We start from the raw sequence: 121,896 nt of genomic DNA on the forward strand, positions 1-121,896 counted from the left end.
GAACAGCATGAGGAAAACCACTCCCTTGATCAAGTCACATCCCACCAGGTCCCTCCCTCCACACGTGGGGATTACAATTCGAGGTGAGATTTGGGTGGGGACACAGAGCCAAACCATATCACCATGCTAATGGCCTGGTTGGCACAGGGCTGTGAGTGAAGGACTCTGTATAAGAGGGGCCGGTGGCTCTCACGTGCTGTTAACCATCACTCACAATAAGAAGTACATTTTCACATGGCAAACCACAAAAGCATGTGTACATATCACGGACAAAGTTTCATGAAGCTTACTGTACGTGAAGAATTCCATTATTTTCTACTATGATTGATTCCAACTTGTAAAAACACTTAGTCCTCAATTTCTAAATTGATTTCAACACCTTCAGCATGAAAAAAGCTGGGCTAGAATATTGTGGATGGCTCTGTATAGAGCACCCTTGACATAAGTGACTCCTACTTAGAAAAAGACCCCATCATACACTTCAAAAGGCATCGTGCCAGCAGGGATCAGATGTTCACCTAATCAATAGAGATGGCACCCAACCAGATAAGGGCATAAATAGGCACACTCTTCACCATCCGTCCTTACCAGAGGACTCATGGGCTATAAAAGAGCAAGACCTCACCAGCTCCACACAGGCGTCTCCACACACCCCGTCTTGGTGTCACCCGTGATCAGCACCAGCCATCTGCCAATGAAGGCTGTGCCCAGATCAAAGACTCTTCCTTGAAAGAGGTTGAGGACCTCAGGATCAGGCCAGGACACTCTTTGTCCATGCCTCTCTCATTGAATTGGTTCATTCATCCTTTTTTTCCTATGCCCTTTTCTCTTGATGTTAAATGTTACCCTGATGTAAAAACTTTAATCTGTAACATTTACATATTGATTAAGTATGTTGTCACGTATGGTTTGCAATATTGATTGACCTGTGGTGTGGCTTGAGCCTGCATGCTTGTGGCTCTGACTCCTGAGTAAACAGGAAACTCTAAGGACAACTGCCTCCTCGGGAACCCCATGGAACTCATGGCTTTTGTGACGGAAATAGCATCAGTAAAGTCTGACCTTGTGGAGAGACACAAGTGTGCGTGGACCTGGTTACGTCTGATCTTGCACCACTCATAGTAGGATCCACCGCATCAGTGAGGCAGATTCTGCAGGCTCCAGGCACTCACATGGGGGATTCGTAGGTCCCCTAGAAATTCCTGAATTGGAGGGTTTATGTGTATTTTTGTTTTTAAATAATTATTACTGTTAATCCTCCTCCCTACCCATATCAAAGCAACAGACGTTAACCATTGAATATTTGGAAAATTTTCAACAAGGTAAAGGAGAAATTAAATCTGCAATAATCTCACTACCCAGAGAAATCCACTAAGTCCAGTAAAGGCATACTTGATTTCACTTCCTTTTCTATCCTTTCTCTTTCCTCTATTCCTCCCTCCCTCCCTTTCTTTCTAAAATGGCTATCATTATTAATCATTATGCCATGAGCATTTTCTCATATTGTTCTTCAGACATAGAATTTAAATAGTTGCATGTATCATTTAGATAGAATTCTATCACTTATTCATTTCTTATTTTGAGACATTTAAATAATTTCTTTTATAAATAATATCGAGATGAATATCCCATTACATAAATGTTTAGGAATATCTTCCATTTTCTTAAGATATATTATTAGAAGAGAAAATTACTGGGTCAAACCACAGCTATTTTAGATTCTCTTGGTTTTGTGAAAGGGGAAAATAGCACAAATGAAAAATACATTGAGTTGGGTTTATGTTCTCAGAAAATAAATCGTCAAAAAACATCTTTATTTAATTGCACTACAGTAGGACAGTGATGACATGGGTTATTTTTCTTAATACCATCAAGATGGGTAGATTTTGTATGGGTTTTGAATATGTTATCTTTATGAAACGCATTTGCATCAACCAGTAAAATTTAGAAATTACCATTATTTTTCACACCAACTCTTAGCTCCATGACACGTGAATTATGTTAACCATGTTTTAAAACTTACGAAGTAACTAAAAGATGAAGGGTCCTTAATGTAGCTAACTAGGAGAACGTATATTTCCTCCTTGGGTTTCAGAAGCTTAAAAGGTATCAACATGGTATAATGGAATTGCAAAATGTATTATCTTGGAAACTTTTTCTTAAAACCTCAGTATTGTTAGCAATCACTAAATTGGGGTAGGCTTTCATCTTTCACATACAGGTGCACACACTCTCACACACACTCGCATATGCACTCACACACACATCTCCCTTGGGTCTGCCCAGTGCTCTGTACTCAGATACAGAGCCATTCTCTAATGTCCGTAATTGTCTATTTATTGTCTGTGTCCACGTGAAAGCACAGCAATGTTTTGTTCATCTTTAATACTCAGTGCCTAGCATGAGGTGTGACATAAAGGGCTCCAATAAATATTAATTAAAATAATAACGAATGAACAATAGATAGTGTAGAAGAACATCTCGAAAGTATGCCCTATCTTGGGTCATGTTACCCCAGGAGATTGCTATATGAGTTGAAAATTGATTGGAAATAGGAAGAAAACTTAGAAAATTTAGTGTCCGTAGCTGCATGATTATCTGTGTCAGCTAAGCAATGGTCAGCCCTGATGTGCACTCCTGCAAGGAGCCAGTGGAATGAGGTGACAGGGAACTGAATGAGAGCCTTCAGTCCAGGTAATTCTGATCCCTTCATTTCCCTCTTCAACCTCTAAGAAAGCTCTTATTTTCATTCAGTTGTTTGTATTTCATGCCCAGGGCCCAAACTCATTTGTTCAGTTCTGTTATAATTTGATTATTGCAGAAGGAAAAAGCACACATATTCAGAGACAGACAAGAGTACATTGTTCCACTAAGGATCACATTTTGGCTTTAAAATATCCAATAACAAGAACGCCGGTGCAGTATTGCCTACAAAGAACAGCTGAGTTTGGGAGACTAAACATTAATACTCACTGTCAAAAGATGGCCAAGAGTAGCTCCCAAGTGAGTTGGGGTGATGAAGGAGACCTGATGCATTGAGTCCTGTGCAAGCCAGTGAGTCCATCAGCAGCCAGGACAGGGTTCCACATTCCATCTGCAGAGACCGACCTGGGCTATGATGCAAAGGGACTGCTTTAGTGTTCTTTCTCTACGTTCACTCATACTCACAGAAAATAAAACAAAATATTATTTTTAAGAGGCTAAAACTAATTTTTAAGAGGGTTTATGTTTTAGTCACCTGCCTTAAATACCATTTCCCCTGAACTATTTTAAGGCTTACACAAATATGGATTAATGGGGAGAAAACTGCCAGTGCAATATTCCCTACCAGCAAGTGATGGGGTGGGGAACCCCTGAATCCCCAGATGCATCACCCATTCAATGGACTCCTCCGAAAAACAGCAGGCCCCAATCATGTAATGGGTAAATTATTTCAAATCTTTGAAGAACAGAGAACCCTTCCCCCTTTCAAACTGTTACAGAGAATAGAAAGAGACGGGAAGTAAGTATTCATTCATTTTTGGAAGCCTAACATTAATGCTAAGATATGACCAAGATTTTGAAACAGAAATACCATTTTTTTTGTTTTTGTTGTCATTGTTGTTGTTGTTCAGACGGAATCTCGCTCTGTCGCCCAGGCTGGAGTGCAGTGGTGCAATCCCGTCTCACTGCAAGCTCCGTCTCCCGGGTTCACGCCATTCTCCTGCCTCAGCCTCCCGAGTAGCTGGGACTACAGACGCCCGCCACCACACCCGGCTAATTTTTTGTATTTTTAGTAGAGATGGGGTTTCACCATGTTAGCCAGGATGGTCTCGATCTCCTGACCTTGTGATCCATCTGCCTCCCAAAGTGCTGGGATTACAGGCGTGAGCCACCACACCCGGTCAACAGAAATACTATTAATTAATCTTGCTAGGTAATGAGGAGACAGAGCCCTGAATGGAATACCCAGTACTACATTAAAACAAAACACCATGTATTAGTCTGCCCAGGCTGTGTCTTATCGTAATCTGTTTTTGTTGCTATAACAGAATACCAGAGACTGGGTTATTTAAGAAGAAACGATGTTTATTGGCCGGGCGTGGTGGCTCACGCCTGTAGTCCCAGCACTTTGGGAGGCCAAGGTGGGTGGATCACCTGAGGTTAGGAGTTTGAGACCAGCCTGGCCAACATGGCAAAACCCTGTCTCTACTAAAAATACACACACACACACAAAAATTAGCTGGGCATGGTGGTGGGTGCCGATAATCCCAGGTACTTGGGAGGCTGAGGCAGGAGATTTGCTTGAACCCAGGAGGCAGAGGTTGTAGTGAGCCGAGATTGTGCCATTGCACTCCAACCGGGGTGATGGAGCAAGATTCTGTCCAAAAAAAAAGAAGAAAGAAAGAAAGAAGAAAGTAAGGAGGAAAGAAAGAAAGAAAGAAAGAAAGAAAGAAAGAAAGAAAGAAAGAAAGAAAGAAAGAAAGAAAGAAAAGAAAGAAAAGAAAAGAGAAAAGAAAAGAAAAGACGTTTATTTAGCTCATGGGTCTGGAGGCTGTGAAGTCCAGAGACATGGTGCTGGCATCTTGTGTGGACCTTCCTGCTATATCACATGGCAAAAGGATAAAAGCATGACAGCTCAGATCTCTTTTCCTCTTTACGAGGCCACCAGTCCAATTACGGGGGCCACCCTGATGACCTTATCTAATCCTAGTACCTCCCAGGCCCCACCTCCAAATGCCATCAACATATAACTCTGGGGATTAAGTTTCCAACACATGAGACTTGGGGGACACATTTAAACCACAGCAGGCAGCCAGAACAAAATACCATAGATGGAATGGCTTACACAACAGAGATTTATTTTCCTACAGTTCTGGAGGCAGAAAGTCCAAGATCCAGGTGCCAGCAAAGTTGATGTCTCCTGAGGCCTCTCTGTTTTGCAAACAGTCACCTTCTCACAGTGTTTTCATATAGTCTTTCCTCTGTGCATGTGCAGCCTGGAGTTCTTTTCCTCTCCTTATAAGGACGTCAGTCCTATTGGGTCAGGGCCTCACCCTTATGACCTCATTTAACCTTAATCATCTCCTAAAAGGCCCTATCTCCAATACAGTCACATTGTGGGTTTTAACTTCAATCTGTGAATTTTTGGGGGAACATACAACATGTTAAAGTGAGATTTATTCTAAGAAGAGAAATGTTGTTCAATATTAAGAAATATATTACTATCATTATTCATATTAGTAAGTTAAATCTACTCATACATTTTCTTTTACTGAGTATACATACAATGGTGTAGCACACAATGGAATTATATTTTTTATTCATGATTTTATGTATATATGAAATGTATACATTTTATATATTATACATATTTTTATATACATCTATTCTTGGTGTCCTTACTTTTACTGATTTCTTACAACTTCAGACACATGCACACTGACATATGTGCATACGTGGTAGATACATACACACACACCCCTTTGCTCAGGAAATCAAACTCAATTTTTCTGAGATTCATCTACTTTGCTTGAAGTACTAATGACTAATACAAAGAACTTAAAAACAGGCAGAGAGTACCTCTAGAAAATCCCTCTTGTAATTAAGGGCAGCAAGCTAAGATATAAAGGAAACATACAGTCTCTCTCTCTCTCTCCTCTCTCTCTCTCTCTATATATATATACACACACACACACGTATGTATGTATGTATATATACATACACACACATATGTATATATGTATATATACATACACACATATGTATGTATGTATATATACATACACACATATGTATGTATGTATATATACATACACATACATACACATACACATATGTATAGATAGATTGATAAATACAGATATCTATCCCTGTATATATCTATATCTATAATTCAAAGTGATCATTACAATGTTAACTGTCTCTCTCTCAGTTCTGTTATAATTTGATTATTGCAGAAGGAAAAAGCACACACCTAGAGATAGACAAGAGTACATTGTTCCCCTGAGGAGCACATTTTAGCTTTAAAATCTCCAATAACGATAACAGTCATGCAATATTGTGCTGCCTGAGAGTCATCATTGTAACGATCACTTTGAATTATTTTTTGTTCTACATTTACAAGAGTAAGATTACTATTTCAAATTATTTGAATATTTTGTGGACTTCTATATAATAAATAGTTTGTCCCAAAATTATATTGGTATATACTACTAATAGTCATAGATAAGCGTGCCAATTTCATTGCAATTCCACCAAATTTTGGTAGTATAATCTTTATTTGTGCAACATAACAGGTATGAAACTATATTTTATAGTTAAAATATAGGTAACTATGTCCTATATTTTAATTTTCACCATCTGAATTACTAGACTTTCTATCATTTTCCTTGTATTAATTCACAATTTGTCTAGGATAACCCAGGGTCCCCTTCCTTTTATTCTACTAACTTTTGTCCCTCAATACAGGACACCTGGAGCAAGATTCTACTTCTATTTGGTATCTGCTGGAAAACCTAGTTTGGAACTGAAGAACTTCAGTCTTAAAACATCAGCTGTTTGCCTGACCTGTTAAGGAGACTATTCTCACCTTTAACTTATCTTGGAAATCTCCTGCCTTTGTTGGGCTCTTTTATTGAGTTCACCTATCTAACCTATTCCTAACTCTCCCTCCCTTGGCTCCCAGGCCATAGAATCTTAGAGCTGGAAGCAGCCATAAAAGCCACATTCTCCAGACTCTCAGCCCAAGCAGCCATCCCCGTTGTGCGCCCATGGACTTAGTCAACCAGCGTTGGTGCAAATGACCAAGATCTCAAAGTTAAGATTGGTCAAAAATGGCTTTCTAGCCATTCTCCATGCATGGAACTCCAGTCTGCTTGTGTCTCTAGGCACCCTCTTCCTTGTGGACTTAGGATCTCCCATTTTAATGAGACTTCTTACATAAATAACATTTCTAAAGTATCAGCGAAGCTTTCAACCACTAGGTTATCATCAATATGTCTTATCTTCCCTAAAATGGCTGTCTCTAGACCGTTGTAATCATTTGTAATAAATAAATGTAAAGGGATAATCTATTGGATAGAAAAAATTTATATTGTGCAGACGAATTATTAATGCAGAAATCCACAAGCTTCTAAAACCTAGCACTGGCTTAGGCAAAGGCATTGTCTCTATGTGAACACCTTTAAAAGTTGAAAAGAAATCAGTCAGTGCCTCTCAAATTGATTAATGTATACTAATACCCATTCCTCCAGAATTTATGATACTGACTCTGTTACACGGGAAAAGTATTACTATCCCATAAGATACTGAAATGAACACCTACACTTATATCAAACACACTTGAAATAAACTGCTCAGTAGCACATCAGGGCTACACAGGTCGATGCTGCCTGCAGTGAGGCTAGACCAGCTTCCCTCCCAATGGTGGAACACATCACAGATGTCGAGGGAGAGGCAGGAACTCAGGGGAAGAAGACCTGGTCCAGACAGCTCCCATGTGCAACAGACTTTTTCATCACATCCTGCACAACTCATGTCCTTGTCTCATCTTTATGACCTATGATGATACCTGAGCCATATCCCACAAACACAAAACACTCCTGACTCAGAAGCTGACGGCCAATGTTTACACAAGCGGCAAGAAAGGCTTTGTGTTGAAAAATCGCAGAAGGAAGCAATCTCCTTGGAGGCTCATGCCTTGCCTTAACAAGAAGAGTGTTGTTCATATACATTTTCTTGATCAGCCCAGGATCCTCTAATGTTTTTTGAATGTCTAACATGTACCAGTTCGAAGGAAAAACTTCTAGCTTCAGAGAGAAAGATCAGAAAGAATTCCGAAGTTTTCTGTGAAAACAGGATTCTCCGTGTCCTCACCTTTTCAACTTCATACAACTTCAGACACACAGACACACGTGTATATATGCACACACAGATGCACACACAGATACACACACATCTTTGCTCAGAAAAACCAAACACAGTTTATTTGAGATTCATCTACTTTGCTTGAACTACTAATGACTAATGCAAGGAACTCAGAATAGGCAGACAGTACCTTTAGCAAAGCCCTCTTGTAATGAAAGGGCAGCAAGCTAAGACATACATGAAACAACACGGTCTAACTATCTAGTCATACTCTGTATGAAGAACACTGACCACATGTTAAAACTGTTCCTATCCATTCCTGTTCTTCTTGGTTATTCAAATGACTTTGGCTTTAAGACCTTTTTTGAGTGACTTATTAGCTTATTTTCCTGAGGCTAAGATGCTGAGCTTGCAAATACAATTTTAAAAGGAGCAATAATTGAATAATTGAATAGAATATTCCCTTCTGTTTTATATGAATTGCAAAGTTTTTGCTATTGAATAGTAGATTCAATAGTAAAAATTAAAAATTCAGTATTCAAAAATTATATTTGAATATTCAAAACTATTGAATTGTTTTTAATAGTTTTGAATATTCAAATATAATTTTCTTCTGAGAATTGACTATACAAAGTGTTTTCTCTTTTTCAAAATAATGACCTGGTATTCCATGTTTGTTTCCCTTCTGTGATGATTTCTGCAGAAGATGACAGATAATGGCCAAATTGTTACCAATGTGGGGAGGAAGATATGACCTACGGACTGGTCTGCCATTAGCTGTCATTGTGGGTTTTTAAAAAATTAACTAGAGATGAGGTCTTGCTGTGTTGCCCAAGCTAGTCTAGAACTCCTGGCTCAAGCAATCCTCCTGCCTCGGTCTTCCAAAGCACTGAGATTACAGGCAGGAGGCACTTCCCCAGCCATCATCACTGTGGTTTTATTTTGCACTTTTATAAAGGTCCATCTTTGAGTTCTTTGCTTTACAGAACCACTAGTCAGTGGTTTTTTTTCCCCTCTTTAAAATAATACAGCTCTCTATTGTATCAACTGAAAGTTTCTTCAGCTCTAAAACTATGATTCTGTCACTAACATGTATTTTTCTGTCCACATACTGACTTACTCAATCTCAAGTTACAAAATATTTAATTTAACAGTTGTCAACAGGTGTATCAGCTCAGCCCTGTGACTGGTTCTGTAAGAGATTGTGCCCAAGTTAAACATGGGACTCAGCTCCTGTTAGTGAATTCGAGAACCTGGCAAACTCTTTCCCACTGAAGAATTGTGCAGTATTGAGCACTGTTTTAATCCATGTGAATCTTCCTTCCTCAGGGCTTTTGGCATAATTGAACACCTGCACAAGGATTGCCGGTCAAGTCACGGGATGTGTAGGATGTACCATGTTTTTATTTTCATGTTTCTATTTCCACTTGTGTGATCCTTAGCATAGAGAAATTCTAACCCAGCAGACTCTGGAGGAGGGAAGGAGGGCAGGAATGTTTACCGTGGAGCTGCTGTGAAGGCGGCATTGCGCGTCTGTTGTTTCCACTGATTTCATCCTCATCACAGTGCTGTGAGCCAGCTTCTCCTCGTTTGTGTAGGAGGAAGCTGAGGTTCACAGAAGTCAAATAATGGGCCCAAGGTCACCCAGCTAGTAAGTGGCACAGCCAGAATGCAAACATAGGCCCGCATCCCCGGCCCACACCTTCCACCTCCACCAGAGCCAGGAGCCGTGAGTGAGGCCAGGTGCGGAGATTGGCTCCTGCTCTCAGCGTCTGATACAAAGGAGAAGTTGACAGATCACATCCCTCCCTAGCGCCTCCTTCAGTGATGGGTCTCCAATCCCCAGTTACCTCTATGTTAACACAATTCCAAAAACGTGACAATTCCAAGAAGGAAGTTCCAGTTCATCTTTAGAATGACTTCCTCATCTGTAAGGTGATAATAATACAACAATATGATGATGCAAATCATGACAACCTGGCTGGTGTCTCTCTGAAGCTCTTGGGGATGCCGGGCATTGTCCTGCCCAGGTCACCTCCAAGTCTTACAACAATAAAGACAAGGAAACAAAGACTCAGAGGTGTACAAGACCCTACAGCGAGTAAATGACAAAGCCGGGTATATGAGTTACCTACTGCTGTGCACGCCACCCCAACCTGTGAGGGTGAGAACAGCGGACGTGTTAGCTCGCAGCGTTCGCCACACAAGAATCTGGGAGTAGCTTGGCGGGTGGTCCTGGCTCAGGGTCTCTCATGAGGCTCCTGACTCCTGGCTCAGGGTCGGCTCATTCAAACGGCTGAGGCTGAGGGCAAGTCTCAAATAATCGGCTTCTAACTTCCATCTCCAAGGGGATGCCTCATGGCCCAGCGCTGTCTTCCCTACCACACCTGGCAAGGAAGGATGGGCACAGAAGAGTGGCCAAGAGGCCATCCCTGCCCAATACTGGATCTGGCATCCACCATCTATGTCTTATTCTCTCCATTAGAAGCCAGTAAGCAAGTGTGAGTCACACCCCAGGGAGGTGGTGTTACCCCAGGTGTGAGTTCCAGGGTACAGGGGTGATTGCAGTTCCCAAAGCTCTCGTCACACCCGGCAACTGTAATCCTGTGATAAAACGTTCCAGTCATTCCCAAAAAGCACCCTCCCCGCACATGAGACGGAAAGTTTCATGTGTCAAATCTCTTGCGAAGTTATTGACTTACTTTTTTTCTTTAAAGATACTGACTTTTTCATCAAGAAACTGAATTTTAGATAAGTGAGGATGTAAGTGCAGAGCCCTCTGGTGCTAAAGGTTGCCTGAAAAGTTTTGAAAAATAGATGAGCCCCAGGAATTTAGAACGACTTTGGTCTCACTCTCACATAGCCCTAGAAAAACTGCAAACTGGTTCTGTCATGTTGGAATTGCTAGACAGTCAATGGTTTGCACCCTTCCATTTGAAAAACGTGGCCAATGCGGACGCTTTGCAGCAGCATCAGTTCTAACCAAACCGTCATCTGAGCAAATGTGCATTTTCTTTGGGCTCAGGCTTCCCACTGGTGTCCACCAAAGGAAAATCCACCCGCCCAGTGAGTCCTTGTGTCGGGAGCTCTGGGGCCTGCATTTCCCTTTGCCTATAAGTAGGGGCTGGCAGCATGGAAGGCCTCCTCACGAGTTTTCTAGAGTGTTTTCTGAGTGCAGAGGAAATAAGCGAGGCAAAGGTTTGGAAGGGTTCGTGCCTATCCTTTCTAATCTCTCACCCACTTTTTTTTTTTGAGACGGAGTCTGGCTCTGTTGCCCAGGCTGAAGTGCAGTGGCACGATCTTGGCTCACTGCAAGCTCTGCCTCCCGGGTTCAGGCCATTCTCCTGCCTCAGCCTCCTGAGTAGCTGGGACTACAGGCAACCACGCCCAGCTAATTGTTTTTGTATTTTTAGTAGAGACGGGGTTTCACCGTGTTAGCCAGGACGGTCTCGATCTCTTGATCTCATGATCCGCCCGCCTTGGCCTCCCAAAGTCCTGGGATTACAGGCGTGAGCCACCACGCCTGGGCCTTACCCACTTTCATTATTGTGCATGTAGTCTCCATCATCTTCCAAAATTGCTATAATGGGGGTCCTGTTTTATTCTTTTTATTTTGACAACTACATTATCTAACAATTCTTTATACTTGTCTCAAAATACTCATTTTTTGGTGGGGGTGATACAGAAGGGGGGCAGGGAAGTGCTGGGTTGTGAAAGGCAGGGTTCTTGGTGAGGGCTCCACCTTCAGGCCTGTGCCCACGGACCTAGGTGAAGACAGGCACTCCTGTTTTCACACCCAAATGTTGCATTTTCCAAGACTACCCTGGCCTGCCACACCCCCATCCTGTGCCTATAAAAACCCTGAGACCCTAGCGGGCACACACACAGAGGCTGGAGTCGAGGGGAAATCACCGGCAGAAGAACACACACGCGACGGGCCATCGATGGTGGAACCACATGGACACTGAGAGAAATTTGGCTGGGGGCAGTCGGAGGAGAGCCCGGCCTCTGAGTGGCCTGATTCCAGGGAAAGACCACCTTCCCACTCCACCCCCCTTCTGGCTCCCTAAGCATCTGCTGAGAGCTACCTCCACCATTCAGTAAAACCTTACACTCATTCTCCAAGCCCACGTGTGATCCAATTTTTCCAGTACACTAAGGAAAGAACCAGGGATACAGAAAGCCTCTGTCCTTGCGATAAGCCAGAGGGTCTAACTGTGCTGATTAACACAAGCCCCTTGCAGATGGCTAAGCTGAAAGTGCAGACTGTGACACGCCCACTGGGGCTTAGGGAGCTGTAAACACTCAACCCTAGGTGCTGCCCTGAGGTCGGAGCCCAGGCTCCCTACGACCTGCCCGTCTGCATGCTCCCCCTGGGGGTTTGAGCTGTGGGCACCGAAGACGCGAGCCATACACCTGTCATACGCCTTGCCAGGGGTATAAGGGAACTTATCCAGTTTCAGGAGGAGGGAATGACTAGCTACCAACCACCCAAACAACCAAAGCCAATTTTCCTCTGAAAGGGACCCTGGGCATCTGATTACTTTTGTTGCTATAAAGGCCTTGGAGGCTGGGCACACTGTGGTGTGCTTACAGCCTGAACAACGTGGCAAGATCCCGTCTCTAAAAAAAAGAGGAGGTGCTTTGGTGAGGATGGAAAATTCTCAATACCTCTGCCTTGCTGTCTTCTGCTGTCATTACAGCGAAAGTGGTCTAGGGCGTCACTCAAACGGAAAACTGTCTTGTTTGGGACTTGAGAAGATTTTTGGTGCCTTTACCACCAGAAAATAACGAAGAAGGAGCAAACAAGGGCGGAACGCCAGGCACTGAGAGCCAAGGGTCTTCATGGCCTGCACTGTTCTGCCGAGCAGGGCTGTGCACAGCTGAGTTGAGTCACGCTGCCTGCGTCCTGGGCTGTTTACAGCTGAGTTGAGTCACGCTGCCTGCGTCCTGGGCTGTTTACAGCTGAGTTGAGTCACGCTGCCTGCGTCCTGCACGCGGCCCTGGGCTCTGCGTGTTTGAGGCGGGCTGCTTTCTCCACACACGGACATCTTTCCTATGGGGTGCAGGCTAGGCCTACAAGCCCTGTCTTTTGGATGTGGACATGGAGCCCTTACACATGTGCCTTCCGTGGCATGAAGACTGGCAGCGCCTGGCAGGATTGGAGTGACGGGTGAAACACCAGACACCAGCTCCCCGGCCAAGGCCTCGCCCAGCACCTCCTTCTGAACCCTGCCCTGCCCCTCCTTCTGAACCCTGCCCTGCCCCTGAGGCTGCTGGCTCCAGTGCAGGCCTGACTGTCACGGGCATCTACAGCATAACCCTGCCAGTGACCTTGCAGCAGCTGCAGCGCCAAGCTCCCGAGGCGGTGCCCTGGCGCAGGTGAAGCAGCCCAGGTCTGTGCTGCAGGGGAGCCACACCCCAGCCGGTGCGTTGGCAGAGACAGTGCTGTCCCAGGAGAGGATGAAGCGCTGCGTGGGCTCAGGGTTTCAAAAAGCCCACCCCAGATTCACTCCCCTGAACCTTGCCCTGAAGAGCTCCCCAGACTCAGCGGGGCCAGATTCCCGGGGATAAGAGATTTTGTTACTCAGTGCTAAGCTTCTGGGCTCTGTATTTCTTCTTTTGCAGTGGTCTATGGGCATCCCTGTAACATCCCTTTCTTATTAATTAATTCAAATAAAGATAAATAATAAACTGTGTGGCTCAATGTGGTTAAATGTGTATGGCATTTAGAGGTTTTGATGTTGTCGTAGACAAATGCCGCGTCTCTTCCAAATTGTTTCCACCTGTGCTCCAAGCCGCTCTTCACCCCGTCTCCTCCCAGACTCAGACCCACTCTTTGCCTGAGCTCCAGGGTGGAGCGCCCTGTGGAGCAAGTCTGCCCGGGATGAAGCTGACACACGGGGCTCATGGCTCAGCCCACATGTCCCTACCTGCTGACGCAGCCCCACGTGGGCCTCCCAGGGGTGTGAGCCACACATTAGTGTGAGTTCGTCAGCTGTCACCTAAAGAGTTTCAACCCATGACTCAGAAGGAAGACGCTCCGATAGACCACACAACCCAACCTTGTAGGAGACTTGCATCTGGATGTCGTTGGTATAGATGAAAGGACGCGGCCCTGCCATTGAGAGTGGCCTCACGTCCCCCTGTAGGCTCCTGGGATGTCCTGAGCTGCAGTTCCCACTTCACCCTGTCTGAGGCTGGCCTGTCGTCCCCCAGCGTCCTGGCTCACAAAGGACGGTGGTCCCCTGCCCCCTAGGAGGGAGTCAGATCCTTGCAGCCACTGGAAGCCCACCCAGCGGCTCACCTGGACTCGAGCCTGGCCCCCGGCCCACCTCTCAGCTGGGATTTTCCCTTCCTGCTTCCGAGGCTAGGAGGACCCTGGAGAGGACTCTCGCCCTCCTGCTGCTGCATGTTCTGAGTCTGCTTTCCTCTTTCCAAGCCTTCCGTTGTCTCTGCCTTCTAGAAGGGCATATTCCAGTGAGCAAAATGGACATTAAATAGCCAACATTCTCTTTCTAAAGCACCAGCTGGCCCAGTAATACTCCCCGCCCCCTGGCCCCCAACCCCGAGGTGGCCACTGCAGGTGTTTTCGTCACGTCGCAATGAGGAGAATTTGAACCATGACATCAGACGGCTCCCAGTGCTCTTAGCCATTATCTGGCCTTCTCTCCTCTGGCGCCCACGCTGATCTGGACTGACCTTCTCACTTGCCTGCCCCAAATCAGAAGTGACTGCCCTGCTGGGCAGGGAGCTGTGATTTTCATTTTCTTGGGCAGTGACAGATGATGTTGCAGTTTCTGAGAAAATTAAGTCATCAACTCCCGGACGCCCCTGACATCATCAAAATGCCTGGGCTGGAGAGCCACAGGCCCTCAATTTATTATTGGAAATAATGGGGAAAAGGCAAGCAATTATGTGTTGACGTCGGGCTCTGCTGCTGTGAAGGGGTGGAGAGCTGTAATTCCTGCCTTGGGGTCATATCAAAATTTGGAACCAGAGTCCAATTTGAAATAACATAAACTGAAAGAATTGATTAGACCAGGTATCATTTGGAGTGCATCTCTCCGAAGTGCCCCTAAATCCCTGCAGGTTATAATCTAACGCACAGTGACTGCACCCATTTCCAGGGGCCTTGCAGGGTGACGTGGAGCAGGTGATGGATGCACCAAGCCTTGTCTGGACTCGCCTTCCCCCGCGAGATGCCTCTTATTTCCCTGTCCTTTCTGCACTGCACATCACGAGGCCACCGTCGCCAGCACAGGTAGAACCCCTCGATAATGAAGGCAGTTGATCACAGCCAGAGGTGCCCATTAAACACCCAGAGGCATGTCACAGACAAGGTGAAGGCTGAGTCTGTGAGGCGACGGGAGAGGTCAAGTTGCTGGGTGCCAGCTCCGGAGACCTGGGCAAGGCCAGTAGCGCCAGGTAACACAGACACCAGCAGCATCCAGGGCTGGGGTTCGGGGGTCTGCCAGGGTCTGGGGCTGCTTCAGCTCAAAGGCAGCCAGGGCAGGGGCCAGGAAAAAGGAGCAAGTGGTGCCCTGGGTCACTACACACTTTGCCCACACTCCTGCGGGGGCGGGGACCCGGTGTGCGCCTCCCGGATGTCCAGGGGCAGACACAGAGTTAAGTGGATGGGCTCCTCTGACACCCTGAGCTGCTCAGGTGAAGGGAGGGTTTGTGTGTGGGTGGAGCAGGCCCCCGCCAACCTGACGCTTTGCCTCGAGTGTTTGCCTTCCCTCTCAAGGCTGTCTCAGGGCACTCTGTGTGCTCTGCGTGTGGGGCCTGGGCTGGCATCCAGGCAGCCGGGACACCAGATCGCATGGGGGACACGAGGAATCACATGGGGCTCTCCCCACGGATCCTCCACATTCTCCTCCTTGCCGGGCTCCAACAACCTCTGTCAGTCGGGGGCTGTTGCCCCTCCCCCCATAAGAACCCCAGGACACACCTAGACGTCTCTGGGTCCCTACCCAGACTTTCCTATTTACTTACTTATTTACGAGATACTGAACCCAGTGTGTTGCCAGTCCCCATCCGTGGCCCTCGGGACGCAGTGGTGAGGAGGACAGGCTCCTTGCCCTGGTGGGACTTCCATCTGGTCCTGGGGAGGCAGACACAAACAAGACAACAAAAAATGCAAACGTCAGTTACTTAGAGTGACTTAAAAGTAAAGTCAAGGTGGTGGGGAGTAAGAGAATTGCGTGTTACTGTAGGGTCTGTGATAGGAGACATTCACTTTGTATTGATTTTAGGGGCAAAGAACTTCTATTTATATGCATATTGTGTCTATTGCATATACGCCAATTTATAAGACATAGATATCTATGTGTTCCTGTTTGTTTAAGCAGGAAATAATAAACACAAGAAATGGCGAGTCCCTCCCAGAAAAAGGTAAATAAATACCAAGGAGAGGAGACGGATCAGCCCTGGATGTCACATGAAATAACCAGGTAAGAGAAGATCCTTGAGGTGCCCCAAGTGGTGACTTCGCCAAGTGTCCCAAAGAGGAAAGCCAGCGTCGCTTCCAAGGTGACAACATTAGATATCCCTGGTAGCCATTACATGATATGTAAATTTCCCCTAAATGCTGAGATAGCAAAACAACAGCTCAGTGGTCAAGTCACGTCAGATACTTTTTTAAAAAGAGAAAAATCAAGCAATGCGTTCTTGAAAAAAACACCAAGTCTCAAAAATTAATACATAAATCAAGTGGAACTTTAAAAGATTTAAGACATAGCAAGCAACATTTGAGTATAGGCCGGAAGTCAACCAGCTGACTGAGCAACCAGGTCCCGCCTGGCCCCGGCCTAGAACTCACACACCTAGAACTCAGCCAGCAAAGGCAGCTTTCTTGAAATTCTGTTCGTGTTCTGCAGAGTTTGGAAAGAGTCATAAAATCATGAGTTGCGTAAAAATAGAACCTGGTAGAACTCCTAAAATCCCAGAAGGGCCTCTGTAATTGGATCTCCAGGTCAAGGTAAGAAGGAACAAGGACAAAGAAACAAAATGCTTACATTTTTGCCATCACTTTTGCTGTGGGATGCAAGTGTGTTTTGCAAGCATTTTCCTGTAATGTGGGCCTTGTCGGACACCACACAAACTTGGAGCCTGGGGGAGCCCTGAGCAGCTTTAGCAAGCTTGTCCTCCCATAAAGGGTGAGAAAGGAAGTGTTTTTGGTTTTGCACAACTCCTTGGCTGTCATCACTATTCAGTTGTGCTGTGGTGGTGCGATAGCACATGCACAAGCAGTGTGACTCCGTTCCAATAAGACTTCACAACAAACAGAGGAAGGCACCAAACAGAAGGGAAGGGCTCCAGGGAGGGGGCATGGCCACCTGTCTGCAGATAGGCCTGGTCAAGCCTGGGTGGACCTTCACAGCAGTGGTCACAGGAGTGACGCTGGCTGCTGCAGGTGGGAGAGGGTGGTGTGGCCAAGTCCAGCCCTTAGGCTTCTAAGGGACCACAGAGGGTCCTGGGAGGGACAACTGACATGTTGGGAAATTGTACCTGGGAACTGGAAATCCAGTCTCTGTGATTCTCTGGCAGTCTGGGCACCATCACACAAGAGCACTGGTGAGCAGATGTTCCTTTACTGGGCACGGGCGCCCTTCAGGAGTGTCCCAGAGAAACCGCGGAAACCCAGGAGATGCCCACAACCAAAAGATGATTCAGCACTCGCCTTTACAGAGGGGGAAGTAAGTTCACGCTGCCACTCCCTGCACCCCGTTTTCCTTACGTGCCACATAGAATGAGCCAAACTCACTCTGTCTACTCCCCTGTCTGGGGCTGGAAGTTAGATCAAGAGTCTCCATCCCTGAGCCCACACTTGTCCCGCGAAGATCTCGATGCCTTTCTCAGAGCCAGTGCCTCTCCCTCCTATGCAGACACGCAGACCCAGCCACAACACAGACTGACTCCACTCCTCCTAGGACGCCGCACTGCACTGAGACGGTTGCTACCTCCTTCCTGCCTTCCTCTACTTGAGTCCCAGAGACCTGGGCTGCCCTCCCTGCTCTCCCAGTGGAGCTGCTTCCTCTCTGTCAAGCTCAGCTCCTGGTCTCCCCTCCACTGGCCTCTTAACCAAACACAACACTCGGCAGTAGCTCAGCCCTGCCCTGAGCCTAGCTGGAAATGTGAGGGGAGAAGAAGCCAGTGCATTTGGGGCCCTATAGAGACATCGAGGCTGACAACCAGAAATTCCTATTGAGGTGGACACAGAAATTTACGCTTACGGTCAAGGATAGGTCAGTCCGGGGTACCCTTACTGAGACAAGCCCTGTTGAAAGAGTCAGATGTTGAAGGAAATACAGAATGTAGAAAGGTAAAATAACTTCTAGACAACAGTTTCACACAAAATCAGTGTATCTTTGTACTGATTTTTCAAATTATTTTCCCACCCAGGACAGCACAGAGGAAAACGCATGCATTTTTGAGGCAGAAGGACCTGATTTAAAATCTAGATTTGGCCACCGACTTGCTGTGTAGCCCTTAGACAAGTTTCTTAAACCTCCACAAATCTGCTTCCTCTGGCTCAGTAAAATGAGAGTATTAATGGTATTGCTTCATGTCTGTTTTGAGATCTGCAAGGTCTCATCCCTGAGAAGCAAGCACCAAGAGTCTTCTGGTGAACGTCTTGTCATCACCCCTGCAGCCACCAGCTCTCAAGCCAGCCCTGGATCTCCTTGTCCCGGGAACTGCTCCCCCTCTGAATCTGAGCAGCGGCTTCTGAGGCTCTGACCCCTCTCTCTGCTGCCTGCCTGCTGGCCCTAGGGCCTCAAGCTGCGATTCCTCAACCCTGCTGAGACCAGCAGGCCATTGATCCACTCTGCCTTCTCACTCTCCATCAACCAGCTCATGTCTCAAGATTCTTATTATTTTGAATGAAATTTCCAATATTCAACCATTTTGATCTACATCATGGCTATTTTATAAGGCTCAAACCAATCATAAAAATACAGCAATTTGGCCCGGTGGCTCACGCCTGTAATCCCAGCACTTTGGGAGGCCGAGGCAGGTGGATCACGAGGTCAGGAGATCGAGACCATCCTGGCTAACACGGTGAAACTCTGTCTCTACTAAAAATACAAAAAATTAGCCGGGCGTGGTGGTGGGCGCCTGTAGTCCCAGCTACTCAGGAGGCTGAGGCAGGAGAATGGCGTGAATGCAGAAGGCAGAGCTTGCAGTGAGCCAAGATCATGCCACTGCACTCCAGCCTGGGTGACAGAGTGAGACTCTGTCTCAAAAAAAAAAAAAAAAAAAACTGCAATTTTCCAAGTAAGTGCATCCCAGACTCTTGGATTCCCAGCCTGAGAGTCCCAGAAGGTGGACTCTGAAGGCATGAAAGGTGCAGGCATGATGAAGGTGTCGTCTTAGCGCCTGCAGCTGCTGGGTCTGCACAGCGGGAAGAAGGCAGGCCAGCCCTTGCAGGTGGGGCCAATCTCCTCCTAGACTGATGAGAACTTAACCAAGGTTTTCTGTGTCTTGGCGACCCCAGACGCATCAATGTAGAGTAAAGAGAGGGCTGGACTAAAGGTTTGTGAGCCTGGGTTCCTAATCCTAATTCTGTCACAATCCTAATTAGCCTCATGATTCTAGAGGCCTCTAAACTGATATGGTCTCTGTTTTCCTTTTTTGGAACGTTGTGTTTTGCCAAAGGCACACTGCCAGTCCATGGCGCTCTCTCCACCACACCTTTCTGGGAACCTCCATGCCCCATCCCCCAGAGTGCCAGGTGTCCCCTCTGCTTTGCTTCTGTGATTTGTGAAAACCGGCTTCTTAGCACCCCTTCCCGAGAAGAAAATGAACCTGCGCAGGAGGTGACGTCACCATCTGGCCCAAGCTGCTGGAGCCAGCAGATGGAAAAATGAAAAATAGAACCAAACTCCAGGGAGGCAGTGGCGGGGAGATGCTGACCCTTCCGGGGACCAGGGTCTTCAAATTGTTAATCAGCAGGTTGGAGACAGCCTGGTTCCCATCCTAGATCCACCGCTTACTCTCTGGGTGACCTTGAGCAAGTTACTTAACCTCTCTAAGGCTCAGCTCTTTGCCTGTAAAATATTATCAGTAACAATTCTTTCTTTATTAGGTGGTCAAGAGAAAAAAATGAGGAAAAAATACACAGGAAGCAGTTGACACGGTGGCCGTTCTACCACAAGGGGTTGGCATGTATGGTGATTGTGGTGGGTGTGCAGTGCCCAGTGGATCCCACCACCAAAGTGGACTCCTCTGGTTAAAATAATTGAGTTACCAGAAGCTGTGTGTGAAGTGAATATATGGAAAATGCAGCCATTCTCAAAGCTGTTTCACCTTCTCACGTGAGCAGATGCTCCCTGCATCACCCCCAAGCTCCTTCCTGAGCTCATGCTGATCTGTCCACTCCAATCACTGACCCTCGAATCCTCAGGTGCTCACAGCCTGCTTCACGCCACTTAGACCTGAAGGTGACCATTTTCTCTTTCTGCCACATGCTTTGGGGCATATGGGGAAGAAAAGGTTATGATCTTTCTACGTAGGAGCTCATCTAGGAAGGGAGTACAGGTAACACAAGAGGTGTTTGATATGTATTCATGTCAATCCTATTAATAGGAAAAGTTGCCCCCTGTCGCCTGACCCCCACAAATATTCATTTAGGTTTTTATGTGTACAGAAGGGTGCACTAGCCCCTGAAGGCTTTAGCATTCCACCCTACAAAATACTTGGGAAGGGTTACTTAAGATGTCTACACAAATTGATGTTTCCTAACACTGTTGGGGTCATAGACCTCTCTGAGAATCTAATGAAAGCTATGGGTCCCCTACCTAGAGAAATGCACGCACACACGGGCGCACACACACACACACACACACAGGCTTCTTGGATGCCCTGAACATTCCTCTCTGAATGAAAGGAACAACTTCAGAGGCAGACAGACCTGAGCTTAAATTCTAACACAACCTTTCTTTCAATAGCTGCAACTCTGCAAGATATACTTACTTTTGCTGGATCTGTTTCCTCATTTCTAATATGGAGATAATACCTGCTTATAGGGCTACAGTAAAGATGAAATAAGGTAATGTCTGTAAAGCACCCAGCACATAGTATGTGTTCCAACACATGGTACCTGGTGACTTCCCCTTTAACAGCAAAATACATTGTTCCCCAATAAGTTATTAGGTGTGTTAGATATACAAAGTTAGATTAAAAAAAGAAAGACATTAAATAAAAAGTTTGAGAATTCTTGCTAAAAATAAATGAATAATCTTCTCTACCACATGTTTTCTCTGAGGCTTTGATTTAAACTCTCAATGTGATTCTACAAGTGAAAGAAGGAGGATGTAGCAATTTCACTTATTGATCTGACCTTAGAACATTGTCTCCATGACCATAATCTGGACCCAATCTGGGAACTGTGGCCCTGATGGTCAGTGTTTCCACTGAACTGCCAACCCCATGGAGAGCAGCACCAATCATATTCACTGTTTGTTAGAAGTTAATCAACCTAAAGTTAAAGGAGACAGTCCACACAACAATCTGACTTCTCACTTTAATTATATAAGTTTGGGGAATTCCCCAAAACACTATCATATTTGGTAATTCTCTAGAAGGCTGCACAGAACTCACTAAAAGCTGTGAAACTCACAGTTATGGTTTATTACAAGGAAAGGGTACAGACTGGAATCAGCCAAGGGAAGAGAGACATGGGATGCAGCCCAGGAGAGCTCCAAATGCAGAGCTTTTCTTGTCCTCTTCCCACGGAGCCAGGACAGCATCAATGTGTGACAATACCATGGAGCATTGCCAACCAGGGATGCTCACCAAAGCCTCAGTGTCCAGGGTTTTTGTTGGGGTTTCCTTGCATAGGTGTGGCTGATTGCCCATATAGCTAATCTCAGTCTCTAGGATCTATGACGGTCTGCTGATACCACAGGACTCAAAGCCTCCACCCTAAATCAATTGTTGGTGTTTCTGGGTGTGGCCAACACCCAGTCTAGAACTAGCAAGTATGGCCATCCCCCACCTTACATCACATTTTTAGACTTTACTGTGTGGCCAAGACTCCCAGGTGAACAAAGATTCTCTCATCAGGTATGACATTCCAAAGGTTTAGAGATAGCCAGGTCTCTTTTTATGGCACGTGTAAATTTTTTACTGCACACTGTTATATCTTAATAACCAGAACTTGGTGGATCCTCAATGGTACTTTGTTGTATGGATGAATAAATAAAACATATTTGTGGAATTATGAAAGGTCATGTTAAATCCCAAGCTGCTTGGTCTTTCCTGCCAGTTCTGCTGTCCCCAAACACTCATTTCTTATGCTAATTACTGACTCATATATCTCTTATATAAATGTACTCTAATCAATAGCGAAGCCAACCAGTAAATTTCAAATTTGACATCCTTTCATGACTAAAAGACTCTTAAAAGCAATAAAGGAGAAATTCCCTAAATCTGTACAAAATATCTAAAAACTACTTAAGAAAAATTTCATTTACTAATTAAAAGTGTTTCCTCAGAAATCAAGAATTAGACAAATGTGCTTACATCACCACTCCTACTTAACATTGTACTAGAGATTCTATTCAGTGAAATAAGGGAAGAAATGGTAATAAAAGGCCTAAAAAATGGAAGAGAAGAAGTAAAATTTGTTATGTCATTATTCACAAATGACATGATTGTACATGCAGAAACCCCAAAAGAATCTATAGACTATTAGAATCGATAACTGAATTTAGCAAGGTGCTATGGTTTAAATATGCCTGCCAAAAAGCATGTATTGAAAATTTAATCTTAATGCAACAGTGTTAAGAAATGGGGCATTTAAAGAGGTGGTTAAGCCATGAGAGCAGAGCCCTCATGGATTAATACCATTATTGAGGGATGGGTTTATTATTGTGGGGTGGGTTCTTTCTTTTTTTTTTTTTTTTTTGAGACAGAGTCTCGCTCTGTCACCCAGGCTGGAGTGCAGTGGTGCGATCTCGGCTCACTGCAAGCTCCGCCTCCCGGGTTCACGCCATTCTCCTGCCTCAGCCTCTCCAAGTAGCTGGGACTACAGGCGCCCGCCACCACGCCTGGCTAATTTTTTTATATTTTTAGTAGAGATGGGGTTTCACCCTGGTCTCGATCTCCTGACCTTGTGATCCGCCCGCCTCGGCCTCCCAAAGTGCTGGGATTACAAGCGTGAGCCACTGCGCCCGGCCGGGGTGCGTTCTTTGTAAAAGAAAGGGTTACCCCCCACCCTCTCTTGCCTTATGCCACAGAATGACACAGCAAGAAGGCCCTGCCAGATGTCAGCAACTTGACATTGGACTTCTTAGCCTCCAGAACTATGGGAAATAAGATGGTTTTCTTTACAAGTTACCTAGTCTCTGGTATTCTTTTATAGCAGCATGAAATGGATCAAGAAACAAGGTTACTAAATAGAAGCCTATATATGATAATCAGTTGTATTTCTGTATACTAGCAAAATGAGTAGAAAATAGATAAAATGCACACAAAGCAGAATAAGAAACTTCAAATACCTAGGAATAAATCTAGTTAAAGAGATGTAAAATACATACACTGAAAACTACAAAACTTTACTGAAATTAAATAAGACCCAATAAATAGAGAGATATACCATGTTCATGGATTGGAAGACTCAATATTATACATAAGTTAAAGCTCCCAATATTGACTTACCAACTCGGTGCAATACCAATAAAAAGCCTAGACATTTGTTTGTCTGTTTAACTCACAGGCTGATTCTAAAATGTCTACGGACATCTAAAAGACCAAAAATAGTGAAGTCAGTCTTGAAGAAGTAGAACAAACCTGGAGGGTCTGCTTGACCAGATACCAAGACCTATTTCAGAACTGTAGTAATAAAGACACTGTGGTGCTGACAAAGGATAGTAACTAGACTGGTGACCAAAATTCAGAGTCCAGGAGCAGAACTGTTTCAGTTGCCTATTGCTGTGTGACAAACTTCCTCACTATGTATCTGGGTCAGGAATTCAGAACAACAACAGGGGCAGTCCACTTTGCTCCACAATGCCTGGCCCTTCCCTGCAATGGCCGAAACATCAGAGAATTGGCTGGAACAGTGAACGGCAGTGATGTATCTAGGGCTTCTTGATGTCAGTTTTTCTCTTCACTTCTCTGTGTGGCTAATCTGCGCTGCCTCCTAGCGTGATGTTCCCAGGGAAGTCAGACTTTTCTTGCAACAGCTGCTTTCCCCTATGATAAAAGTGGAAGCTACAAGATGTCTTCAGACCAGGCCCACAATAGGCACAGCAGCACCCCCATCCAAGCTCTGTTGTCAAGATAGGCTATAATCCTGCTTGGAGTCAGGGAGAAGTGAAATGGTGAGAGAGCATTCCTGTCCTGATGAGTGGGGTGCATGTATGTGCAGAGTGGCCATCCCAGAAGACCATCTGCCACAGCCCTATATTTGTACAGGCACCTGTTTTGTGGCAAAGGTAACACTACAATGCAGTAGAGAAAAGATGGCTTTTTTGATAAATGATGCTGGGTCAAATGGACATCCAAAGGAAAAAACAAAATAAATCTTGACCCCTACTTTACACACTACTAAAAAATCAATTATAGAAGGATTGTGGATCTAAGTATAAAAGATGAAATGGTAATATAATTAGAAGAAAGCCTAGGACAATTCCTTTCTGTTGTTGGAAAAGGCAAATATTTCTTAAACAGGACCCACAAAATACTGATCATGAAGGAAAAAGATGATAAATTGAACTACATTCAAATTAGGAACCTCTCATTATAGAAAAGGAACATTAAGAAAGAAAAAAGGCAAGCCACAGAGTGAGGGAAGATATTGCAACACATACAGGGCTGATATTGAGAACATACATATATTTTAATGGTCTATAAATCAGTAAGGAAATGGTGAGGAAACCAATATAAAAATTGAGAAATAAGAACTTCATAAAAGAGTATATTCAAATGGCCAATATATATATGAAAAATTGTTCAACTTCATTAGCCATCAGAGACATGCTAATTAAAACCACAATGAGATACCATTTTACAACTAGCAGAATGGTAAAATGAAAAAGACAGACAAAACATGTGTGAAGAATTTAGAACATTCACCCACTACTCCTGGGTATGAATTGCTACAGTCACTTTGGAAAATTGTTTAGCAGTATCTACTAAGGCTGAACATACATAAACCTCTGCCTGAGTGGTTTCACTCCTGGGTGTACATCCAATACAAAATGAGTAAATATATTCACCAAAACACATGTGTAGGAATCGCACAGCAGCACCATCCCTAATAGGCCAAAACAGGAAAAAAAAATCAATGGTGAGAACAATAGAATGGATAAATAAATTGTGGTACTGTCTATTCATGCAATGGACTATTCTGCAGCAACACGAGCAAATGAAGTACTGAGACACACCACACTGTGGATGAGTCCCAAAGGCATGTGAGCAGAAGGAGCCAAATATTTAACAAGTACACTTACTATGATTCTACTTAGATGAAGTCCAAAATCAGGCCACACCAATCTATGTTGCTGACAGACAGGAGAGGGGCTGTGTATTAGTCAGCTTCTCTTAGAGAGACAGGACTAATAGGATAGATATGTATTTATAAAGGGGATTTTATTAAATATTAACTTACATGATCATGAGGTCCCACAATAGGCTGTCTGCAAGCTTGAGGAGCAAGGAAAGCCAGTCCGAGTCTCAAAACTAAAGAATGTAGAGGCCAAACGTGAGGGCTCAGGCCTGTAACCCCAGGCATGAATTTTGGGAGGCCAAGGGGGACGGATCACAAGGTCGGGAGATTGAGACCATCCTGGTTAACACGGTGAAACCCTGTCTATACTAAAACCACAAAAAATTAGCCAGGTGTGCTAGCAGGCACCTGTAGTCCCAGCTACAGGAGGCTGGGGCAAGAGAATTGCTTGAACCCAGGAGGCAGAGGAGGTTGCAGTGAGCCAAGATTCTGCCACTGCACTCCAGGCTGGCAACCAATTGAGACTCCGTCTTAAAAAAAAAAAAAAAAGAAAAAAATTGGAGTATGATGTTTGAGGGCAGGAAAGGAAGCATCCACCATGGGAGAAAGATGTAGGCTGGGAGGCTAGACCAGTCCTACACTTTCACATTTTTCTGTCTGCTTTACATTCACAGGCAGCTGATTAGATTGTGCCTACCAGGTTAAGGGTGGGTCTTCCTTCCCCAGCCCACTGACTCGAATGTTAATCTCCTTTGGCAACACCCACACAGACACACCCAAGATTAATACTTTGCATCCTTCAATGCAATCAAGTTGACACTCAGTATTAACCATCACAGGCTGGCTTGGGAAGGGACAATTACCTAAAGGGCACAATGAGTCTTCTGAGCTGCCAGAGCTTCTTGTCTCTTGAGCTGGAGCTGGGCACATGGCCATGTGACATTACTTGAGCTGAACTTGTGATTTGCATATTTTCCCCTGTGTGTGTGTGTCTGTGTGTTATACTTCAATTAAATTTAGTAAAATAAAAGTAAAAAGCTCTTACTCATGTATTTACTTGCTCAAAATACTCCATTTTCCACAATTATACAAATTAGAAGAGAGAAAAGGGGGGAGGTTTGTATGTGAGACCAAGAGAAAAAGGAGAAATAGAAAAAAATAAAATCAGTATTTTTACTGAAAGCAGTAAAACTATCTAAGACATGAAAGGAAAAGAAGGTAATTCTGCTTCCCTGGTTGTTATTGTAATTAAATTAAGTTTTTGCCATTAGAGTTGGGAATGTCTCGTTCTCATTATACTTTGTATATAGGCCATGAAATCACCCTTCCTGGACACAGAAGAGGAAGTAAATTGGAATTATTTTTAGTTCTCATAAAAGTTCTAGCCTCAAACAGAAAAAAAGGTCAAGTTTAATGATTCCTCAAAGCACTAAGCTAGAAATCATTTTTTTAACTCCTTTATTGTGTCATATCTAGGTCACTAGCAGACACTGTATTTTCATAAGAAATTGCAGCTACTGTCTATGATGACTCTTTCTAATTTTCTGTACAAACTGTACCAGTCTTTTTCCACAGAAAAATTACTGCACTTAGTAGAAGAAAAAAAAACTCCCTAAAAATGAATTGGGAAATTAAAGCGTAAGCAACAACATGAATTCAAATGAATTCTCCTAGAGAAAAGTAGAACTGGATTCCTACCTCACCCAGTATGTGAAGGGGTGCTTAGATGAAGGGAAAGTCTACACATGAAAGGTAGCCGTGCAGAGTTCACAGAAGGAAGTTCAGGAGAATGTCTTCATGATCTTGAAGGGAGAGAAGGATTTCTTAAACAAAATTTCCAAGCAAAAAAACTGTAAGGCACATGCACACACATAAACACACATAGGTGCGTATGATTACATAAAAAATAATGGTTTCTGTTCAACAAAAGACATCATCAGCAAACTAACAGAAGACAGAAAGATATTTTAATCCTCCAAACTGCAATTAAAAAGAAGTCTTGAAGATCAACAAGAAAAAGATGGTGACCCCAAAATTAAAGATGGGTAAATGAGTCTGGGCACGGTGGTTCACGCCTGTAATCCCAACACTTTGGGAGGCTGAGGCAGGCAGATTGCTTGAGGCCAGGAGTTCAAAACCAGCCTGGCCAACATGGTGAAACCCAGTCTCTACTAAAAATACAAAAATCAGCTGGGTGTGGTGGCTCACACCTGTAATCGCAGCTATTCTGGAGGCTAAGGCAGGAGAATCGCTTTAACCTGGGAGGCAGAGGTTGCAGTGAGCCAAGACGGCACTACTGCACTCCAGCCTGGGCGACAGAGCAAGACTCTGTCTCAAAAAAAAAAAAAAAAGATCCAAATCCACTGGTTTACAGAAGAGGAAACCGAAAAGGACACCCAGGATGTGAGGGCGATCTAGTTGTGACATATGTCACCCCTTGATCCCCAGGGTTTATTCGGCTGATCTGGCTGACTTAGGCGGGTGTCCCCTTCCTCCCTCACCACTGCGTGTACATCCCTCCCAAAGCTGCACACTCCGTTGAAGAAGACAACCATCCCCAACAGAGGAGGGGCAGTCTTTGGTCCAGGGTATATGAATAGCTGCAATCTCCTGCTAGAACCTCCAGACAAGCTCCCAAAAGGACGTCTGGCAAATACAGAAACATGCACACAACTAATTATCAGAGAAACACGAGCTGAAATATTGTGATATCACTTTACACACTTTTGATTGGCAAAAGTTAGTGATTTGGAGCTGCCGAGGGCTGACAGGCTTGTGGACAGCACAGGTGGAAGCATGGCTGGGGTGGCCATTCTGAACCATGCTTTGACACTGCTTGGTCAGGTAGACCTGCACATACCCTGTGACCTGGCAGAAACACTCCTGGGGATGCACCTGTGGCCAGCAGGATGGCGGGTCCCATTCCACCCTTGCTGTCATAGATTACACACCCACACCCTTTCCCCTGTGGCTCTGATGCTCCCCACAGCATGGGTGGAGCACACTTCCCCACCCCATTGAGTTGGAACTATCCAGGTGACTTGCTGGGGCTGGTGGACTCTGAACAGGACAAGACAGAGATCTCAAGTGTGCTATGTGTTTTGTGTTCATCTCTTGCACTGCAGCCATTCATAAGAACAAGCCCCGGGTAGCTCCTGGTCCAAGGAGAGTGAAGAGAGATGGGAGCAGACCTTAACCCAGCCCACTCTACCCCCAGCCAAGCCCAGCAAATCACCTGGTTGTGTCTGTGAGGGTGCTGCCGGAGGAGACTGACATTTGAGTCAGTGGACTGGGAGAGGAGGATCCACCTTCAATGTGGTGGGCACCATCCAATTGGCTGCCAGCGCAGCCAGGACAAAGCAGGCAGAAAAAGGTGGAATCACCTTACTTGCTGAGTCTTCAGGCTTCCTTCTTTTTCCCCTGCCAGATGCTTCCTTCAGCAACTCCTGCCCTTGGATATCAGACTCCAGCTTCTTTGGCCTTTGGACTCAGAGACCTGTACCAGTGGCTTGCTGAGGACTCTTTCAGGCAGCCTTCAGCCACAGACTGAAGGCTACACTGTCAGCTTTCCTGGTTTTGAGGCTTTTGGACTAGGACTGAGCCACTACCAGCTTCTCTCTTCCCCAGCTTGCAGATGGCCTATTGTGGGACTTCACCTTGTGATCATGTGGGCCAATTTTCCCTAATAAGCTCCTTTTCATATAGACATGTATCTTACAGTTCTGTCCCTCTGGAGAACCCTGACTCATACTCCTGCCAACCACAGAGCAGTGAGAAAGAGAAGAAAATGCTTGTTGCTGTAAGTACTCAAGGTGGCCTGTTACACAGGGCTCCTGAAGCGGTAGCTGACCACTGAGAGGCACGTACAAGGGGATTCACACAGCATTACTTCTGCTGACCTGGTACAGTGGGTTGAATGGTGGCCCCCAAAAGGAGTGCCCACCCGGAACCTGGGAATGGGACCATATCTGGAAAAAGTTCCTTGCACCATTAAGTGAAGGATCTGAAGATGAAGCCATCCTGGACCAGGTGGGCACTAACTCCAATGGCAAGTGTCCACAGAAGAGGAGAGAAGTGGGGGAGACACACAGATCTGGAATGTTCTCCAAGAGAAGCAGACTTCTTTGTTCATTAATACACTGCATTGTTGGTCCCTTTTGTAGCGTGGTTTAACTTTACTCCAACTACTACCTTTTAAAGAAAAATCCTGCTTAAATAACTGAGGAACACACAGGTCATGGAGGTCATGGCTATGGAACAGTGAGTTCTAGTCTGGAGTTTGGACTCTGGCATCTCCCATCCTGCCACCAGAATAGTTTTTCCAGGATTCCCGGGACAGAGCTCCTCTGAGGGAATCAGCTCTGCCAAGGAATAAAGCCTCTTTACCCACTCTCCTGGTGAGCCCAGTGAGTCAGAGCCAAGGCCTGGGGCACCACTGCCTGTTAACTCCACCTGCCACCCTCTAAGCAGCAGTTCTCTCTGACGTGTTAGGTTGTGGGGGAGTGGTGCAGATGAGAAGAGGTTCCAGAGCCTCCCCACAGTCACATCTCCTCACACTTTCTCAGAAGTCAGTAATTCCTTGAAAGGAAGCCTCTTCCTTTGCATTGAGGATACAGAACCCGTATATTGTTCACTGTATCTTTTTGTATTATTTTGTTAACATTTGCAACATATATCCTTAACTTTTCACATCAATTAGATTCACAAAATTCAGAAAATTAGAGTTAATTTTGTACTACTCCATGTAAAATATAGAATCCTTGCAACTGTATGGCTCCATGTACCCTGCCCCCTCCTTGAATGTAACTGATATCCATGCCATCTGCAGATGTTATAAACTCTACAATATTACAATTTCTGCTTTGAATAGCCATATTTATTCTACACTCACACCCTAAGTATTAACAGGAAAGTAGTCTTTTCAATGTACCCATTGATTTAACACTTCTGAAGATCATCTCCTCTTTCTAAAGATCTAAATTTCCATCTGGGATTTTTTTTTTAAGTTTGAAAAACTTTCTTTGATATTTTTACTAATGGCTAATTGTCTTGGTTTTCCTCATTTGAAAATGTCTTTATTTTATAATTATTGAAGGTGGTTTTTTGTTGTTTTTTTTTTTTTTTTTTTTTGAGATGGAGTCTCACTTTGTTGCCCAGGTTGGAGTGCAGTGGTGTGATCTTGGCTCACTGCAACCTCTGCCCCCCGGGTTCAAGAGATTCTTCTGCCTCAGCCTCCAGAGTAGCTGGGACTACAGGTGCGCACCACCACACCGGGCTAATTTTTATATTTTTAGTAGAGACAGGGTTTCACCATATTGACCAGGCTGGTCTCAAACTCCTGACCTCATGATTCACCTGCCTTGGCTTCCCAAAGTGCTGGGATTACAGGTGTGAGCCACTGTGCCTGACCCTGAAGGATATTTTTGCTGAATATAAATTACTGGGTCAAAAGGATGTTTTTTGTTTTGTTTTGTTCTCATTTTTTCCCCTTTTGTTCCTTTAAAGACATGGTTCCATCGTCCGCCAGCCACCATTGTTTCTAATGAGAAGTCAGCAATCGTCTGAATGATTATTCCAGCCCACAGCATATCAGGAAAGAGAATTCACTGGCTAAAGTTTAGCCTCGGTCCACTCAAGCCAGCCTCTTGGGTAGGTGTAATTCCTCCTCCCTTCCACAGGTGAGCAGCTTTCTAGAACACCAAGCTTAGCGTGTGCTTCTCACATCAGAAACTTCATTCCTGTTGTCTCTGCCACCTCCAGTGCTATCCTTCCCTCTCCCTCCTGTAGACTCCCAGTCCCTTCTTCCTTCACACCTCTTCCCAAACACTACCTCCTCCGCAAGTTCTTTCCTGAAGGATAGTCTATTGGGAAGCCTCATTGATGTGTGGGGTTCTTTTTGTTTGTTTGTTTTGTTTTGAGACTTCCACCTGCTTGGGTACAGGCATCCTTTTGGCAGAAGCAGCTACATTTAACTGAACAGAAAGATTCATTTGGCGCCCACAAAAGGCACCAGGCCCTATTAAATCAGTCAGAATGCATGGGATGGTCACAGTGGTTCCATTTCATTGTCAGTTTTATGGAAAGATCTGCTTAAATAATATTCTATTGTTTGAAGTAAAGTCAAGCACTCCCTTCCCATTTGTCTCCTGAAAAGCTGCACCATCACACTAATGGGAACAATAACTTAAACCTGACCCTTTCCAATGGGACTCTCACTCTGCTGAATGTTGAAAAACCTTGGACATTCCAGTTCAGGGCCTGGCCCCACACTCTTCCTTGCCAGTTATATCTGGTTGTAGCGCAGCCTCTGTAAAGGAGTTTAGGAAAACTGCACAAACTCAGAGGGTATCAACCCCACAAGAATGCCCTCACTTCTGACACCTGTCATAAGTTCGGGGGTCCCATGACCACCCTCAGGCTGGAACACTTGCTAGAATGACCTATGTAACTCAAGAGAACACCGTTCTTAACTATGACAGTTTTCTTGTAGTGAAAGGATAACAAATTACAACTGGGCAAAGCCAGAGATGCACAGAGCAGAATCTGGGAGGGGTTGAACATGAAGCTTCTGGTCACCCTTTCCCCATGGACCTCTAGATGGTGTCACCTCTTCCCAGTAAACATGGAATGCTGTCTGCCAGGGAAGCTGCCCTGAGCCTCTATGTCCAGAGCTTTTATTGGGGCCCAAGCATCTACTGTCCATATGGACAGACCTACTGCCGTCTTCATTTCCTCCAGAGATCAGAACTGAATTTTCATGTCCCAGAGCCCTCATCATAAGTCACAGCTACATTGTCCAGTAGCCAAAGCCCCCAGGCAAACAAAGACACTTCTATCCAGGAAGACATTGCAGTGAACTGGAGGTCACCTCCCAGTGGCTGAGGGCAAAGGCCAGGCCTCTCTTTAGCCAAGGTTAATTCTTCATTACACAGTTTTTATTTCTCCATAAGAAGAATTATAAAATATTTTATTTTCCTTCTGCTTTTAAAATTTTTCTATAATGAATTTTTTACTTACATAATTCTTGTTAAGATGATTGTGAGGTGGGGCTCACAAGCAGGAAAAACTTCTTTTCAATGTACCCATTGATTTAACATTTCTGAAGATCATCACCTCTTTCTAAAGATCTAAATTTCCATCTGGGATCTTTTTTATTCAGCTTGAAAAACTTCCTTTAATATTTTTACTAATGGCTAATTGTCTTGGTTTTCCTCATTTGAAAATGTCTTTTCTCAACCCCAGCTGGGCCAGTAAGCCACAGAATGACAAGGTTCTCCCTAGGGGAAGGGCCTCAGAGGTGAAGAGCAGAGACTCGAGCCAGCCACACAGACTCCCACCACCAGCCTCATTCACCAAGAGGAGTGCTCTGTGTACTGCTTCATGAATGGCGGCTAGTGTCCTTGACTGTCTGATTACTCCAAAACATTTACCCACTCTCAGCCTAGACAAATTCTACTCATCTCTGAAGGCCAGTTCAAGTTCTTCCTGCATCAGGAAACCATCTGTAACTGTCTCTTGCCACCCACTCCCCTGATGCGTGTGGAATGAGATAGAATAGATGGTGGGTTTGTCCAAATAATTTGCAAATAGGTTGTCACCTGACCTCTGCAGAAGTTTCTGACACCCTGATCCCATGCATGGTCTCACTAAGAATCTACATTCAGACCAAGGCCAAGCTGGGCCAGGTCCTTCCTCCTTGTCCCCTAAGCGCCTGGCCGGGCTGCAGGCAGCAGGCTCTCAACACATAGCAGCTGACGTGGAAACTGAGCTGTGTTTTCCTCCAGCATTGTCTTCTCCTGTGAAGTGGCATCTGCAGTGGCATGGGAGGCAAGCCCGGCCCCTTCACGAAACCAGAGGCCACAGAAACAGCCGCTGCCTCTCCACGCCAGTGCCAGCAGCTCTCCTTGTCTGAGGAGGGATGATCTGGCTGGAGATTCCCACGACTTGGGACGGGAGGAACTGTGCTCAGCACCAAAGAGGCACCTGTTCAGTTTCAGAGCACAAAGTGGGAGGTTGCAAAAGAGCATTAGCCGTGTTCACCCAGGAGGTCTGAGTGCTGCACTAAGTGGCCCATGGGAACCTGAGTCCCGTGGGGCTGACCATGCCTGGGGAACCGAGGCTAGGAGGGGCCCCAGTGCCACCGAAAGAAGGGGGCATCCATTTCCTGGCATCTTGGGGAGCCTGAGGGTGACCACAGGGCCAACCCCACTTCCCTGCTATGCCCTCTGCTTTGGGGGTGCTGTGTAATCTGGGGCTAAGGAAATGTATGGGCCCAAAGGAAGGGCACCAATGTGTCCAGACCACCCCCACACAGAGCTGCTCAGCCCAAGCATCAGGCCAGGTGCAGAGGACGTGGCTCAGCCTCCAGAAGGTCTGATAGGACTTTCATCTCATGCGTGCTCCCACACTGGGTGTCCCTGTTGGGGAAACCCAGGTGCTCACCCCACCCGCCCCCACAATGAGAGAGAGAGAGAGGGCCCTTCTCTATGTGGCGTCTGATCTGCAGGCTCCCTCCTGAAGTGTCCAGAGGAGAGCTCTGATGTAGGGATGTCTGCGTTGGGTCTATGTCAATCCACAGTGTTTTTTTTTTTTTTTTGAGACGGAGTCTCGCTTTGTTGCCCAGGCTGGAGTGCAGTGGCGCGATCTCGGCTGACTGCAACCTCTGCCTCCCGGGTTCAAGAGATTCTCCTGCCTAAGCCTCCCGAGCAGCTGGGATTACAGGTGAGCACCACTACACCCAGCTAATTTTTATATCTTTAGTAGAGATGGGCCAGGCTGGTCTTGAACTCCTGACCTCATGATCCACCCGCCTCAGCCTCCCAAAGTGCTGGGATTACAACCGTGAGCCACTGCACCCGGCCCATAGTGGATATTTAGGGCAACGCTGCTGCCAGCCTCGAATGACAGGATGTGGTCAGATGAAGTTTTGTATTTGCCTTCTTAATGAACAGTCAGTTACTTAGACACTTTTCTAAGACAAAGAGAAATGTGACTTCGGGTTTATGACTCATGTCTCTGAAAAGGATAAAATGGTCAAACATAAATGAAATCAATAGCTCTACCCCACCTCCACACACCCTATTTCCTCTCTAACCTCTCCCCAACCCCGAAGACATTAGACATTCAATTCGTGTGATTTCCAAGTTCTGATCCCAACTGCCCTAGACAACTTTCTGATGCTGACTTGGATCTGCCTGTAGGGAGTACTGCTTTGCGGAAGGGACTTTCAGTATTGTGGTCCCCATACAGTCACTTCCCATGTTAGCCTAGGACTTCTGATGGCATTTGGTCTTCTATGCCTATCTTGCCTGCTTGGCTAATGTGAGTTGTGTCTCAGAGACACAGTGCCCCACCAGCCTTGACATAAATACATTTTATGCAGGATTCAGGCCTGACCTGACTGGGGCTGCTCCCTGAGGCAGTGAAGGGCTCCCCAAGAAGCTCCTCACAGGCTTTTCGATGTCCTGACAGCGCTGCACTGCAGCCTGCAGCAGGAGTCGTGTTGCCACACAAGTTGTGAAGGCGCATTCAGTGTCATTCTAATTGCCCAGCTGCAGTGTGGAGAGGCTACATTGAAGTAAAGACCCCGAATTGCATTAGGCTGCTGGGAACGGGACTTGATCTCTAGGAAAGTGGTTCTCAACCTCGAACATGTGTCAGAGCCGTGGACACCGACAGCTGGGCTGCCCCAAGGTTCTGACTCGGTAGTTCTGGGCTGGGGCCTGAAATTTTGCATTTCCAACAAGTCCTGCCCTAACTGTTCTAGGGATAAGCCAGGGTTGATATTGGATAATCCAGGGTTGATATTTGATAATCCAGGGTTGATATTGCATCATCAAGGAATTTGTTTCATTGCAAGGCCAATAAGTATGACCAGTTTGTAGGCAACTTGCTATTTCTGTATAATCTCATATTCCAGGCATGCGAGCGGAGGAGCCTCTGCCTGGTGAGCTGAACAAAAGTGGATCCACTTCCATCCGGACAAAGGCCCACTGCCAGCTTCACCTCCAGATTTTACACATCCCCTTCCTAAACTTTAGAGTGACAACAAATGTAGTTCACACATAGGAACCAGTGAGTGAACGTTTGCAATGAAAATGTGTTTACATTTAAAGATCAAATTGCAGCAGGCCTTTCTGAGCTGGGCAGACCCTGTGCTGGGTCTACGACAGCACATCCCCCTCAGACGTGGCGCACATGCCGCACACAGCCCAGCGAGGGGCGTTCTGCAGAAACGTCAGTGAGCTCCTGGGTAACGTGCCCAGAATCGACACTGCCAGCTAACTTCCAGTCACCTGGCTATGACACACTCAAGCCTGTGAGAGTGAATCCGGTTTGTAAAAACCAGGACTAGTCAAAGCCCACTATTAAGTTTTACCCTTTGCTCCTTGGCCTAAGGGAGTAGAAATCCAAGCCTGAAGGGAAAGGAGGGGTCTGACTTGGTGAAACAGAGATGTGAGGCTGAGGCTTCTGAGCATGTGAGTTTGGGGTAGGGGTGGGGGGTGGGGACTAAAGAACAAGAAGAGGCTGAGGACACTCAAGGGAGAAACTCGGGCTCTGGAGCCAGCCCCCCTGGGACAGACCCTGGCTCTGTGTGATCTTGGGCAATCTTAGCCTTTCTGTGCCTCAGTTGCTTAGCTGTAGAATGCAGTAACTACTGCTGTTATGGACAGAGTTTCATCCCCCCTAAATTTGTAGTTGAAGCTCTAACCCCCAATGTCACTGCACCTGGAGATGGGGCCTCTGAGGAGGTGATTAAGGTTGAATGAGGTCAGAAGGGTGGGACCCCAATGCAATAGGACTGTGGCCTTAGAAGGAGGTGAAAAGCTCTCTCCGTCTCTGTTTCTCTGTTTCTCTCTCTGTCTCTCTTTCTCTCTGTGTGATATAAAGGTGGCCACTGGAAAACCAGGAAGAGAGGCCTCAGGAGAAACCAACCCTGTTGATCTTGGACTTGATCTCGGACTTCCAGGGTCCAGAACTGTGAAGAAATAAATGATTGTTAGGGCCACCCTGTCTGTGACAATCACCCCCCCGCAGCGGTTTGGTGAACTGGAACTGAACATACACAACACCCCTTCTTCTTCCCACTCTCCTTCTCTGTGCATTCTTTCACTCCCACCCCACTCCCACCCCCAAATCTTCATAGAATCATCTGGTTTCAGGAATGTGCTCAAATCTCAAACCCCGGGGCGGGACCCTGCACTACCAAGTGTGGCCACTGAGCGGCACTCACACCCGGCGGCGCGCGCTGGTTCTCCCGCTCCGGCCACGGGACTGGTGCGCACCTGAGACGCGGCCAGAGCGGCTGAACCCCTAAAGTTTTATTCTGATGAATTTAGATTGAAAGATGGAAGCTATGTAAGTTATTTTTCTTTTAAATAGACCGTCATTGTTCCACTAGGACATGTTGCTACAATGGCTGATCATTCAGCCTCCGACGGAGACGTGCGGCGACTGAACCGCACACCAGATTTTGAAGACAGTGGGAAAAAAAAAAAAAGCGAGCCAGTCATTGAGACTTTTTAAATTGATTACATGTGGAAATGCTAATGTTCCAGCGGCACTGGATTAAACAGGACGTTATTAACATGTCCACCTGTTTCTGGTTACTTTTTGAATTTGGCTAAATGGGTAGTTTACATTACAGGTGTGTAGGGGTGGGCGCTGACCTGTGGCCTCGGCTCATGGCCTCGGGCCTTCACTTCCTCCCACTTGCCACGGGGGCCGGGCCCGGGAGCAGAGCTCTGCAGTTAGGGCTGCTGAGAGGCCCAGGGTGCAGAGGACGGGTGGGTGCCCAGGCCCAGAGCACAGGGTCAGGGGTTGGAAACCTGCCAGTCTTTAAAACTACTTTTCACAAAGGATCCATCCCGGCCCTCTATACATAGGGTGGGTCCTCCGTCAATTCATCCAGCACCCACTGAGCTCACCTCATCTATCCTATGTATAAGAAAATCGCGGGCCGAGCATGATGGCTCATGTCTGTAATCCTAGCACTTTGGAAGGCTAAGGCAGATGGATCACCTGATGTCTGAAGTTTGAGACCAGCCTGGCCAACATGGCATACCCTGTCTATGCTAAAAACACAAAACAGCCCTGCATGGTGGTGCATTTCTGTAATCCCAGCTATTCAGGAGGCTGAGGCAGGAGAATCACTTGAACCCGGGAGGCAGAGGTTGCAGTGAGCAGAGATCACGCTACACTGCACTCCAGCCTGGGTGACAGAGAGAGACTCCATCTCAGAAAAAAAAATGAAAAAGAAAATCACCCAGTGCTTGGCAGTCACCATGCAGCCAGGACCCACCCATCATTCAGGTCCACCCCAGGCTGGCTTCATTATTTTTGGGGAGGACTGGACCTTCATCTGACGTCCTATTTACTGTTGATTAGGGCCCAGACTTTGTGAAGTTACATGTTAATTTATAGATATTTTGTCAGTAGAGATGCAGATGATTTCAGTCTGGTGGAGAATGAAATCACTGAAACTACTGGCCCCCAAGGCCGTGGTTTTAGTTTGCGGTAGGATATTGGTCACTTTGGCCTCTAACTTAGCAGACGTCCTTTACAGGGGCTGTGTAGGCTGATGAAACAAAACTCTGTCAGCCACTCTTTGAACCAGTTGTACAATTTTGCCCCTTCCCAGGCTGGGCTAAGCAATCCCTGACATGTGTTCATTCCAGATTTGTATGAGAGTCTTATATTTAACTGTTAAGTTTATAAGGTTTACTCAAGTAGTTAACTGAATCAGGAGAGAAATTTGAGATGAGCTTGAGGTTAACCCCTGGGGAACTGATGTCCACAGCATCACAGGGAATGGTTACCCTAAGCCAGGGGCGTGCACTTGGGGAGGGAGGAAAACTGGAAAAACTCTTTCATCCAGAAAGGTGAAGGCTGAGAGGGGAGGCAGGTGGCATTTATGATTCCATAGACAGCGTCAAAGAGAGGAACCTAAGCTTGTCCCCAAACCCGAGAAGTAGAAACCTCTTTTGGGTGAAAAGAGGCTGCGTGAGAGGAGAAAGGAAGGAAGTCTCTGCTTCAATGGTGTCAGAAGTGGAGGCATCTTTGACAGATGCTGGAGTCAGTCTGTGTCCCGTGTCTTTGAGGAACTAGCCCTGTGAGATATAGCCCCTGACCTCAGGAAGCAAGCGACATAGCAGCGCCCACAGAAGCAACACCTGAAGATTAAATAATACAAAATACATTTCGGGAAATACGTAGAACATTTCAAGCCACTGGTGCAGACAGTGGGAGCTCAGAAATCAGAGCAGGAGGTGGCAGTGGGACTGGGGTCTGTTATGTTGCACAGCAGAATGCAATGAAGTTAAGGACCTCGAGAGGAGTTGCTGATCCTGGGCTATCCAATGGAGTCCTGGGTACAGTCACATGTGTCCCCATAAGACGGGCAGAGGGAGATCAGAAGCACCACAGAGGACAGACAAGGGTCTTGAAGACAGAGGCAGAGACTGGGTGATGCAGCCCCAAACCAAGGAATCTCAGCAGCCACCAGGAGACAGAGACAGATTCTCTCCAGGGCCTCTGGAGGGAGTGGGACCTGCTGGCACCTTGATTCCGGACCTCGGGACTGCAGAGCAGCAAGAGGAGACATTTCCGTTGTTCTCAGCCACCTGGTTTGTGGTGATTTGTTACAGCCATCCCAGGACGCGAATACCTTCCCTCACATGCCTAAGCTGAGATGGTTGGAACCGCAGAGCAACTGAACACACACACCCCTTCTCTGCGCTGCACTTGGGCTGCCTCCCAGCATGGCGGTCCCAACGGTCAGACTTCACAAAAGTGCTAGCCTCCAAGAGGACAGTTCCCAGGACGGGAAAGCAGGAGCTCCGGGCATTTGAACAGGAAGTTACCCAGTGTTGTCCCTCCCACCCCTGAGCAAGCTTCAGGGCCAGCTCGACACTAGGGGAGGGGAAGGACCCCATTCTCCCCATGAGAAGATGGCAAAGCAGCCACACGGATGGGCATGTGGGGCTGCTCCTCTGAGCACTGACCCCCGGCTTCCAACCGCAGACCGTCCTCAGAGTTCAGCGGGTCCCTTCTCCACATCCTCAACCCTACAACCAAGAGTTTTCAGTGCCCGAGACCCTTTCAGAACAGAAATGTGTTGAACAAGCTCTGAATTTAGAGAGTAACTTGACACATACATAAAATTGCTTTCTTCCAGGTTTATTTTTAAGAAGCAAATTTTATTAATTTCCGGAGAAGGAAATGAAAGAAGATGCTGCAATGATAGTGTCCACAGAACAGCTTCAAAATCACACAGAGACAGACTCATGAAGGTGAAATTGCAAAACTAGAATGGCATGGGGGCAGACACTGAGCTGTGGAGGGGACGGTGTGGAAGCCGCATTCCCTGTTTGCTTCTATCCTCCTCCCACTCTCTTGAGTTGAATCACCCTGTAGTGGGGCCTGGGCCTGCTTGTTCACCCCACATCTGATGCACGGTTCATTGTTACTCTTTCTTTTAACTGCATCATCCTTTACTAATAAACAATTTGGAGAGGCAAATAAGGTCGTATTAAAACCAGTTGGGGCATGATATATAATGCATGGCATAGCCAACAAGCAACAGTGAATCCTTTGAACACACTTTCTGCAATGCGCATCTGGTAAGGAGGCTAAGTTCTTAGTGGGATAGCGCTATTATTAATCAGAAAGTTTGAAGGTGCTTTTTGAGAATTAACCCCAGAGCTACAGAGTTATGCCTCATTATCAGTATACCAGCCTATACTTTGTTCAGCGCTTTACAATTTAATAAGTGCCTAATTTCTTTCTCAGCACTCTGTGAGGAAGGTGTTACCATTGGTTAAGGATGCAGCAGCCAAGGTTGAAGGAGACTAACCGCTTTGCCCTCTGCTTATTCTCAGCTGTAAACAGCTTGCAGGAGGACAATCTGCATTGTTCGCAGAGAAGCAAATATGACCCCGAGGTCAGAGTCGCAAAAGCCAAGCAATTTGTCTTTGCTCCTAAATCCACTCTGTGCCGTCCAGGGAGAGATAGTAACACTGATTTCTGAACAGTGCTTTGTGTGTTACACAGCAGCTTCACATCCAGCACCTCCTCTACCTCCTCCGCCCTCATTAGGAGTGGATCGCCCCTGAGCAGGGTCTGAGGGGCAATGGATCAGGGTGCTGCGGAGGCTGAAACCTGCAACTTTGCAGGATGTTTGTGCAGTCATGACAGTCTCGTGGGAAGCCTGGGAGCATGGGGCGTCCTAATCATCCTGAGAACTCCGGGAGGAGGATACACTGCCGTGTTCCATGCCGTCAGGACAGAGCTGGGACACGCAGGCGATGGTGAACACACACACAGCACAAACCTGTGCCGTGCTGTCCAGGTCGGTGCTTCTCATCCAGAGAGGTTTCATCCCCCTGGACAAGCTTGGCCATGTCTGAGGACAGTTTGGATTGTCCCAGCTGGGGAGGGGTGTGGAGGGTGCTGCTGGCATCAGTGAATGAATGGAGACCGGAGATGCTACTAAACATCCTGCATGGCACAGGACAGCCCCTGCCACAGAGGATCACCGGGGCCAAAGTGTCAATGAGGCAGAGGTTGAGGAAGCCTGGCGTAGGGGTTTTACCTGCTGTGAACATGTTAATCCACCGGCTGATGTGAAACAGATGCCAGGATCAGTCCCCACGTTGCAGCTGAAGACAGAAAAAGCAGGGGTCGCAGTCCTTGTATGAAACAAGGTAGTTTTTCAGCCAAACAAAAAACATTAAATGAAATAAAGTCAAGGTACTTTGAATCATTTTGCCTCATAATTTATTTTAAAAAGTTAGCAGTAATGAATATCAACAGACTAAGTATTGTAAAAGAGGCTTTCAAAAAGCAGAAATTACAGAGAAGACAAAGAAAATAGGCAAAAACACATGACTCACAAGACATTTTGTTCATTTCTTTTGCTTTGTGTTACCCTCTTCCCGTGGTCCTGCTTGCCTTGGGTTATTTGAATATATTTTTATTCCATTTTAGATAATCCATTGTCCTTTCTGGCTGTATCTTTTTGTATTAGTTTATTAGTAGTTTCTCTAGGGATTACAGTACATACATTTAACATTTTATCGTCCACTTAGAGTTCATATCTTACCATTTCAAGTAACTATAGAAGGCTAACTACTCTATTGGTTCACTTCTCCTCCTCTCTTTATAATTGTCATATGTACCACATCTAAATAATAATTATACCCAGAAAATGTTACAATATTTGCTTTCAACAGTCATGTACACTTTAAATAATTTAAGAAGAGAAAAAGAATTCATCGTATTTACCAGATATTTACCATTTCTATTGCTCTAATGTCATTCCTGAAGTTCCAAGTGTTCCTCCAGATCATTCTCCTTCTTCCTGAAGAACTTGGCTTGATTAATCTTCAAGTTCACTGACAATTTCCAGGATATCTCCCACAATTTTGGGCATTCAGGGGCCTCCTTTCCTGGTTCTTCTGGACAGAAAGATAGTGTTATCTCCAAAATTTAGCTTCCCACACTGCCATGCAACTCTGCATTACTAGGACTACCTTAGCAATAAATTGGTTAAAGGAAAGACAAAAAAATTAACAGGGATTATCCCCACATTTTTAAAACAACTGGAGCTCTTTTTCCAGTTTTTTTCTGTCCAGAAAATCAGGTTTTTCTTAGCTTTTTAATTCTTTGTGCTATTGTGTAGTTCCACATGACTGGGGCCATCTTTGGAGCCAAGTGGCAACAGTAAAGAGGAAGAAATAAACAGGGATTCACCCCACTCCATTTCCAGTTCCTCTGGTTGGAGAGTTGGATCTTTCATCAAAGTTTCAGGGCTTCCAGCACCAGGACCAGCAGCATAGTGGTGCAGCTCCATAGCTGGGGCTGGCCTTGGGTCAGGGTTAGGAGAGGAAAGAAAAGGAATGGTGAAAATTTCCCCCACACTCCCTGCCACGCCGGGGTCCCTTCTCCTGGTTCTTTGGCTGGAAAGAGAGGTTTTATCCCAGATTTTTGTCTTCTGGGCCCACTGCACAGTTCTGAGATTCAACTCACCCTCAGGTCAGAGCTAAGAGACAAAGAAAGAGGAACAAGGCAAAACTCACCCCCATTTGGGGTCATCATCAAGTTTTGACATCAGTTGCCAATCCTTTTGTCGTTACTTACTTTTTAGAGGGCTCGGGCAGTTGTTCTTTGTGTTCCTCCCAGAGTTTTCAGTGTTCCCAGTGGGACAGTAGACGGGTGTGCACTTATTCCACCTTGGCTGGCACCAGTGGTCAGTTATAGAAAATGCAAATTCTCTCAGCCCAGGTTGGAGCAAATGTACAAAAGGAAGTAATGATATAAAAGACCAAAATGACATGATGACTGTAGTATACCTGAGGGATATATACTAAACTTTAAATCTAAACATATAGACGATATTACCTTTCCAAGTGACCATGGGACACTTGCAAAATTAACTAATAAACCACACAAATAACTTCAATTAATTCTAAAGAGGAGAGATAATGCAGAAAACGTTTTCTAATGACAATGCAATGAAACTAGAAATTGATAAGAAAGTCACAAAACCAAAAACGCCCTGACCTAGCAATTGTGTGATTCCTTATTAACCAACTTTTGAGTCAGAGGGAAATACAAAGTGAATTATAGAATTTCAGGGAAACAACAAGAGTGAAAACATTAAATATTAGAGTTGAGAATATAAATAAAGCAGTTCATAGACTTAAATATCCACATCAGGTATAGATATTTAACAACACTGCACTCCTTACTTCCTGTCCTAGGTCTGACTTCCACGGCCTTGCTGGACACAGACCCTTTGTGGACATTTGACGATGTCTGGAGACATTAGAGTGACATCTTGTTATCGCATATTAGTAGACTACGGTATGGTATAAACATAACTTTTATATGCACTGGGAAACCAAAAATTTTGTGTGACTCACTATATTGCCGTATTCACTTTATTGAGGTGGTCTAGAACCCAACGCACAATATCTCCAAGGCCGGCCTGTATGTGATCCCATTTACTCTTTATAAAGGCATCTGGCAACGAAAAATCTCAGAACTCTTTCACAGATAAGAAAACTTAGGCTCAGACAGATGTAGGGAGAAGAGTGAAAATCCCCAAACCACCTTCCCCATTTTTTCCTTCCCCTGGGCTCACCCTGAATTGCCCCCAGTGCTGTGTCACGTGTCATCCAGACGTTTTTCCTTGAGTGACAGGCACGACTATGCAGGAGGGCAAAGGATCGCTATGGGCCGGAGGCTTGACCCACCCTCAGAAATGGTGGCCAAGCCCCTCAGGGCCACTTCGTACAGCAACCCTGTCACCACGCCCACTGGAAACTGATCTGATCAGTCCTAGTGACAGCAGAGCAGGAAGAGAGTTGGAGGTCATCAGGAGTCACCCAACATGTCACAGACTGGGACGTGGAAGCCAAGAGAGGTGTGGTTATCCTCATCACAGTTGATGGTGATCCTCAGTGCTGGCCACCAGGATCAAACTAGCCACCACTGCCTGAGTTCTGCGTGCAGCTGGTCTGCAGCGCTGCCCCACGTGGGACCCTCTCCTTGAGGGGCACATGGCCTTGGGCAGAGCAGCTCTCTTGCGATGAGGCGATGAGGGCCTCAGCCCCAAGGGGGATATGGGCCCCACACCCCAGTGTTCACCACAGCCACCAGGATGCTCACTTTAACCTGGCAGTCACTGAATTGAACAAGGTACAGGTGACCCCTCTTTGTGAGTGACCTCCAATCCAAGCATCCTGCAGCTGACCCAAGTCCTCACCCTGGAACTCTTCCGTAAGTGTCGGATAACTCTTATTGCTGACTGGTTTTAGCTCAAGACCCTTTGAGTTTTAGGACCATCCTCAAAACACTTTGCAAATATAGCTTGTGAGCATTGAAAACTAGCCCCTTCCCCCACCAATCCCATGATAAGGGAGCCTGAGAGTCTGATCTCATCTCAACCAAAGCTGTGCTCTGAATCACCCAGGAAATTCCCCACTGACATTCACATGCAATAGATGGGAGTGGTGGAGGCGTCTGTGTGTGTGTGTTCTTTTTAAGCATCTCAAGTTGATTAATGTATGGCCGGGTTGGGAATCACTGTCCTAGTGGAAAACTTACCAGGCATAGAAGCAGAAAACGAGGCTGTGTGGAAACCTGAGGGAGCAGGACAGCTTCCTTAGCCTGAGTGTCGTTATCCATCAAGGATAGTTGATAGAACAAAGCAGGTTCACAGACACGCTCTGGGATGCTGGAGGCTGGGTATGGGCCCACCCCTTGAAGACGGCCCAGCGCCAACTTTTCCCAATTCACAGCAGGGGAAGTTAGTGGATAGAATTGCCCAATTTTAACTTTTGGTTTCTTTTCTCTCGTAATCTTTTCTTGGCCTTGGCATCTTCTAAAACTCCTCTTTTTAAGCCAATGACCAACAACGCTGCCATTGTCCCAGTGAAGGCTGTCTTTCCCATGGCTGAGAGGCCAGAGGCATGGGCTCTTTGCTCCCTGATCTCAGGGCTGGTGCAGGCTCTGCATGCCAAGGTGCTGACAAGGCCTGGCAAACAGGTGCTCAGTACCTTTCCGGCTGGAATCTTAGGATGCTTTGTCAGGTGAGTGCTCAGCAAAAAGCGAAGCAAATTGGGTCCCCGTCATTCTGTGCCAGTGATGCAGTTTTCAGACGCTGACCCTCCGGGTCTGTGCTGATGACCCCTCATGGTGATCACGAACTTCTCCCTAGACCTCCATGTGAGGACCCTCTGGAAATCTCTCACCACACCTTTCAATTTTAGCCCATCGCTGAAATGATCACATACTGCTTATGAAGACGTTGGGACTTGGAGATGCGTTAATGTGCACATAGCCCAACTTCAAATTCAGGCTATAGCATCCCTGGAGGTAAATATTGATTTGGCATTTCAGTTCTGTCAATATTTACCTCTTAAGTCAATAAAGCTTGATGTTTATCTCAACTGACATTGATATCTGCTTAAAGTTTATTTCTCACTTCCTTCCCTTCTCCAAACAGCTGGGGAAGAGCTTGTGTTGGGCAGGTCAGAGGGAATGGCCGATGGACCCGTTGGTGTGGAATGAGTCCTGAGACTCTCATTTCCTCTCTGGGCCTCAGTATCCCAGTGAAGCAGCTATGTTGTCTGGGGTAGATCCCTGGGGCTTGTTGTCGCCTGCCAGGAAAATTTAGGACAGGGACACTCAGGAGGAGTATAGTAGTGGAGGTTTAATAGGTGGAAGAGAGAAAGAGAAACCGCTTCCTCTATAAAGGAAGGGGTCTTCAAGCAGAAAGAACGCACTGGTGGTGAATGCACTGTGTTTTATAGTTCAGTTTGAGGAGGCAGTGTCTGATTTACATAGGGCTCACAAATTGGTTCGATCAGGTATGAGGTTTACACAGTGCGTGGGGAAGGCTGCTGTAATTATGCAAATGGGTTTTCCAGCTGATCGGGGCCATCTTGTCTGCTCCTTACAGAACACATGGCTGGCAGAGAAGTGAAGATGGAGCTGCCATCTTGAAAATGTCCAGCTCTGGCTGGGCGCAGTGGCTCACGCCTGTAATCCCAACACTTTGGGAGGCTGAGGCGGGCAGATCACCTGAGGTCAGGAGTTCGAGACCAGCCTGGCCAACATGGTGAAACCCCATCTCTACTAACAATACAAAATTTAGCAGGGCATGGTGGCAGATGCCTGTAATCCCAGCTAATCAGGAGGCTGAGGCAGGAGAATTGCTTGAACCCAGGAGGTGGAGGTTGCAGTGAGCCAAGATCATGCCACTGAACTCCAGCCTGGGCAACAGAGCAAGACTCCATCTCTAAATAAATAAATAAATAAATAGATAAATGAAAATGTCTAGTTTTTAGTTCCTGCCAGCATTCACCCGTGCAAGCTGCCAGCTTGCAGGCTGCTCTTTGTTAGAAAATGATTTGGGGCTGCTTTTCATTAAAAAGGAAACTCTTACGGAGGACTCCCATACCCTTGCTATCTGCCTAAGTAATTCCTTCTTAACTCCTGGATCACTAGGTTGTTTCAGAGACCACTTCACTGCTGACATCTCATGGCTCCGCTGTTGCATATTCGGAAGGACAGAGCAGGCGGGCAGCCTCAGGTTTGCAAGTGGCAAAACCTGAAAAATAAAACACTATTTTTTATTCGGATTGACTTTTTAAAAAGTGCTGATTTCAGCTGGTACTGCTTGGAAGCAAATTTCTGGGGAAAATAAAGTCATAAAAACAATTAGATGGCCTTAAAACTGGGACCATGGATGAGGGGTCCCATGAAAGAATCCTGGCTCCTATGGCTGAGGCTCAGCGGAGGGAGCAGAAAGTTCCCTGCAACGGCCTCTCAGACCCGACACCCTGGCAGGCAGCTACAGAGGGGCAGCCCCACCATGCCTGTCTTGCTCAGAGGCACCCTGGGACCAGCATCAGCTAGCACAGCTGGGAGGTCACTCAGGCCAAATGCCGGCAGTTTCATGGAGAACCCACAGTGACAGAACTTCCACAGAGGACTGTCCTTGAGCTGGTAAAATCAGTGAAATGGAGTCAGTAAAACCCAGCACACGAGGCCTGGTGCCTGGGAGTGGGAGGACCCCAGGCAGCCTTTACCAGTGTGTTGGTTCATTCTAACGTGTCAACTCGACTGGGCCACAGTGTGCCCAGATATTTGGTTAAACATTATTCTGGGTGTGTCTGGATGAGATTAGCATTTGAATCGGTGGATTAAGCAAAACAGGTGGTCCTCGGTGTATGGCTGGGCCTCTTCCAAGCAGCTGGGGGCCTGAAGAGAACAAAAAGCATTGGTGAAGGAGAAGGCCCTCTCTGCCCGTTTTCAAGCCGGGCTGGTGGTCTTCTGCACTCAGACTGGAACTTACACCAGTGGCTTGCCCAGGCCTCCAGCTTTGCCAATTGCTGATTTTTGGACTTGTCATCCTCTACCTCCACAGCGGCATGAAAAATTCCTCATCATCAATCTCTCGATGCATATGTCCTATATATCCTTTTGGTTCTATTTCTCTGGGGACCCCTAGCACACCAGGCAAGGTGAGAGGCCCTTGAAGAGGACCGGCTGTGGCTCGCTGGCCTAAAGCTCTAAGCTCCTACTACTGCTGACTCCAGCTCTGCAGAAGACACAGTGGTGACATCTCCTGGCTGCGAAAAAGACGGGTGAGTGTGAGCCTGGGGCTCTCAGATGGCTGCAAAGGTCAGGGTATCCAGCGTGTTATGTAAGCAGGCAGCTTCCCCTGTGGTCTGTGCTCTAGGCTCAAAACACGAGGGCCGCAAAGAAGTCCAGCCCAGGATCCTGTGTGCCCGGTGAGCTGGGCACGGTGAGCATGGCTGAGGAATCACGGCCGAGCACGCAGCACTGAGCACAGATCTTGGAGGGAAGGGAGGACCCTCAGCCCCTGCCCTCCGGGACCTCATGGTACAGGGGAGGGAAGGTGGGTGCTCAGGTTGGAGTCAGTGCAACTGAGGGAATCTGCATGTGCCCCTTGATGGCAGAGGGCCCCAGGATGCTTCCCCTCTCTCAGCCCCTGCTGGAACACAGCAGCACCTTCCCCAGAGGACGCCAGCTAAACTAAGTGATCAGAGGTTGGAGGGATTCCGCACAGGCGGCTCACGGTGTGCTGGCACATACCACCCTCGCCGGGGCCCAGGGCCCTTGAACGCCCCAGTGTTCAGTGCTGGCCTTGAACCAGGGATGGCCTTTGGGTGAGTGCTGTGGGGCTGAGTGAGCCTGAAGGAGGGCCCTCGGGTGAGAAGAGGCTTCTGGGAAGGGCAGGAGAGAGAGGAGGCGATTTGGGGAAGAGGAGGAGGGGAAGGGACAGGGAGGGAAGAGGGACAGCCCAGCTGAGTGGGGAGGAGACACAGGGTGGAAGGCTGGGGGTTGCCCTTGAGGTTTGGTGTGTGAGTCTGGGATCGGGGTTCTGCTGTTGGTGGGTGACCCTGCTGCTGGCTCAGCCCCAACTGGGGGCCTGGCTGCCTCACTCAGATGAGGGGCTGGGCTTCCCTCTCCTGCTTTCCAGTGCTTGGACTGTGGCAGCCACCACACCCACAAGGGAGACGGTGGTTGATTCCCAAGGGCCCTCACCGTGGAGTTCCCCCTCCCTGCTCACCCCAGGCCCTGTGGGTGCATTTCCTGGCCTAGGGCTTTGTGGAGTGAACAGTGGTTCCTCCTGCTTTTGGGGGCCCCTAGCCAGTGATGTGAGGCCAGACCTCCTGAGGGGAGGGTCCTGTGTCCCCAGGATCAGGGGTCGGGGTCAGGGGTTGAGGTCAGTGGGTCGGGTGGGTGCATTGCAGCCAGCATGTGCTCATGGCTGCCTGTGACCCAGAAAAGGCATTCTCAGGCCTATCCCCACCCGCACCAGCCTGGAGAGAGCCCTGTCAGGCTGAGGTGGAATTTTCTGGAGCCCCAGGAGGAGGATGCCCAGCATCAGGTGAGGGGTGACTTCTGACGCACTGTGGAAGCCACAGGCATGGCTGAGTCGGCGGCAAGGAGCAGGGCCTCCTGTTAGAAAGTCCTAGAAAGAAACAAACCCTTGGGGACCACCCAGAAGGCCAGGATCATCCAAGGGGCCGCCCCGTGGGGTCTCCATGGCTGCAAGTGCGTCACAGTTGCTTGACTGGGTGCTGGGACTCTGCAGGGACCGAGCCGTTGGTGCTCCAGCTGTCGGAGAGCTCCTGCATTGGGGCGGACAGACAGCAGGTAAAGAAGCCTCATGCGGGGCAGCAGGGGATACCATGAGAAGGAAAGCGAGGCAGGAAACAGACGCTGGGCCAGTGGCTCCTGGTGAAGGGATGGGCACTCAGGGATCTTGGGGAGGGTCCAGGTGAGGACAACAAGGGCAGAGGAGCCTGTGGGAGGGGTAAGCACGAGGGACGCCGAGGCCCTGAGATGGGAGGCCCGCATCCTGCCGCAGGCGCTCTGCCTCCAGCAAGAGGTGGTTCTGGAGCACAGCCCTCCACAGGCTTGGACACCCGTGCTCCCAGATGAGAGCCAGAGCCCTGCCTGTTGGGAGGCCACACTCATGCCCAGGACTTCTAGGCCTCAGCGGTGCTCCCAAGGGTGTGGCACCAGGTGAAGCAGGGCAGATGTGTGGACCAGGTGCGCTAGGGGGGTGAAGGGAGGGCAGCACCCCGTGGGCCAGCCACCTCTTGTGTGTGCACACAGCACCTGTGCACTCAAGGTCACCCGTGTGCACGCCGCCTCTCCACTCCTGGCAGCAGCCACCCTTGCACCACGTGGCTCTGTGTCCTGGCTCCACGGGGCTCCCTGCTGCTGCCAGGAGCAATTCCTGGAGTCCAGCATGTGGAGGTAGCAGGGCCTCTGCCAGCTTTGGGACTGGACCAGCAGCACTGCAGGCACCCTGGCTCACCCACCTGGGCACACCTGAGGCCTCTTGCCCTTATCTCCCAGGGCCCTATCGGTTCCCTTCCACCATCCCATCCCAAAGCCTCACCTTTCCAGTGTAGCCCCAGGCCCCAGAACAGGTGTATCCACTTTATTGTACACAGCATTTGACTCGGAGCCCAAGACATGTATCTGATTGATAGGAATGGGGCTGCTCTGGGTGAGGGAGGGGCGCCCAGCCCCCCAGGCTGGCTCCCCAGCACGCCCACTGCCCTGGCTCTGCTGAGTACCTTCCAGACCATATCGGAAGCCCTCAGCGAGGCCCTGGACCCCGGCATCCCCGAGACCCCCCAGAGGGACCCACTTTGCTAGCTGCATGTCTGTGTCACAGGGAACTGTCTCCATGCTCTGCAAGCAGGTGGAATGCAGGGGCAGGCAGGAAAATCCAGCTCTTCCGAGTCAGACCCTCGAGAGCTCTGCAGGCATGAAGACAACGCCATGCCTCCCCCTAAATGCTTTTTGTTTTGGAAAATACAGCTGTTTGTCATAAGGTATTTACGTTGATGTATGACAGGTTTATGATTGTTTGAATGAATTAATAGGTATTTTAAATGCTCTTAGTTTTGATTTCTAGTGTTTCTCATTGGTGATTTCTAATGTGGCATCGTGGCTGCATTCGACCCCCATAAACACGTGCTCCGTGGGGGCCTCCATAGCTCTTTAGACCCAGTGTTTGAATCCCGGGCTCCAGATCCTGTCTCAGCCCCTCCCTGCTCCCTCAGCCAATAGACCGTGTCCGTGTGGCCCATCCCCCGAGCTTCCCAGTGAGGGAGGAAGGCAGACGCTGCGCGCTTTCCAGGCGCTGTCCTAAGCCCTTTGCAGATATGGAGCCACTTGACCCTCCTATAACGCGTGCAGTGGATCCTATTACCCCCCCCATTTACGGACCAAGGGCGGGGAGGTGGAGACACTGGCTGGAGGCCGCACAGCAGGGAAGTGGCAGTCAGGAGGCAGCCCAGGCCCTCCCATCCGACTTCAGAGTCCAGACGCACGCCTTCTAGACGCTGACTCACAAGCCAAGTCACTCCTTCCTGACACTCACGCCACCACGCCCTCTCCAAAGTGCATGTGCATTTTAACAGCCATCTTCCGTGAGCTGACTCAGTGGTTTCCAGTCAGCCGTTTGTCACAAGGTATTTACACTGACGTATAACAGGTTTATGAGTGCTTTAAAGAATAGGTATTTTAAATGCTATTTAAATGTACTACCTCAAAAGGCTGAGAAATGCGGGGCCTCTGTGTGGGTGTGTGTCAGTGTGTGTGTCTCTGTGTGTGTCAGCGTCTGTGTGTCTGTGTGTGAGTGTGTGTCCGTGTGTGTGTGTGTCAGTGTGAAACAGTGTGTGTGTCTGTGTGTGTCAGTGTGTGTTTGTGTGTGTGTCAGTGTGAGACAGTGTCTGTGTGTGCCTGTGTGTCAGTGTGTCTGTGTGTGTCAGTGTGTGTGAGTGCCTGTCCGTGTGTGAGTGTGTCAGTGTGCGTTTGTGTGTCTGTGTGTCGGTGTGAGAGTGTGTGTGTGCGCGCCTGTGTGTCAGTGTGTCTGTGTCTGTGTCTGTGTGTGTGTCTGTGTGTGTCCATGTGTGTATGTTAGTGTCTGTGTGTGTGTGTCTGTGTGTGAGTGCGTGTGTCCGTGTGTGTTAGTGTCTGTGTGTGTGTGAGTGCGTGTGTCGTGTGTGTATGTTAGTGTCTGTGTCTATGTGTGAGTGCATGTGTGTATGTTAGTGTGTGTGTCTGCGTGTGAGTGTGTGTGTCCGTGTGTGTGAGTGTGTGTGTGCACGCATACACATGCATATTACTCTGCTATGGCATGTGTGTATGTTAGTGTCTGTGTGTCTGTGTGAGTGTGTGTGTCCATGTGTGTATGTTTGTGTGTGTGTCTGTGTGTGTGTGTCCGTGTGTGTTAGTGTCTGTGTGTGTGTTTGTGTGTGACTGTGTGTTCATGTGTGTATGTTAGTGTCTGTGTGTGTCTGTGTGTGAGTGTGTGTCCATGTGTGTATGTTAGTGTCTGTGTGTGTGTCTGCGTGTGAGTGTCTGTGTCCATGTGTGTATGTTAGTGTCTGTGTGTGTCTGTGTGTGTGTGTCCATGTGTGAGTGTGTGTGTCCATGTGTGTACGTTTGTGTGTGTGTGTGTGAGTGTGTGTGTCCATGTATGTTTGTGAGTGTGTGTGTGCACGCATACACATGCATATTACTCTGCGATGGCTCCTATAACAAAGTACCATGGACGAAGCAGCTTGAACAACAGAAACTCCCTTTCCCGCAGCCCTGGGGTCCGGAAGCCTGAGATCAAGGCGTGGGCGGGGCTGGTTCCTCCTCAGGCTCCTCCGTGGCCTGCAGACGCCATCCTCTCCCTGTGTCCTCACGTGGTCATCCCTCTGTCAGCGTCTGCTTCCCAACTTTTTCTTCTTGTAAAGCCCGTTCTCACCTGGCTACAAAGAAATCCCTGAGGCCGGGTAATTTATAAAGAAAAGGGCTTTAATTGGCTCAGGGATCTGCAGGCTGTACGGGAAGCGTGACATCATCTGCCTCTGGGGAGGCCTCGGGAAACTTCTCGTCATGGCGGAAGAAGAAGGGGAAGCCAGCTCATCACAGGGGGAAGTAGGAGTGAGAGAGAGGAGGGGGGAGATGTCGCACACTTTTAAAAGACCAGGACTCCTGTGAACTCAGGGCTCAGCTCACTTATCACCAAGGGGCTAGCCCAAGCCATTCATGAGGGATCCACCGCCATGATCCAAACACCTCCCTCCAATCCCCACCTCCAACACTGAGGATCACATTTCCACATGAGATCTGGGCAGGGACAAATACCCAAACTGCATCCGAAAGACACCGGTCAGATTAGATTAGGGCCCACTCCAAAGGCCTCACCTTAATTTAATTACCTCTTGAAAGACCCTGTTTCCAAATACAGCCACATTCTGAGGTCCTGGGGGTTAAGACTTCAACATATGGATTTGGGGGATACAACAAATGCCATTTGGGGGTCACAGTGACTGAGGGTGCTCCTGGATTTTGTTGGGGTGATGGTTGAGCAAGGTTGCTACTCGCCTTTCAGTAGGTAGGACACCCCCCCAAGGGAGATCTACCCACCAAAACGCCAACAGTGCGCTGTCTCAGGAAGACTTCTCGAAAACAAAGAGCCAGGTAGAATCTCAGCACACACGGCAGGTCGGTGGGTGATGTTTTCAAGAAGCAGCTTTGGGGGTTTCCTCAAATCCATCCAATGAGCTTCCATCTCTTTTATCTGAGCATCTAGGATGTCCAAGGAGAAACAGCTCCGCTTTTTCCTGCTTCTCCAGGAATCCAGCTTAGTGGGTTTACCTGCCTCTGTCCAAGGCACTCCGTTGTGTGTAGCCCCTGCCTTTGGGTGTGCAGGTGATTCGGGGGCTGAGCTGAGGTGCTAAAGTTAAAATGGCTTAACGTGTGTGACTGTGTGTGAATGTGTGTGTGTGTCTGTGTACGTGTGAGTGTGTGTGTATGTGTGTGTGTGGGAATGGGTGTGAGTGTGTGCCTGTGTGTCTGTGTGGGGGGAATGGGTGTGTGTGAATGGGTGTGAGAGTGTCTGTGTATGTGGAAATGGGTGTGAGTGCGTGGCGGGAATGTGAGTGTGTGTGGGAATGGGTGTGTGTGTGTGAGTGTGTCTGTGTGTGGGAATGGGTGTGAGTGTGTGTGTCTGTGGGAATGGGTGTGAGTGTGTGTATGAGTGTGTCTGTGTGTGGGAATGGGTGTGAGTGTGTGAGAGGCTCTTTCTCAAGACTGTAGGAGTGGGGGCTTCTCCATGGGGACACTTTCAAAGGAGGAAGAAAGAACAAAGGAAGAAGGGTGAGTTTCACTCCTTTCCTTGGATATGAGTCATAACTGAACAATGAATTTGGGGAAATTTTGTTGAACTTCATGCCACGGCCTTGGTGCAGGCACCACATGATCTACCACATTCGGGGTACGTAGGTGACATCCCCCAGCTGTGAGTGCAGGTGCCCCGAGACTGGGTGTGTGCTGGGCATTCCTGGCAGGCGTCGTATCCTCTTTGGTGCCAGGCTGCTCCTGTGGGGCGCTCTCCACCGCCTTCATGGGCCATGGCGAATGCCAGCCGTGACATCGGGGCAAGCTGCCCATCGAGGAAGCCGAGTCAGCTGTCTGCTGCCCTGGCAGCCATGCCTGCTGGTCCTTCACTCCCTGCGAGCAAGGGGCTTAGGGACTGCTCTAAAGATTGGGGTCAGAATCCCAGACCCCAGGATCCCCCATCCCGGCCCATCCTCAGGGAGAGCTGCCAACAGGGTCCCCACGAGTTCCTTCCTCTGCTTTCTTTCCACACTTGGAGCCAGCTTTCTTTTTTGTTGTTATGAAACCTGTATTGAAGAACATCAGAATCTAAGACAGAGGTCCCTCAATGTCATCACCAACCCCATCCGTGTTGGAGTCAGCCCCTGTGCCCCCTGTTCCTGCCCGTGTGCATGTTCATTTTTACAGATTTACAATGACGAGAGAGAGGGTATCGTCCTCTCTTCCCTAAGTTTATGCCACTTGCACCTTCTCATTTTCGCTGGTGCCTTCTTTTCTCAGGAACCTCTTTCCCCCGCCCTCCCTGCTCCCTTCCCCTTACCCTGCTCCATTCTCACCCCTCCCTCCACCCCGCACACCCCTTTCATGCTCCTGCTTCTATGAGCAAACACAGCATGCGTGGGGAGGGTCTTCACTATGGCTTCTCCTCTGCAGCTTGCTTAATAGCTCCGTGGTAATCAGGACCATCTCCCAGTTTGGGAACTGGATTCCTTCTGGGAGGTGGGGGAGCTGGAGGGGTAGGAGCCTCAGAGGAGCTGGAGTCCTGCTGTGACCCCCCCACCCCCATCACCATCATGTCTCCCCCACCATATTAGCAGGTTCCTGCCCCTGCACTTGGCGGCGTCTACCCAAGCTGCCTGAGCTGGCCTCATGAGCAGCGCCTCCAGTACCGCCACAGTGAAAGGGAGGCCGAGGCTCCAGCATCCCGGAGCCCACGAACCCACACAGCCCCCACAGGCTGCCCAACATCTTCTGGTGGTTTCTATTCAACCCCAGAGACTCTTGGAGTTTACCTTAACACTGTCACCTTCCCCAACTCCATGGAGGAGGGGCTGAGCCTCTTAGCATCTTCTGGGACGGCCCCTTCCTCACGGGGGTGGGTGGTGAGGGCGGTGCAGGGGGAGGCTAGGAAGGCTCCTGCATCTCCTGGTCCCTCTGTGGATATATACACAGCCAGTGCCCCAGGCCTGGGTCCATATGAACACTCTCCCTCCCCCACCACCAGGAAAACCAGTCACAGCTGCAGGTGGGCATCCTCCCCTCCTCCCTACTGTGCTCCCAGGCACCTGCTGGCTGTGCTGCGCTTGGCAACACAGGGCTGCCGGCCAGGGTGGGGCCACAGTTAGTCTCATTCCACCTGTGCTGTCGATGACTCACTACATTGTCTGAGTGGGCAGTGGTAGGTGCTGGCTCCAGGGCCAGAGGACGCTTAGCGACTGCTCAGAATCTCCCAGAGGTGGCCTTTCCTCAAGGTACCATCTCCTTCCTCCTTTCACCAGCTCTCCCAAAAATAGGTGTGAGAACTAAAGTCACTTGATGTGAGAGATACGGCGAAGTTCTCACTTTATTTAAAACCCCGGCTTAATCAGATTATTTTTCTTGTGGGCTAAACACTTTCATCCTTTGCCTCCTTGAGAAAATTGTCGAAGCTGAAGGTCTCCTTGCCAATGAATCAATTTCTTCTTCTAGCCCCTTTTCCCTCTCTCACTGCCATTGTACAAACAACCAGCTCATGCTCTGGGTCGGTTGGTTGAGCAGACAGGCAGGTGGCACCTGCACAGGTAAGTGGTTGGGATGAAAGTCAGGTCCTTTTTTCTCCCTCCACAACCAGAACCCCAATTAACCTGGTACCCACAAATTCCCACCCTGGCTAGCACCCTCCAACTTGGCCGATTTTGCATTCAATGCGATTCCAAAAACAAACAAAAAGTGTTTCACGTAAGCCCTTAAGATACAAGAGTAGGGCAGAATTTTAATACCAGTTTTGCTTTAAGATGCAAGTAAGTCTCTTTTGGGAGCCAGCATGAAGTGGAGGCACCACCACTATCCAACTACAGATGGGGTTGGCTCCAGGCGACAGGTGGATGCTGGGCGGGGAAACCAGGAAAGGCTGGGCCCTACAAGGAGCCCACCTGTGACCTGCAAAGGCCAAGGAGGCCAAGCACTCAGGGACTGCAGGAAGACAGGCTGTGGGGGGCATCGGGAGAACCAAGTGTCTTAGTCTGTTTTGTGTTTCTAAAACAGAACACCACGGACTGGCCGTTTATAAAGAAAAGAAATTTATTTTGTGCAGTTCTGGAGGTTGGGAAGTCCAAAGTCGAGGGGCCATATCTGGTGAGAGCCTTCCTGCTGCATCACCCCATGACGGAAGGTGTCCCATGGTGAGAGAGCGTGTATACCAGCTCAGGTCTCCCTTCCTCTTCACATAAGGCCACATCCCCCATCGGGTCCCATCCTGATGTCCTTGTCTAATCCTAGTTACCTCCCAAAGGCCCCACCTCCAATCAACATGTGAATGTGGGGAGTAAGTTTCCAGCCTATGAAACTGCGGGTCACATTCAAACCACAGCACCAAGCAAGCTGGAGCAGCCAAGAGGAATCCCTTCCTGCAGGGCAGGGCAGCCTCTGCCATGCAGGGTTGGGACAGGCCACGGCAGTGAGGGCTCATGAGGGCTGCGCCCAGGCCAGCTCCTGCAGCACCGGCCTCTGGCTAGCTGTGTGCCTGGAGCAGAGGGGAGCAGGACCCATGTCCCAGTCCCCCACATCCCAGATCTCACCGAAGAGATCAACTAGCCTAGGGCCAGGCCAGTAGGAGAGGACCTTGTCCATTTTCTCCATGAAAAGTCAACATTCATCTCTCCAAGTACATGTCACTTCCTAATCTTGAGATGTGTGGAGACAGGCTCTTTATGCTGAAAATCAGCTTCTACGTTTTAATTCTGAGATGTGACTCTGCCAGCCATGGGTGGACGAGGAGGATGGCAGGGGCTTAGCTAGAGTAGCACGTCCTCACTAGACAGGGGTGGGTGGTGTGGGGAGGTGGGGGGCTTGGCCTTAGCCTGAGTGTGATGTTCAGCCTTCACCTTGAGCACAGTGAGAGCCTGAGCCACTGCACCACTGAAGATGCTTGGAAGAGAGACCACAGCAGGCAAGGAGGCTTCCCAGGGGTCTGCGCTGACAAACCAGGGACAAGGGGGGCCAGCTGTGCATGAGCCCACCAGCGCCCATGCAGGCATCCCCACCTTGACCATCTAAGTGTGATCACACACCCAGGGAGTGCACTCAACCTGGCTCTCTCAAGCGTGTTTCTAAACACCAGAGCCAGGAATCCTGTCCTGTTGGTCCCTGAAACATAACCGGTGAGCCCAAGGTCTCCTCGGAGAAACAAGGCTCCCCTCAGGGAGGGCCCCAGAATGTAGGGGCCTCTGTGAGGCAGAGGGTCCCTGAGAATGGTGGCTACTCTGCAGAAACATCACAGCCCAGGAAGAGCTGCCAAAGTAGGGGCCAGGGGAGCCAGAGAGGGGTCTGAGCCGGATGCCTGCAGAGCCGTGGCTCACAGCCTCTAGGAGCTGCGTCCATGAATGTTTCAGAACACATTTGAGGACTGAGGTAGGTGACCAACTTTTTCTTTTGTCAAGCAAGGATTTTTAATCACCCTTACTGGATTAAAGAAAAGACATTTTGGCTGGGTGCGGTGGCTCACACCTTTAATCCCAGCACTTTGGGAGGCTAAGGCAGGCGGATCATTTGAGGTCAGGAGTTTGAGACCAGCCTGGGCAACATGGTGAAACCCCATCTCTACTAAAAATACAAAAATTAGCCAGGCCTGAGGGCATGCACCTGTACACCTGTAGTCTCAGCTACCTGGGAGGCTGAGGCACTAGAATTGCTTGAACCTGGGGAGGCAGAGGTTGCAGTGAGATGAAATCACGCCACTGCACTCCAGCCTGGGTGACAGAGGGAGACTCCATCTCAAAATAAATAAATAAATGACGTTTTAATACCAACAATTAGCATAATTTCAGAATAAAAAATTTTTTTCTTTAAAACTTTGTGGAAAATCCCACACACCCAGTTTGGCCTTGTCTGGGAAATGTAAGGATTCCTGTCTCCTGGGACAGACAGTCTCACAGCCAGGCGTCCTCCCTGTGCAGTGATTCACATCCTGCAATGTCTGCCCTGATGTGTCAATTGTAGAGTTGGTCCCTCATGGAGGCCCAGAGGCCCTAGCCCAGAGCCCCTGTGTCAGTCATTGGCTGAGAGTGGTTGGGACAGGTGACCCCGCAGTTGAGGCGACCCCCCACGATCTCTGGAAAAGGCAGCTGAGCCCCAGTTGCAACCGGTTGGGGGAGATGGTGCTGGCACACTGCAGAGGACCCGGCCCCAATGGCACCCACCACTGTCAGAACTCTCCACCAAGGGCCAGGGTGGATCTTTCCTCCCACATCCAAGCGCACCTGACATCTTCACCTTGAATCCTGAGTTTCTCTCTTAACTCTGTCTCACTCTGTCATGAACAAACTCTGTCTTGAAAGTTGTATTCCTCTGGGGCCAGAAAGGCGAGGAAAGAGGCGCTTTCTCCTGGGAGGTGGGGCTAGTGTGTCCCTGTCGTGGCTGAGCGTGACTGCCCCAGCACCTACGAAGAAAGCCCAGAGACTCTGGAGGCACACCTGGGATAACACCTGGCGTGCTCGGGGGTCACGGCCACCGCCCGGACTCTGGAAAAATAGGAAAAGTGCTCTTGGCAGACAGCAGGGCAGTCAGGAGGGAGCCGGCCCCACCAGCCCAGGCAACGCCCGAGAGCTGCCCTCCCACTCAGCTCCAGGAGACGTTTAAATGGGGCCTAACTCCCCCTATCTCTGATTTAAAAGATAACCAGAAGCAGCAGAGAAAATATCTGAAGTGCTTCCTGGACACACCAGTTAGGAAGTTTCTGCGAGAACCCAGGTAAGAGCTGGACTAAGCAGGGGTCCATAGGTGGGAGGAGGGAGAACGCCTGCCTGGCGTTTACAGAGATGAGTTTGCAGAGATAATGATGCCAGGGCTTCAGGCCCAGCCCCAGGAAGAGAACGGCAGCAGGAAAAGTTAGAGAGAGGAGAGGGAGCAGGAGGTGGAGAGCTCGGCCCCTCCTTCACTGCTGCCCTCTGGGTGACGCTCAGCGGAGGCGCCACATAGCAGCTGCGAGAGCCGAGACAACCTCTGCACTGTTTATGGGATCCCATTAGGGGAGCAGCAGCCCTGCATGACCCCTCAGGTGAGCAGGACACCTCATCACAGGGTAGGCACGTGAGCAGACCTCACCCTCACACAGCTGCCTCCAGGGCTGCCCAGGTCAGGTGCTGAGAAAACAAAAGAGAATGAGACAAAGTCGCCACCCTGGAGTTTACGAGCTGGCGTGGGAGACAGGCTGGCACTGAGGATGACAGTGGAGAGAGATCGGGCCGGGAAGAAGCAGAGGCGCTGGGGAAGCCGGGTCAGCAGGGAGACCCCAGCAGAGTGGGAGCCGGAGGACGGCGGCGGCTGCGGCCTATTTCAGGTGGCGTCCTCGTCACGAGAGGACCTTGAGCGGGTCGTGGCCTTCCTGGGAACCTGCCTACACAGGAAATGACTGCTGGGTGCAGATGTCTTGAACATTTATTACATTCCACGTTGTCAGTCAATAAAACAGCTTTGTCAGCATAATACTGACAAAATCCAGTTCAGGCTGTAAGCCCGAGGGCTTCCAAGAAAAGTGGATCGAGGGGGGCTTACTCAGCTCTGGTGTCCAGGGGGGCCACTGCCTGGTTCCCAGGCGAAAGAGAAACAAGGGCCCTGTGGGAAGAAGGGACCTGCCCCACCGGTTCCCGTGCACCCACATCAGGAATTTTCCCAGAAAGCCATCCACTTTGTTAGAGGCAAAATAAAGGTCATTTGGAGAAAAACCTGCCAGCAGCTGCTGCTGCTTGAAAGTAGAAAAGATTTTAAAAGTAGCAGTGTTGGGAGGCCAAGGCAGGCAGATCACTTGAGGTCAGGAGTTCGAGACCAGCCTGGCCAACATGGCGAAACCCCGTCTCTACTAAAAATAGAAAAATTAGCTGGGCATGGTGGTGCGCACCTGTAATCCCAGCTACTCGGGAGGCTGAGGCAGGAGAATAACTTAAACCTGGGAGGCGGAGGTTGCAATGAGCCAAGATTGTGCCACTGCACTCCAACCTGGGCGACAGAGCAGGACATCGTCTCAAAAAAAAAAAAAAAAAAAAAAATGCAGCAGTGGTTTGAAATCATGTATTTTTATGTGTTATCCTCAAACATCTGAGGGAAATAAGAAAGAATATACTACGGATGAGAATATTAATAATTATCAGAAAAACCTGCCTCGTAGGAACAATCCTGTGACCTCCATCATCAAATCTCATTCAGCAGCCTCCAAATCCCCTACTTGCCCTGGCAGCCACTACCCACCTCACAGCTGTCCTTTGCAGGTTAGTACAAATGTTCTCTTAAATATTCATTTATCTCCCAGCAGTGACAGGTGAGGAATGATGTTGCTTGGGCTATTTCTGCCCCAAGTGACCCCTGTAAAGCCAGGGCCTTGGATTCCCCCCTCTCATATGAGCCCCCTGAGGGGGCTCCCAGCTCCTGGACGGGGCCTTCTCAGGGCCTAGGGCCCCCTCGTCTGCCCAGAACAAACTTCCTCATCCAGATGTCACCATTCATTTCCCCAGGTCCTCCTCCCCACCAGACGTGGGGATTTTAACTTGATCATCTCTGCAAAGACCTGATCTTCAAATACAGTTACATTCTGAGGTCCTGGGGGTTAGGGCTGCAACACCCGAATTGGAGGGGACGTAATCCAGCTCCTGACAATACCGCATACAACAGCTGCGTCTCTGCCTGTGGTATTGTTTTCCAGTGAAAGCATCTTGGAATATTTTCAGAAAGCCTCTCTCTGGGGCCAGGTCTTGCAGAGAATCCTTCAGAAACTGGACAACCCCACCCAAGGCAGTCAGTGGGGAGGACACATTTGGTGCCTCATTGGTCCCTGGACCTGCCTCACAGTCCTCAATGTTCTTCCTCGTTCCCTCTACTCTTTCTTCTCTCTGGTTGACCTTGAAGCTCACTCCTGGTGAAGGCCCCGTGGGAGCAGTGCAATGACAAGAGGAGCCCTTTTTCATCAGCACCCTCACGCTCTCCAGTGGTCCACTGGAGGCGCCTGTGACCTCCTGATGCTGAGGAGCCTCGAGTGGGCGGCCCTCGGGCCCAGGCTCCACCTGGGTGCGGCCTGTTTTATTATCAATACTCACCACCATCATTTGTGGGAGTGTAGTGCTCATATTCCCGTTTAAGAGATGAGTAAACTGAGGCAAGGTGAAGTGACTCAGCTGAGGCCACACCGCAGTTTAATGGGGAAGCCAGGATGAGAGCTGGCGGCTTCTATGTCTATGATCTACACTCTGATGGGAGGTCGTCAGAGAGCGATGTAAACAGAAGGTGACATGCTGGTCCCTTCCATAAAAGCTGTTTTGCAAAATTAAAACACACACACAGTAAAGATCCAGATTTATGCAAGTGAGAGTGAGGGGCTGACTATTTACCAGTCAACAGATCTCCCCAGATGGTTCTCTGCTTGGGCTTGAGATGCTCCTGACCAGCAGGGCTTGGGGAGAGACGTTCTTGCTCCCCTAGAGCTGGCTGACCCGTACCCAGGGGATTCTGAGCGCCAGGGGCTGGGAGCAGCGTGTACCACGTGTTTCCCAAGAGTTAGTCATGTTTGCTCCTCAAACTTATTGTAATCGAGGAATCTAATTAAACAATACAGCAACTGAAAAAACAGTGCAAGAAGAATGAGTGACTGTTTCTATGAAAACTTAGATGAACTACTTTGGAAAGATTCAACAAAAAGCATGCCTAAATATATATACTGGGGCCAGGAGCAGTGATTCACACCTGTAACCCCAGTGCTTTGGGAGGCTGAGGTGGGAGGGTGGTTTGAGGCCAGGAGTTTGAAACCAGCCTGGGCAACATAGCAAGACCCTGTCTCTACAAAAGAAAAAAAAAATTTTTTTTCAATTGAGTGTGTGGCACCTGCCTATGGTCCCAGCTGCTCTGGAAGCTGAGGTGAGAGGATCGCTCGAGCCCAGGAGTTCGAGGCTGCAGCGAGCCGCGGCTGTGCCACTGCACTCCACCCTGGGCGACAGAGCAAGACTCCGTCTCTAAAAAATAAATAAAATATGTACATCCAGATACAGTATGATGTGTGGGCGAGACACCGGTAAAAGACGGAAACAATCATAAAAGTCAGGCAGGATTTCACCCAAGATTGTCTTTAGCTCTCAATCTACCTTGTTTTAAAACCTTTTTATGAGCCATAAAAGACATTAGACTAGTCTATTGTACAACTTGATGAATTCTGATCCTGTGGCCATACGGTTCAAAATAGAGAGATTCTAGCACTCAGAAAGCTCCCTAGTGCCCGCATCGGTTGGTGTCTGTCAACCCCAAGGACGTCATAGTCATTTGGACCCCCCGGCACAGTCATTCCACTTAGAGACCCTGCCAGAAGTCCCAGATCATAATTAGGAGTGAGATTTACACAAGAAGGGGCAGGAAGCCCCAGTCAGTAGTGAACCCAACTCCAAAATAACCCTACACTACAAATAAAACTGAAACTGTACTTTTTATGTTTGAAATTGAAATAAGATAGATGTATTTTTATTAAATCATTCCAACCTTTACAACTTTTCTGTTCATCAGCCAACTAGCCAGAGAAAGGGAGTTTCTGCTGCAGTCGGAGTATAAAAATGAGCTGCAGTTTTCAAAATTTGACCTCATCTAACTTTCTCCAGCTATGCCATTCCTGGAGCGTCCTCAGTCCAGTGCCTGATGCATAAAACATAATAAAAAGGTGGCCCCACCACACCAAATGCTGGGGTGTCTGTAGCAGTGACCGCGTCTCACAGGGATTTTGTCTGAACGCCTGTTCCTCCACTCGCCTAATCCATGGAGGTCAGGGAACCACCTACCTCAACGCACACAGTAGGTTCTTAATAAATGTTGGTCCATGGAAGTCAACCCAGCCCTTAAAGGGAAGGGTAGGAAACAGGTGTGCAGGGAGGGAGGAGTAAAGCCGCCCTGGGCCTGCCAGGCCTGGGGCCACTCCGCAGGGAACTCTGGAGCCAGACAGCCTCGGGGCACCCCTAGCTGAGGGAAGGAGCTGGGCACAGCCCTGTGTCCCCGTCTCTCAGCCAATGGAGGAGGAGCTTGGTCAGTCCCTACAAAGGTTGCAGTGGAGACCCTGCAGCAGGGTACCCACCTACCCATGAAGGCACAGGAGGAACATTCCGCAAATGAGGCCCTTGTGAAGCCACAGAGGTGTGGAACAGCATGGCACAGGACCCCTGCAATGCCCATACCCCATGAGGACCCCACAGTCCCCATCTGTCCCTGGATGCAGTGCAGTGGTTGTCCTCGGAGCCACTGGGGTCTCTGCCTGCTGGCTCTGCCCCTAGTCCTGTGCTGGATGCCCTGGCTCACAGCCCCTCCCCACAGCACCCCCTCCTGCATTCCTTGGCCCACCCGTGGGCCCCTCTTGGGAACGGCTCCTCAACTCCACTGCTTCAGGAAGGGGCAGCTTAATGCTTCCCGAAGCTTCTCCAGCCTCACCCCACTTACCCCCATGATGTGAGCGCTTGGACCCACCGTCCCAGTGACTTGCCTCCACGGTAAAAGAGGGCCTGAATGGGGTTTCTTCAGGGCGGGGATCACGGGCTGATTTCAGAATCTAATGACTGTTATTCTGTCGCATACGCAGAAAAATGAACATGAGAGCTACAATTTACATAAAAATCTGGGATTTAGGGAGCCCCCATAGAATCCCAAGACCCAAGACAGGTCTCTCAATGGGAAAATTTCAGGAAGTGACGCCAGGTGTCCCAATCCTCTGAAGCCCAGCATGTGTGCGCACTGTGGCGCGGCTGCCCCGGAGAAGGTTCAGGCGGCCTTCGGGTGAGGACTCCAGGCCTTCCGGGGAGCTTTCCTGAGCCTGCACCAACTGCCCTCCGTTCGCTCCTCTCCAAAGGGGTCTCAGAAACCCTCAAAAGAGTGTTAGGAAACCATCTTACTAACGAATCTCTGCCTCTTGCTTTCTGCCGTATTTAAAACTCTTCCTTAAGCTGATATGAATTTTGTTAAAAGCACGCGGAGAATGTTTTCTCATTGCCTCCCACCCTGAGCTACGTATTCCATTCCCCCAAACACGCCTACATTTAGTAACTCGAAAAATAGTGGAAGATCGCAAAGCCCATAGATGAAGGTTAAATCAGTTCTGACAGACCCTGATGTGTGAGGAAATATTATGCAGCCATTTAGAATGAGGGAATAATACTTGCAATATAAAAAAGTTTGAAATGCAAACCCCAGAAGCATCTACAGTACATCCCCAATTTTCTAACACACACATGCACACACAGGCTTCTAAGAAATGATTAGAAGGAAATACACCAATGTATTAATGTTGGTTATCTCTGGTAAGACTAAAAGTCATTTTAATTTTCTTTTCTTCTTTCCTGTATTTTCCAAATTTTCCATGGTAAACATACATTGATGTTAATTTTTTGATTGAAAATTCTGCTGGCTCCGCAGCCTGTCTTGTGTGATCACAGTGGAGCTCACGCATCCTCTGGGCTTTGGCACCGTAGGGAGGAAGGCGGCCTTTCCCCAGTGTGCCCTTGGGCAATCCAGATCCACCCAGAGCCTGGGCCCTGCTGGGTGCTGCCTGGCGGGTGCCAGGAGAGGGCTGAGTGGTGGCCGCAGCTGAGTGCAGACACACATGGTGCAGAGCACAGCATGATGCAGTGTGGGACAGTGGGCTTTGCAAACCCCAGGAAGGGACAGCGGCCAGGTGCTCCGCTCCGAACCCAGCCCACCAGGCCTCCGTGAGCACCCCCGGCTGTGACTTGGGCCAGCCCTCAATCTACTCAGCCACTGTTGCTCTGAACATGCCCTGCCCTCCTGCCGGGCCGGCTGGGCTCTAGGAGGGGGTGGCCTGTGCAGGAGGCACATGTGAGCTCAAGGGCACACCAACCCCTCTCACTAGTCATGTGCTGGGCCCAGCACAAGCCCGCTCACTCATTGCTCACTCCCGCCAAGGTCAAGCTTCTGAACCCCTTCTTAGAGACAAGGAGACCTGGGCTTGGCCCTCGCGTCCACGTAGTCGCCAACATGACATGACGGAGCCAGAGCCCCCAGCCCAGCCCTGCCCAGCCTGGCCCCTCCTCCACACCGGCTGCTTCTGTGCCTCCTGCAGGGCCAGCTTCTCAGCAGCCCCTCTCTCTGCAGGAATTCACTCCCTTGGAAGCTGGGCAGACGCAACCCAGAGCTTTGCCATCCTGGACTTGGGCATGCCCATGTGTAATGAGGAAGGGCGTCATTTTAAACAACCAGATACTGTGAGAACTCTATCACAAGGCAGTACCAAGGGGATGGTGCTAAACCATTAGAAACTGCCCCGTGATCCAATCACCTCCCACTAGGCCCCACCTGCAGCACTGGGGATGTCAACTGAGCCTGAGATTTGAGGGGGGATACAGATCTAAACGTATCAGAAGGGAAGAGAGCCATCCTGGGAGTGGGCAGGCTTTCCCGGTGGACCTTAGGGAGTCACCCCACATCTGTGTCAGTACAGCCAGACTTAACAGTGGAAAGAGCCATCAGACCAGTTCAGGAAGCTGGGCAGGAGATGCCTCAAGGAGATGAGGCCAGCAGTATGGAGCAGCAAGTCCCACTGTGCCCCCACTCCGGGGGGCTGCAAGAATGACCTCACAGGGCCTGCCTTCCCCCACACCCTGTAGGCTGTGCAGCTCCCCTAGCAAGACATGGAGCTGTCTCCCCACCCCTGGAATTGCTGGTCATGTGCTGTGCCTCGGCCAGCAGAGGTGGCAGGGTGACCTTGGCCTTGTTCCCCCTGAGCTCACTGGCTTTTTTTTTTTTTTTTTTTTACTGTAAGTTCTGGGATACATGTGCAGAACATGCAGGTTTGTTACGTAGGTATACATGTGCCGTGGTGGTTTGCTGCACCTGTCAACCCGTCATCTAGGTTTTAAGCCTGGCATACATTAGGTATTTGTCCTAATGCTCTCCCTCTCCTTTCTCCCAAGGTGAGCAGGTCCTGGGCACAGCCACACCCAAACCAAAGGTGCCCTTGGACAGGTCACAGTCTTCATTGCTCAGGCTGGTTTGAGTCGGGTTCCTGTTACTTGTAAGAAATCCCCTGGATTTCCAAGCCTCCGACCACACCTCTGCCTCAGGTCCAGTGCACTGAGACCCAGCCCACAGCTCTCATCACGTTGCAGCCCCTTCACCACTTCCAGCATCATCTCATTTTCCAATAGGCTGAAATCCAAATGTGTTCACTCTCATGATCCAGTACTCCCCATGACCTGGTCCTAATCTGCATCTCCACCACCATCGCCCATCATTCACTAGATATGCACACGCCTACTGTTGCAGGCCCTCAGATTGTGAACACATATTGGATGAGGCAGCAAAGAGCCCTGCCCCCGGGGGGAATACAGACACCAAATGGGGAACACGATAAATAAGTAAATTATATAGTATGTAAGAAGATTGTAAGTGCTTTGACAGAAAGGAAGGAAGGAAGGAAGAGAGGGAGGGAGGGAGGGAGGGAGGGAAAAAATAAAAGAAAGAAAGAAATCTCCCCTTTCCAAAAACGAGAACCCTGGCTTCCAACAGCACTGGTGGAATCTTGTATTTGCTCAACCCTACAAGACAGAAAATCATTACAGAATTGCTGCCCTGCACCACAGTGAAAGCAAACCCACAAGTCGAGTTCAATATTTGTTTGTAGGTCTTTTGTCTGCAGGTCAAGGGTTATAGTCAAGTTCCGCGTTCAATGTTACTTGGGTTAGTTTCTGTTGTGGTGGTGGGGTTGGTTTGTTGGTTTGGTTTCTTGACTTGTTTTGATTTGGTTTGGTTTTGGCGTGGTCATGTTATTATCTGAAATACAATTAGCTCATATTTCCCACATGCTGTGATAAACCTTGATAATAAGTCAGTCTCTGTGAACCAGCTAGATTGTGTGTTCTCCCTGCTAACCCCAGAGCACACTGAAGGCAGGTGCTTATTATCTTATTCATCTTTACGTCCTTAACACCAATCACAATTTCTGTCATAGAGTAGGTGCACAGTAAATATTTGTTAAATTCAACCACTGAACCTAAAGGGTTTCTGGATAACTTTTTTTGCAAAATCCATGTAAATGCCGTAATAAAAAATTTGCATATATATTCATAGACTAGCATCCAAACCACAAGCACTTACTTTATGAAGAATTCAGACATACGAAGAGGAGATTAATGACTCATAATTTAGAACCCCACCTACTGTCCCCTGGGGGGCGGGCAGGGCTGCCCTCCAATGCCTACCTCATGCCCTGTGCAGAACACGTGAGGCTCACCACCTCCAAACGGATGCAGTGCGCCCTCCGCCTCAGGCAGGGCACTCTCCCACACATGGGCAGCTTCTCACACAGAGATGGTATTAGGGCCTTTTGGGGATTTGGGAATCTTGAATGCTCATGGGAAGACTGACAGGCTTCTGGGATGCCTTCTGTGAGTGGCTCAGGACAAAGTTGTGAGTGCAGCGGCCAAAAGATCTGCAATCCGTCGTGGGTGGGGTAGAGCTACCCAATGTGCTGGCAGCATAGGGAAAATGCCGAGGAAAATGTGACGGCAGGTGCCCACTCTTAAAGCAGCCACAAGTCTTTACTGAGGTCCTGCCGGGTCAGATCCTATGCTGGATATAACAGGGGAAGGCACGCGTTTGAAAGGATTTCTCAGCCGCAGACGCAAGCCATGCATAGCACTCAGTGAGAGACTGACGTCCAGGAGCATGGACCGAGGTGCAGCGGTGGGGCAAGGAGGCTGGACTTGAGAATGACTTTCAACCACCAGGATCTGGTGACCACCTGGATGTCAGGGACAGAGAGAAAGGCCCAGGTGGGGAAAACTCAAGGCTTCCAGTGTGGGAGGCTGCTCCACTCACCTGGACCCCAAGGGTCCTGGGGAATGGGCCTATCTGATGGGCAGCAGAATGAGCTGCTCAGAAAACAGGAAAGACATCATTTCAGATCTGAGGCAGCGCCGACCTATTTGGAAAGAGGAAATACACAGATGAAGCCCCTAAAATCATTTAGGTGAAGGGAAAATAAAATCGCAGGACCCAGTTCATTCTGCTACAGGGAAAAGCAAAGCTGGGACTGAGGCATGCAAGCCCCTGCCTTGCCATCTGCTCCAGAGCAAATGGCTGCAGAGAGCAGGCCAGGGGTCTCCACAGGGAGCTGATCTTATGCTGACTTGATCTTATGCAAAGATTTACTGAGCATGAGATAAATACTTGAGGGATGATTCCTGTACCCCCTCCTTTCCAGTGCAATGTGTGGATTCAGACATGTGACCACACCCCCTCCCCTTCCACTCCTGCCTGCTTTTCCCCTTTCAGTATTAAAGCCCTCAAAATCCTCTTTGGAAAAATTGGATCTCAGGTTGTTCCTGTGGTTTCATGTTCCTTTTCCCCAGGTACATCCTGAATGTTGGCAGAATAAACCTCTGAGTTGATTGAGGCCTGTCTCTGCCACTTTTTGGTTTACAACTATAAAGGGTGACTGCATAAGGGCTGAGATAAATGACAAGAAATTTATTGGAAAGACATGGTATTCATCCTGGAAGCCTTCCTGCAGTGAGGGAGACTCAAGCCAGGCTTTAAAGAACGTGAGGGGTGACCAGGAGAACATCCCCAAATGAGAAGGCAAATACTCAGAAACACAAACCTCTCAATTAGAAATTCTGTTTTGAGATAAAACACTGGTGGAGGGGGACAGAGAGACAGAACCAGAGAGGGACAGAAGGAAAGGGAGGGAGAGAGGAAGGGAGAGAAAGAGACACAGAGGAAAGAAGAAAGGAGGAGAAAAGAGAGGGAGAGTGAGAGCGGGAGAGAGAAGAGGAAGGGGAAACATTGCATTTTGAGGACAGAGCACTCAGGAAAACAATTGAAATCTGTCCAGGAAGCGCCTTCCTATTTTCTTTCTGCTTGTAAGTAAATAATCTAAAGCCTCCTGTCAAGTTGTTTGCGTAGCTCTAGTAGCTAAGGGTAGTTTATTTAATTAAAGTGATGATTTCAGGCCACCACCAGGAATGAATTAGAACTGTCTCCTCACTGCTCTCCAAAACCCCATCACGGTGACTCTCTCCGCCCAACCCTGGAGGCTGTTTTTATCCTCTTGATCTTGGTGTGATTAGTAAAGGCAATTAAGCAGCCGGATCAAAGCTCAGGGCCTCACGCCTTGTAGATGTTCCTTAACAACCCTGGCAGGGTTTGCAGGAATAAGCCTGTGTGGAGGCAAAGCATGGCCATGAATAAACATCACCTGAGAAGGCAGAGGGCTGCTGCGGAGACAGCAGGAGGCCATCCAGGGAGGGGCTGGGAGGCAGGGAGCCCCCATCCCACTGCTCTGGGGTGCCTGTCCCATTCTGTGCCCTGTGCATGTGCCTCCTCCTAAGAAGATGAATTCTTTGGGGTTTATAAAGAACCTCTCTCTTCTGTCTTAATTCAGTGAGAGACATGCCCCTTCTGCTGTCCTGCAGCCATAAATTGAAGGCACCTGCAGGCCCCTGAGGCCTACCCTAAATTTTGCTGTGGTCTTAAATAAAAGTGTTCTGCATTTTTAAAAAGAATTCCTGAGACACAAGGACCAGTCACTATTTATAGGCTACAAAACAAATAAACCAGGTTAACCTCATTTTCCCATTGAACCTGTGTGAGGGGCATAGAGGGGTCAGGGTTCAATCAGGCTTCCCACAGCAGGGCAGCTCCCAGGAAGAGAGGGTGAACCTGAAAGTCAGAGCGCACATACCGGCGGGGACCGCGTTCTTGCCTAGGCCCACAGCACCAGACCCTGGCCCGGACCCTGGGCTTGGACCCCTGTCTCGATGCTGTGTGATGTTGCACTGGCTGCTCCGCAGCTGATGCAGTGGGGAAGGAGCGAGACTGAGGAGCAGTGGCATTTGGAAGTCAGTTTCCACAAGCACCAGTTAAGTGCATGGATTTCTCTCCCAGGGATTTCCTTCTTCTCAGACCTCAGGGCCTTCATCTCTAGCCTCTCAGAAGGAATAAATTCTCAGAAATACAGGATCCACACACATCGCCTGCCAGAAGCCTGTGCCACTGCGTAAGTATGAGTGACTACGGAAGACAAAGTGGACTCCAAACCCAATGCTATGATCCACTGGAGCCTCGTCCAGGGAATTTATGGAGCACGTGGGACCTCCCTGCCATCCAGAAGCACAGAGGAGCCGCGTCCCCGCAACAATGCCAGGAACAAAGAACGGGGAATTCTCTCACATCGAGAGGCTTCCAGTGAGGGGCACTGGCTGCCCTGGAGGTGACAGAGAGGCCACGTCAGCTACCTGCTGAGATGGTGCTCGGAGCCTCGTGGAGCAGAGCAGCTGATCCGATCCAGGGTGCCTGCTACAGGGCTGGCACCACCTGGTAGGTCACTGGGGGAGGGACTTTTTCAGGCTCTGATGACCCTGTCAGACAGAGAGACAGAGAGTCCAAGAGAAACAGAGACACAGAGAAACAGAGAAGCAGAGACAGAGACAGCCCAATAGAGGGAGAGAAAAATACAGAGAGACAGAGATAGAGAGAAGCAGAGACAGACCAAGTGAGAAAAAAATTACAGAGAGACAGGGACAGAGACAGGTGGTGCCCTGCAGGAGGAGGCGGCAGCTGGGTGGAGAATCAGCAGGGGCGGCGGCATGGCAAGCCCACCTCTCTCCCAGGGTTTGTGACCGTGATCTGCTGACAGGTTGGACGGGCACTAGCAGGTCACTACCAAGACGTTAGATGCTGCAAAGCTCAAGGCACTCCTCAAGAACTCAGTAGTAATTAGAGGTCCTGTGTGGGAACAGTGCCATTCCTTAAAATTGATCAGTGTTTGATATCGAAAGGGTCCGACCAAAGTGCCCACAGGATGCAGAAGGGGCAGGTGATTGGCACAGGAGAGTTTAGAGTAGCCCCACGCCTGCTTCCCAAGCTCCAGAGACACTTTCTGCAGCAGCCGCACTCCTGACAAATGTGGCTACAGATGGGATTTTGGGGGAATCAAGTGTGCTTTTGATTCACTCGGGGAGCTCACCACTTAGAAGAACCCTGCGGTTTCGACCAGTCCTTCAGAAATGCAGAGAGTGTGAGAATTCCAATGAAAAGGCCCTGAGGAGGGCGTGCGGTTACGGGGTCCCTTGGGCTTGATAAAGGTAAGGGCAAGGGACAATAGCGCAGGCAGAGGCTGCGTGGGGGGTCGGAGTGGGGGCTGTGGCCTCGGTACACAGAGCGGGGAGAGCTCAGCACAGTGAGTCCATGTCCACAGCCTGCTCCGAGGACAGGGCAGTGACCCCTGGGGAAGGGGATTTTGAAAGATTTGGAGGGAAGGGCTGGTTGCATGACAGAAGTGGCAGGAGGAGGTTACGGGTCCTGTGGGAGCCATGTGGCCTCTGCGAGGCTGGGCGCTGGAGAATTCTGCACTGGGTGGAGTGAGCATGGTGACCCAGGGCTCAGGCCACTGTCCTGGGGCTGGAGGCTGCCACAGGGGGCTGTTGTCTTGGGCCCCACCTGCTCACTGCTGCTAAGGAGACTGGGTGTCTCTCGCCCCACACATCTCTGTCTGGACAAGGGATTTGCCCAAGGGACCTCCCTGAGTCCGGAGGGAAGAAGGGAGAAGGGTTCTGACCCCAGCCCTGCCCCCCACCTTCCAGCCCTGTCCTAGGTCTGCCACCCTGCCCCCCACCTTCCAGCCCTGTCCTAGGTCTGCCACCCTGCCCCCCACCTTCCAGCCCTGTCCTAGGTCTGCCACCCTGCCCGCCACCTTCCAGCCCTGTCCTAGGTCTGCCAGCTGAGCTGTCCCAGCACCGTGCCCCGAGTCCCTAGATCACATGTGGGTGACCAGCACTAAGTTAGAGGACCAGCCAGTCAGTGGCACACTGCCTTTCCCCCGCCCGGGCCTCCTGATGGGGAAAACAAGAATAAGTAATCGTGTTTGCTCACTTCCACCAGGGCTGGGGAGAAGCTCAGGGAAGCCAGGGGTGGTGAACAATGTCTGGAGGAGGGGATGCTGTGACGGCTGTGCCCGCATGGCAGCTGGCCGTGTCTCCCTCCTCCCGTGGGGCCCGTCAGTGATCGCTGTCCCAAGAAAGAGGACATGGCATCTAGGCCAGCCAAGGGGACAGGGGAGAGCAATGAACCAGGGCCTCCAGGAGCCGGGAAGGGCTGAGGCCACAGCAGTCCCGGAGCCCTGCGTGGCGGGGATGTCAGGCTAAGGGCAGACACGATCTAAAAAAGGAAAAGTGGAAGAAGAAAGAAAACCATGAGGTGAGCTTCCAGAGGCTGGGAAAACGCCACTCCTGATAATAACACTAACAGCAGCCACCAGCAGCACATGTGCACACATGGCACATCCCGCTCTCCAAGCTCCTCACATGGGAAGTTCCTTCTTCCAAAGCCCCAGCCTCATTCTGCTCAAGCTGCCACGGGAAAGTACGTCGGACGGGGTGGCTTATGCAGCAGATGCCTGGGAGTCCAAGATCAAGGCATCGGCAGGGCTGGCGTGGTGAGGGCTCTGCCTGAGGCTGTGCGGGCGCCTCCTGCCTGTGTCCTCACCTGGCCTTTCCTCTGCACACAGGAGAGAAGCAAGCAATGGTGTCTCTTTCACTCCTTATAAAGACACGACTCTACAGGGTCGGGCCTCCCCTGTGGCCTCACTTAGGCTCCGTCCCCTCCCTACACACCCTGTCTCCATGTACAGTCACACCGGGTTAGGCCTCAGCGTAAGAGTACTGGGGGGATGCAGTGGAACCTCTAACAGCCCATTGGAGAGAGGCACAATCCCATTATTCAGCCATTTTACAGGGGAGGTCCTGAGGCCCAAGAAGTCCTTTCTTACCTAAGTAAGTGGCAGAGCTAGAACTCAAACTAAGGCAGTTTCTCTATTAAAAATAAATAGTTTATAATCTCCAGAAGAGCGGCCTCTCTTGGCAAGAGGTAGGTGTCAGCTTGACTCAGAAGGGAGAGGTCCTGTGTTGATCTTTCTGTCCCACTTCTGGCATTTTCCAGCCTTCCTATCTTTGCTAGGGCAGCTCCCTCCTGCTGGAAGGTTCTTCTCAATCATCTCTTTTCTCATTAAAATCTCATCATCTTTCAAGACCAGCTCAAGTGCTGCCTCCTCCAAGAAGCCCTCCTGATCACTCCTGGCAGAAGTCACCTCCTCTATCTCTCAGAGCGCATTCCATCACAACGTTCCCACCTGCAGAGCGGAATTCTGTACATATGGATGGAGAAGCACTTGTTATGCTGGGAGGTGAGATGCTGCACGAGCTACCGGCCTGCTAGGGTTGCAAGTTGTCTCCTGACCTCAAGAGCTTGTTTTATATGCAGAACACTAGACCTCTGATGACGCGAACACCGCTGGAAGCCTCGTTCTGCTCAGACGGCAGGCCCAAAGAGCACATGCCAAAGTTGGTGGCCTAATCCTCTTGGCATCTGTTATAGTAAATGCATTTTCATGGGAACACAGCCAGGCCCATTTGCCCAGGTGTCACTCACGGCTGCTTCTGCACTACAACAGCAGAGTTGCATAGTCACAAAGCCTAAAATATTCACTGTCTGGCCCTTTCCTCATGTTTACCCGCCCCTGCCCCAAACCCTCCACCATGCGGACCTGATTCCACGCTTCTGACTCCCCAGGAGCGAAGCCGTAGATGGTGTCTCTTTCACTCCTTATAAAGACACAATTATACGGGGTAGGGGCCCCTCCCTGTGACCTCACTTAGCTCCCAGCTGACCCAATCAGCTCGCCTCCTCCACTGAGGGAACCCTGCCATTCTCGGAGGAGGGAGTGTCCTCTGACCAACACGCTGAGGAATGCCGGCCGTCCACAGGCTGTCATCTGATCCCTCTCTCCCAGAGGAATCCTTTGTGGAGGTCAGAGTCATTGATCTTCACAAAAACAGTCACATTCTTGTTATCTTGGCAGTACCTCACAAAACACAACCTACACCACAGCAGTCTTGAACGTTGTCTCATAGAAACTTGTGGACGGATTTTATTCTGTATTAAAAATGATAAAATGGAAGATGTGGCATGTTAGATAACTCTGCATCAGCTGCAGACCACCACTTTCTTTTTTTTTTTGAGATGGAGTCTTGCTCTGTTGCCCAGGCTGGAGTGCAGTGGCACAATCTTAGCTCACTGCAACCTCCGCCTCCTGGGTTCAAGGGATTCTCCTGCCTCAGCCTCCCGAGTAGCTGGGATTACAGGCAGTGCCACCACGCCCAGCTAATTTTCATATTTTTAGTAGAGACGGGGTTTTGCCATGTTGGCCAGGCTGGTCTCGAACCCCTGACCTCAGGTGATCCACCCACCTTGGCCTCCCAAAGTGCTAAGATTACAGGCGTGAGCCACCTCACCCGGCCCAGACCATCACTTTCATGTGTGGTTGCCAAAAAGCCTCAGCCGAAAAGAATATGTAGATTTACCTAAAGGCCCAGCAAAGTGCCTGCGGAGGGAATGATGACCCTCCCACGGGATGGTCCACAGCGCAGCCGTTACAAATCACACCAAGGAAGGGAATTATGTATGAATCTTAGGTGGAAAGGGTAGAAAAGAGCCTATCTACCAGGAAAAGAAAGAAAACGTGGACTTTACAAGGTCATTATGCCGAGCAGGGCCTTTGGGAATGCGCTTGATCCTTTCGCGGCTCTGGAACAGCTGTTCCGCCTCAGACTCCCATCACAAAAACCACACTGGGGGTCTGTCGCCTGCAGCACCCCACGGATCACCACACACCGCTGTTTCTTACACTGGCTCGAGTTTCAGGGATGAGTGTGGCCATGAGTGCCACGGGGAACGAGGTGCGTTCGAGCCTCCTGGGCACTACCTGAAGGAGACAGACCGACCAGGCCTCCCAGGTTTCCCGTCTTGGCAGCGGCCTTCCGTCTGGCTGGCCCGTCCATGCCCATGCCCACGCACTGGCTGTTCTGAAGCTTCATTATACGTAAAAATCACAGGGGAAAAATGCTGCTTCCCTGGCCCCTGCTACTAATGACTCTCTGATTCTGAGGGACCAGACTGGGAGCAGTTTCTTCCTTAACGAGTCCCCCGGGATTCAGACGCTGGTGGCCTAGCGACCGCCCAGGAGACGCTGCCCGGAGCCGGCGGGCTCCCCCACATGGCAGGCCAGAGGCCTCTCACTCCGCACGCGTTTCTCATTTCTGCTGTCAGAGTCATTCTTTTGTGGAAACAGCGGCCTGGTCTGGTCCCCATCACTGAGACAGAATCCATAGGCTCAGATGAGGCCTAAACAATGATACACCAGTCTCATCTGCTCCACAGCACCGAATTTTCTGAGATTTAACGAGAGCCGACTCACTGGGAATGTCTCCGGAGCAAGGAATTAAACGCCTGACCAGAGCCTCAAAGTGGAGTACAGAGGCCTCCACCCCTGGCTGCCCACTGCAGCCGCTCCGGCCAAGTCATGCGACATTTCTGTCTTGACCAGTGGAAACCCATACAGTTGTTCCCTGTGGTCGAGGGAACTGTGGCCCCAGAGACATCCACGTCTGGATCCCTGGAACGTGAGCCTGTCAGGTTCCATGGCAGAGGATGACGGTTGCTCATCGGTGGCCTTGAGATGAGTCTCCTGGGTCATCCAGTGGGTGAATGTCATCCCAGGTGCCTCTGGTGAGGAGGGAGGGAGAGGAGTCAGGGGAAGGGCTGTGCTGTGAGGTGCAGTCAGAGAGATGCTGCTGCAGCTGCAAGACAGAAGGGGCCCCAGCCCAGTGAGGTGGGCATCCTCCAACCTGGAAAAGGCAAGAAAACGGGGGCTCCCCTGGAGTCCCCAGAAGGATGCAGTGTGCTGACACCTGGCCGTAGCCCAGTGAGACCTACAGTGGACTTTTGAACCACAGAACTCTCGGATAATAAATTTATGTTGTCTTAAGCCATTAAGTTGGTGGTAATTTACCATAATAGCAGCAAAAGAAAACTCCCACAGCCCTTGCTCACTTGAGGACCTGCTGCAAAGCTGGGGAGAGGCAGGAGGCTTTGCTCCATCCGTCCTTTCTGTTTTAGGGCCTGCACATTTTGTTGTTCCTTGTTGATTTCTATCCTTATTGATCACAGTGATCTGGGGTAATATGAGCATCAAAGTGCTTTTTGCTGAAGACCTGTTTGCTTCTTGCCAGTTTTACAGTGACCCAATAGAACAAGACCAGTAAATTTATTGATGGCAGAAATTAGCCATGTCCTTAAATGCTTTCACAGGGCAGACAAACAGAGACGTCTTAGTCTTCATGGTGGAGTTGAGACCGACGCAGTATCTTCAAAGGTGTATTAAGGTGCCTTTGTCGTCAGCTGTCAACGCCTCCTTTGAAGGACTCATTATCCCAGCAGGTGAGTAAGCAGCTCACAGGGACCCAGTGAGAGAAGCCTATAAGGGGCAGAGCCAGGCTCCAAACCCAGGCCCTGCACACGGCTCTCACACTTCTGTCGTGCCACACCCAGAGCATCAGTGCCTCTAATCAACCAACATTTCAGTTCCTACGGTTCAAAATGGGCCTTACAGGACTTCAAAGCATCGATAATTCAGACATTTGCTTGGTAAATCCTCCATCATGGAATATAATGAAGGCAACTTCAGATCAGCAAACTGGTGTCTGAATTATCACACATTCTGAAATCAGAGATGTCCAGTGAAAAGAGATTTGTTTAGTAAAAGTAATTCCAGATGTGCAACCCAAAGGACTCGTCTAGAAAGTTCCAGTGGGAAGGACTTTGCTGGTCTCCAGCACCAGTTATTTTCTCCCAGGACTTCTTCAGCCCGCCAGCCGCACACTTCCCAGACATTTCACCAAAAGAAGAGAGAAAGGAAAACAAGCAAACAAAAAGCTTTCTTTATGTAGCTTTGAACTTTGCACTAGACAGATCCAAATTCACTGGCTTCTGCACTAAAGCTGTCTCCAACACATCCCTGTTAGCTTCCGTAACTAAATTGTCCACTAATAATATTTATGCTCTTTTTTAAACAAAGAAAATAGGAGCTGTTGGCAAGGACACGGCAGGGCAGGCAAGGTGAGCCGGTTTCTGGTGCAGACACAGCCCAGAGCCAAGCTTCAAAAGGACAGCTCTGCCTGGGCCCCAAGGGATGCGCAGCTGCGTCAGCGTGGACTCTGGGTGGTGTTGGATTGTGGATAATTTGAGGGAATGCACAGCACATTAAGGAGGCTGGGAATGCCGAGGGTCTGGTGGGCCAGGGTCTCTGAGCCCGACGACCTCTCAGCCACCGTTCAGCCTGACCCAGGACAGGCCTCCACCCTCCCACGCGCTCGACTTCTCACTCAGCAGAGACATGCAGCTTCAGCCAATGCAGCAGCACCACGTGCCCACCAGATGCCTAGTGTGGTACGTCTTGGTCATAAATTAGATCCTTAAACAAAAATGTAAGTATACAAAACCACGGCCTCACCCCAAAACACCCAGAAGGCAAACACCAAACGGCCTTTTGACTGAGAGCCCTTTTGCGGCTGTTACCCCATTTGATTTTTAGAACAATCCCAAGAGGCAGCTGTGGCATGGGCATCAGTCAGGGCTCCACTGGAGGGCACTGAACCGCAAGGAACCTGCGCCAGAGCCTCAACCGTCCAGCAAGGTGGCCGTAGGGGAACACACGAGGATGACAGCCGGAGCCTCAACCGTCCAGCAAGGTGGCCGAAGGGGAACACACGAGGATGACAGCTGGGAGACTTCAGTCCAAGTCTCTGCTCTGTCCCTTCATCCCCAGACCTGGCTTTTCTTATCTGTAAAATACATGGAGGGCCTGCGGTGATGTAGACACAGCATGAGAACACTGCTTCTCAAGTTTTATTGCATGTTTTTTAAAAGGCAACATCCCAGACCCTATGTCCAGGGTTTTGTTTTGTTTTGTTTTTTGACAGAGTCTCACTCTGTCACCCAGGCTGGAGTGCAGTGGCCTGATCTCGGCTCACTGCAAGCTTCACCTCCCAGGTTCATGCCATTCTCCTGCCTCAGCCTCCCGAGTAGCTGGGACTACAGGTGCCTGCCGCCAAGTCCGGCTAATTTTTTTGGATTTTTTAGTGGAGACAGGGTTTCACCATGTTAGTCAGGATGGTCTCGATCTCCTGACCTCATGATCCGCCCGCCTCAGCCTCCCAAAGTGCTGGGATTACAGGCGTGAGCCACCGCGCCCGGCCCTCCATGGGTTTTGATGACTATTTCTGAGAGGAAAGCTAGAAATCCACATTTTAGCAAGCTTCTAGGCACTTCTGACACAAGTGGTTCAGACTACTGTCAAAACCTGGAAACTTTGGAGAGCAAAAGTGTGGTGATTAATGATTAAACTGGGGCAACAGCATAGCCTGAGGCTGACGTGAGCAAGCTTCAATGGAAGGTCACGCGAGGGCCAGCCATGCTTTCGGAAGACGTTCCTTTGTGTCATTGGAGGAATGGCATTGGCTGATCTGGTCAGGGATTGGACTCATGCCTGTCATAAACATCAGAAGAGGGTTTACTGTCAGCTGTGGATTAAAACTCAAAGGCCAGAGATCAGGCTACTGTTCTTCTTCCCCATGGGTGCAAACACTTTTCCCCTGCATCAGTTGGCTCCAATAGGCTGATTCTTTCAAAGGTCAAAGTCCCACACTCTCCTTTTGATTATTACCCTGTTTCCTAAAAGAATAAGAAGCAACAGCACATTTGAGTCACCTTTTATCATCTTGATGCCGCTCTTTAGTCTCTCTTTGGGGCACAGCCAATCATGTTCAATATCCATTCTGCCTGTCCTCCTCAGTAAGGAAAAACCGAGTTTGAGCTCTCTCCGTGGCCATCTGGAATCAAGATTCTGTTTCCCAGCCCCTCATGCAGTGAATTGTGGCCACATCGAAGTTCAGGACATGGGATGGAAGTAGACTTGGCCTGGGCACCTTCTCGGAAGTGCTCCAAAAGAGAAGGGCATAATCTTTCTTGCCCTCCTTCCTCCCTGCTGGCTAGAATAGGAATGTAAGAGCTGGCACTCTGGCAGCTCTCCTGGGCTATGAAGCAACCTTGGGAATGGAAGCCAAGCACAGTGGAACAGAGGGCTAAGGAGGAACCCAGTTCTCTGACCCAGGGGCACATTTCAGCCAAGGATGTAATGTTTCTGGGCCTTCTAACTGTGACAGAGAAGTCTTATATCCTTTACACACTGCTATTAGTTGGAATTATCCTTTGCTTGCTGACATAACTAATTCTGACAGACACACCTTGCCTGTTCCCTCTTCTGTCAGCTGAGGCTGGGGAACAGAACAGAAAATCAGGATGCCGCTGCAGGAGCAAGAGATACCAGGGTGGTCACGGGAAGAGATCCACAGGGGCAGATTCCCAGAATTCCTTTTCTCCACCATAATTCCACTCATCAGCCACTGTATGAGGCACCTGTCACATAAGCTCAGTCACTGGAGATGAAGGCACTTCACAGATTCAATGCTTCTGCAAATGTACCCACTGTCTCTCTCAACAGCTGTGCTAGGTGGCCCGGCAGGGACAGTAAACGCATTGGGCACTGAGATGAGGCTCCCTGTTCACCGTTGGCAGGCACGTGCTCGGTGTTTCGCTGTGCATGGAGAATGCCAGGCCACCGTGTAAGCATCTGAAGGAGGCAAAGCGACTGTACCCTATCACCTCTGGGTCCAGCGTCACTGAGGATCCCCACAAATGTGGCTCCTGCGGTGACACCCAGACTCACCACCACCTCAAACAACCCCACCTCTGAAGCCATCAGCTCTAACTTCACCTCCGTGATTCTAGGCCCACTGAGGCCCCTAGCACTCCCTCAGCCCACTCCAGCCTCACTTCCTCTCCAGCCTTTCCCAGAGTCCCCGGCCCAGCACCGAGGGCTCTCCTGCACCCTGCCCTGTGCACATCTTCATGCCACACAGGTCTGTTCCGGCACCTGCCCACCTGCCACCGCCTTACCCTGGTGTTCCCAGAACTCCTAGAGAAAGCTTCAGTCACAAGGGTGCCACTGCCATCCCTGCTCCAGCCCAGGGCTCACGGCACCCAGCAGTGCTGCTGCCATCCTCAGAGAGCTGTTCTGCCCTCCTGCTCCGGGCTGCCAGGCCTCTGCCCACTTCAGCTGGAGCAACAGGCTTCCCCTGGTGCACAGAGCTAACAAGAAAGCCAGAGTGAATCCCACATTCAGCCTTCCTATGCCTCTCTCTCTCTGTCCCTGTGTCTACCTCTGTCTCTCTGTCTCTATCTCTTCCTGTCTCTTTCTGTCTCTGTCCCTGTCTGTCTCTTTCTGTCTCTCTTGCTTGCTCTGTCTCTCTGTCTCTGTGTGTTTCTGTCTCTGCCTGTCTCTCTGTCTGTTTCTCTGTCTCTGTCTCTCACACACACCCCTCCAATCCACCCTATCTGTACCCCTCACCCCTCAGTGGCCCGGGCCCCCCCTTCTTCTGTTTGTAGCCACCCTCTCCTACCAGCTGGGTCCTGTCCCATTTCCTCCAGGCCCTTGGTCCATTGATTCTCTTTTAACTCTAGCCTATCCCTTTCATTTTATTATTTTTAATAAGCAGAGAAATATTCCCAAGACTCTAATCTTAAAAAGAAAAGAAAAGAAAAAATTCTAACCTAAAAACACATCCCCCTAAACGTGGCCTTGTGACTCCCTCCCGGCTCAGGCAGCCAGTCCTCCAGAAACTCCCCCCAAGGGCTGGCTTCCTCCCCCCAAGGGAGCCAGGGTGCAAAGCCTCCCCCCAAGGGAGCCAGGGTGCCGCTGGGCACCTCTCTAATGTGCCTTCTCGGTGGCATGAGACACAGCCAGGCACCCTCCCTAAGGGCGGTCTCCTCTATGACCGAGTCTCTCTGGCTTCTTGTCCTGTTTTGCCACCTGCTCTCCTACTGGCTCTGTCTTCACTGATTCCCTGAAAGCAGAGCCTGAGTCCGAGCTTCTCTCTTCTGCCCGCTGGGGAGTCCCAAGGAGGGGGGGGAGGGCCAGGAGGCTGATTAGGCAAGTACGCAGAGTCGGGGTCCCCAGCCAGCCACTGAGGGCTCCAAACACAGCTGGCTGTGCCCTCTCACAGGGCTGAGAGCCCCCGTGAGCTACTGAGGCCCAAGGTGGCCCATCAAAAGGACAAAGGGAGGAGAGCTCCTCACCATCCTTAGTCCAAGGCCCGCTCCTGGGACTCTTCAGTAGCACCACTAGGTGCTGGGTGCATCCCAAATCCGCAGCAGCAACAGTGAGCCCAGGGCAGAAGCAGCCAGCACCTGGGGCCTGAGGCACATGCTCTGTGCTGTGCCCCAGGGCCCCCAAGACCAGATCACCTTGGTGGTGTCTGGGGTGACTTGGGGGGCCAAGAGTCCAGGAGACAAGTGAAGGCTGAAAGGGCCCAGGGCAGGGCCAAGGGGTGTCTCCCCATGAACAGTAACAGGCCCAGGTCCTGCCCCCTCTTCTTCCTGTTCTTGCTAGTCTCTCCACCCCACATTCATACGCGCCATCCACAGAGACCTCAGCTGCACATGTCAGAAACGAGGCTCAGGGTGGTGGTTCCCACAAAACTTAGAAACAGAAGCATCGAAACCAGCTCGGTCAGGGAGACCCTAACCCAGCGGCGCTGGAGAATTAAAGACACACACACAGAAATATAGACATGTGAAGTGGGAAATCAGGGGTCTCACAGCCTTCAGAGCTGAGAGCCCCGAACAGAGATTTACCCAGGTATTTATTAACAGCAAACCACTCATTAGCATTGTTTCTATAGATGTTAAATTAACTAAAAGTATCCCTCCTGGGAAATGAAGGGATGGGCCGAATTAAAGGAATAGGTCGGGCTAGTTAACTGCAGCAGGAGCATGTCCTTAAGGCACAGATCACTCACGCTATTGTTTGGCTTAAGAATGCCTTTAAGCGGTTTTCCGCCCTGGGCAGGCCAGGTGTTCCTTGCCCTCATTCCTGTAAACCCACAACCTTCCAGCTTGAGCGTTAGGGCCATTATGAACATGTTACACTGCTGGAGAGATCTTGTTTATGGCCAGTTTTGGGGCCAGTTTATGGCCGGATTTTGGGGGGGCCCGCTCCCTATATGTCCCCCTTCTCTGATTTGCAAATCGATAAAAGCAAAGCCAGCTTTGTCACAGTGAGCTACTTCTCGCAGGAGTCAGGATCCACATCTGCAGATTATACAAAGACAACACAGATTAGGAGCACAACCATCATGGAAATCACAGAGCTTCCAAGTGTTTTTATCCATTTTCAGCTCCTTTGAGCACTCCAGTTCCTGGCATTAAGGTCAGGTGTGTCTGGGATGCTTTAAATATTTGTTCTTTTCATTTTAAATCCTTATGTTAAGCTCCTAGAGCGGGCCGTATCATTTGAGGTTGAGGTGCCACTATACCGCCATGGTTCCAGATAATAGGAACTTTTGCCGTACTTCTTATCATTTCTACCATCTGACCGTTTTGTTCAGATCATCTGAACATACTGTGGCCGTGGCACGCAGACCGAGAGGTGCAATTCAAGCTAAACATCCTCTTGGGGGACAAATTAATAAGGATTCTGTAGGAATCGTTGTGCAGCCCCTCTGCCTGTTCTGCAAAGCAATCTTCCTAAACAAGTATGTTCATTTTTTCTAACTGGGTCCAATCCTGTTTACAAATAGGTTTTTGAGGGCGGTATGCATTAGTTAGAGGAGCAGATTTATTATGGTAAATACTGAGATCAGAAAGCACGTGTAACTATGTTATAGAGTGATTACATCCAGGCATTATTCCCAGCCAAGATTGATAAATATGCCCAATGAGTAGAACTGTTCTCTGTGTCAGCCCTTGTTGAAGGAATACTCATGGCAGTGGTGATCACCGCTATCAGAGCTACCATTAAATTACTCATTGTGACTGGTTGTCCCTCTTTCCCCAGGTTTTCTTCTGCCATCTGTGACAGCTTCTTGTTCTGTCCCCAGGTGGGTGGCTGTGTTCAACGGGTGTTGCTCGTGACAGTTGGGGTCCTCCTCAGCGTCAGTCTTGACATGGCTGCAACCGGGGGGTCCTCAGGATCCTTCCAGAATCTATTCCTCGGCATCTGGCTCATGATAAGGTTTCAGGTGTCTTGATGGTATCCAAATCGGCTGTTGATTTTGGCCTGGAGAAACACAAGCATAACCTCTACCCCAAGTTATTATTTTACCTATTTCCCAACTTTTTATAATTGGAACTCTCCACCAAACCAGTTGTTCTGCTTCTGTCTTTGCAGCTGGTTTCTGTAGATGCTGTTCAGCTGCTGATAACATCTGGCCTTTGGGCAGGCTCAAAAAATTTAAAGTTAATAATCCTAGGTTCAGTTGCTTCTGGGGGGTTCCATATTCTCTGTCTCCCCCTTTCTGCTTTTGCGACTGCTGTTTTAGGGAAAGATTCGTTCTTTCCACTATGGCTTGTCCTTGAGAATTGTATGGGATACCAGTAATGTGTTTAATATTCCATATAGAGAAAAATGTAGCTAGAGCTTGGCTAGTATAGCCTGGGGCATTATCCGTTTTAATAGAAGCTGGAATGCCCATCACCACAAAACACTGCAAAAGGTGACGTTTAACACAGGCAGAAGACTCTCCTGATTGGCATGTAGCCCAGACAAAGTGAGAAAAGGTGTCCAGACATACATGTACATAAACTAGTCTCCCAAACAGGGAACATATGTGACATCCATTTGCCAAAGAGAATTAGTTTCCAGTTCTTGAGGGTTAACTCCTCCTGTGAAAGATGAGGAAGGCACCACTTAGCAAGTTGGGCATCGCTGGATAATAGCTTTAGCTTCTTTCCAGGTAATGCTGTATCTGCATTTGAGACCAGAGGCATTCACATGGGTTAAACTGTGAAAATGTCTAGCATTAGATATTGCATTAGCAACTAGGTGATCAGCCATTTGATTCCCTTCAGTCAAAGGTCCTGGAAAAGACGTACGAGACCTAATGTAAGTGATGTGAAAAGGGTGCATTCTACTCCCAACTGCTGTTTGCAGTTGGGTAAATAAAGTCATCAGTTGTTCATCTGTATGAAATCATAACTGAGCATTTTCAATTAACTGTGTGGAATGAACACATATGAAGAATCAGAAATCACATTAATAGGCATATCAAAAGCAGTCAATATCTCAATTACAGCTACAAGCTCTGCTTTTTGAGCTGAAGTATAGGACGTCTGGAAAACTTTACTTTTTGAGTCAGAATAAGAAGCTTTACCATTATTAGACCCATCTGTGAAACAATGAAAATGCTTAGCAGGCTGCAGGTTGTTTACTGCAGGAATTGTAAATGCAAACTGTTCACCGTCTCGCTCAGCTAAAGGGATAGTAAAGAAACAGTCTTTTAAATCTATGACTATTAAAGATCAACTTTTTGGAATTGTAGCAGGACAAGGCAATCCTGGCTGTGATGCCCCCATAGGTTGGATAACTGAATTGATGGCACTTAAGTCAGTTAACATTCTCCATTTACCTGATTTTTTCTTAGGAAAACCGGAGAATTCCAGGGGGAAACTGTTGGAGGTATGTGCCCACTTTCTAATTGTTCAGTAACTAATGTCTCTAAAGCCTCCAGTTTCTCTTTACTTAGAGGCCATTGTTCTATCCAAATTGGCTTATCTGTTAATCATTTTAAAGGTATAGGTTCTGGAGGCTTAACAATGGCCACCATCAAAAATGATTTCCTAATCTTTGGCAGGAACTTTGTTTTTCCGCTTGAAGCGGTTCTTTCAAACCTTGCAAATTTTTTTCTAGTCCCGTACCAGGGACATACCCCATTTCATGCATCATATGTTGACTTTGAGGACTATATAATTGTTCTGGAATTAGAACTTGTGCTCCCCATTGTTGTAATAAATCTCTTCCCCATAAATTTATAGCTACAGAAGTTATAATTGGTTGAATAGTCCCAGGTTGTCCATCGGGCCCTTCACAATGCAAAACATAACTACTTTGATATACTTCAGGGGCTTTACCAGCTCCAACTATGTTAAATTGAGAGGGTTGAATTGGCCACGCAGACGGCCAGTGCTGTAGAGAAATGATTGAAATGTCCGCTCCTGTATCTACCAAACCTTTAAATTTCTTTCCCTGAATAGTTATTTCACGGGTAGGATGTTTATCAGTAATTTGATTCACCTGATAAGCCGCTTTGCCTTATTTGTGCTTCCAAATCTTCCTGTTTAATTTCACTTTTTCCCATTCCCACATACGGCACAATCAGGGGCTGTGCTATGCGCTGTCCTGGCTCTGCTTTCCAGGGAACAGAAGTAGATGCAACAATTTGAATTTCCCCATTGGAATCTGAATCAATGACTGCTGTATGTATCTGTACCCCTTTTATTTTTTTATTATTTATTTATTTATTTATCTTTTTTGAGACGGAGTCTCGCAGATGGGGTTTCATCGTGGTCTCGATCTCCTGACCTCATGATCCGCCCGCCTCGGCCTCCCAAAGTGCTGGGATTACAAGCGTAAGCCACTGCGCCCGGCCATCTGTACCCCTTTTAAACCTAAACTAGACCTTCCTAAAAGTAATCCTATTGTCCCCACTGGCAAGGGTCCACAGACTCCTGTTGGAACCTTTTTTGGGGGTTCCCCAGGCAGAAGGCTCACAGCTTTTGTGCAGCATAAATCTACTGCGGCACTACCAGCTGTGGCAGGGGACAGACATTGTACAGCGGTGAGGGAATGGCCTGAGCTGGAAATGCCCCGGTTTAGAACGGGGCCCGGGACAGGCCCCTCATGGCATTTCCCAAAATTGGGTTCACTTCTTTATCAAACTTAGAGTGACACTGATTAGCCCAATGTTTTCCTTTTTTACATTTTGGACATATTGCAGGATCAGCAGTTTTCTTTTTCCCCTATCTGGCAGCCTAACTCGCTGATTTTTTCTACATGCTTTTTCAGTATGACCATGCTTCCCACAGTTAAAACAAGCTCCAGGAAATGGAGTATTTTCTTTATCCACTCTCAGTCCTGCCATTGCCTGTGCCATCAAAGTAGCTTTATGCAGATTACCTCCAATATCATCACAGGCCTTGATATAATCAACTAAATGTGCTTTCCCTCTGATAGGTCGCAGAGCAGCCTGGCAGTCAGGATTAGCATTGTCGAAAGCTAATAACTGCAACACTATATGCTGAGCAGCCGAATCTGCAATCATCTTTTTAAGAGACTCCTGTAACCGAGCTATAAAATCAACGTATGGTTCTCTTGGTCCCTGTTTTATAGCACTAAAGGAAGGGTATTGTTCCCCACCTGAAGTGATTTTTTCCCAAGCTCTAATGCACACTCCTCTGAACTGTTCTATGGCATCATCCTGCATGACCAGCTGTGCATCTAAACCAGCCCAGCCACCAACCGCCAAAAGTTGGTCTGCAGTTATATTAATTTGAGGTTGGGCTTGGGCATTGAGAGCAGCCTGAATGGAAGCTTCATCTGCCCACCAAGTTTTAAATTGTAAGAACTGAGCAGGAGTTAGACAAGCTCAAGTAAGAGCGTCCCAGTCAGTAGGAATCATCCAACTGGCAACAGCAATGTTCTTTAACAGTCCCATTACAAAAGGAGAACCTGGTCCATACTGACTTACAGCTTGTTTAAATTGTTTGAGTAATTTAAAAGGAAAAGGCTCAAATGTAGCTATAATATTTCCCTGTTGGTCTGGGGGGTGTATTCTAACAGGGAACTGCCAAGCCTCTAAATCACCCTCTCGTCTAGCTTGCTGAATTCCTGCCTGAATAAAACTAAGAGTGGTCACTCGAGGCGCTGCTCAAACAGTCACTGGGGCAACTACTTTTCACCCAGTGTCCTCCGGAAAAGAAAGATGTGGAGGGTCTTTTTCTTCAAAGTAATAAGGAGGGAGTGCAGAAGGGTAGGGATGAACCTCTCCTCCTTTGCCGCTTTAGATTTAGCTGGTAAATAAACATGCTCTGTAACTCCTTCTGTTACTTCACTATACTCTCCTTCCTCTTCATCATCAGTGTGAAAAAGTTCCAACATAGAACGAACCACACCCCACACCTGTCCCATTGTTACCCTGACGCTTCTGAGATCCCCTTCTTACTTGGCATGGGGATTGCTTTAAGAGTACTCGGGTGTCCTCCAGCCAGTTTTCCATTCCAACCGTTGCTCTGGTGACCCTTCAACCTGGATTTGAGCCCCCATGATGGACACCACTTGCCAAGACCAGCTCCGTCAGGGAGACCCTAACCCAGCGGCGCTGGAGGAATTAAAGACACACACACAGAAATATAGACGTGTGAAGTGGGAAATCTCACAGCCTTCAGAGCTGAGAGCCCCAAACAGCGATTTACCCGCGTATTTATTAATAGCAAACCAGTCATTAGCATTGTTTCTATAGATGTTAAATTAACTAAAAGTATCCCTTATGGGAAACGAAGGGATGGGCCAAATTAAAGGAATAGGTCGGGCTAGTTAACTGCAGCAGGAGCATGTCCTTAAGGCGTAGATCGCTCATGCTATTGTTTGTGGCTTAAGAGTGCCTTTAAGCAGTTTTCCACCGTGGGCGGGCCAGGTGTTCCTTGCCCTCATTCCCATAAACCCACAACCTTCCAGCGTGGGTGTTAGGGCCATTATGAACATGTCACAGTGCTGCAGAGATTTTGTTTATGGCCAGTTTTGGGGCCAGTTTATGGCCAGATTTTGGGGGGCCTGCTCCCAACACAGAAGTGCCATGTGACCCCTCAGTTCCACTTCTGGGTCTATCCCCCAAAGGACTGAAAACAGGGACTTGAGGAGTTTGCACAGCCATGTCACAGCAGCACCGTCCACAGCAGCCAAGGGTGGAGGCAACCCACGTGTCCATCAGCCAATGAGGGATAAACGCAGTGTGCCCCACCCACGCGGAACAATGGATTATTCAGCCTTAAAAAGGAAGGAAATTCAGACACATGGCACCACATGGAAGAGGCTTGGAGTTATTACGCCGAGTGGAGGGAGCCAGCCACGGGACAAGCACTGTGTGATCCCACTACGGGCCCCTGGAACAGTAAAGCCAGGGAGACAGGAAGTAGAAGGGTAGGTGTCAGAGCTGGCAGAGGGGAATGGGGAGTTAGTGTTGAAGGAGGACAGGGCTTACTTTCGCGACGAGAAAGCTCTAGAGAGCCGGTGTAGAGCTAAAAATGATTCAGATGGTAAATTTTCTTATGTGTATTTTACCAAAAATTCTAAAGAACAAAGCTGCACTCATCTCTCCCTCCAGACTTACCCCTTGTCTGCATGTCTCACTCCTGGATGGCACTCCCGTGCTCCTGGTGGCCAGGCCAGGGGTGGGCCATCCTGACTCACTGCCACCCAGACGGTCCCAAGTGCCGCATCTCCACCCCAGTGGCGGCCGTCCTCCCCCATCCCCAGCACAGCACACTTCCGTCCTCATCCAGATCGCCCAAAAGCTTCCCAGCAGCTTCCAGCTTCTTGTCTGTTGCCGTCCGTGTAGTTGCCCCAGCCGTCTATAACTTTCTGACGGTTACATCTTACCATATAATTATTTAATTATTTTCTGTTTAAAGCCCTTCTGCAGCCCCCAATGGCCTCAGGATCAAGTTCAAACCCTCAGCAGGCCCCAAGACCTCTCTGTCCCTCCCTCTGCAGGCCCAGCTGCTGGATGCTCCCTCCTCTCGCCCATCCCAGGGGCCGACACTATTCTGCCCTCTGCGTAGAGTGCCACCCCTGCCTGCGTCAGCTCATCATCCTCAAAAGCATCTCTGCTCTTAGGGAGAGAACATCCCCGGCCTGTTGCCTCTGCAGGGCTGGGTAAGCTCATGATGTCCTCTGCCCACCTCCATCATGGAGGCTAATTTGCCGTCTATAGTGAGGCCTCAGAGGGAGGGCCCCATCCATCCATTTAAGCTTTGGACACTTGGAGGCTGAAGCAGCGAGGGGGTGAGCGTCATTTTCTCACTCGCTCTGAAAGTGCAGGATGAGCCCTCAAACCCAAAGGCCTGGGGCATAGCCAGGTGTCTCCTTGGAAGTAAAGATCTTTTTCATGTGACTTAAAAGAAATTTACAAGGCTTCAGAGACCTAATGTGCTCCTAAAACATGAAAGCCACTCTTGATAATAAGTCTTAAGAAAGCTCACTCATTTATGAAGCCAAAGGAAAAGAATGGAATTTAAAAGATCTGTGGGTAGAGCTCTTTTGAAAATCTTGATGTATTAGTCCGTTCTCACACTGCTAGGAAGAAATACCCAAGATAGGGTAGTTTATAAAGGAAAGAGGCTTAACTGACTCACAGTTCTGCAAGGCTGGGAAGGCCTCAGGAAACTTAACGATCATGACGGAAGGGGAAGCAAACTCATCCTACTTCACGTGGTGGCAGCAAGAAGTGCAGAGCGAATGAGGGGAAAGTCCCTTATAAAACCATCAGATCTTGCGAGAACTCACTCGGTATCACGAGAACAGCATGGGGGTATCTGCCCCCGTGATTCAATTACCTTCCCCTGGGTCCTTCCCACCATGCGTGGGGATTATGGGAACTAGAGTTCAAGATGAGATTCGCGTGGGGACACCACTAAACCATCTCACTCAATGAGAAGGGAAAAAAGTGAATGATGTTATTTAGGTATCTGTTCATGTATTTAACGAGCATGTGTTGAGCACCAACTGTATGCCAGGAACAGAGCCTCCTGCAGGCAGTTTCCTGATTTCAGGCACTAATGACGTGACTTGTTTCAGCACACATTTATCAAAGGCTTCTGTGTTCTGATCACCTGGGTGTAGAACAACACTCAAGGCAAAGTCCTTACTTTTGTAGTTTTGAGTTTTTGTCCACTAAGGAAGTATGACAATATACAATAAGATTTGGTAAATAATTTCATTCAACTGTAGATGGTCATCAGTGGTGTGGAAGAAAAAAATAAGGTGCGGTGAGTGCGCGAGCGGCTGGGAGACAGACCCTCACTGAGTAAACGGCTTTGGAGCTAGAATCAAATAATGTGAATAAAGCCACTTTAATGGCAGGGAACGAGGGTTCTAGGCAGAGGAAAACCCACATGCACAGGCGATGCCAGCCTTGTCACGTTTGGGAAGCAGGAAGAGACGTGGCCTGCTGGGAGCAGGTGGGGCCACGCGGTGTGGGCCTGTCGCCCACGCCGAGGCTCTGGGATTTGTTCTGGGGAAGCTGGGAGGCCAAGAGAGAGCTTGGGGCTTAGGGCAGGGCAGTGTTAGGCCCTGATTTGTGTTCCAAAGCTCACTGGCTGTTCTGTGCAATAGAGGACGGGAACGGCCTTCCATCTGCCTCTTTTTCTTCTGCAGCTCAAGATGGGAAATGATGTCTCCTTCCCAGGACTTTGCATCTCCCCTGACGCAGCCTGAGATGGGCAGGCACACTTAACAAGGAGTTGGCGTCTGACCATTTCACTCTGCCCGCTGTGTGGCAATTTCACTCCTCTGGGCCCAGAAAATGCCAGTTGATGTTGATCTCCATCATAGCAGCACACACCATCTAGCTCCTGCGATGACCCAGTGGAGGAGACTGAGGGGCAGATCTCAGGGTAGAATACAGGTCCCCAGGGTTTCCAGGACTCCCCTGAGAAGCCGGGGCTCCCTCAGCCTCTGATAGGCACTGCAGCTGTCATTAATGCGCAGTGGGTTTTTGTGTCATCCCACTTCAGCTCACGTGCACCTATGTCCATCCACTCAAGCTACTGACCAGACCGAATGCAGGAAGCGGGGAAGAGGCCAGAACAGGGTGCGCAGATGGAGCTCCTGCAGACGCCATGTTCCCTGGAAGCAGTTCCCCCAGGGACAGGCCCATGGGAGCCCCAAAGCAGATCCTGCTCACATCCCAGTTCAGCACCGGGAGGCCTGCAAGGCCCTATAATGTTCAGCCTCTGCCTGGCCTCACCAGCATCACCCCCAGGCATCGAACACATTCTCCCAATCCCCACATGCCACATCCCACATCCTCAGGACCAGGCCCAGTGCCTGCAACCTGAGAGATAAGCTTGAGGCAGCGAGAAGTGGGGCCTGGCTTGCTGCCCTGGCCCCGCTGCCCTCTGTGCACCCCACGGCGTTTTCCCCATCAACACAGTCTCCTTCTGAATCTCGCATTCTAGGAGACTATCTTAGCCCATGCAGGCTGCAAAATACCATTGACTGTGCAGCTCATAAACCCCACGTTTGTTTCTCATGGTTCTGGAGGCTGAAGCCTGAACACAGGGTGCAGACTTGCTCAGGTTCTGGAGAGGGCCTCCTCCAGGCTGGCGGACAGTGGGCTTCCCGCTTGTCCTCAAGTGGCAGTAGCACGACCGAGCTCTCCCGGCCTCTTTCATAAGAGCACTAATCCCATTCCGGAGGGCTCCACCCTCTTGACCCAATCACTTCCCAGAGGCCTTACCTCCTAGCACCATCACCGTGGGTTTCAACATCAAAACTTTGGGAGGACACAAACATTCAGTCCATAACAGGTATCAGGATCCCATTAGCAATACTGTCTGGCTCCACGAGAGGCTAGCTAAAAAAACTGAGCGGGCAGGTGGATCAGGTTGTGGGTTCTGTCTGCCCGAGGAGCTGCCTCAGGGCTCTACCCTGCCCCTGCCCCAGCCCAGGGGAAGGGTGGGGCCCGGACACCTAAGGAACCATAGTATGCGTGAAGAGGAGTCCCCACTCTTGTACCCGAGTGGGGCAGAATAGAAAAATGCACCTCCACGAAGTGTGACCCGATATCCAAGGCCTTACCAGTGTGGGGGAGCAATGCGATGCAGCACCTCTATCGAGAGTTCCCTGGCTCCTCAATCCCCACCTCCTGGCCAAGGACTTTGCCTAGGTTTCCTCCCCTGGAATTGTTGGGAGTTCCCAGGGGTGCCTTACTTTTGTGCAAAACCACATTTCTGACATCCTTCAAATGCCCACTGTGCACGAAAAGGCTCAGCACGCCCACAGCACTCATCACGCTGGTAAACCCAGGCAGCATTCCTTCCAAACGCAGGAGGAGATGCTGGTGATGGCCGCAGTGGCCCACCTGTGACTCCGGTGCACACCACGGCTGAAAGCTCAGTGCCTATCCCCTCCCTCCCTGTCCTCTCCTTTACTAGCAATGACATTTAGGGGACTGACCAGTTCTAGGCCTAAGTCTACTCTCAGCCAGTGCGGAGGTGCCTTCTTTGTCATCAACAATTGGTTGGAGAGTCCAGATTTAGACCCGTGTGCACATGGCATTCTCCTGGAAGCAAATCCTGTCTGCGTCAAGGAAACCCGAGCCATTCTCCCAGGGAGAGGGAGCTGGCTGCAGGGAGGCTGAGGCTGTGGACAGAGTCGGGGACAGGCAGGCCCAGGTCCTCAAGAGGAGATGATGGGGGTCAGGTGCTTGATGAGCCCGCTTCAAAACACACCCCATCTCTGAACTCCCAGCTTCACACACTCCAAACTGCTAATCGTCCAAGCCAGCTGAGTGCTTCCTAAAGGGCACTGAGGATGCAGGGGCCCCGGACCTACGGGGACACACCTGTGGCCCAGCCTCTCGAGGGCCCAGCCTGCCCAAACCTTCTCCCCATCCACTCACCCGCTGCCCATGTGGCTATGCAGCGGGGAGCGCTTCCAGACTCCAGAGGAGCCAGGTCTCTAGGAATGAGGGGAACTGGGAGAAGAAATAGCCAGGTTGTTTCAAAGCTTTCCCACCCAATGCACCACTTCTTTTCTGTTTAACCTGTATGGAAACTATGGCAGAATCAGAGTTCGGTAACTCTCTGTCCTCGGGTTAAATATCTGCCTTTAGGAGATTTAAATGCTGAGTCACAGTCATGAAATTCTGGACGTGGGCAAAGACACGTCTTCCATGGTGGTAGGCAAGAGAGCTTGTGCAGGGGAACTCCCCTTTATAAAACCATCAGATCTCGAGAGACTGATTCACTACCATGAGAACAGTATGGGTGAAGCAGCCCCATGATTCAATCATCTCCACCTGGCCCCACCCTTGACACGTGGGGATTATTATAATTCAAGGTGAGATTTGGGTGGCAACACAGCCAAACCCTATCCCCTCCTTCTTCAGCTGGTAGATGGCATCCTCTCCCTGCATCCTCACAGGTCTTCCCACCGTGTGTGTCCGTGTCTAACCTGCCCTTCGCATATTGCACTAAGGTCCACGCATATGACCCCAACTTAACTCAGTCACCTCTTGAAAGACCCCATCTCCAAATACACTCTGAGGTCCTGGGGATTAGGATTTCCACAGACAGATCTGAGGAGGTGTGCTTCAGCCCATAACAGGTGTTACATGGTTTTAACCCACCCACAAACCCTGCAAGACCTTCAAGCTTGACTCTCCAGGGGTCGAAGGGGATGCAACTGGCCCTAATTCCCTCAGCCAGAAGTGGCCGTGTCACCTCTGATTCCCCAATGACACGTTTTCCTTCCACGTCCACAGCAGCTGAAATGTCCTGGCAGTAACCTGCAAGGCGGTGACTAGAAGGCCCTGGGAGCCCCATGGTTCAGTGTCTCCCAGGTGCTGAGGAGAATGTGAGGAAGCCCAGGAGAGGTTCCCTCCACTCAGGATGGGTGCAGTAATGTCAGGCTGTTGTTCTAACACCCAGGGGATAATTGGGCACTGTTCCAGTCTCTAACCTAAAGAACATGGAAGGAACTCAACCTCAAGATTTAAGATTCCTTAAAGATTCCCCCAGCCACCTCTGGTGACAGCAAGCGTAGGGAGGGGAAGGGAGGCCCCGCTCTTCCTAAAGGCATCTGTGTCCCTGCCTTCCCTGGAGTTGCATCAATTTTCCAATAAATTTCCCCTGCTACCAACATGAATTAGGTTGGATTTCTTCTATTTACACCCGAGAGAGAACACTCGCTGATGCAGGCTTTTCCCAGGTAACGAAGGTAAGATGACTGTGACATGGTTTCTTTCCATTGCACAGCCACGGCCTGTGTCTTTCGGGGTCTCAAAACCCTCCAGGGAGGTGATAGTGGCTGGAGCCACCCTTACCCAGCCTTCCAGCTCCTTAGAAGTGCAGCAGAGAGGTAGCCAGGTGCGGTGGCTCACGCCTGTAATCCCAGCATTTTGGGAGGCCAAGGTGGGCAGATCACCTGAGGTCAGGAGTTCAAGACCAGCCTGGCCAACATGGTGAAACCTACTAAAAATACAAAAATTAGCTGGGCATTGTGGCACAGGCCTGTAGTCCCAGCTACTCAGGAGGCTGAGGCAGAGAATCGCTTGAACCTGGGAGGCAGAGGTTGAGGTGAGCCAAGATCATGACACTGCACTCCAGCCCAAGTGACAGAGTGAGACTCCATCTCAGAAAAACAAAAACAAAAACAAAACAAAAAAAAGAAGGGTGAAGAGACTCCAGAAGGCCGGTGGCTTAGCAAACTCTCAGCTGCCTGTCTCGTGCGTCTCCCTTCCGTGGCCTCAAGGTGGGGCAGAGGTAAATTGCAATCCCTGGATAGGCTTGGATCCACAGTCGACCCAACGTGAACACAGGCTGCGATTCCACGGTCTCTGGTGACCAGATGCCCTCCTGGTCCCCTCCCCGATGGGGCACCTGGTATCCTACCTTCACTGCCCACTCGCTCTCTCAGGTCCAGCCAAGACCTGTGACAGAGGTGGTGTGACCTAGGGAGTCTCTGGAATGTCACAATCTCTCCCAGGGGGTGTTCCCATGGTACATAGGGCAAGGTTATCCAAGTTCCAAGAAAACATTCTATTTGTGGACCTGGCTCACCGGAGCACACGAGTGAAAGCAGACAGGAATAAGCAGATCACGGCTCAGCTCCGGGTGCAGGGTGGAAATCAGGGTTAACCAGAGGGCAATGGGAGAAAGCAATGTGGGGCGCTAATTTAAATTATCTGTAGGACTCTGTGTCATGAAGAGAAACTTATTGCAGCCCTAGCTCATGTTTCCAGAGCAGAGTCCTGAGGAGAAGGAGCACTTACCAAGGACGAATGGGTCACTGCGTGGTCTGCAAATAGCATCTGGGAAACAAGACCCTGGAACCTTGGAAACAGCAAGAGTCAGAGTTGCTTGGGGAGCTTGCCCTGGACAACAGTGCTTCAGTCTAGAAGACACTGAAAGACACAGCGAACTCCCTCCTCCTACAAACTGTTAACACAGTGGGAAGGAGGACGGGGTTTAGCAATACACTGTCTCAAAAATGTGCCCTCTCAAGTAAATATGTGCTTGTAACACCAGCCCTGGAGAGGAAAGTCTCGCTGGGCTTCAGTCCCTAACCTTTACCCTGCCAACAGTAATGTATCAATCGGCAGCGGCCCTGCAGAAGTTGCTGATGGCATCACAGAATGAGGGCATTCACTAAGCTGTCACAGCAGACCCAGATGCAGTGGCGGAATTAATTCTTCCTTCATTAATCATATCCCAATTTGCATGATTAATATGTCATAGTTGATGAACACAGGCGGATACAAATAAAATCACTGAGCAAAAATGCCACCTGCTGAGCAAAAAGAATAAGACAAACAAATGACTTGGCACAGCTACATGAGCAGGAGTCGCTTTATTTCCCAAAAACAATATTCCAAAAGCTTGAAATGATGCCACTATTGGGGCCACTTGCCGAGGACTGCCGAGACAGACATTCCAGAGTTTTCCACGGTGGGATGAGCTCCAGGGTACACACAACTGTCACAGCTTGCCATTGGACAATTCTAAAAACTCACCTTTCGAATCTCGCCTGTTTCCCAAGCGGAACCCAGGCCAAGGGGCGGGATGTTCCAGGACAAAGTGGTGCCACCTCGTCAGCCCAGGCCCACTTCCTCCAGCTGCAAGCCTCAGCCATTTCTGGCCAGCGGCTCTGGGGCAGGAACTGGGGCGGGGCATTGCCAAGGGCACAAGCAAGGGGCAGGGAGCAGAGGAGGAGAGGAAGCAGGGAGCGACCATGGAATGGCCTCGGACCTGGGGCAGAGCCTTCGGGATGCTGGAAGCTGCTCAGGGTTGGGGACTCTGACCGGGGTCCTGGGGCAGGCAATGCCCAGCCTCCCTGGAGCGTGGGTTTCCTTCAAGGCCACGTGGCAGAAGCAGCCACAGGAGAAGCAGCGCAGCTTTCGGCAGCAGTGGGAATGTCCTAGACCTGGCACATCCCGACAGTAGTCACTGGCACACGTAGCAGTGGAACACGTGAATGTGGCCAGGGTGGCTGAGAAGCAGTCATTTTCATTTCACTTTAATTAATGTAAATTGAAAAAGCCACGTAGGGCTAGTGGTCCCTGGTGGGGAGCTGAAGGGACCTGGAGAGGTATTCCTCCTTTCCAGCTCCATCCACCTCTGAGGCTGAGGGATTGGATGGGGGCATCCCTGGAGCCCCCAGTCTGCACTTCCTGACTGGAGTGTGGAAGGCACCTGCTCTGTTTGTTTTCACTATCCTTCCGAAACCTTTGCTGGCTCCCTCCCCTCTGCTTACCAAAAACTGCCTCCTGCCAGACTAAGTTCCTGGCCCCTCACTTTCCGGCCGCATCCCCCACGTCTCTACCACGTGAACAGACCCTCAGCCCTCAAACACACCTGTGCCTCCCCACCACCCCATACCTTGTCTGTGCTATTCCCCATGGCTCTTCCCCACCCATTCAACACTGATGGAGACCCACCTCAAGCCTGACGTTCCGGAAGCTTCCCTGAGCTCCATGGCCCACAAGCTTCTCACTCCCCCATCACTGAGAAGGAACCCAGCCTCTGGCTGTGGTAGCTTGCAGTGCTGTCCTCTTTCTCTCACTGCTACTTGATAGCAACAGTGTTGCAGTGTCCTGGAAACAGTATAACAACCTGGCAAGGCTGAGCACACCTGCAGGACAGAGCGGGGAGGCGCCCAGCCTGTCCTCAATGCCAAGTAGCAGGGTGGCCTGAGGAGGTGACTGCGTCTCCCCATGGTCTCCTCACCGCAAACATGAGGATCATGCTGCTTCCTGTTGGGGTTCATGTGAGAGTCAAGTGCTCACCTGTGCCGAACATCCTGCCCGCCCTGGCCTGGGTTCAGGGTTTTCAATCCATGCTGCGCTCCCGAAAAGACAGGCCACTCCTCTGCTCTCCCGCACCTGAGGAAGCGTTGTTGCTGGTTGCAGGGTTCCTTAGTCTAATCCTAACACCTCAGTGCTTTCATCCTGGCCTCATGCATTGCGCTGGAGCCTAGTTTCTGGTGCCGTAAAGTTTTAAGAATACGTTCCCTGCCATCTCGTTTCTGTTTTGAACTATCTGGCCCAAACCCTTTTCTTCAGTTTTCTCCTCTTCCTTTGGGGAAAAAGAAAAGGAGAAAAAAAGGAAAGACAAGGACAAAAGAGAAATGGAGAAGAGAAGCAAGACAGAGGCTGCTCTGAAATGGTTTTGGCACCTTCTCCAACACAAAGGGCAATAAGATTGAGTAGGATGAGACAGCTATGACTTCCTATTCCCTTTTCCCAGCCCCCAGGCTAATGTGGTGGGTCTGAGGTTCCACTCCCCAGCCCCAGCCAATGCTCAGACCTAGACAAAAGTTGGATGCCCCACAGGATTCACGTGAGACCCAGGAAGGCCACGTCTCATTTTAACTTCCTCTCCTCTATTCCATAACACAATCTTCGGGGAGCTTCGATGGACTGAGAAAGCCCTATGCCTGCAAGGACAGAATTTGCTATCAGCACCTTCACATTTGTGACAACCTTGTTTTCCTCTTCCTGCAGGGATGCTGTGCTGAGTGAAGAGCTTCATGAATACCATGTGTGAGCCAAGTAAAAGAGGCTCCTTGTGGCTCATTCTCTGCATAAGGTCACATTCAGAAACTCAAAGTCCAGAAACTAAACATCATTGAAAAGGAATCCTAACCTCTGGTGCCCCTAACCAGGAGCCGCATTTCTCTAGGACCCCTGCCCTGGCCTTTCCAGCACGCTGTGCCCACAGTGGCCCTGCTTGAGCCAGTCAAAAGCAAGGCCCCCATCTCCTTCCCAGCCCCGTCCCTCTGGGCTTCCTATTTCCCCATCCAGTGGAAAACATTCCCAGCTATACAAAAGCAGATGGGAGGGGGTTACCAGGGAGGCTCCAGAGAAATGGGGAGATGCAGGTCAAGGGGAGAGAGTCGCAGTGAGGTAGGAGGAATCAGTCCAGAGGCCGGCTCTCAGGAAGATCCCAGTTCATAGCACTGCAGCACACTCCGGGAATTCACCAGGAGAGTAGATTTTAGAGTCTCTTACCACCAAAATGAAGAAGAAGAAGAAGAAGGAAGGAGAAGAAGGAAGAAGAAGAAGGAAGAAGAAGAAGAAGAAGAAGAAGAAGAAGAAGAAGAAGAAGAAGAAGAAGAAGGAGGAGGAGGAGGAGGAGGAGGAGGAGGAGGAGGAGGAGAAGAAGAAGAAGAAGAGGAAGAAGAAGAAGAAGAAGAAGGAGGAGGAGGAGGAGGAGGAGGAGGAGGAAAGAAGAAGAAGAAGAAGAAGAAGAGGAAGAGGAAGAAGAAGAAGAAGAAGAAGAAGAAGAAGAAGAAGAAGAAGAAGAAGAAGAAGAGGAAGAAGAAGGGAGGAGGAGGAGAAGGAGGAGGAGGAGGAGAGGGAGAGGGACAGGGAGAGGGAGAAGGGGAAGGGGAAGGGAAAGCGGAAGGAGAAGGAGAATGGGAAGAAGAGTAAGAGGAGGAGGAGGAGGAGGAGGAGGAGGAGGAAAGAAGAAGAAGAAGAGGAAGAGGAAGAAGAAGAAGAAGAAGAAGAAGAAGAAGAAGAAGAAGAAGAGGAAGAAGAAGGGAGGAGGAGAAGGAGGAGGAGGAGGAGAGGGAGAGGGACAGGGAGAGGGAGAAGGGGAAGGGGAAGGGAAAGCGGAAGGAGAAGGAGAATGGGAAGAAGAGTAAGAGGAGGAGGAGGAGGAGGAGGAGGAGGACGACTGGGTGAAGATCCTCTCGGTGATGGATATGAGAACTTGCCTGACTGTCGTAATCACCACGTCTATGGATATCAAAACGGCAGGTCATAAATGTTAAAAATCACGTCCACACCTTAAACATATGCATTTCTTGAAAAAGAAATGCATCACCAGCCACATGTATGAGTTGAAATTATCTCATAGACACATTTGTAAAAAGTAAAAGAAAGATGAAACTTAATACTATGCTTTAACTGAGTACATCCAAAATATCAATGAATTACTTATAAGATACATTACATTTTTTTTTCTAAGCAGGCTTTGAAATGCAGTGTGCCTCTTCCACTTGACAGCACATCTCAGTTTGGACTGGCCACATTCTCAAAAGCCACAAGTGGCTGAGGACTACCATGGAGGCCACCCAGCTCCAGTCCATTCTGCTGGTTGTTATGAGTTCAGTGTTAGTGCCACCACCACCCCCCAAAATTTGCATGTTGAAGTCCTAACCCCCAGTGTGATGGGCTTGGATATGGGGACGTCAGGAGATAATCAAGGGTTTGGTGCAATGCTGGTGATGGGAACCTCGTGCTGGGATGAGTGCCCTCATGAGAAGAGGCCAGAGGACTTGCTCTCCTGCCATGTGAGGACACAGCGAGAGGGTGGCCGTCTGCAGCCCAGGAAGACCCTGACCTGCTGGCACCCTGATCTCAGACTCCCAGCCTCCAGAACTGGGGGACATGACTGTCTGTTGTGGAAACTCCCAGTCTGTGCCAGTGCCATGGCAGTCTGAGCTAAGACGCTGGCTCTGCATGGCAAGAGCCTGCAGATGATCCAGCAAACCCAAACTGTCCCTAGCAGGCCTGGGGCAAGGTGGAGGAGGCTGAGAAGCCCTGAAGCCAGAGCAGACCCCAGATCCAGCATCACAGGGTTTGTGAGTGAGCTGTTATGTTTGGTGTTGTGTGCAGAGATTAAATGTCCACAGTCTTCTGAGTTCACGAGGCTTATCATGTCGTGAGGGACAAGACGATAACTCGGGTTTATGCCTGCGTTACTACTTTACCCACTTTCTGTGTGCATGGAAAATGACAAGAGGGCACAGAAAAGCACCCGCGTAGCCAAGAGATGGAGACAAGTGCTAAGGAATCCAGATGGGAATGGAATGACTTCAGAGTAGGGTAGAAAGAACCTACTGCTACTATTATCTACTCTTGAAAACCTAAAAGGTTCAGGGGTTTTTTTGAAAGGCCTCTCCCAGCACAGACAGGAATTGTGTCCATAGTCAAGGATCACTCTGGCTTCTGATGCTGCAGCTAATATGATTTTACTTTTGCCCAAATTGTTTCGAATTGCCCCTGGGCCACATATTAATTTGTTCCAGATGCTACCTTTTCCCACTGTTAGACATAAAAGAATCAAAGTGAAAAAACAAAGATGCAAAGCCCTGGGATTGTTAAAAAGTTAATTGCTCAGTGTTGGCCTAAATGACAAAAAAGTCCCCAACTTCCTCAAGGTCAGAATTTTACGTGTAAAAAAGGAAACCTTGAGAATTTAGAAAACACTTGCCTCAAAGAAGCATCATTAGCCATTGCACCGGTGGCTCCTACAGACCAGGTTAAGCCACATCAAAGAACTCCCATGCTCCTAGACCCAGAAAAATAGAAGAAAATGATTAAACAAATAACTGGAAGTGCCTGGCAAGGTCAAAGTACCAGGAAACGTCCTTGAGTAAAAAGAAGCCTGGAACTAAGCTGAGAACAATCTAAAATCTCTCATATCCAAAGCCTGTATTTTCCTTGGCGCCGGAGATGGAGAACTTGAGCCTGACCATTGGCAGGGAGGCCAGGAGGCTAAATCCACCCCACGCAGGCTTCCCCCCAGTACCCTGACGGGACTTCCAGCTTCTGTAAACTTCTGGGGGAAGTAGGCACATGCCGACTTGGGGAAAGTCGACCACGGTAAGCCTAGAGGAGGGACAATATTATAAACTGTGTGGAAGGTCCCCTGAGAAGTTCACAGACTCAGAGGCGAGGAGCGGCAGTGTGGACTTGAAAGCCATCCGGGGGGAGCTGCCAAGAGGCTTAGCCACAAGCATGGATCCAGCCACAGAGCTGGAGCGAGGCTGCGAGGGGCAAGCCCAGGCATGGGATGCCGCTCGGTGGTGGGGGAATCTGGCAGCACTGTCCAGGAAAAGCCCCTCTGCCTCCCCGGAAAGCTCCCGCCGATGATCCACTGAGATGCACAGACACGACCCAGAGGCCGGCTGGGCTGATCCCACACATGGCTGGTGGCCAAGGGATTGGGCCGTCCACACCCAGCCACACACAGGAAGTTCGTCCTATGAGACCCTCCTCGGATCCTCGCTCCCGGTGTGTCCTCACTTGGCCTGAGCACTCGCGGCCATCTCACCTCAGGCTGTCCCCATCTTGCCTCCTACCCACCCCCATGGTCTCCCGCTGGCTCGAGCCCCTGCCCTCCCCAGGTCACTTCCAGGTCTGTCTCCATCTCACTGTGCCGCTGTGCCCGCAAGGCCTCCCCAGGGAGCCGTCCCTGCAGGGGAGATGTGGCGTGGTTTTGTTTTGCAGTTGCGATCTTGGAGAGAGACACTATGCCTTAATCTCAAAGACAGTCCCTAAGGCTGTGAATGTCAGGCCCTTACCAGGCCTGGTGGTAAGGCACAAAGTAGGCACATTCCTTGGGCTCCTTCCAACCGCATGCATGAGTAACACTGGGCCTGCCCAGAGTGAAGATCCAGTGGAAGAAATCACGTGGATGAATTCAAGCTGTAAAATGATCCCAATGACATGAATATTTCAACCTAAATTTCGATTTATACCACAATTATATTGTTTCTGATTACAAAAGTGATGCAATGGCATTGTAAGGGATTAAAGCACTTGTTTTATATGTATATAATTTTTTTTTTGAGACGGAGTCTCGCTCTGTCGCCCAGGCTGGAGTGCAGTGGCGCGATCTCGGCTCACTGCAAGCTCCGCCTCCCGGGTTCACGCCATTCTCCTGCCTCAGCCTCCCAAGTAGCTGGGACTACAGGCGCCCGCCACCACGCCTGGCTAATGTTTTGTATTTTTAGTACAGATGGGGTTTCCCCGTGTTAGCCAGGGTGGTCTCGATCTCCTGACCTTGTGATCCACCTGCCTCAGCCTCCCAAAGTGCTGGGATTACAGGCGTGAGCCACCGCGCCTGGCCTATATGTACATAATTTTTGCAGACTTGTTCTTTCAATATACCTCCAGGCAGAAATACAGCCTAAATTTACGTGAATATGCTTGGGGACTTCTTTCTTCCTTCCCTCCTTCCCTCCTCCTCCTCCTCCTCCCCTCCTCCTCCTCCTCTCTCTGTCTCTCTCTCTCTCTGTGACTCTCTCTTTTCTCTCTCTGTGTGTGTATGTGTGTGTACTCACACAACAGAGCTCTGGAGATGCATGCAGCACACATATGTGTAGATGTAACTATTATAAGGACAATATCCCAAGAGCTGAGTGTCCAGGCCACTGTTTGATTTTCCTTTCCTTGTTTCATTGCAAACTCAGGGTGTCACACCTGGGCCATGTGGAGGCTGAGAGATGGGTGAGGACAGATGGGGATGGGCACCCTGCTGTTGTCGGGGGGCCGTCAGCAGGTCTCTCAATTGGTGATACGTATGGACATGGGTCCTCATGAGAACCATCCTAATCTTTTCTCGGTGATGAAACACCATCTGTTTTCATGCCGTCAATCTTATTACAGAATGATGGCCAAGGAGTTCATCTGAACTGTCAGGCGAACAGTGGGGCCCTGCCACATCCCCATCTACCCATAGCTTGGTTTGAGTTCACGGTGCCAAAATCACATCCCCAAGTTACAGTATAGGCTCGTTGCCAAGGGAGTTTTCTTGTAAACACTGCCTGGCCCTGGGGGCCCTCCTCTGACCTAAAGGAGGCATAGCTGGACGAGGTTCCGGGTAATGCAATCACCCGGTGACCCCTGTCCCCAGCCTGTTCTCAGGTCCCTTGCATTTTCCTCAGTGTCCTTCCTGCTCATGCCCTCAGGGCCCTGCTTTTGGGAAGTGTGGCCAGCAGGCCCAGTGCAGGAACCCAGTACTGAGCTGCCGACTGCCACTCCACAGAATCACAGGACAGAGCCTCCCAGAGGCAGCAAGTGGAGCGTGGGCTGGAGGAGGCCGCCCGCTCCGTTGTGATGAGGGCTGGCCTCTGCTGTGCTTTGATTTATGAGCAATCACGTGTTCACCAAGCACCTACTACGTGACCAGTGCGGCAGCCAGCAGGGTCTTCATGACACTGGCTGCGAGCTCTCCACCCAGACTCCCTGCCCTCTTCCATGGGGATGAGGTTAGGGGCAGCCTCCATGCAGTTAGCACCTCCTTCTGCTCTCCCCCTCCAGCCAGCAGGAGCCACCATGGGCCACAGGGAGGACTCTGCCCTGAAAGTGGCAGATCCCAGCCCAGGAGAACCTGGGTCCCTGGACGGCAGCCTGGGACTGCACCCCTGACGCGGGCCGGCCCCCAGAAGCTGTCTTCTCAGTGAGCAGCACCCACGTTTTCAGGTTTCAGCAGCTTAGCTTTATCCTGACTGATGCTCGGCACTCAGGACACACATCTGCTGTCCCTGCTCTCCACTCCCCTAAATCGTGAGGACCGGTGTCCTCTCGGCCACAGCCTAAACTACAAGTGTCATCATCGTCTCTGGGCATCGGTGGTCAGGAGGTTTGATTGTAGAATATCGGGATGAAACCTTTACGCCGGCTTCCTTTTCCCTGGACATGGTGGCTGGAGCCAGAGTTAACAAGTCTCCTGCTTCCTGGCTGGAGGCTGTGGTCTTTATTCCTCCGAGAGGGGCCCAGCCGTCCAACTGTTTACCATTGTGTCTTCGCAGAAGGCTCCGTGGCTCTTTCAGGCTGTGCCCTGCTGTGAATCTCAGCCTCAACTCCAGCCTGGTGCAGCGGCGCAGGGCACACGCCACACAGTCACCGCAGGCCCTGAACCCAACGTAACCTGCCCTGTGGTGCTGGGGTGTTGCTTAGGACACGAGACGGCGTCTCCCCTCCAATTTCTCCCCTTTGGAAGGGGACTGGCTTTCTTCTGCCTGTCCCACCATTGCATTTGGGAAGCAGATAACCTGCTTTCCAGACAGAAGATGCCACACTCTGTGAAGACACAGACTCTCAGGGAGAAGACCCCAGAGGACAGAGGCAGGGCTTGGGGTGACATGTCCATAGCCAAGGAACATCAAGGACACCAAGCCACCACGGAATGCCAGGAGAGAGGCCTAGAATAGACTCTCCCTCCCACCCGCGGAGGGAGCCAGCCCTGCTGACACCTTGACTTCAAACTTCCGGCTTCCAGGATGCCGAGAGCATCAGTTGCCCTCATTTTAAGGTCTCAAGTTCTATACATTCTGCACATTCCCAGAATGCAGTGTGGCAGGTTTGTCACAGCAGCCTACAGTATTTCAGTTTAGCGTATTCTTCTGTGTTCAATGTCTATTCCCAACATGGTCCAGAACGCCCTTTACTTCACAAGTACAATTCCATAGTAAAACTTAATAATGGCACTCTGGACCAGGCCATTTGATCTGGCCGAACTGTGTTCCCTGGCTGTGCCCTGAATGTGCCACCTGCAGCCACACAAGGCACCCTCCCATTCCTGCACTGACCCAGCTCCTAAACAGCAGCTTTCCAGCAGTGGTTCCTGGACTTTCAGAGAGCTTTTCTGCCACAGTGCACATTGCCCTCCTTTTTTTGGCCACCAGGCATCTGAAATCCTTCCCAGTGTTTGGTGAATCCCTCAACTCATGACACAGGATCTGAATGTAGCTACACTACATTCGGAAAGTGCAGAGGCCGGCACTCGCTTAACCCACAGGGGCACTCACACCCATGAGCGTAGCTGCAAGCCCACCCTGCCGGGAAGCTAGTGACTCCCAGAACACAGATGACTCAGACACCACCCTGGATGGCCACGCCGTTCCCATGGGCAGAGGTGTCGGCAGGTCCAGCAGCAGCCTCCAGCCTCCAGCCTGAGGTCCCTTCTGTGTGTGCAGCCAGTGGTGCTGGTGATAGAGACTTCTCTAAGCCGGTCCCAATGTCCTTTTTCCCAGCATCTTTCTCGCTCAGGTAGCCTAGGAAACTCGTTCTCCTCCCCACACCACCTCCATTCCTTGAGCTAGACAATATATAATTCTTTTAATAATCCCTTTAATAATTTAAACGAATATTTAAATATTCTTTTAACAATTCCTTTTCTGCTTCAATTACCCAGAGCTGTGTTCTGCCACCTCCCACTGAGAACCTTAAGTGGTTCTTTCCTCCATCAGTACATGCTCCTGTTTGACATGAAAACGTCGGCAGAGATTTTTCGGCGTGATCTAAAGAGCGCGATCTTGGTGGCCGTCTACCACACAAGGAGGGCACGTGCGGATTTCCTGGCCTTGCACAGTCGGTGATGAAAGCGGAGTTGCCTAGTGATCAGCTGACTTGTGATCAATTACAATAATGATGGAATTTCAAGGTCAATGTCCTGCTGTTTTTTTTTTTTTTCCAAGCTCATCTTTTCTGCTTAAGGAGAAAATGCTAGACAAATGCATCTCCATGTGGGCCCGGACCTCTCCATGTTGCTCTGTCTTGTCTGTGAATGTGTGACAGAGACCGGAAGACCTGCCAACACCGTCTGTCCATGGCGGTGCTGCTTTCACGGCCCTCCCCTTCCCATCAGCCTTGGCCCAAATCACCCTCCAAAATCGCCAACCATAGGAAACATCTTTAACGTAAACTAATCCCCTCACACTTAAAATGTTTACAATTTAGCTGGGTGCGGTGGCTCACACCTGTAACCCCAGCACTTTGGGAGGCTGAGGTGGGCGGATGGCTTGAGGTCAGGAGTTCGAAACCAGCCTGAGCAACATGGAGAAACCCTGTCTCCACAAAAAATTAAAAAATTAGCTGAACATGGTGGCACATGCCTCTGGTCCCAGCTACTTGGGAGGCTGAGGTGGGTGGATTGCTTGAAGCTGGGAGGTTGAAACTGCAGTGAGCCAAGATTGCACCACTGCACTCCAGCCCTCAAAACAAACAAACAAAAACCAAAAATGAAATAAAACGCTTACTGTCGGCCCCCCTTCTCTGCAGACATCCAGATGAGGAGCCTGTATTCAAGGTGGTGACTGGGCCACGCAGCCACGCCCTTCCCTGGGGGTGAGCCCTTCCCTCAGGGTGCAGCCTTCTCTCTGGGTGCTCCCTTCCCTAGGGGTGCAGACTTCTCTCTGGGTGCTCCCTTCCCTTGGGGTGCAGACTTCTCTCTGGGTGCTCCCTTCCCTCAGGGTGCAGATTTCTCTCTGGGTGAGCCCTTCCCTCAGGGTGCAGCCTTCTCTCTGGGTGCGCCCTTCCCTCGGGGTGCAGCCTTCTCTCTGGGTGCTCCCTTCCCTCAGGGTGCAGACTTCTCTCTGGGTGCTCCCTTCCCTCAGGGTGCAGACTTCTCTCTGGGTGCGTCCTTCCCTAGGGGTGCAGCCTTCTCTCTGGGTGCGCCCTTCCCTCGGGGTGCAGACTTCTCTCTGGGTGCGCCCTTCCCTCAGGGTGCAGACTTCTCTCTGGGTGCGCCCTTCCCTAGGGGTGCAGACTTCTCTCTGGGTGCTCCCTTCCCTCAGAGTGCAGACTTCTCTCTGGGTGCGCCCTTCCCTAGGGGTGCAGACTTCTCTCTGGGTGCTCCCTTCCCTCAGGGTGCAGACTTCTCTCTGGGTGTGCCCTTCCCTAGGGGTGCAGACTTCTCTCTGGGTGCTCCCTTCCCTCAGGGTGCAGACTTCTCTCTGGGTGCGCCCTTCCCTAGGGGTGCAGACTTCTCTCTGGGTGCTCCCTTCCCTCGGGGTGCAGACTTCTCTCTGGGTGCGCCCTTCCCTAGGGGTGCAGACTTCTCTCTGGGTGCGCCCTTCCCTAGGGGTGCAGACTTCTCTCTGGGTGAGCCCTTCCCTCGGGGTGCAGAATTCTCTCTGAGTGAGCCCTTCCCTCGGGGTGCGCCCTGGCACGTGTTGCCTCCCCACTCACTGCTCTTTCTTGCTGCCTCCTTCCTGGCGAGTCCCTTCCCGCTGTTGCTCACTGTCTGCTGATTTCTGATCACTTGTCTTCCCTCTTGAGCTTGGTGAACAGACCAGCAGGAGGGTACAGGATGGTCCCCACGATCCCCCGAACATTTCTAAGACCAAAACCAAAAAGCCCAAGTGAGAGGAGGGACCCCACTCGGGGCTCGGAAAGCTGACCTGATGCCTGGCGCCCCGCGGTGGCGTGGGGTGGTCTTGCGTGGCTGTGGACCCCTCAACCAGGCAGGCGAGAGCGGGGAGGGAAGTGGGTACAAGTGAGCAAGTGTGTGAGTGTGTGGGAGTATTACTGTTAGTGTGTGTGTGTCTGAGTGTATGTGTGACTGTGTGTGTGTCTGAGAGTGTGTGTGTGAGTGTGTGGGAGTGTGTGTGTCTGAGTATAAGTATGTGTGTCTGAGTATGAGTATATGTGACTGTGTATGTGTGTCTGAGTGTTAGTGTGTGTGTGTCTGTGTGTTAGCGTGTGTCTGAGTGTGAGTATGTGTGACTGTGTATGTGTGTCTGAGAGTCAGTGTGTGTGTGTGTGTCTGCATTTAGTGTGTGAGTGTGTGTCTGAGGGTTAGTGTGTGTGTCTCAGTGTTAGTGAGTGGGAGTGTGTGTGAGTGTGAGTGGGCGTCTGAGTGTTAGTGTGGGAGTGTGTCTGAGTGTGTGTATCTGTTAGTGTATGAGTGTGAGTGTGTGCATGCTGGGAAGAGGCATGGGCTAAGAATAAAATACTTTCCCAAAGTGTAGCAAATAATAGCAAAGTTCACCCATCAGTTCTCCTGCCTTAAGCAACTATGGGCTTTCACTCTCCAACTTTCTTCTCTCTCTCTCACACACACACACACACACCATGAGACATCTGAGCTCTCCTGGCAAGGTTGGGCTCCCTGCTGCCCCCGCATCCCCTCACTTACACCAAATTCTGTCCCCCTGACTGGAATGTTTGGGGTGAGAGCCCCTCCTTCGTCCTGTCTGCACCAGTGTCAGCTGAACATGTTAGGACGTGTGGCCACCGCCTCTCGTGGACCCTGGAACAACCTCCCGTTCGCACAGGGGTCCACTCCTAATCTTCTGGAGGTGCCATCATGGGAGATGACCAAACTCTCCTGAAAAGTCTTGCGCAGTACCGTGATCAATAAAACTAGGAGAGTAAACAGAATGCTCTGAATTTGGAGCCAGAAAACCTTGATTCAAGTCCTTCATGTGGCCTTGGGCAAATCACTTAACCTTTCTGAGCCTGTGCCCTCAACGATATCTTCCTGTTTCTTAAGGTCAATGTGATGTTTAATGATAAATAACTCTTAAAAGGGCTTTGCATCATGCTTGGGCATTTTGGCTATTCAAGAACCTCACACTGCATGAAGAAAGATGCATTCTGTGTGGCTCTGGAGGCTTTTCAAGCAGAGAGAAACAGCAGGTTCACAGGTAAGAACCAGGAAGACCGTGTGGGCTGCAAAGATGGTGAGGCAGCTTTGAACGCAGCAGTGGTGTGGGGCACAGGGTGGGGGAGGTTGGATATGCAACTGACTTCAGAGTTTCCTTCTCAGCTCCCCTGGATGGGAGTTAGTGTTAGGATCACAAGTCAGAATACAATTGGGATCGTAGAAATCTCCCAATTCTACTCACTCTGTGCTCAGTACAATTACCTAAGCACGATCATTGTCTCGGTCCAGGACACATCCATTCACACATGCACACACACACGCCATGTGTGCACACATGTGTATATGCAAGCATTACATACACACACACACGTCATGTGTGCACACATATGTATATACAAGCATCACATGCACACACACACCATGCGTGCACACATATGTATATGCAAGCATCACATGCACACACACACCATGTGTGCACACATAGGTATATGCAAGCATCACATGCACACCCCCCACATGTATATACACATATAGACACACATGCACACACCCACATGTGCATACACACACCCATAAACAGGCACACACGTGTGAGCACAGGCATATACATGCGTACACTTATGCACACACACACACATACATACATGCCCCTTAAACTCACTGCAGAGTCTGATGAGAGGTTGTTGACTTGGGGAGTAGCACTGTGCGTTTAAATGAGGCAAAAGAAAGCTGACCATCCCCAGCCTGACCAGGAGTTGTGGTTGGCCAGGAGAATGATATTTGGAGCTCACGAATAAAGAAGTCATGATGACTGAGATGAGGGCACTCGTCTCCACCCAAGGCACCTGCCAGGTGGTCGCATCGCTGCCTCGCCCCTGTGCCCCAGGGCTGTGCACCCTCCTGGCTGCCAGCAGTGCCTGAACTCAGAACCGACAGGACCTTGGGGCACAGCTCCGTGGCCCTTTCAGTGACCGCCCTCTTCTTCCTCCTGCAGCCCTCAGCGTGTTCCTCCTCCTGCTCACACTTCACCCTTCACCCTGGCTGACCTGCGTGTGCAAAACACGGTCTTGAGCTCCCACAGACCGAGGAGAGGGGGCCCATTCCGCTGCATCTCCCCAGGGCACCGGCAAGAGCAGGCAAAGCCTCGTTGACTGAATTCACGGAGAGCAGAGACTGTGCCCAGGCCTCCACCCCAGGACTTCTGTGTTGTGTGAGACATGCTAGTGATGCTGCTTTAAGCTCTGCTTTAAAAATGGTCCTTTGACAGATTCTGAATGCAAACGGTCTCCTTACCAGATCCCGTGGAATAAGGAGGACAACTTATCACAACTTCCTCATTGTAAAATCCCGTTCAGATTGCAGTTGAAGATCACAAATTGTCTGTGTTTCACTTTGTGATGTTTGTGGTGTCTAATACAGCAACACAAGCCTGGGTTCCTGTGCTTAGACTTCCTTATTGTTTATTTATTATCCACTTCCTCTGAGCAGGACTGATCGACTTTTCGCTTCTTAGACCCTTGGTGGATGGCCTAACATTGGGAACGTCCCTGGGAATCAATGACCTCCCATGCTATTGCCCTAAGAGGAAAGACTATGGACCCATTTCTGGCTCGTGAGTTGGAAGTGGAGGTCTGCTGGCGGCCTTTGTTTCCCTGCCTTCCCCTCCTGTCACTGGCTGGAACATGTGCTTGATGCCTGGAGTTCAGCAGCCCTGTTGAAACTGTGAGGTGACTGGCAGGTGTCAGAAGGAAAGCAAACTGGCTAGTGACAGCAGAGGCTGCATGTACTCCACTGCCCTCCGCTCCACTGTCCACTCACCTCCGCTGGCTCTGTGCCCCAAGGCCCTGGCCTCTATGGCTGGCGTCCATGGGTTTCCCTATCTTCTGGCCTCCAGGTGGGTTCAGTCACAGCAGAAGCTGGGAGGGGCAGCTGGAGGTTGGAGAAACATGAGGCTAGTGTCCAGCTCCCTCCCTGGCCGAGCCAGCCGTGGACGTGCTCCTTTCCGGGAAGCCAGCATTCCTTTCCGGTGGTCCTGCTCTGACCACGGCAGCTCGAGCTGAGCACAGAGTGACGGCTACAGCTCCCTCCACATCTGGCCTGGGATGGGAACAGCTCCTGGATGCTTCTTCTTCCTGTGCTGGCATCCCTTAGTCCCTCCCAACTTTTTTTTTTTTAAATATATATAATAAACCTGCTTTGTTCAATCCTCCTCAACCACCCACGGGAGCAAGCCCTCCTTTCCTTGCCGGGACCCAGAGAGCTGCTGGGAAAGAAAGAGTGGGCCCCCGGCAGTGTGGTCAACACCTGGGCAGACCCCACTCACCTTCTGGATGGATTCCTATCCCCACCCTGAGCTCCTCCCCTAACTCCCCAAAACACTGGGAAGATGGGCCTTCTGTCCTGGAAGGGCCAGTCTCCTGCGGGGGAGCGCTATGCATAGGAAGGAAAGCCGTGTTACTCGATGGTTCTACTGAACCACTAAGCAGCAGGGGCTCTGGGGGCGCCGTGGAGATAGAGAACCCTTACGAAGGCGATGCTGGATCCTATGGGTCTCAACAGAGGGCCTTACGGGTAGGCCCTGTTGGAGGGACTGAGAGAGGCGGGTCCCGGGAACGCATGTGCTGGGCCCACGTGAGTACATGCAGGGTCAAAGCTGGCAGGCAGGCGGGCTGAGCCTCTCCGTGCTCCCACGGGGTGTGCATCAGATTTTGCACTTAGCAGGTGAATTTGCTTCCCAGGGCCACTGTAACAACCAACCAGGAACGGGAGGCTCAACACAACTGAAATGTGCTTCCTCACAGTCCTGGAGGCCCGAACTCCAAAACCAAGGCGCCAGCAGGGCCACGCTTCCTCCACGGAGCCTCGGGGAGCAGATGGTCTTGAGGAGACTTGCTTCCGCAACCCTTTCCCAGCTGCAGCTGCCTCTCCGCCGTCTCTGCCTCCGTGGCCACGCGGCATCTTCTCCCTGGCGTGGGCTGAACGACCGCATCCTGGGCAGGTCTGAGGGCGTTTCTATCAGCACAGCACACAATGATGGTCTTCTCCCTCACTTCCTGATTTTGTTTGACATCCAACCTCCTCTCAGATGCTGTAAACTATAAGCTGTACCATTGTTTTATGCACTAACAGGGAAGAAAAAAATGCTGGCGACTAAACCGTGAGGTGCCTTCAAGAGTAAAATGGAACCTAAGAGGAAGACGGAACCTAACAGAGATGTCAGGAGGAGAAGAAACACGCATCTTAGAATTGATAAGCACGATACATGACGACACGTGTTTTGGTTTTTCGTTTGTTTGTTTGTTTTTGAGACAGAGTCTCGCTCTCTCGCCAGGCTGGAGTGCAATGGCGTGATTTCAGCTCACTGCAACCTCCGCCTTCCGGGTTCAAGTGATTCTCCTGCCTCAGCCTTCCAAGTAGCTGGGATTACAGGCACGTGCCACCACGCCTGGCTAATTTTTCTATTTTTGTTAGAGATGGGGTTTCACCATGTGACAACAGGCTTTTTAATTAGACACCCCCATCCCCATCGTGAGGTCATCGTTTTCTGCCGGGAGCCTCCTGGGCCCTGCAAGTTTCCGTGTTGTTCCAGCTGTGTCGGACACTGCTGCCAACGGCTTTCGGTTGCTCACAGGACTGGGTGGTGCTAACCCTAAGGACTGTAGGGGGTGGGGGTTGGCATCTGCAGGGGAGAGCACTGGGAGCACGTGGCCCTGCAGGTGTGACCAGGACCTGAAGAGGTCCTGGCATATAGCAACTGCTCAAACCATGTCTGCTTGGGAACAAGTGAGTGAATAACTGTGTCCAAATTCTTCGTTTTAGAAATAAGGCACAGATATGGTTTAGCTGGGTCCCCCCCCCCAAATCTCACCTTGAATTGTAATAACCCCCACATGTCGAGGGTGGGGCCAGGTGGAGATAACCGAATCAAGGGGTTGGTTCCCCTCATACCGTTCTCATGGTAGGGAATCAGTCTTATGGGATCTGATGGTTTTATAGAGGGGAGTTCCCCTGCACACGCACTCTTGCCTGCCACCATGTAAGATGTGACTTTGCTCCTCCTTTGCCTTCTGCCGTGATTGTGAGACCTCCCCAGACATGTCAATTAAACCTCTTTCCTTTATAAATTACCCAGTCTTGGGTATGTCTTTATTAACATTGTGAGAACAGACTAATACAGGCACCTCGGCCAGAGGGGAAAAGGGCCTCTGCATAGTCACACAGCAAAGGATAGCAGATCAATATCCAGCCTGGTCTCCTGATGCCTCATCCCCTGACATCTCCACCACCCCCTGCCCTGGCCTCTCATCTTTCTACCCAGGCTGAGATCACAGCTTCCACCAACAGGAACTGGGGCAGGAGCCATGGTAGACACTGGAGTTGGTTCCATTGTGACCTCATTCATAACTTTCCTACAAAAGAAATCAAAACTTTGCATCCAGGAGAGTTTCAACCCAAAGTGCTGGGTTTGCACTTAGCAGTGGAAGCCTGAATTCGATCCATTCTGTTTTCTGCCAGAAGAGGCTGATGTAAATTTTTGTCTACTGTAGGTTTGATACAAAGGTGGGGTTAGAGAATGGGGAGGGAACTGTTGTTTTTCTTCTCACCCCTTTCCGAGTGTGCCCCTTTTTACAATGCGTATCGGTTTTGTGGTCTGTACAGTGGGGATGATAACAGAACCCACTTGGTTGCGTTGTTGTGCAGAGTGGAGCTAACATACACTGAGAATTTAGGGTTGTGCCTGGCATGGACCAAGGCCCATATATGTGCTTGCAATGATAAATAGTAAGGAAGAATGAACCAAAGTGTTCACAAGAGGAAGCTCTGACGAGAGAAAAATCCAAGCTAATGAAGACATGCGGTTAAACGAGAAGTTCAGGTCCTGAAACTGTCTCTGTTAATGTACATCAGGCAGGTTCTTAGTTGCAAGCAACAGAAACTGACTCCAGCGGATTTAAGCCAACATGAGACTAATTGAAAATCTCATATTGGGAGTAACTCACAGAACTGCCAGAGAAGCCGGCTCAGATGTGAGTTAGAAACGAGGGAGAGGCCGAGCAGCGGCAGGACCAGGAGCCCAGCCAGGGGCCTGGGGGGCAGCAATACTGCAGCTCCAGGGCCAGCACAGGTCAGGCCTGGACATGGCCCCAGTGCCACTGACCCACTGCTCCTGAAGAGGGGACAAGGCCACCTCCAAAGCCAAGGATGCTGGCCTTTTGCCTTGTGCCACCAGCTTCCACTTCAGAGCTGGCCATGTGTGCTGTTGGCTGAGTCTGGGTCCTGCACCCGCACCGAGCAACCAGGGCAGCTGGGAGGTCTGTCTATCCCCAAGATTCACCTGGCCAGGCCAGCAGGGGGGTCAGGGGCTGGGAGTTAAACATCCAGTGTCTGCCTCATTGTATGCTCTCAGTAGGTCGCTTTTGTTCAGTTGGTTCTTTAAGGCAGAAGAAAATGCACTGAAGATACTCTAGAGATTGTGCAATTTCATTTGAGGTTTGTTTTCTCTATTACTTTCCTTCCAAGCCCATGACAGTGCATTTGGAACGTGTTGTTTTTATGATGATGCACAAAACAGCGATGCATAGGTTGAAGTAAGGGAGGAACTCTGCCCCACTGCTTCAAGGATGATGTGTGCGGACAGCACACTCTTGGTCTCCTCCAAACGAGACCCTCCTTGGTGACGGCACCAGGAGTGAAGGGCGGGGCAGGGAAACAAAAGCAGAGGTCATTTTGCAGTGGGGGTGGCAGCAAATGCAAATGACCCCCAATCTGCAGGTGGGACCACTGGCACCCGAATGTGTCACATTCATAGAAATTAAACATAAGCTGAGCACAGTGGCTCATATTTATAATCCTAGCACTTTGAGAGGCCTAGGCGGGTGGATCACTGGAGGTCAGGAGTTCAAGACCAGCCTGGCCAACATGGTGAAACCCCGTTTCTACTAAAAATACAAAAATTAGCCAGGCGTGGTGGCGGGTGCCTGTCTTTTCAGCTACTGGGGAGGCTGAGGCCTGAGAATCTTTTGAATCCGGGAGGCGGAAGTTGCAGTGAGCCAAGATTGTGACATTGCACTCCAGCCTGGATGACAAGAGCACAATTCTGCCTCAACAATAAAAATAAAAAATAAAGAAATTAAACATAATGCTGAGTTTCACCAGGTAGAGTCTCACGTAAACAGCCACTATTTTCCACTCATCATTCAGGTGAGAAAAACTCTTCTCTCGTCATTACAAAACATCTGTTCTGACAAACCCAGAAGAAACTTCTTGAATTGCAGCAACTTAACATATTTCCCAACCACAAAAAAAGATTTCCACCTGCACGATTTGGTGTAAATGTAAATAATGCCAGAAAAACACAGGGTGACAAGAAGCAGAGGAAGCCACGATTTCTTACCAGTTTTTTCCACTGATAGGCCTGACTTTTGATCTCACCGATTTTCAATCCCAGTACACACATGGAGAGCAATATATCAGTAGGGTTTTTATAGCAACAGAATTGGCCTTCAATGATCATCACAGAAGAGAGCAATTAGAGAAATAATTTTAAGGTAATTTCATGATATTTATTTTTTCAGCAAGGTATGTAAGTGTCATCCCTCAATGGATTATGAATGTACTTATAGTCTCAGAAATCAAAAGGACAAAATAAAATGTCACACTGGGTCAAAACCATCATTCTATCTTTGATGGGAGTCCCAAGGGATATTTCGTAGAAGAATATGCTGTCATTAGGAAGGCTAAGGCTGCACTCCAGATATTCAGTTTTCTGTAAGACATGGATTTATCTAAGCCTTTATTGAATGAACTTATTTTTCTTACCTTATGTAACAAGGTCAAAAAGGTAAACATCTCAATGTAAAGAGGCCTAAAACCTTTTTCAAGACTGAATATATTCCTGTCTTAAAGGGAAAATGAATTAACAATCGATCCCACTCTCAAAGGAAATGATAAAGCTATACTTCATTCAAATGGAAAAGTTGGCCAGGTGTCACGGCTCCCACATGTAATCCCAGCACTTTTGGGAGGCCAAGGTGAGCCCCCATTTTGGGGTGTGGGCAGGACTGAGGGTCCCTTCCGCATCATGGAGTCTGGGAAGAGCCGGTAGTGACTTTACAGCTCACAGTGGGGACTCTGCCAGACGCTGCCTTCCCATGTGGTAAAGGCCAAGTTCAGCGGGATTGATCCTGTGGGTGCCAGGACCCCTGGATACTGGGGGATGAGAGGGAACCTCACCTCTGTAGTTTTCAAAACTCCCACAACTCCAGTCTAACGGTGAGAGAAATGTCAGACACTCCCAATTGCAGGACATTCTATGACATACTTGCCCTGTCCTCCTGAAAACTGCCAAGGTCCTGAAAAACAAGGGAAGCTCAAGCACCTGCCCCAGAGCAGAGGTGACCAGGGAGACACAGGACTCCTCCTGGATGGAATCCTGGAACAGAAAAATCTGGGCAACCCAAACACAGCCTAGAGTGCAGATGACCACATGCACCAATATTGGCTTCATAGTTTTGATAAATGTGCTATGGCGCAGTGGGTCATGCTTCTCATCACAGCACTTTAGGAGGCCAAGGCAGGAGGATCACGTGAGCCTAGGAGCTCAAGACTAGCCTGGGCAATATAGTGAGACCTCATCTCTACAAAAAATCTTTTAAAAATTAGCTGAGCACCTGTAGTCTCAGCTACTCGGGAGGCTGAGGTAGGAGGATCACCTGAGTCTGGGAGGTCGAGGCTGCAGTGAGCCATGATCGTGCTACTGCACTCCAGCCTGGGTGATAGAGCTAGATCCTATCTCAAAAAAATAAAAAAAATAAAAGATAACATCAGGGGAAACTGAAGACATATCTTTTCCACTTTTCTGTAAATCTAAGTTATCTCAAAATGAAAAGATTTCTTAAACACTATGAGAGGAAGAAAAATAGATTACTATAAAGGAATAAAATTAGACTGAATTCCCATCCAAAGGAACAAAAAGATGACGAAATAATGTATTCGGAGATGTGAGGGGAAATAGCTACAAGCCCGTAATGTTGCACCCAGCTGAATTCGCATGCACGTGATGGCAAGACTAAAAAGATTTTCAGATGTCTGAAAACCCTGAGGGTTTATCACCTATGGCTGCTCTCTGAAATAACAAAAGATGATTTGACCAAAATAAGCAACAACCTAAAGTGAGGGGTGAGGCACAGTATGTTCACAAATGTGATTAAAGCTTGGCTGTGAAAAATAACACGAGCCAATTAATAGTGGTTGTTAAAAATGATATAAACTTGCACCTGGTCAACAATAGAGGCGGGGGTTGCTCCCTGCTGCGAGGGGGTGGGCTGAGGTCCTTCGGGTATCTTGGAAGAGGCCTGGATGGTGCACGTTCTGGTCACCCCACCCCTCTGACCAGAGCTGCTCTTTCCTAGCTCTGCTCTACCTGTGGCAGGTGCTGATTCCGGACCACAGAATTCTCAGATACGGGAGCAAGCTGCTGTTTCAAGCTGCCATTGGCTTCTGGTTCAGCTGGTATCACCGTTAAAGCAGAATTCCTATTATAAAAAGTCTGACCTTTGTGGGGAAGGGACAGGGGTGGAGCAGGGAGGACCTCACATGGTCCCTTGGTTACTCAATGCTGAAGCTCAGTTTATCCTCTGCAATGGAGAGACGGAGGCCCCGGGGGCCGATCCGCTCTGCTTGAGGATGTGGAAGGCTGCCCCTACCCTGACTGTGTGTCATAGTTTGTTTTGTGCTGCTCTAACAGAATATCTAGGACTGGGTAATTTATAAAGAACAGAGATTTGTTTCTTACAGCTCTGAGGGCTGGGAAGTCCAAGGCTGAGGGTCTCATGACTTTTGGGGGCCTTCTTGCTGCATCATCCTATGAGCAGAAGGCAGAAGGCAAGAGGGCATGAGAGAGAGAGATGGAGAGAGGGAGCTGAACTGGCTTTTATAAGGAACTCACTCCACAGTAACATACACACTCCCCCAGGGCTGAATCCACTCTCTTGATGAGGACATTAATCCATTCTCAAAGGTAACGTCTTATGACCTAATCACCTCTTAAATGTTCCACCTCTCAACAACGTTGCCCTGGGGCTTAGGTTTCCAACATATGAGCTTTGGGAGACACATTCAAACCACAGCACAGTGTCATATTGATTGGGGGAAAGAGGCCAGGTGAGCTTCAAGTGTTCAGGACCAGGGGGAGAATGCCCAAAGTCTTGCTTTTTTTTTTTTTTGCTCCTCAGCTTATGTTTTCTTTTTCACAATGTAATTCCTTTCAATTTCCCATAAACTCTCAGTAAAAATGTCTTATCTGTGAAAACCTGAGTGTGCTGTGTTTTCAGGAGTTAAGACAGGGGTGGGCTTGGTGAGGTGTGGGGTGAGAGGCCTCTCGAGGGTGACAAGCCCAGCCGGCAGCAGGGAGGGGCCCTGGAACAGGTGCATCTTCCCTGAGAATGGGCAGAAATATTTGCGGAAGGAACCCTGGCCAAAGGCAGCACCTCCCTTATTCATGAAAGAGGGTCTGGATGAGGTCATAAGGCAAGTTGAGAAAATGATCAGCCAGGCACGGTGGCTCACACCTGTAATCCCAGCACTTTGGGAGGCTGAGGCGGAGGGATCACTTGAGCCCAGGAGTTTGAGACCAGCCTGGGCAATATAGTGAGAAACCCACCTCTACAAAAAATAAACAAACAAATAAAATGGTGGCAGGAGGGCTGGAGAATGTGGGTATGTGGATCATTTACGAGACAGGTGTCAGTTAGCATTTCATTAGAAAAAAGGTTTCCTAGATTTACTTTTTAAACATGTAAACCCCTGCTAAGATAATTTATTAAAGCACATGAATGGATTCAGCCCTGGAGAGAATCCCAAGCTGGCTGGAAGGAGGAAAAAAAATATTTTTGAGAGCTAAAAGTGCCAGAAAGATTGAGAAACTTTTTTTTTGCTTTCTCTCCCAAACAACATTCCAGGTTGAACAGTGAGTTTTTCCACTTGATCTTTCCCTTCTTTCTTCTAAGCGAAAACAAGCTTTTAAATTGATGACACTCGATATAGAATCGAGACAACAGAAGTTGATTCTATGCCAGCAAATATGTTCTGGAACACTCAAAGCTTTGCAAAATAAATCAGTATTTTGCTTTTCTCTGTTGAGGTTAGGAATAGAGAACACTTTGTTAAAATGTCAATAACATCTGTGTTGCAACGCAGTTGTTGACACCAAACGCCACTGTGTTGTTGACATCAAACCCCAGGCCTGGAGTCCTATGTGCCTCCATCTGTGCCAACCAATGCTTCCCTGCCTGCAACGACCACCATGCCAAAGCCCTCTCCACTGAGAAAGCATTCGAATTTGGGGCATCAATCTACGAACACATCATCAGCCCTCAAATCCTGGGCCTGAAGGACTATGAAAAGGGAGAGAGGAATCCTGTCTGTATCCCATTCCTGTGGGCCAGTTGGCCCCACCTAACACTGGTTTGGAGCAAAGCAACTCCAGGCTCCAGGGAGTAGTGAGCATCATTGAAGGAGAAATTTTGAGCACCTTTTTGTGCCAGGTATTGTGAGCAACGCGAAGATGACTAGGACATAAATTCGGCCTTCAAAGGATTTATAGTTCAGCAGAGAGGTTCACAAATATTACTAATACCAGTTAATGAGCTCGTAAGAATCAAAGGAAGTGTAGTAGCAGGCCAGGCTCAGTGGCGCATGCCTGTAATCCAAGCATTTTGGGAGGCTGGGGCGGGCAGATTGCTTGAGCCCAGAAGTTTGAGACCAGCCTGGGCACCATGGCAAAACCCCATCACTACACAGGATACAAAACTTAGCCAGGTGTGGTGGTGCACGCCTGTAGTCCCAGCTACTGGGGAGGCTGAGGTGGGAGGATCACCTGAGCCTGGGAGGTTGAGGTTGCAGTGAGTCGAAAGTGCGCCACTGCACTACAACCCCAGGCAACAGGGTAAGACCCTGTCTTGAAAAAAAAAAAAAGTGTAGTAGCAACCACGAGTGGGAAAAACTGTCTCCTTCCAAGGAGACCAGGGTAGGGCAGTTGAGCTGCACCACGGATAACGTCGCAGTTCTCTTGAGCCTCATTTCTAGAAACACAATTTTAAATTAATAAATGCTTATTAAATCAAATTTTTGCTTAGTAACATATCACAGTACATAGGAAACTGGATGCACATCTATCCTAATATTTAATGCCTTGTGATCACTAAGCGTTTCCTGAAGCAATTCCTTTAAGTGAGCTCCCTGAGGGCAGAAACTGAGCACCGGACGCAGCGTCTAGCCCAATAATGTGCTGACAGAGTGTTTGATTTTATCTTCAATACATAAGCACGTTACATGATGCAGATGCTCCATGGTTCATGGGCTCTCCTGATTTCCCAGTTCACAAGGAAATACATTACAGATAAAGATTTTTAAAATCCTCTCCCAAACTGGCTTACCAATGTCGGAAGGAAAGAGATCCAGGGAAAAGGGAGACGAGGCAGAGAGGAGACAGCATGATATATGTTTCTGGATGAACGTTTTTCTGTAGAAGTCTATGCTGACTTAAATAGTGCTCACGTTCTCATGGGAGACAAAGAAAACACACAAGGCAAGTTGCATCATTCGTGACATGGGTTTCCTTAAAGCCCACTTCTCAAAGTGGGGTCCGCAAGCCCACAGCTTCAGCCTCACCTTGGAGCTTGCTGGAAATGCAGAAGCCTGAGCCCCACTCCAGACCTGCTCACCTGCAGAATCTGGGTACGGAGGCCCCAGGGGCTGTGAAGCCATGATTCGGTTTGAGCATCAGCTTCCACTTGCAGATGCCACCGTATCTTGTCACATGTTAAAAGAAGCTGAGGGGATTGCAGACAGCCACCTGCCTCTAAGTGTACTGTCCCACAGTCATCCAAAATGACAACCCTGCAGGCTACTTGCAGTGGCCGGTGAAGCCAAAATCTCTGGGAAGAGGGCCTCTTTGGCCATATCCCAAAAGGCTGACTTTCTTTAACTTCCTGCTGTTGGACCTCTCTCAGTTTGGGAAAGGAATACTGCAGGATAAATCAATAATGCTGAGCCAAACAAATGCCCCTGATGCAGTCACCACAGGTCATGACCAGAGAGGACAGGAACAGGGAAGCCTTCCAAACCCAACAGGGAGGACAGTCCGCACCCTCCAGCCTCGTCTTGAAGGACCTAGTGCCGGCAAAGCCATCACAGCTGATGTAAATCTGCTCTGCTGTGTTTGAAGACTTTTAATTGCTGTAACCACAATTTTACCTTGAGAGAAGGCAGAATGGGGGATGGGGAACTGCAGAAAGCTGGCAGGAGGGGAGGGCCGAGCAGGTTCCGGGGTCTCCAGGCTGTCTGTAGGCACTGCCTCCCGGGGCCGCAGGACCGTTCTGTGAGCTGGGGACGACTCCTTTCTCCCTTTACTCAATCATGGGAGCACTGAGGCACTGGACATGAAACCACTTCCCAAAGGTGCTTGTGAAGGGGGAGCCGGTGCTTTGTACCTGTATCTGCTTTCTGTGGTTACAACAATTCCATGAAGACGGTGGGGAGCAGGTAAGCTAGTGAGGGAATCTAGCTGCAGCAGATGTTAAGTTCAGCACAAAAGAACTTAGTATGTTTACTACGCAAGCACAAGATTATGAAAATATTTCCAGCCTTATTCAAATTTCCTCAATATGCTTTCAAGGGAAATGGTTTTACTTAGATAATTCTTCAAAGACTTTATGCAATAAAACTGTGTACCTTATACCTTTTTGTAAAACTAGTTCAAATATCCAAAGCCGAGAATGAGTATCCAATTCCTGGAGGTAGAAATGGTCCTAAACATTATCTGATGACTTTTTAAATTGTCCACTGACTTTTACGGAAACTGTAGTTCAAATAAGTTTATGACTTATTCCAGGTCACGAGTTGAGTGGCCAAGTCACAACCGGAACTCAGAACCTCTGACTCACAGGCCACATTCTGCCACACACACTGCAACTGGAATTAAAGTCAGGATTTCTGATCACAACGGGGGAAAGGGGTTTTCTCCTGGTTTGTAGACAGCTCTGCAGAGCGTGCATAGCCGGGTGTCGACGGGAACCCCTGTACTAACACCCCAGCCCTGTGCACCCGGCAGCCCTCCAAGGAAGTTGGCCCGGGGTCTGCCTGCTTCTCCCTCAATGCTGTTGAGCCTCGCTTCATGACTCTGAAACTCTGTTACTGGGCTTATATACATTGATGGTTGTTAAGTCTGTTATGTCTTCCTGGTAAATGCACCGTTTCATGATTATGAACATCCCTCATTGTCTCCGGTAACACTCCGTCTTCAGGGATCGTATCTGATATTCACAAAGCCCCTCCAGCCTTCTTCCCACTGCTGTTTTCATGGTTTGCCTTTTCATCTTTTCTTTCAGCTTCTCTGCGTAGCACTGCGTCTTGTATTATTATCCACTCTGAGTATCTCTGTCTTCTCTTTGGAAAGTGGAATCCACTGCATATAATGTGATCTTCCTTATGGCTCAGGGTCTTCCATTTGGAGATTTGCTTTCTGTTTGTCCCTCAGTTTCATTGTTGTTGTTGTTCTTTTCTTCCTTTTTTGCCTTCTTTTGAGTTGACTGATTTTTTTACAATCCCATTTTTATTTACCTATTGGCTTTCTATTTATTGGCTTTTTAAGCTATGTTTTGTAATTTTTCTTTTATCGTGTCAAAACATATATGACATAAAACTTCCCAAATGGTGAAAACCGTGTCTAAAGTGTATAATTCAGGAGCACGGCATGCATTCACAATGTTGTGCAA

At 49.4% G+C, this 121,896-nt stretch overlaps 1 protein-coding gene and 2 long non-coding RNA genes across 3 annotated transcripts; 2 read left to right on the plus strand and 1 right to left on the minus strand.

Annotated features, from left to right (window-relative positions):
* Positions 1-53,561: 53,561 nt before the first annotated feature.
* On the minus strand, positions 53,562-94,481 carry LOC134736931 (uncharacterized). Its single transcript, XR_010121431.1, has 2 exons — positions 94,388-94,481; positions 53,562-54,051 (listed from the first exon to the last, which is right to left on the minus strand). It is a non-coding gene; the product is annotated as an uncharacterized lncRNA (long non-coding RNA).
* An 11,273-nt stretch (positions 94,482-105,754) lies between these two features.
* On the plus strand, positions 105,755-109,557 carry LOC134736967 (uncharacterized). The gene is made up of 2 exons (XR_010121474.1): positions 105,755-108,161; positions 109,116-109,557. It is a non-coding gene; the product is annotated as an uncharacterized lncRNA (long non-coding RNA).
* A 345-nt stretch (positions 109,558-109,902) lies between these two features.
* On the plus strand, positions 109,903-111,383 carry LOC134737072 (uncharacterized). The gene is made up of 4 exons (XM_063642393.1): positions 109,903-110,015; positions 110,476-110,692; positions 110,860-111,119; positions 111,251-111,383. Exons 1-4 carry the CDS (start codon positions 109,903-109,905, stop codon positions 111,273-111,275), a joined length of 615 nt encoding a protein of 204 aa, XP_063498463.1. The 3' UTR covers positions 111,276-111,383.
* The last annotated feature ends 10,513 nt before the right edge of the window (positions 111,384-121,896 follow it).

Source organism: Symphalangus syndactylus, chromosome 6 (genome assembly GCF_028878055.3).
Source record: "Symphalangus syndactylus isolate Jambi chromosome 6, NHGRI_mSymSyn1-v2.1_pri, whole genome shotgun sequence".
NCBI lineage: Eukaryota > Metazoa > Chordata > Mammalia > Primates > Hylobatidae > Symphalangus > Symphalangus syndactylus.

What these genes read in the sequence shown, in the direction of transcription:
- LOC134737072 (XM_063642393.1), top strand. Translation starts at nt 109,903, where the DNA reads ATGTACTCCACTGCCCTCCGCTCCACTGTCCACTCACCTCCGCTGGCT. An exon ending in CTCAACAGAGGGCCTTACGG is followed by an intron (nt 110,693 to 110,859) that starts GTAGGCCCTGTT and finishes TTTGCTTCCCAG; the next exon opens with GGCCACTGTAACAACCAACC. An exon ending in AACGACCGCATCCTGGGCAG is followed by an intron (nt 111,120 to 111,250) that starts GTCTGAGGGCGT and finishes ATGCACTAACAG; the next exon opens with GGAAGAAAAAAATGCTGGCG.